At 41.1% G+C, this 141546-nt stretch overlaps 2 protein-coding genes and 1 long non-coding RNA gene across 5 annotated transcripts; 1 reads left to right on the top strand and 2 right to left on the bottom strand.

Moving 5' to 3' along the window:
- Nucleotides 1–36874: 36874 nt before the first annotated feature.
- On the bottom strand, nt 36875–70065 carry LOC142826912 (uncharacterized). The gene is made up of 3 exons (XR_012901171.1): nt 70001–70065; nt 37650–37735; nt 36875–37078 (listed from the first exon to the last, which is right to left on the bottom strand). It is a non-coding gene; the product is annotated as an uncharacterized LOC142826912 (long non-coding RNA).
- Nucleotides 70066–88552: 18487 nt separating this feature from the next.
- CHMP2B (charged multivesicular body protein 2B) lies at nt 88553–106519 on the top strand. Its single transcript, XM_075909575.2, has 6 exons — nt 88553–88710; nt 92725–92816; nt 99123–99317; nt 100904–101006; nt 104158–104264; nt 104395–106519. The coding sequence occupies exons 1-6, from the start codon at nt 88677–88679 to the stop codon at nt 104506–104508; spliced, it is 645 nt and encodes a 214-aa protein (XP_075765690.1). The 5' UTR covers nt 88553–88676; the 3' UTR covers nt 104509–106519.
- A 4882-nt stretch (nt 106520–111401) lies between these two features.
- Nucleotides 111402–133962, bottom strand: POU1F1 (POU class 1 homeobox 1). Of its 3 annotated transcripts, none has more exons than XM_089773412.1 (7): nt 133821–133962; nt 130288–130437; nt 127189–127302; nt 125544–125789; nt 119112–119276; nt 115468–115528; nt 111402–111696 (listed from the first exon to the last, which is right to left on the bottom strand). In XM_089773412.1, exons 1-7 carry the CDS (start codon nt 133960–133962, stop codon nt 111483–111485), a joined length of 1092 nt encoding a protein of 363 aa, XP_089629538.1. In that variant the 3' UTR covers nt 111402–111482. The 3 variants fall into 3 exon arrangements, with proteins under 3 accessions (XP_089629538.1, XP_089629540.1, XP_075765665.1); XM_089773414.1 differs by having other exon boundaries at nt 130288–130353; XM_075909550.1 differs by lacking the exon at nt 127189–127302.
- Between the last annotated feature and the right edge of the window lie 7584 nt (nt 133963–141546).

Below are 141546 nucleotides of genomic sequence, written 5' to 3'. Positions count from 1 at the left end.
CCGCTTGAATTTCCTCAAGAACATTGACTTCCTAGGCTGTGTCTAGGCTACATGGCTCCATCAACAGACCTATCTAGATTAGGGTTGTAGGCAAAGGGAAATGAAGCGGAGACTTAAATAATCGCCGCTTCATTTAAATTTAAACCGCTGCCACGCTGAGCCAACAAACAGCTGATCAGCTGTTTGTCGGCTCAGCGCGCTAGTCTGGACGCTCCGCTGTCGACATCAAAGCCCTTTGTCGACCACCCAGTAAACCTAATCCAACGAGGAATAACGGGGTGGTTGACAAAGGGCTTTGATGTTGACAGCGGAGCGTCCAGACTAGCGCGCTGAGCCAACAAACAGCTGATCAGCTGTTTGTTGGCTCAGCACAGCAGCCATTTAAATTTAAATGAAGTGGCGATTATTTAAATCTCTGCTTCATTTCCCTTTGCCCAATAAACAAATCTACATGGCTCCGTCGACAGAGCCATGTAGTGTAGACATACCCTGGCTGTGTCTAGACTGGCAAGTTTTTTCAGAAAATCATCTGCTTTTCCGGAAAAACTTGCCAGCTGTCTACACTGGCCGCTTGAATTTCCGCAAAATCACTGACAATCTCATGTAAAATCATCAGTGCTTTTCCAGAAAAACTATGCTGCTCCCGTTTGGGCAAAAGTCTTTTTCCAAAAGACTTTTGCACAAAAGGGCCAGTATAGACAGCATAGTACTGTTTTCCGCAAAAAGACCCCGATCGTGAAAAAGGTGATCGGGGCTTTTTTGCGGAAAACCGCGTCTAGATTGGTCACGGACGCTTTTCCGCAAAAAGTGCTTTTCCGTTAAAAACTTTTCCGTTAAAAGCATTTCTGGAAAATCATGCCAGTGTAGATGTAGCCCTACTGTCTGAAATCAGTGCTTCTTGAGGAAATACTATGCTGCTCCCTTTCGGGCAAAAGTCCTTTTGCACAAAGCTTTTGCGCAAAAGGGCCAGTATAAACAGCTGAGATTTGTTTTCCGCAAAAAAGGCCCGATCGCGAAAATGGCAATCGGGGCTTTTTTACGCAAAAGCGCATCTAGATTGGCACGGATGTTTTTCAGCAAAAAGTGCTTTTGCGGAAAAGCGTCCGTGCCAATCTAGACTCTCTTTTCCACAAATGCTTTTAACAGAAAACGTTTACGTTAAAAGCATTTGCGGAAAATCATGCCAGTCTAGACGTAGCCTGGAAGTTTGGGGAGAGAGCAGAAAAAGGAATACTTTGATTCATAGTACCATCTCCTCCAGAAATGCTGAAATTATTTATTGTGAGTAAGGTTGAGGAAACGGGAGGATTTTTTTAAAAATGTCTCAGTATAAATACACTACAAATATTCAGGACTAGAAGGAGAAACTTTTTGAACTGCCTGAAAATGAATCCAGAGTAAGTGAGATTACCTGCAACTGGGGTTATCAGTCCACCAATATATTTGCCAGACAGAGCAAGATAAGGAGTAACTTAGATATACTGAATTATTCTTCTTTGCTGTGCCCATTAGTGATAATGTCCCAAATGCTGCAAACATATTTGTGATTACATTAATGCATGTGTGTAGTCCTATCCAGTTATCACTTTACTGGAACAGGACTATTCAAATGGACAAAGGTAAGCATGTGTTTTGTGTTTGCAGGTCTGGGGTCACCATACATAGATCATAGAAATATCATGGAAGTATCATGGAAATATCTTTAAATGAGATTTGACTTATTTTGGACATCAGCAACCTACAGGCTTGAGGGAGTTATATATTTTTTTAAAATACTTAGAAATACCTCATTTGTTTCTCAGCATTAAGTTTTGTAATTTCTACATCTTATGAAAGGATCTCCACTAGGTGCTAACTTTGAAGACCACCAAAAGCTTCAACTAGGGCAGAATGCAGCTCTTCAGCCTTCAGGCAAGATGAGAGCAAATACCTGTAATAATCTGTAACAGTACTCTTCACTCTGCTTGGAATCCCGGTCCATGAGTGGGTGAAATTCAAGATGCTTATCACTATTTACAACTCCCTAAATATTCTAGGCCCCATTTACCTAGAAAAAAACCCCGCCCTTGGCCCCTATATGCAATTATACTAAGAATGAATGTCTTGGCTATCTGTTCTAATAATGATAGAAATGTAGCTGTTCTAATAATGAAATTCATGGGATCCATATTCAATGGATTCTCATTAAGGAGTGCCAGCTGCCAGAGTTCAGTGCTGCTGGATATATGCCTCATGCCAGCCCAGACATCTTTGCAGTGAAGTGTAAACTATCTTTGTTCAAATATTTCATTAAATGCTTAATCTACTGGCACTTAATCTCCTACCACTTGGACTACTAGCTGCTATCCACCTTTGCAGATCCTCACAGAGAGGCTGTGTTGGTTGCTGCAAAGTATTGGGAAATATTTCCTGGTTTAGGTAAGTTGTTTTTTAATACAGTTCCAACTTATGAAAAGTGCTCTCAAGTGTCATGGTAATGAGGACCATATATAAATACTTAGAAAAATAGTACTTATCTACATTAACATTTAAGTAAGGTCACAGTCTTTATACAGTGCCCATAGAGTGCTAGGTTTGTCAAAGAAGATATTCTGGCTCTCAAAGCAGCCCTGAACCAAAATAAAAAAATATAACTTACTATACCAAGGGAAGATATATTTTAGCATAGTAATTGAATGATTTCTACATGTAAAGCATGCAGGAGGCTTATTGAAGAAAGGAAAACACATGTACTATTTTACAAGAAGCCAGAATTCTTAAATATTCAGTTATTGCATATTCCACATTGTTTTTTGACAGGGTCAGTTCAGTTCTATGGAATGGTTCTTAGCATTTGCTTTCGGGTACAAAACAAGGGCATGATTCGTCATGTCAAGCAGCAGAATGAAACAATTAGCAGGCAGATGTTGGATATAATGACTCAAACCACTAATAAAGATAATTTTGCTATGATATAGTATATCAAATCTGTAGTATGGGGCTATTCACTGGTTTTACACTAACATTAACTTCTTTTGATTTTGATTGACCTTTTCTAAATTCAACATGCCAGATTCATTCCCAGTGTAACTTCATTAGGGACAGCTGGGATCACCTCTGGAGCCCGTTTTTAAAAAACGGTGCCACATTAGCCATCCTCGCTGATTTAAATGATAGGTTACAAACCAAACTTAATATTTCTTGCAATTTCACATTTGAATTCCTTCAGAACTCTTGGGTGATTTCCATCTAATCCTGGCGATTTATTAGTGTTTATCAGTTTGTTCCAAAACCTACTCTGACACCTCAGTCTGGGACGGTTCTTAAATTTGGGTGTGTCTAGACTGCAGGCTTCTTTCGAAAGAGCCTCTTTCGAAAGCATCTTTCGAAAGAGGCTCTTTCGAAAGAGCGCGTCTAGACTGCAGGCGGATCTTTCGATAGCGGAAATCCGCTTTTTCGAAAGAGAGCACCCAGCGAGTCTGGATGCTCTCTTTCGAAGACAGCCTCTTTACATTGAAGAACGCCTTCCTTCGAAAGAAGAACTTTCGAAGGAAGGCGTTCTTCCTCGTGAAACGAGGTTTACCGCCATCGAAAGAAAAGCCGCATTCTTTCGAAATAATTTCGAAAGAACGCGGCTTGAGTCTGGATGCAGGGGAAGTTCTTTCGAAAAAAGGCTACTTTTTTCGAAAGAACCCCTGAGTGTGGACACAGCCTTTGTCTCCCACAGCGAGACTGACAGCCACCACAGGCCCCAGGACAAGGTATGGGGAGCCTGGCTTCATGCCCCTGGAAGGAGCGCGGCCTCAGGCTGAAGGGTTGGGCTTGAGGGAAGTCAGCTCTAAGTGCTGTCTGGACTGCCACAAGTGGGCCCTTCCATCTCTCAGAGCCATGCGGAGCACCCAGCATGGCGCTCTGGAGGCCATTCAAAGAGTTTCGGGGCACTGGTCACTGCTTACTAGCAGCAGCAGCAGCCAGAAGCTCTGGGTCCCTTTGAATAGCCATGTCCTTACCGCTCCCTGTCAACAGATCTGGTCATCTAAAAAGAATGGCTCAGGTTTGAGAATTTCCCTCACATCCATGAAGATCAATTAGAAGAATTCACTTCATTTCTCCACAATAGCCTTAACTTCCATGAACGCTCTTTTAGCATCTTGATTGTCCAATGTCTCTGAGGCTGTGTCTAGACTGGCCAGTTTTTCCAGAAAATCAGCCGCTTTTTCGGAAAAACTTGCCAGCTGTCTACACTGGCCGCTTGAATTTCCGCAAAAGCAGTCTTCCTACTGTAAGAAATCAGTGCTTCTTGCGGAAATACTGTGCTGCTCCTGTTCAGGCAAAAGTCCCTTTTGCGCAAAGTTTTTGCGCAAAAGGGCCAGTGTAGTCAGCTGAGATTTGTTTTCTGCAAAAAAGCCCCGATCCCAAAAATGGCGATCGGGGATTTTTTGCAGAAAAGCGTGTCTAGATTGGCACGGACGCTTTTCCGCAAAAAGTGCTTTTGCGGAAAAGCGTCTGTGCCAATCTAGACACTCTGTTCCAAAAATGCTTTTAATGGAAAACTTTTCCGTTAAAAGCATTTCCAGAAAATCATGCCAATCTAGATGCAGCCTGAGTGTTTAGCAGGCTTCCTGATTCTGATGACCTTACATTTTTAATGATTATTTTTAAGTCTTTTTCTTCACATTCTTTTTTCGGCCTTCCTAATTATATTTTTACACTTCCCTTGCCAGAGTTCATTCTCATTTCTAGTCTCCTCACTAGGATTTTACTTCCACTTTTTAAAGGATGCCTTTTTGCCTCTCACTGCTTCTTTTACTTTGTTGTTTAGCCACATTAGCACTTTTTTGGTTCTCTTACTCATTTTTTAAATTTGGGGTATACATATAAATTTAGCCACTATTATGGTGTTTTAAAAAAGTTTCCATGTCTCTTGCAGAGATTTCAGTTTTGTCACTGTACCTTTTAATTCCTGTTTAACTAACTTCCTCATTTTTGTGAAGTCCCCCTTTCTGAAATTAAATGCTACAGAAATGTAATGCTTGGGAATGTAGAGCTCGGGCTCAATGAATGATCAAAGTCCATTAATCCACAAAACAGATACATCATAGATATTGATGATGGAAGCTGTCCTATGCTGCTCACTTCAGTTTGTCAACCCTCACCTCCAGGGACTATGGACATGATCCAATAAAGTGAACTCAGCAGGGTCCTATCCACTGAATTCCATGGGCACTGGATCAAATCCTGTAAGCAGGCATAAGAAGATACCTCATTTCTGTCTCCATTCAAGTTGTGGTATCTCACCTGAGATTACCAATAAGGAGCCCATTTAGTTCCTACTGGTGTAATGTGAACTACCAGTCCATTGTGAAATGAACTGATACCAAGCAGCTAATTCCGCATAAGCCAAGCAGCCATCAGGTGGTAACAATTTATGATTATTACTAACAGAAATTACTTTCATGTGCATTGTGTAGTGTTTGATTTTATAAAATGTAGCTCAGTTAAAAGGTCCTTCATGTAAAGGCACATAATTTTATTTATTCTTTTTTAAATTAGACATGACAAAAAGGCTAACAGGAATGTAGCACCTTTAATATGGAAGTATATGACTCACAGAGAAGCTAATTAAATATTCCTTACACTTAATTCCAAAAACTACAAAACATCCAAACTAGAGATAGACTGCGTACTCGAGTACTCATTGCGTGTATTGTTGCACCAAGGCTGAGACACACCATCTGATAATCTCACATATGAATATCTAGTCCCCTTTGTAGGGTGATTGCTTTTCATGATACAAGCACAGATGCAGTGCTGCTTGCAGTACCTTTTTAATTCAAGACCCGGAAACTGTCACATCTGTCTATCTATGTAACCTTCAGCAAGCTAAGCAAGGACTGTTATTCATTTTAGTGCCCAACTGCATTACATTTATCCTAGCTATAATGTTCTGCATTACCACTGAAAACATTTGGCTCCCAAAGAAAAAAAAGAAGGAATTGTGTCAAAGGTCCAAATTCTTCCGTGAAACATGAATAATTTTCAGTGAATTTAATGGGAGCTGAGCAGATGAATCTGAGGAATCTGACTCCAAAGCCCACCCATCTCTACTGGATTTCTCTCACTTCTCTTTCATATTAGTGTATGAAACATGCTTCAGTGGGCTGAATCTTTGAGCTCTCTTGCATCTGCTTTGCATGGTGGTGACATGTAAAGGAAGCAAAGAGCTAAAGGGGAGGCTGAGAATTTCTTCTGACAGAGGAATCCTCAGGTGGCATGAACGTGGAGTAGCTGATTCTATACCTTTTGACCTCCCTCTGCCACCTTGGGAGCCTGGAAGAGTCATGCATGGTGCTCCGCTATCCTAACTTAAAGCAGCTGCAGGGCTGTTGCAAGAAACTCTCAGGGCCATTTTGGTTCCTTGGAGAGGAATCGGGTACAGAAAAGTGACTTATAGCTACCTATCTTCCAACACTAAGGCTACACTGAGTGAATGCACATTAAAAAAAAACTGTAATCCCCTTTTCCATCCTCTCTAAATTGGTACCACCATCAGACAATATCTTAGCCAGCTATGGCAGATGTGGTCTTATCCAGTTAGGCTGCTTTAGTGAATTCTTCATGGAAAAAAACTAACTGCCTGCTTAATAGTTAAACAAACATTCATTTTTCTTTGTTCTCTTATTCCACTCATTGCAAGTAGTTTCTGTATAAATTTAGCTAGAATTATCCATTGTATTTAGGGGTGTCATTAATGAACATGATAGAACTTTTGCTAAACAGACCACCTTACAGAGATGGGAAAGTTTCTAGTGACCTGAGGAATGGAACATTTTTACTGCAGGTAGCACTGCAGAATTTTGAATATCAAGTACCATTTTCCATTTCTAGGTATACATGCTGAAAGTAAAAGAAAGTTGTTTTGCTGTTACAAAGTAAAGTTTCATAAATGCACTTAACTACCCATAACAAATGTCTCGTTATTTGTTCTTTCAGCAAAAATATGCAATAGAGTAGTTGGATAATAAATAGTATCATTTATTGCCACTCTAGATTTCATCCCAATAGTCATGATTATTACTCTTCTTTCAATTTCTGTCATTACTGTTTCTTATAATTGCAGGAGTTCAGTTTTCTGTTTAGCTCTTACTTATTTACTCATCTTCTGAAGCAGTTTGTGTGTCTGGCGGTGGAAGAGTTATTCCAAAAATCCTTCTTAAGTACTTACTGTTATCTATTTCCTATTATAATTAAGTTATTAATACATAAGAGGAGCTGAACATTATCTTCAACACCCTTTCAGTTTAACCCTCAGGGAATGGAAGTTGTGTGAAAAGAAATGAACATTATTTAGAACTTACAGTCATGTGTATCTTTAAAGTACTATTACTTTAAAGTTAGTTAGTAAATAACTAACAACACAGAACTATAGAAGTTGTTTATACCAGGGATGTGAATGGGTAACCAGTTAATCAATTATCCAGTAAGCATCACCCTTACCGGGTGATTTTTTACCAGGTACCGATGACCAGCAGCAGCTCCCGCCCATACCTCAGCGGGACTGGGAACTGGCAGCAGCTCCCCCACCATGAGGTGGAAGCCTCCTCCCACTGGTGGTGACAGACCCAAGGCCGGAGTCAGGAGCTTCCTGATGCCAGCAGCAATGGCAGCAGCCCTGGGGCTGGGGCCAGGAGCCTCCTGCTGCCAACAGTGGTGACAGACCCATCCCCAGGGCCATGAGTCTCCTGATGCTAGTGGTGTTGGCAGACCCAGCCCCATGGCTAGGGATCCCATTTAGCTGGTTAACCAGTTAAACATTAAACTAAAAAGCCTCCTATAACAGTCTGATTGTTTGAGGACATTTACCTAAACTAGGGTTGTCAGGTGTCCAGATTACGGACGAAAAGGGAACCTGGCAGCATCCAGTCCACAGAAATCGGGTTACCTGCAAGTAACCAGCCTCCATCACTGGGAGATGGGTCAGTGGGAAAAGCAGCAGCTGCTGGAGTCAGGAGGAGAAATGGAGCACTCAGAAATGGCTCCAGCAGCGAGAGAAGTACCGGTGGTTCTTCTGTCCTACCCTAAGAGTGCCCCCCCTTAACATCTTTCACAATTAAAATCTGACCCCCAGAGTGCATCTCTCCTTCCCCCATCCCAACCATCCTTAGCCCCCTGCTCAGAGGGTGAGTGGAGGATGGTGGTGAGAGTAGCAAGCAACGGGGTTGGAGGGCAGGGAAGGAGAGGAGTGGAGGAAGGGGACCTTGACGGGAAAAAAAAGAACATAACAGCCATCCTGGGTCATACCAATGGTCCATTTAGCCCAGTATCCTGTCTTCCGACAGTGCCCAATGCCAGATGCCCAAAGTGGAGTAAGGGATGGGGCTTCAGGGGAAGATGTGGAGCAGTGAGCTGGGGGGAGGTTCCCACGGGTTGTATTGCATTTTATATTATTTTTAAATGCTGGCATTCAAAGATATGAAGTGCTCACATTTTTAACATGATCATTCCGTTTTAGAATATCTCTGCAAAATCAGCGAAGTTGCTATTTGCTTCCGAAAGTTATTCCTTTAAAACTAAAGGGGCATAGTCTGTCCCTTCTACCACACTGAATAGTATCATCCTTTGCTTCCTAGGCATTACATTATGATTAATGGGGCTTCTGACACAGGAGGAAGATTAGCTACTTATTTGCCCCTCCCTCCGCTCAGCACAGTATCCGAGCACCCACCTCACAAGCATTAATACTTTGGAATTTTTTAGGGAGCGGAGAGACAGAGAAATGTTCAGAATGCTCCGGGTCATACAGGAAGCCATTGTCAGAGCAGGAAATCAAACATAGGATCTCATGTCTTAGGCTACACTCCCACAAGCACGGGACCATCCTTTCTCTCAGTTTTTTCATTCATGAGACTAAGGGTATGTCTAGACTACAGGCTTTTGTCGACAGAAGTTTTGTCGACAGATACTGTCGACAAAGCTTCGTCGACAAAGAGCGTCTAGACTACATTCAGTTCTGTCGACAAAGCAAGCTGCTTTGTCGACAAAACCCTGTAGTCTAGACACAACCCTAGATTCAATAACACCTTCTGTCGACAGAACTCTGTCGACAAAAGGCGTTATGCCTTGTAAAATGAGGTTTACCAGCGTCGAAAAAACTGCTGAGTTCTGTCGACATTATGTCGACAGAACTCAGCGGTAATGTAGACGCAGGTTTAGTTTTGTCGACAAAAGTCCACTTTTGTCGACAAAACCCTGTAGTCTAGACACGCCCTAAGTGAAGAGACAGACAGAATCTGGCCCAAACCAAGAGGATTTTCTGTCACCTAACATATACACAGATGTCAAATGAATGAGGGGGTGGGGGGAAGCACTGCAAATTACAAACATGAGATTTTCAAGTTACTTTGCGGTCTCTGAATGTGTCAGGTGTTCTAAATTAAGGACATTATTTTGATCCCCTTAGCCATGATAAACAACTTTGAAATCAGTGGAAATACTTCTGACATGATGTGCTACTCAGTGGCTGCGTCTAGATTGGTATGATTTTGCACAAATACTTTTAACAGAAAAGTTTTTCCATTAAAAGTATTTGCGCAAGAGAGCACCTACACTGGCACGGATGCTTTTGCACAAAAGACATCTTGCACAAATACTCGCGGCCAGTCTAGACAGGCGGCAAGATTTTGCACAAAAACGGCCGCTTTTGCGCAAAATCTTGCCAGTCTAGACGCACCCAGTGTGATCAGAATCTGGCCCTAAAAGTGGATAACTGTTTTCACTTTATTGCACAGTATACAAAAAGCTGTACTACACATACATGGCTTTCCAAAGAAGTATACACATTCACATTCCACCCAAATGTTAGTCTCCTAAAATTAGCTCTTATTTAGAAGTCATGGAAACAGAAATAAAATACATCTGTCAACAAGCCTAAAAACCAGGAGCTGTTTGTGAAAAAATCTTTTCCCTTGCTTTTCCTTTCCTCCCTTTACTGTAAGATACATACAGAATGTAGAAAATTCTTTTTAAAATAATGTTTCTTTGAGGCAATTGTGGTGTTCATTTTAAAATGTACACATAAAAGAGCCATGACAAAATTAGTCAAGAGTTCTGACATTTTGTGTTCATAATAAATAACTTGCTCATTCATCAGCTCATATCCTAAAAGGACATTTAGGCTACGTCTAGACGGCATTGCTTTTTTGGGATGCTGGAAGTTTCCTGAAAAAGCAACACCATGACCAAGGAACGCGTCCGCTTTTTCGAATTTTTTTTCAGAAGAATGGACGTGCTCTTTTGCCATCCCTGTAAACCTTGTTCCATGAGGTATAAGGGTTGGCTTGAAAGAGCACTTTTTTCCAAAATTTGGCGCTGTGTAGATGCACCAAATTTTGAAAAAGCCTCTTTCAAAATTAAATTGAAAAAAGATATACAATTTCAAAGCACAAATTGAGTATCTTTTTCTGATGTAAGAGTGCAATCTAGACATAGCCTTAGAGATCTGTACAGATTAGAATACATATTGTATGGTGGAACAAGGGATCATTTGGGCTTTTGTTTCAACATGCATCCATATCAAAACTAAGCATAACAGGCAAAGATTTGCTCTCCTCAGTTTGATCATGGAGACTGAATTAGCATCTCACCAGCAGGGCCGACAGCCACTGCAGGCCCTGGGCAAAATGTGATGAAGGGCACCTCTGTGCCGCAGAAGGGGTGGGGCCTTGAACAGAAGGGGTGGGGCCAAAAACAGTCAGTCCAGCTTTGCCCAGACCATGACACTACTTTGAAGTAGGAATAAGAGATCCTCCAGAAAAGGGCTTTTTTCCGGAGGATCGGGGCCAGTGTAGACGCTCTTTTCCAGCTTTTCTAAAAGCTGGAAAAAAGCGGCGGACATTTTTATGTAAATGCCGTGGGGGATATTTAAATCCCCCGCGGATTTCCCTATTACGACCTGTCAAATTAGCATGCCCCTTTCGGAAAAGGGGCCAATGTAGACGCAGGCTTAGTGTTTATAAAGGAATTGCATCACCTTTGTCATTTAGTTCACAAAAATAAGGTTTGGTGACATTCTAAACTCTATGTAGAATGCTGAAGAGATTTTAGCATCTTATGTCTTGAGTGTTGTTTTGAGTGAAAACGTGTGGGGGGCTGGGAAAGAATACTAGAAGACAACTTATTTTTATCTCAATCAGTTATCACCTTATGGCAGAGACAGAGAACACCTAGGTCTTTGTGGAAAATCATCAAGGGTGGATGAACCATCAGGACTTGCAGTTCATGGCTTTAATGAATAATATATTTATTCATAGGTAAAACAGTGAATATTCATTCATAAGAACTATGTTAAGTTTCCACAGTGGAGTGGAACTTTGACTAGTGGATGGATGTTCATTAATCAAATTTGTTTACTGTGTCATAAGTAAATGCAATACTATTAACAGGTAGTAAGCTGATATGGATGCTAAATGAGATTGCAAAGATAAGAAGTGACCAGAAAGTTTCAGGTGAAGCAAATATTCACAGATAGACTGAATGGGAGCTGAAGCCTGGGCTATATTATTAGAAGTCCAAATACTAAACATTTCCACTTGAGGTCATAACACTTGTCAATTTATAAAAATATATTGCACTTGCAATGAATAATACCTCTCTAAATCGCTCAGTACTATGGCCTATGTTGCCAGGAACAGTGATAAGGGCCTGGTTGATAAATCTGGCTGTTTCTCTGATATACTGCTCTGGAAAGATGAAGGAGGGTCTAGCAATCACTTGTCTTGCTCATATTGGAGAATGCATCATTATTTTAGTTTCATCTTTAATGTCCTTTTTGGATGAAAGGCAATGGGGGAAGGTGAAGAGGAAACATTCACAGGTTGAATAGGAACACATCCAAAATGGACTGTCCGCTCCTTCTCTCAAGCAGAACTCTTAGCATTTGGCATTGTGTCTTGTTGCAAACAGATTTATTGCTGGCTTAAACCACAAGCAAAGATATCATCCATCCCGGAAGTCTTTAGTTCATGTAGTTTCTTTCCTATGCTACTGAGTTGATCTTTTAGATTGCATCTTTAAATGCAAGGAAGGTTCTTCCTGCTTTAAAAACCAAAAGTGCTCCCAATGAATGAGGTTTTTTGAACAAGACATAAACGTAACCTTTTTCAATTTATTTTGAGTCCCAATTTCTCAAAAAGGGAGCACATGCAACTTTTTGGACAGGCTTTCTTGTGATGTCTTTAGAAGCCAACCATCTACACATGTATATACACTCATCTTAGATGTGTCACCATAGATAAGCACTTGGTAAATATACAGCGGGTGGCAGAAAGGCCAAAGGGAAGGCTCTTGATGTATAATGATTCCTTCCCTCAAAGAAACAATGGTATTTGCAATGTGAAGGCCTGCATGATGTGGAAATATGGACCCCATAAATAAAGAGCTCTGAAATACACTTTAGTGGATTCAGGGAGACTTAAAATGCAGAATTTGAACTTCCTGATGGAGTATTGTCTTCTCAGAGCTAAGATGGATCAGAGACTTCTATTCTTCTTTAGAATTAGAAAGAACCTGAAATGGATTCTTTTTTCTGTGAATTCCTTTGGAATGCCCTGTATATGGGTCCTCCTTCCAAGAGGAAGCAAGCCTCTCTTCTTGGTAGATTGTTGTGAGCAGGGTCCCAATGTAGGGAAGGAAGTGAGATTGGTGGGAAGGATGGTGTTGAATTGTGTAAAATAATTTCTATGTACTATTTCACTTTCCTGTGGTAATGGTACTTCAATAGTCAAAGGATTAACAGTCATGGGAGAATGACCAATTAAGATGGTCTACAGATCTCTAATTTCATTCAAGCCTAGAATCTACTGCCTGACACAGAAGGCAAAGCTGTGTAGGTGGAGCTTGAATGTCTTCCTCCTCTGCTGCTCTTCAGCAAGAAGTTGTTGGTGTTGATAGTGGTGTCTGTATGAAATACAAAGATGAGGGTGAAGAAGGGCATTGCTGTTTATGTCATCTTAAGACAGGCGCTTCAGACCTTCTCCTTGATCCATCCCTAGCAACATACCTGTTGATCATCTTCTCTAGAACTTCATTCATCCTTGCACTGAGTTGGAAGATTTCCCACATGTGCTCTGGTTTCAGGGGGAAGACAGATGATCTAGGCCATGCATGTCTTCTCTCTTGCTTTAACATCTATTGACTCGAGAGGTTCTCATTCTGCGATTAGTTAATAGCTAATGTATTTTGCCTGAAAAGGCTTTTAGCCAATTTCCTTGCTCTTCTGACAGATCCTTAGCAAATAAGGTCATTTTCTCTTAGAGATGGTACTGACGCTTCAAAAGTATGGTTTGGTAGGTGCTGGTGTGGGCCTATCAGCTTTCTTGGAACCAGCAGTTACACAACTGGACAGTTTGGTTGCTAGCACCTCCTTCAGTAGTAAGTCTTGGAGCAGGTTCTGATGGACCTTGCAAGAACTCAAAGTTAAGGTACAGCAAATTGTGCATCTTGAAAGAGAGTATCCTTCCCCCCAGGCAAGTTAGACACCTTGTACAGGTATAGGTATGCAAATTTGGAATATATCAGGAGTCCTACTAGCTTCTTTCTCTTCAGATACCAGTCTGCACAAAGGTGTGAGAACTAACAACACTTGTAACATTCTAAATACAAAATTAATCTATGCTAAACCTAACTGATTAAGAAATTTAAGGCACTAAGTTGTCGAAGAGTTGTCCTAGAATTTACCAGCTCTACTGCTGCTGTGACTGGAAGGGACAGAGGCAGCCAAACATCATGCCTACTCTATAGCTTTGTGCTCAGGAAGCATAGGTGTGACCTCTGCAATAGGCACTATTAGGAAACATTTATCATCACAGCTGCGCCCTTATTGCAGCCTAGGAATGGGAATGCATAGGGGCCACTTGAAGAAGAATGCCGGTATTCCAAGAAAAGACATCACCTACAATTTTATGCCGTGCCATTTAAAAGGTGTTGTTTTGTAAAAAAATAATTGTTTTACTGTACTGTTCCCACTAGCTGTGTATCAGGGAAGACGATGACTGGAGCTCAGATGCACACACATATTATGTATGTTTTTTAAAACAATATTTAAAGTTGTATTGCCTTTTTCCATTAGCTTGTGTTGAACACAGGAAGTACACTAATGGAGAGATGAAAGGGACCCTTCACTTCACAAATGGAATTGATAGAGACAGGAGTAGAGGAGCTTCTGTATGTCACAGCACTAGTACATTAAAAGACTATAAAGTATACAAGCAGATAAGTACAGAATTAGAATTGCTGATCCATCATTAACTCCCCCCATTGTGTCCAAGTATTAGCAGATGTCAGATTTTATGATTAATATAATAAACTATGATATTCAAGCTAATGTGAAAGGTGAAGTGACTGTTTTCACTTTTCCTTTCCTATCTTTTGACACTTTAAATTGCCTTACGTGATTTTATCAATGAGATTTGATATCTATTTTCTTTGGTTGATAATATTTAATATATAAAAGACATACATATAGGCTACGTCTACACTGGCACCCTTTTCCGGAAATGCTTAAAACAGAACAGTTTTCCGTTATAATTATTTCCGGAAAAAGCGCGTCTACATTGGCAGGACACTTTTCCGGAAAAGCACGTCATCATTTTCGCGATCGGGGCTTTTTTGCGGAAAAGACTACTGTGCTTTCTACACTGGCCCTTTTCTGGAACAGTTTTTCCGGAAAAGGACTTTTGCCCGAATGGGAGCAGCATAGTTTTTCTGGAAAAACACTGAATTTTACAGTAGATCGTCATTGCTTTTCCGGAAAAGCAAGCGGCCAGTATAGACAGCTGGCAAGTTATTCCGGAAAAGTGGCTGCTTTTCTGGAATAAGTGGCCCAGTGTAGACACAGCCATGGATAGATACACCCTCCCACCACTACTTAAGGTATAATATATTCATTGTATCATCAAAACACATAACAAGTTTCCTTTTGTGTGTGCGTGGGGAGAAGGGGGGGGGGGATGTTTGTTTATGGCTCATGCTTTTTCCTAATCCCTGAAACCAATCAGAGCCAGGAGTAAAAACTTACCACTCACAAGGTTTACAACTATTTTCAATAAATAAAATCAAAAGTGAAAAGTTGTTTGTGAATCCAAAAAGTACGAGATTTTCTGTTTCACAGGGTTGTTCTTCTAAATTCAGGGCAAGACAGCCACATCACTACAGCTGACACAGGTAGCTGCAAATTTTACATATCTGGGCCAGAGGGATTGCATACCAGTAAGAGGGACTTATCTGCATCAGGTGATATTTCCATGGCAGTTTCTTTGCCCAAGTTATGACTAGGAAAGACAAATTTTGATTTCTACTTAATACTGGGTGTGTGGTTTGGGGTTTAGTCCAAGGTTTACATTGTAAATTGCATAAGAAGAAAAACAAATACAATTTCTTTAGGTGGCAGTACACTTCTTTAAATATTCATGTAAATTTAATATGGAAGGCAAAATTGCTGTTTTGTCTGATAGGTGGACCTGACCACTTTATATGTCTTTCTTCCTCTCTACTCTGCACTGATTAGTCCTCAGTTGGCATATTGTGTCTAGTTCTGAGCACCACATTTAAGAAATATGTGGAGAAACTGAAAAAGGTCCAGAGAAGAGCAATAAAAATGATTAAAGAGTTAAAAAATATGAGCTATGAGGGAAGGCTGAAGGAATTAGACTTGTTTAGTTAGGAAAAGAGAAGACTGAGGGTGTATCTACACAGCACCCTAAACTTGAAATGAGATACGCCATTTGAGTTATGCAAATTGCGTATCTTATTTCAAAATAGTTTCAAAGTAGCTTATTTTGAAATTTGGTGCATCTACACAATCCCACTTTTCAAAATAACATGCTATTTTGAGCCATCCCTTATCCCTCATGCAATGAGGTTTATCAGGATGGCAAAATAGCATGCCCGTTATTTCAAAATAATGGGCAGCTTGTGTAGACATGTAGCAGCTATTTCAGGATACCTCAGGTTTCCCAAAATAGCCATGCAATGTAGACATACCCTGGGAAGGGACATGATAGCAATTTTCAGGTATCTAAAAGGCTGTCACAGAGAGGAGAGGGGAAAGTTGTTCTCCTTGGCCTCTGATAATAGGACAAGCAGCAATGGGCTTAACCTGCAGCAAGGGAGGTTTAGGTTGGACATTGGAAAAACTTCCTAGCTGTCAGGGTAGTTAAACACTGGACTAAATTGTCTAGGGAGGTTGTGAAATCTCCATCACTGGAGATATTTAAGAGCAGGTTAGACAGACATCTCTCAGGGATGATCTAGATGGTGCTTGGTCCTGCTGTGAGGGCAGGGGACTGGACTTGATGACCTCTCAAGGTCCCTTCAAGTTCTAGTGTTCTGTGAGTCTATATCTGATGCATGTTCAGTGGATTTTCACTTACCTTTTGCAGTCAGGGATTGACCTTCAATTCATGTGGGCTTGCTCCAGGATGGTGCTAAGTACTGTACAGGCAGTCCCCAGGTTACATGGATCCGACTTACATCGGATCCCTACTTACAAACGGGGTGAGGCAACCCCGCACTAGCTGCTTCCCCCCAGTACACCAGGGAGATGCGAAGCTAGCGCCCCCCTCCCCCTTTCCCCCCAGCAGACCAGGGAGACACGGAGCGGCTTTTCTCAGCAGACACCTCAGCTTGAGAATAAAGGACTGAGGGAAGTGAGGTGTGGGAGAATAAAACTGAGCTCTGGAGAAATGTTTGGCTAGAGTTTCCCCTACAATATGTACCAGTTCCAACTTACATACAAATTCAACTTAAGAACAAACCTACAGTCCCTATCTTGTACGTAACCCGGGGACTGCCTGTATTTTGGTCCTCATCCAGCAAAGCACTTAAACATATTCTCGACTTTAAGCATGCAAGTAAATATATTAGCTTGTAAAATCAAACTGTGTGTGTGTGTGTGTAAAGCCACTTAAGTTAATGGGAGTACCAACTACACAGTGATGGGAAGTTGGTCTTTCAGTTTTCCCATTCAGTATAGTTCCCTCAGATAACCCTCCCATCCTTCCCAAAAATACCATCTGCAAGGTTTCCATGTGTACACTGGTAATAAATTCACAAAAGGAAGAAAGCCGTCTACCTTTATACTTAGTCTGAAGGCAAAATTTGAGGGGCAGGGCAGCAAAGCACTGACTTCATGTGGTTGAATAGATAAAACTGAAGTGCAAGGGTAGAATATGTCTATCCAGGGTTAAGGAAATATTAAAGAAAAACATAATGTCAGAGAAAAACCTCCATCACGCTTCAAGAATTTCAAAACTTAATCTGGAGTTTAAAACAAATTTTCACTTTAAAAACATACTCTCATTAATAAAGTTTGCAGTGTTGTATCCATATTGGTCCCAGGCTAGAGAGACAAAACGAACAAAAGAATATCTTTTATTGGATCAGCTTTTGAGAGAGACAATCTTGAGCTACCTAGAGCTCTCCTTCAGGAAGAAGAGCTCTATGTTGCTCAAAAGCTTGTCTCTCACACCAACATAAGTTGGTCCAATAAAAGATAAGTACCTCACCCACCTTGTGTGTGTCATAAAAATTAAGGAATGTTTTTGCAGTTGTGATGCAGCGTTGTGTCCACTAGATGGACCTAATTTTCAAAAAGTTAAATGTTTTTTCTTCAGTATTCAACTCTTATGTTCATGTGTTTCTAAAGTAGTCATACACAACATTCCTACTTTTGTGGGTAACATTTAATACTGCTTTCAGTGTAAAGGGCATATATTGAAACAATTTTCTGATTGCGTTGTTGTGAGTTTCTTTATGTTGGATGAAGCAAGTACTGATTGTTAGCATTCCTCAGGTTGCCTAGAGGTCACAATACAAAAATTGTTGGATGCTTTCCATAGCTGTGATAACCCTCTTACATGAAAGCAGTACTGCCAACCTCAAGTGATCAAAGTTTATGAGTCAGCCCTCCCAAAAAATCCCATGAGATTTAAAATGCATAAGGGTTCATATTTGCCTTCTGGCTTTTTAATCTTTGGGGGTACACTCTAGTAATATTTTCATGTGTTACACTGTAACCATCAGGATTCGAAATTTGCCTATTTTTTTCAAATGAAAGCAGAGTTTCCTCACGTAATGCACTCCAGGATCTGGAGCTCAAGGAGAACATCAAATATTAAAAGACTTGTAATAAAAGAAAATATACATAGAGCTGGCAACACAGGCATGCTGTCTGTTTCTTACCATTTCCAAGCTATTTATTTGTTTCGCTTGCACACGTGCACTTAGAATCCCACTTGGCTTAACTTGCTGACATATAAAAATAAATTAAAAAAACCCTAAGAAATTACATATGAAGGCCAAATTTTGCAGTCTACAACATAAACACATTCTTCTGGATCTGAGCAACACTGGGTTTCCAAAGGACAGATCAACAACAAGGGAATTTTTACCTGAGGGAATACAGAATGCATTGCATTCCTTTTGGGAGCACTTTGTAACAGCAGCATAGAAGCACAGTGCAGACTGAAGAAAGTAGCGCAGCAGCCTGCAAATAGCACCCAATATCTAGGATATTGCAGCCCTTTACTCATGTAAGTAGATGGTGACCCACACAGGATAGGTCTACGCTATCATTTTTTTGGGGGGGGGAAAAAGCTACACAAATTGCGCTCCGCTTTTACACCATTTGGCCCCATCTAGACGGGGCCAAATGGTGGAAAGGTCTCTGCTTTTGGGCGGAGCCCTTATTCTTCACAGAACAAGGTATACAGGGCTCTCTGAAATAGCACGTTTGTCCTTCTGCAAAAAAAAAACACCACCACCACCAGAAAAGCAAATGCATTCCCTGGATACAGTGGAACCCCGCAGTGTAGATGTACCCACATTTTGGAGGATAAAGAGAGGGGAAGGAAAGCAATATTTCTCTGGAAGCTTTTATCTTAAATATATGTGACTTGAGGCACTTTTGACATTTGGATTCTTAATCCAAAGTAGAACGGATCGGTGGGGGGAGTGCTGCAGGATCTATGGTAGCAGTGGGCTACTAAGGCTAGTGAGTGGGCTGCATGAGTGGCCCTCCTTCATCTCAGTGGGCTGCAAGATTGTCATAACCAAGATGGTCTTCCAGGGCAGGGTTGTTTTTCTAACAGCGCTTGCCTACCTAGAATTTGTGGGGTATGCCAATTGCATCTAATCAAAGCACTGCTATTGTTCAGAGGGAGCACACAGCTTGCAATCAATGTGGTGTGCAATCAGCACATCTCACTTCACGTGCCCTTCCTTTACACGTGTGCCACTTTAGTAATACCGGTAGGAAAAAATACACAGACAGAAACCATTGGAATCTGGCAAACCAGTGTGAGGGCAATGGTAAACAAAATATCTTGTAGGCCACACACAGAACCCTGATGGGCAGCAGGGGCCTTCTGGCCTCAGGTTGCCCATCACTGATCTGTGGGATAAATGCATTTTATCATATGGTACTGAAGTTTCCATGTATGAATACAACCTCCACACACAGAGCCAGAATCCCAGAATCAGTGTACAGTAATTCCTCATTTAACATATGCCCACTTAACATGTTTTTGCGATAGCACGATTTTTTTTTAGGGAACATTTTTTGAATTACATGACTGTGTCCAGAATAACACGATTTCCTCAGATGGCACATTGCAGGCAGCTGCATGGGGCTTCCCCTGCCTCTCCACAAAGCAGTGGAGGGTTCGCCGCTCACCGTGCCATTCCCCGCTGACTCTCCCTCACCGGACGCAGTGTGGGTCCCAGCAGACCCATCACAGGGACATACTCCCAACCCAACCGCCTCCGCTCTCCTTCCCTTCCCTAGAGCCAAACACCTTCCCTCCCTGCTGTAACCCAGTCCTCTTTCTCCCCCAACCTTATGTCCTGGTCCCAACAGACACCACCGCTTGAAACACAACCCCCACCTTTTCCATTATTTTTAATGAGAAAATTGACCCAACACCTTTTCACTTAAAACCATCGTTTTCTGAAACATATCTATAGTGTTAAATGAGGAATTACTGTAGTTCCATTAACTTAAATGGTTAATGAGGATTTATACCAATGCAAGATCTAGTGTATAGGCTGTGTATGTGTTTATTTAACATGCACACAATTAAACCGATCAGGGCAACATTTATTTCAAAAGATCCCAACGTTTTGAACACAGATCTATTTTCTGTTCTTGGATAGTTTTCCAGGAATTTGGCTTGAACATGGAAGCTTTCTTTTCAAATTCATTTGTATAGCTTATTTCTGTGACAAAGCTCCTATGAAAACTTGGTGGGTCCTACGCTTCCTGGAGGATTTGCTTGCCTCAGAGGCTCACAGCAGCCCACAGTTTTAAGAACCACACCCAGGGCTTTAATTTGCTGTTTGTTGTGCTCTTTTTATCACTGGACAGTATATGGTAAAAATGGAGAATAAACTCCACAGTCCATTTCCCCCAGTGGAAATGGGGAGGTGGGTGTTGGGGGGAACCCAGGTCCACTCCCTACTTTGGATTCCAGCCCAGGGCCATGTAATAGTAACTTCCTATATGAGTCCCTAACATCACTATAATACAGCTCCAAGACCCCTGGGCTACTTCCCCACACCTTCCTTCTCTTTGGTTCATCCTCCTAGTGTTCAGTTGTTGTCTCCTTTCTGCCTCCTCCCAGTAGCGCTTTCCTCCATCCACTTAGCTACACATGCCTACACCAACTGGAGGCAAACTTCTTGTATAGCCAATCTAAACTGGTTTTCTTAATTACCCCCAGGTGTTCCACTGCCCCTAATTGCCTCTGCTGGTTCTGAACCAGCTCCTCCCTGTTACCCTGGGAACAAAGATCTCCTCAGTCTGAGGCTTATCTATCTCCCCTCCACTACTATTCTATAGCCTTCTGCTCTGACCCGGTCATATTTTACAGAGCCAAATAGAGCATGTGTACATTCATTTCTCTGTATCACTGCAGAATAGACTGCTGCTTAATTCAACAAGTTCCTTATAAATATGGGATATTGAAATATTTAATTTCCTTTAAATGGGAAAAGTTTAACCAAAAAACCCAGACCTAAATTAGACCTACATTATTGGCACCAATCCAGTGAAGCCAAATTAACTTTTGTATGCATCAGTCTTACCCTTCCTCTGTCCTAGGGGTTGGCAAATACTGGCCTGTGGGCCAGATCCAATCTGCCAGAGTTAGCCCCTAGTGGGCTCCCACACCACTGTATTTATCTGTGCCTCCTCAGTACCTCTTGCCTTCCCTGCATTTAACATCTTATTTACATCAAAATCTAAATATGGGACACTTCGGGTATGTCTAGACTACATGCCTCTGCCGATAGAGGCATGTAAAATAGGCTACCCGACATAGTCAGTGAAGAGGGGATTTAAATATTCCCCACATCATTCAAATAAAAATGGCCACCGCGCTGTGCCAGCTCAGCTGATCGTCAGCACAGCGCGTGAGTCAAGACGCGGATCGGTCGACAGGGGAAGCCTTTGTTGACTGCTCCTGTAATTCTCATTCCACGAGGCATAAGGGAGTGGCCAACAAAGGCTTCCCCTGTCGACCGATCCGCGTCTTGACTCACGTGCTGTGCCAACGATCAGCTGAGCCAGCACAGTGCGGTGGCCATTTTCATTTTAATGAAGCCAGGAATATTTAAATCACTGCTTCATTGACTATGTTGGGTAGCCTATTTTACATGCCTATGTCGGCAGAGGCATGTAGTCTAGACATACCATTCTAGCCCACTCAGCCTCATTAGCACCTCCCTCCATTCTTTTTCTGTAATAAATTCCACGAGGAGTACCGGTAGTTCGGAATAGGAATCCTAGTCCGAACTACCTAGTTAGAGTCCCATGTAGCCGCGCTGCACGGGGTTCGAACCAGAGGGGTTTTAAAAATGGCGGCTCCCCGCTTATGCAAATGAAGCCCGGGAAATTCAAATCCCGGGCTTCATTTGCAAGCGCGGTATGCCTACATTACCCCGCTAGTTCGAACTAGCGGGGTAGTGTAGACATACCCTAAGGTGCCCCAGGTCTACTTGTTTTTAAAGTTATAGACTAACACGGCTACCTCTCTGAGACTTTTTAAACTTAAAATGTTATTTTAACCTGATTTAGTTAAACTGACGCAACAGGTGAGTGGACACTCATGTAGATGGAAAACTTTACATTAGCTTAGCTTGCCCTAGTAGTTACAGTCAATATAAATATCCAAATAATTTACAGAATAGCTCTTAATGTGCCTGGCAGTATTCAAATCACATGCTCTCCAATGCATTTCTTTGTGCTGAGGTATACAATGTGTTCTGGAGACATGAAACCACAGCTATCAAAGATGCCATTTTTATACACAGCTTGACTTCTGAAATATTAAAGACACAAAAAAAGGGAGCAGACCAAATTTTCAAATGGTTCTGCACTGTTTGCCTGAAAGTTTTCACTTGTTTGTATTCTCAGAACTGAGATTTTGCAAACCCAGCTGATGTGATATGCAGATTGACTAGAACAGACTACACAATCACCTCATTTGCAAACAATGTAGCTGGTGAGAGATTTTTACACGTGTAAATAATTGGAGGTGTGCATTTACAGACTTTTTAAAAAAATAAGTTGGTTTGGATAATTTAACTAAATCTCATGTGTACTGGTTTATTTAATAAAGTAAGCCCTCTTCTGAGGGACAATTTCCCCTAAAAATAAACATTTTTAATTTGTTATGCTACTTTGTTATATCTTGGTAGAGAAAATAATTAACATATGCTTATTATTGTGTTCCATTATTTATTGTGGACAATACAACATTCATAATACAAGAGCAACTCTTCATCATATTCAAGGAAGAAATGTTTTATGTGAATATATATTGTGGCAGCCCTCTGGCTGTGCCCATGGTTCCTGCGCTTCTGGCAGATAGTGTTCAGCCTCAGAGGCTTGCTGTGTCTCACCAGGTGGCCTCTTTCTCTTTCACTAGAGGCAGAGTTCAAACCTACTGAGCCATACTCATCCAAGGTAGTCCATAATAAGGGGGTGAAACCCTTCTATAGTCCTGGTCTCTCTATCTACTCTGTAGCGGTGGGGGAGAGTTGAGGGAAACCTGGGCCTGCCCACTACTCCAGATTCTGGCCCAGGGACCCTAAGGCAGCTGCAACAGGTGGGGTTTGTTCTACTTCCCATCTGGCAACTACTTCCCTGAGCCATTTCTCCCATCCCTCCCAGTACCTTTCCCCTAGTACCTGAACAGCTTATCCTGCTCCTCCAACACGCTTTGCCTGACTCACAGCTCCCACCCAGACTCCTGTCACTCTCAGCACTTCAGCTCCTTCCATCCTCCTGTGTGCCTCACAAAAAGGCCCTTTTAGAAGAAGAGCCTTTTTAAACCAGTCTCAACTGGCTCTAGATTAGTCCTAGGTGGTCTGATTAGCCTGACTCCCTTGGCTCTGGAAGGCTTCTAATTAGCTCCAGGTGTTTTAATCAGCCTGATTGTCCAGACTGCTTCTGGAAAGTTCCTGCTGGTTCTAGGCCAGCCTCTGCCAGTTACCAGGGAACAGAGACCTGCTTAATCTAGGGCTCACATACTTTCCTTCTAGTGCTCTTTTATATCCCGCTAACCTGACCCTGTCACTATATATTTGTAGGAGAGTTTGTCTGTCTTTATTCATCCATGTGTCTGCGAGTCTGTTTGTTCAAGAACTCATAAATGGTAAGAGCTAGGAACACCACATTTGGTATGCAGCTTACTCTTATAACTTAAAGCAAGGTCAGGTTTTGGTTATACCAGGACAATGGGATGTGCCTGGAAAGTGATTGTTTCTTATAAATCAGAAAGGGAGGGATCTGCTAGCAGGGACAGTAAACCATATAATGACCACAGGGAGGCAGCGAGGGGCTAGAGATGGGGACCAGATGCAAGCTATAACCCCATTGGGACAGGAGGCAGCAAGAGTGGGGAAAGGGACAGCTATCTACTATATAGATGTCAGCGTTTCTCTGTCCGTCCCCTGGCTGTGCTCGCTGCAGCCATCCCCTAGTTGTGCTCGCTGCATCTGCAGCAGCCATGGACAGGTGCTTCTCACTTGGCCCCAAGCTGCTGCAGTGACAGACAGTTAGGGGTGTTCTCTTTCCCCAGGGCAGCCTGCATACCGAACCCTTCATCCCAAACCCCACCCTAGGGAAATGATTTAAATGGAGAAAAACAAAAAAATATTCTGTTAAGGACCTGAGCAAAGCTGGGTAAATCCTCTATTGTGATATTTGAAAAGGTTATAACATGATGTTTAAAAGTATGCAAGTACCTAATAGAAAGACAAGAAGGGTACAGGTGGCTTAGTAGGCGCTTTCTGCATGGTTTCATGGGAGAAGGTTTTTTCCCTACAGGTCAAAGACAGTTTTTATGTGTGGAGCATAATTGAACCACAAAAGCAAGGTACAGTGCCATGAAGTCAGTAGAGCTAAGATGTCTCCCTAATATCTCCACAGACTGAGTTGCTCCCTTCCACGGGTGGTCATGTAATAGATCATGACAATTTGTAAAGGCCATGCACTAATATACTAATTGATGTGTCATAGTTTAGTTTGCACATTTATTGGGATGCTACAGACCCCATAGGAAAACCATTCTGTGGACAAGGTTCTTGCTGCTTCAATCAGAAACTTGCCTGCTTAACTGTCTGCAGAATCAGGTCCAGAATATGTTTAATAGTTTGTGTCACATTACTTTATTATGTCCCTTGGCTCATAATTTCCTGAATCTGGGGCATTATTTTTAAGAAAGTATTGTTTTGTAAAGCTAGCCCATATGGAAAGGGAAAGCAACTATTTGATTAGTGTAGATAAAAGCTGCCTCAGAAGTTATTTAAATGAAGTTTTTCTAAATCTAATGGAAATAAAACTTTAATTCCTTTCTAATACTTCACTCTGGCAATATAATTTAAAGGATATGAATACTGATTGCAAAACTGTATACATTCACATTACCACATAACATTTCTTCTCTGTTTATAGAACACTAAATCATTCTGTGAATGATATGAAAAATAAGCATCCTGTTACAGTACACAGGATAATCAAAACCTTCATTAATGGGCCTCTTCTCATGTCAAGGCTCATTCAATAAGTCCCAAGAAGGGATTTTTATATATGTTATGGTGCTCCAGCAGAGACTAATAGATCATCAGCAACATGCAGTTCTTGTCAGCAGATGCTATTATTTAAGAAAACAAATGATGTCTTCTATAAAATGCATTTTATTTCAGTGCAACAAACATTGGACAAGTTTTACAGCAAAATTCAATAGACAAAAGCCAGGGAGAACCATGCCATTTTTCACTGATTATGGAAAATGGTTCTCAAGCCATGATTCCCCTCACTGCAGTCTACTGCCAGAAAAACAGGCAGTGACGTCTCTTCCTTGTTACTTTCAGAGGCAGCCATGTTTGTCTGTTTCATCAAAACCAACAAGGAGTCTGGTAGCCTCTGAGGAAGTGAGCTGTATATCACAAAAGCTTATGCCCCGATAAATGTGTTCATCTTTAAAGTGCCACTGGGCCTTGTTAGTGTTACCCTTGGACCTGGGAGAATTTATGGAGAGTTGTGGTTTCAGATAGGGAGGACAGAATGAGGAGATGCTGTGGGATCTGTTGAGAAGAGAGTATGACAAAGAACAGAAGGAGAGGGTTTTGGAAGGGAAAGCTAGCGGTTTAAGAGTGGCCTTATCTCATTTAGCTTTAACTGACTCCATATCAAACCCAGATAATTCACTCTTACACCAAAAAGCAGTATATCACAGAACTTTTTGTAGTTGGTTTAAAAAAATAAGTCACACTTTTAGATAAATCTGTACAACTTTTTTCTGTTGGCAAGGTCTATGATTTAAAGATTAGCCACTAAGGGCACATCTGCACTAATCAGAGGATAACGCTACCACAGTCGATCTTCTGAGGTTTGATTTAGCAGGAGAAGTATAGACCCGCTAGATCGAACTTAGAGAGCACCCACGAGGTGTAATGGAAACTGATGGGAGTGGATGGTGTGGAAACATGATGGAAGATACATTGACTCCAGTGATTTAATTTACATAGCTGGAGTTGCATATCTCACTTTGACCGTCTGACGAAGTGAACTCAGGTAAATTGTAAATCCAGACTTACAATACGAATGTATTACAAACATGTCTCCTCGGAACACCTGAAAAAATCCTTCATCTGAGAGTATGTTAGGATAGCTAAAGATGCAGAACTAACTGGGAAATCACTGATAGTTTGGAGCAGGTTACATACAGGTAATGAAATTAACTTTCTTACAAGTAATCATATTTCCGCAACTGAAATGTTTCTATCAATTAAAGAGAAACTAGAAAACACTAGTGACAGAGAATAGTAAGCTGGTAGCACAGAAAGAAAATGTCAAAGTAATCTGTTTCAGGAAAAAAGCAAGCAAACAAAAACCCTATACAACATTAAAAAAAGCACGAAAATGAAGATAATCAAAAATTGGTGCATTAGGTTGTTCACATAGCAACTTAACTGTACCACAGTTAACATTAAAAACATGCATTAGGGAAATAGAAGAATATTAGATCCACCTCTCTATCTATAAAAAGATGAGTTAAGAGCTGGTGGTGGGTGAGTTCTGTTAGCAAAGTAAGCACTTCACTATATGTGTAGAGGACACTATATGTGTCCTTTTTATGGGCTCTTTATTATGCAGCATACTGAAAACTTAGAGTACCTTGTCTGAAGGATCTGAAATGATGCTATATAACCAATATCTGGAATTTTCAGTTGCTCTCCTTTCTGAACTGGTTATGGAACAACTTAAATCCAGACAATATCAGATTCTGTGTTTAGCTGTTTAAAAAGAAATCTCTATTCTGTAACTTCAAGTTTCACATATAAGCCCTGATGTTGAAAGATAGATTCAAATGAGATACCTGACATCCTTCATGTTAAGCAGCTACTTAAGGGCTTCCTGAACCAGGACTTTCATTATTACAAGGAAAATATTAAAAAACAGTGAATAGTCGAGCAGCACCTTCAAGACTAACAAAACATGTAGATGGAATCATGAGCTTTTGTGGGCACACATCACAGGGGTTACCCTGCCTCACAATTGAATCCTACTGACAGACCTTTGTGCACATATGGAGCCCCTTTAACTTCACAGTAGCTTCACTCAGAGGTAAGAGTCTGCTCACCTATCTAACTGCCTGATGAGAGCACTAATCAAAAAGATCACCTTTTTCTACAATTGGGTGAGATAGCAGCTCTTACTCATTATGTTGCTTACACTTACTAATAGAGCTGCGTGAATAATTCATAACAAAAAATGTCAGATCAGAGAAGATACAAAGATTTTTCTGTTCATAATTATCCTGTTTTGCTTTGCAAAGTTTTCTTCCTATTTGAAAAGCTTGCAAGAATTCATTACATATATTTGAACTTCAGAATTTGTGCTTAGTGGTTTGTTCTGCTGTCCCATGGAACTGTTCATTTCTTTAATTGTATGGCTTGCGTAACTACTCACCAAAAACAAGAAAACTTTAGGAGTGGCAGCTGAAAATATACTATTCAGAATTAGCTTTCAGAGTATATTCAAGATTGAAGTTTATTTTTCATAAGTATTACATCTTGTAAGTTGTAAACATAGAGTGGTCAAATATTCACAGAAATTGAATAATAAATACTTGTAGGGACAAATGTGGTCAAATCAACATTCAGTTTCAAGTCTGAACAAAAGTGTATAGGAAAAGCCCTATTTCCACTATTAACCCACTTATCACTAATATGTGTAATTACTGTATCTTGATTAAATTTCGTTTTAGCTATGGGACCAGGTATGTGGGAATACATTTACATCCATCCAAACTTTTGTTTTAAAAAATTGACGTCAGTGGAATTTTTTTTTAAGGTGAGAATATGGTTCTTTAGCTCAAATCTGCAGGGGTTGCATGCATCTTGGTTTAAGCCTGGGCTTCTTCCAGAAGTTTCTTAAGTATTGGACCAAGTCACAGAACTCCCCAGAATAATGTTTGTGTAACTATTGCAAGTGCAGGACATTCTTCCTATTTATTGTTAATACATTTAGCTAATTGAATGTGTCTGTGTGTCACTTGGTAGTTGCAAATCTTAAAGACACTACAGAGCTATGGTGAGGAAAAGGAGAATATGTATTCACTAGGAAGAATGGCCTAGTGTGGATTTAAAACATAAGTTTCCTTTCCATGTAACGTTAGAAGTTACAAGCACAATTCAGTATACATATGGGTATTTAAGAAACACCAAAATGATTTATGCAATAGACTTCTGACTCCTTTATTGTGATAGATTGGACTTTATGCTGATCTCACAGATGGGTAATTAAGGAATAATTACATTTTTTTAAAATCAATGTAATTACACTAATATAAATCTCATATGAGATCAGAACCAGGCATTTCTCACCTCAGTATCAAAGTACTGACTCAGAATGTTATGAAACAAAACAAGGTTTTAAAATTATATTCAGGAAGGTCTCCAGCACATAAGTATTCTATTATGAAGTTAATCGTTAATAAAAGCCTTGAAGTGGTTATGGTATTGTTGCTTTCTTTTTATTAGTACAAGCAAATAAGAGAAAACAAAAACAAGTGGATTCTTGTGTAATTGGATGAGTGTACTGGGTATGGGCTTTTATTACATTAGCACAAATGACTTTAAAAACAGCAATTAGGAAGCAATGAGGGGAATAGGAACTGATAGAATTATAACTATGTACCTACTTGTAATGCCTACTTCATTTCATTCTTTAATTAAAAAGATAAATTGTGACCAGATACTTAATACATTTAATGTTAACAGGAAGATGAAAGGAACACAGGCCAAAATAGGGAAAAAATGGTTTAAAGAATGTCTAGATAAATTAGATATATTCAAGTCAGCATGGCCTGATGAAATGCATCCTAGACTACTTTAGGCTTACCAGATGCCCCAATTTTATAGGAACAGTCCCGATATTTGGGACTTTTTCTTATAGGTGTACTAATTACACATCTCCCGCCATCACTAGCATGCTGATTTTTCACATTTGCAATCTGGTCACCATAATCTCAGAAACATGTATAGTTATCTTTGAAAAATTATGGAGGACAGGGCCCAGAGGATGAGAAAAGGAAAATATTATGCCGGTCTTTAAAAAGAAGAATAAGGCAGACTTGGGAAACTATAGACCAATCAGTCTAACTTTGATACCTGGATAAGTACTAGAGCAAATTATTGAATAAGCTATTTGTAAGCATTTACAGGACAATAGAATTATAATAATAGACAGCATGGATTTACCAAGAATAAATCATGCCAAACAAACCTAATTTCCTTTTATGACAGGGTTACTGGCATAGCAGATGGAGGGGGAAAAACCAGATGTGATACATTTTGAATTTAGAAAGGCTTTTGACCCAATTCCACACAACAATCTCATAACCAAATTAGGGAAATGTAGTCTAGATGAAATTACTCTAGAGGTGGGTATAAAACTGGATTAAAGGCCCTACTCAGAGAGTAATTATCAATGGTTGGCTGTCAAACTGGGTTCAGGGGGAGTATCCAGTGAGGTTTCTCAGGAGTCAGTGCTTCCTTCCATCCTAGAATTCAAGGTAATCAGATCTTCTTAGGTGATATTCTGGTCTTCGTCCATATTGGCAATATCTCCCAATTTGTGCACCAACAAATTGTATTAGTACACACCCATTCTTTGAGCCAAGCTCAGAAATAAAAAAACTTAAGTAAGCTTGTTCCAAAGACTGGTCTCTAAGGGCATGTCTACACAGCAGCATTATTTCAGAATAACTGACATTATTTCAAAATAACAAAATACGTGTCTACACAGCAAGCCGTTATTTCGATATAATATCAACATGGGGAACTTCTTACACCAACTCCTGTAACTCTTCCTTTAACTTCCTGCTGTGTAGACAGCGTCAAAAGCCGAGTTAAGCTATTTCAACTTCAGCTATGCAATTAATATAGCTGAAGTTGCGTATCTTAATTCGACTTTTGCCCTGCTGTGTAGACGAACCCTAAAGAACTTTACTACTAGACTCTCTCTTACCTAACAGCTCTCCTTTCAGCATGGCCTGTGTAATTTCCCCAAAAACCAGCTTTTTATCCATCTTCCAGTTTTCATATTAATCTCCATTGTCTCCAATGTAGAAGTGTATCAATGCCTTACTGAAAATCCAGGTAGATTTTACATACTGTATTTCGTTTGTGGTCTGGAACTATTACCTATTGTAAAACCATGCCGTGTTGTATCCCAGTTACCATGTACCTCCCTCTTTCCAAATTTGTTCCAAGACTTTGAACACAATCAGGGGCAACATGTGGTGAGGGGTGGGGGGAGCATGAGAGGTCAAATGCCCCAAGCACTGTGTGCAGGAGAGGCTGGACAGCAGCTTGTGGGGAGAACAGTGGGGGGGCTAGCACCCACAGCAGGGATGAATCCTCCTCCCCTTGCAATCACTGGCAGTGGCACGGGCAAGGTAACCCCATTCCTCCCCCTGCCGCTGCCAGTGAGTGCTGTGGGGAGCAGTGCCCCTGCTGCCACTGTGGGACTCCTAGCCCTGCTAGTCCCTGAGGCTGCCTCAGTTGGGGGAAGAGGCAGGGAGAGGGTGGAGCAAGAAGAGAGCAGGGGAAGGATCTGGGGTGGAGTGGGATAGTCCCAGTCCTTTCCTGGGCTGGAGTGGGCGGGGGGAGGGAGGGTCACATGGACACTGGCTTCTCAGGTCCTCACTTACCAGTTGCTTCTGCATACAATTAAGGTCAAACTAATAGGTGTGTAGTTTCCTGGATCACTTTTTACCCACTTTTTTTTTTTCAAAAAATGGGAACTATATTGGCAATTCATCAGTCATATGGTACAATCCCCGAGTTTATAGATTCATTACAAATCCATACAATTAGGCCTGTAATGTTATGTGTAAATTCCTGTAATATTTTTGGATGGAGATTATCCAGGCCCTTTGATTTAGTCCCATTAAGCCATATGAATTTGATTTTCACTTCAAATGTGGTCATTTCTCATTCCACATCTATATTCCCATTACCCACCCTACCACTACTCATAAGCTCTTACTAAAAACTGGAGCAAAGTATTTGTTTAGGTTTTGGACCATCCCTAGGTTATCTTTAATCTCCATTCTATTCTCAGCGCTTAGTGTTCTCAATTCTTTCCTTGTTTTCATTTTATTTATATGGCTATACAACCTTTTCCTATTGGTTTTAATTTTCTTTTACAAGGTCCAATTCTGCTTGGATTTTGGCAAGTATCATTTTATCCCCACACTTTCTGAATGCCAAGAGGTACTCCTTGCCAATCCTTTTAAACTCTCATTCCCTAGGCCCTCTGCTTTTTTTTCTTAATAGGCAGTTTGAGATGCTTACTCATCCATCTTGATTTGCAGCCCTTCCCTAAGATTTTTTCCCTTTCACTTACAATACAGCATCAGCTAGTTTCTGCAACTTTGTTATTGAGTAACTCCAACCCTCCTCCTCATTCAGATGCTAGAGATCTTCAGTCCAGTCCACTTCCCTAATTCCCTTTATTTTTAAAAATTTGCCTTTTAGAAATCAAGGACCCTAATTACAGATCTGGTTTTGTTTATCATACCATTTAGTTTAAATTGAATTAGCTCATGATCAGTCAAACCAAGACTCCCTGACTGCCAGTTTTTTATGAGGTCCTTACTGCACACTACGACCAAAACTAATATGGCATCACCTCTTTTTGGATTGGCAATTCTGTGGTGATGAAATCTGTCAGTTGTCACATTCAGGAAAATCTGGGCCCATCTATTATTGGTGGCACTGTTCCTCCAATCTATGGCTGTGTGTAGACTGGCCAGTTTTTCCGGAAAATCAGCCGCTTTTCTGGAAAAACCTGCCAGCTGTCTACACTGGCCGCTTGAATTTCCGCAAAAGCACTGACTTGCTACTGTAAGAAATCAGTGCTTCTTGCGGAAATACTATTCTGCTCCCATTCAGGCAAAAGTCCCTTTTGCGCAACGCTTTTGCACAAAAGGGCCAGTGTAGACAGCTGAAATTTCTTTTCCGCAAAAAAGCCCCGATCGCGAAAATGGCAATCGGGTCTTTTTTGCGGAAAAGCGCGTCTAGATCGGCACGGACGCTTTTCTGCAAAAAGTGCTTTTGTGGAAAAGCATCCGTGCCAATCTAGACGCTCTGTTCCGAAAATGCTTTTAACGGAAAACTTTTCCGTTAAAGCATTTCCGGAAAATCATGCCAATCTAGACGCAGCCTTCATGTGGGAAGTTCAAGTCTCCATAATCCCACAATGCCCAGTAATATATATTTCATTAAAACATTAAAGAGATCTCTATCATATTCAAATTGCATCCTATGACTTGGGAGCATACGCTATGCACTCTGCTAGATTTCTTTCCCCCCCGCATGCCCCCCCAATTTAAAAATGAGTGGTCCTTTAGTACCTTAGAAACTTACAAAAATTTATACAGTATCATGAGGTTTTGTGGGCAAAATCTACTTCTTCAGATGATTGGAGCAAGAGGCACAGAGAGGTACAGAAATCCAAAATTTACATAAAGGTAAATAAAGGTAATTTAAATTTAGGATTTCTATAGCAAGAAAACTGTGCTGGGAAAACGCAAGTTTTCAGTTGCTATTTCCAGAATTCACTGGGTTTTATACATTTGGATGCCATTTTGAAAATGTACCCATTATTTTGTAAAGTCTCCCATAGAATCCCTTGGACACTGTGCTAAGTAATAATTGCACTTCCATAGTGCGGTGTTTCCTTAAGAATAAAAATGTATCAGTGATAAAATGTTTATAATTTGTGTGTTTACAGTCCCAAAAGATACCTGTTTATGGCAAAACTAAGTAAAAGTGCACTGTAGAGAAATTAGTTTTGGAGGATACATTTTAAAATTTAGCTGATTTAAACAGACTACAAAACCTCAAGACTGACAACTTCATATATGTAAAAAATAAAAATCTTCTGCTCTACTCACCAGTGAAATCAAATCACCTACACTCATTCCACATCCAACAATTTCTCCTCGGTTAGTGAAAGAGACTGTACACAAAGACAAAATGCAGACGTGAGTGCGGGCGGGGCTTCCAGCCAGAGGGGCTGAGCCTGGGCTGCTCCGCACGGGTGGAAGGCCTTGTTCCCGCAGCCCTGCTGCACTGCCACCAGCCCCACCCACCCATCCCCCTACAACACAGCGCTTGCCCATGTCCCTAATCCAGAGGTTCTCAAACTTTTTGGCCTGTGGCCCGCCTGGCTCAATGCAAACTTTTCCATGGACCACCAATTACACTTGAGACATTTTGCTAGTGCTGCAGCTAGGGAGAATGATTTAATTTAACTAATAGGAAAGGAAATATTTATTTAAATTATTAAACAGACTAAGCACTTTAAATTTCTCATGTTAGTTTACCAAACTTCATTTTAAATAAAGTAAAATATTAATTTATGTCCAACACAAAAGGTTCCCATGTTTTCTATATTTAAGGCCAGGATAGAGAACCTTTTTTGGGTCGGGGTTGGATTTTGTAGACTGCCATAGACTCTGGGGTTGGGTCAAAAATGGAGGGTTGATTGTGTGGGACAGGGCTGCTAGTATGAGGAATGGGGGTGCGGGATCTGGGTCAGAGGATGGGTGCAGGAGTGGGCTGGGGGTAGGATGTCTGGCCAGGAGGGAAGCTGCAGGAACAGGCTGGGAGTGTGGGCATGAGGGATTGGGGGCACTTAGCTTTGCGCCCCAGATTCTGGCTAATGGGAGTAGCAGGGAAAGCGTCCACGCAAGTGTGCAAATGCACTGCTGTTTCCCCAGCAGAGGGAGGAGAGGGAGCACTTCTATTCTATGAATCAGTTTGTGCAGTCAGGCTCAGAGCTTTCTGCCCCCCACCATAGCATGAAGCCAGGTCTGGTGCTCCAGCTGCACGGGGTAGGGGTAAGGCTGCAATGCCAGCGCAGGGTCCCCATTGTGGGGGAAAAGAGGTGAGCTGAGTTCCAGCCATGGACCACCAGGAAGGTGGCTACGGAGCCCCCTCATGGCTGACCTGGGGACCATGTGGGGCATTTGCACCCTTCCCACCCTTTCTGTGTACAGGCCTGTACATTTACCCTGCAAAACCAACTACACTGACATTGATGCTACACCTCTCATGGAGGTGGCGTGGTTAGGATAGCATTGCGGGGACATTACATCAGCAAGAGTGAAATTTTAGTGATAGATATATACATAATTAGGTTGACATAAGCCACTTTGCTTTGACCTAACTCTGTAGCGTAGACCAGGCCTCAGATTGAAATTTATGTCAATCTGACATAGAATGTTATATTATCTGTCTATGGTACCCACCATGACCATATTATTTAAGTTCTTTGCTATCTTCAACCTTCACATTATCTCTCTGAGTTAGTGAAGTGCTATCTCCATTTTATGGATGGGAAACTGAGGCAGAGAAATCAGGGGCTTCTCTAGGTTAACAGTTCGAGCATTGCAGTTCCCTAATGCACACTGACCTACTCTTGTTTCAATGTAGAAAAAATCAAAGTGCACTAGGGAACTTTTAGTGTACTGTAGCAGGATAGATGGGCAGTTAGTGCACAGCATGTACTGTTGGCTGACACCCAGTTTGCCACACATGAAGGTTGTGTCTAGACCCACAGTTCAGATTACAGAGGTGTGAATAACAGCATGCACTAAAGTGCTGAGCTGTAATTCTCCAATGCAAACACTATGCAAGCAAACTACAAGGTTCCTAATTCACATTAATATAATCCTCCTCAAACAGGATTGCACTAATATGAACAGGAACTTTTGAGTTCATCCCTATAGTATGACAATGGAAGTCACAGTTCTGAACGTTAGCATGCATTGCTATTCGCACCTCTATAGTCTGAGCTGCTGCAAGCAGTGTAGACAAACCTTTAGTTTCTGGGTGGACAAGCCCAAAGAGATTTGCCTACGGTCACACAGGAAGTTTGCGGTGAGCAAGAAATTGAATCTAGCTTTTTTGAGCACCAAGCTAGCCCCTAAGCTCTGGACCATCAGGGAGAATCTGTGCTCTTCCTTTCCCATCCTAAATTGTTTTGTCCTTATAAAGTAGTAAATGTTTCTTCAGATGCTAGCTGTTTTTTTATTCAACTGTGTTTGGCTCTTTGGAATATTTTAATTATATTGTATTGCCACAGGCTTTCTAATACCATGAAAATGTTTTCTTTGGAAGTGGAGTTCGGGCAGGTCTGCCTGAAGTAGGATGTGACACTCTGAGTAATCACATAGCTTGGAGAGCTGATATCTGAGCATATGGCTGATAATTTCCCATCCCCATTTGAGAAAGTCATAATTTATGTGGCTAGTATAAAGATAATATGAAAACCTCCAAATGGCTCTGCTGCATATAAGTATTTCTGAAGTTGATCAGTTACCATACAATGTTCCCAATTTAACATCCCAGTGGGCAATTTGTAGCAGACTAAAGAGCTTACAATGTAAATGAGCTAGAAATTAAAGTGAGGTGAAACACAGAAAGCACTTGATGTGACGACCAATTTCACTGAAAATATTCGTACTAAAAGCTCTTTGAAGAATGCCATTGTCCTAACAGTGAGAACACACACAGCAGCAGATGATCTAAAGAAAGGGATGGGAAACACTAGGCATAGAGGTTCTGGGTTTGAGGGTGGTGTCCAGGGGGAAAAAAAGTGGTTTAGAGGCTGACAAACTGAATTAAGGCTGAAGATGACAATGACTAAACATATAAAGATAAGACAATGGGAGTCAGTCAGGAGCTAAACAGAAATACTTGATTGAAACTAATTTGTCATACATTTAGGGGACTATAGTATATCAAGTAAGTTGTTAACTCCCTCTCCTCAGCTATACCGAAAAGTGGGAACATTTTATTTATGAAAGAAACAGTGTGGGTCTATTCCAGATTCCCTCTAGTTTGTGGGTGGATGATTGGGGAGGTAAAATCCACTTCTGCCCCAGTTGCTGTTTTTCTTTGCATGCACTACTAGGGCACATCTAGACTACATTTTACTTTTGAAAGACGATATGCAAATTTGGCGGGAATTTGCATATCTTCTTCTGATCACTTTCTCAAAAGAGTTTTTTTCGAGAAAGCAAGCAGTCTAGACGTGGCTGTTTTGGGGGAAAAAAACATTTTTTCGAAAGAACCTGTAAACCTCAATTTTTACAGGCAAGTTCAGGTTTATAGTCCCTCTCATGTCCACACAAATCAGCCTCATTTTGGTCTAAGCATGGCCAGCAGAGAAACTCTTCCCACAGCATGTAGGCAAGGATCCATTAGTGGCCTCACAGCAGGTAAGTACTGTAAAGTAAAAATTCACCTGCAGCAACCTATGTAGATTTGGCTGAGACTCACTGAGGCCATGTCTACACTACACTGAACATCAATGCTGCCATGGTCGATCTTCCAGGGTTTGATTTAGCTGGTCTGGTGAAGACCCACTAAATTGAACTCAGAACATGCCCCTATTGGTGCCGGTACTCCTGCTCCTCATGAAGAGCAAGGGAAGCTGATGGAGGTATTTGCTCCCATCACTCTCCTGATGTGTGGACAGTGCAGAAACATGATTTAAGGTATGTAGACTCCATGTGTGTAATTAACATAGCTGGAGTTGCATATCTAAAGTTGAACTTTCGCTTTAGTATAGACCAGGCCTAAGAATCAAAGCTGTACCAAGGCAAAGTAGGGTCTCAGCATACCCCATGTTATGGCCATGCCCTGAGGGGGCAGCTAATTTCAAAATTCAGCAAAGATTTCAGTACAGCCTTTCTTTCAGCTATTGTTCCAGGTTGCCTATGGACTCAGAAGGGCATCAGTAACTCTCGAGTCACATTTTCAAACTTTCTTTTTCATCCATGAGGGCAAGAAATACATTAAAATGAAAGTAAAGCTTCTGACATCATGCGACTCAATGAGAAAGGGCCCCAGGTACAGGCCTGTAATGTCTCTGGCCTTAATGCATATAAACAAGGATACTGTCTTCAGTGATAACGAAGAAATATTCATCTGTATGGTGGGCTGGAAGCATCACCTGCAAGCAAGATCAAAATATGAAAAACAGATGCCAGATTGCATGGCAGTATTACTATTCTGAAATATTGCACAAGTGCTGTGGTAAGGTTTCCTGTGAGACAATTATATCTTTCACCACCTCCCTACCCTAGCACTTTGAGCCTATAAAGCCACAGTTAATTCATGGAATATACTGTAGCTACTTTCCTCCCTGAAAGCCATTCCATTTGCCCACTAGATTTATAGGATACATACAAGGTCAAACACTGAAGTCTTAGTGCTGCTGTGTAACAGGAGTGAGGAAACTTTTTCCTATCAGGGGCCACTGATATGCAGAAAAGTCAGCTGCAGGAAACACACAGACCCACGGGGAGGGGCGCTTGGCAGCTCGGGGCTTTCCCTAGGGTGGCCAGCTTTCCCACTCGGTTGGACCAGATGCCATTGCCGTGAATGGCATCTGGTCTGTCCAGTTCTGAAAGTTGTGAACCCTATAATTGGGATGGGGCTAAAAATAAGGGATTCAGCGTATGAGAGAGGGCTCCAGACTGGGGCAGGTGGTTGGGGTGCAGGAGGAGGTGTGAGGCACTTACCTCTGGCAGCTTCCAGATTTGAAAGTAGTCGACACATGTCCCTGTGGCCCCTGGTTCCCAGCTAATGGATGCTATTGAGGCAGCACCTGTAAGCAAGGGTATCATGCAGAACTTCCCAGATAGCTGTGAGCCCCAGCTCACAGCTCCAGCCCTACCAGGTAGCACTGAGACTCAGGACTTCTGGCCCACAGCATGGAGACTTGCCGTGGGTTGGATAAAATTAAGCAGGGGGCCTAATGTGGCCAGTTAGCCAAAGGTTTCCCACCCCTGCTGTACAGTAATGTAGAAATCATACTATTTAATGAGGATTCTACCAGTATGTATTTCAATGTTTTTCTTCCTTTAATCTTATTCGAGACATTTTTAGGAGGTAGACCCTCAGCTGGTGCAAATCAACATAGCTTTGTTGACAGGAAACACTGCAATGATTAATTTGATCTAATTGAGATAACCGAGGCTCGCTCTGACTATTTAGTTATTAAATCATCCCTGTTTCAGAAGCGAGGTACACCAGATAAATCCATATCTAATCACTGGTGGAGTTTAGAAAGAATAGACAGACTCTCAATTTGGGGCCAAACTATATATTATAACAAAGTTAGATAGCATACACAGAAAATGACAGGCAACTGGTAAACCACCCTAATCCAGAAAAGAAAGGAGATAGAAAAGTCCCTTAAGCAATAGGTTTATACATTACAATTAATCAGTCGGTTGATAATGCAGCCGCTGTTCACAACCTCTACACTTTGGCTAATGGAAAGCCACAATGGAGGAATGGTGAGGAGATCCCTCGAGTTCGTTCACCATGCCTTAAGACACTGGTCCATTTTAGGATCCTCGGCTCCTCGGGTAGCAGTCACGCACAGGAATCACGGCAAAGCGACGCTCACGGTAATCCAGAGGCGATAAGGATGTTGGTCTAGCCACCACAACTCCTGGCCTAATACCTCAACGTGGGAATACACCACGCACAGGTGGCCACAGAAATAGCCAGCTAGCTAGACACTTGCTGCTATACTCCCGATGATAACAATGGATCAATCAACCTCTTACACAATCATACCAAACTAAACAGACAGACTTGGGTAGACAGACAAGACAACAGACTAGCTACACCTGATCCGGTAGGTATGAATCCACAGAAGGAACGAACCCGAACCTTTCAAAACAAGGAGGTTTTATTGCCTCTAAGGCGGGAAAACCTGAGGAGGGCTGAATGTACATCTTTGGTGACGTGTGCACATAGGTTACCTAGGGTGGTGTGCAGATCTGAGGTGCCAAGTGCATAATGGGTGGTGTGCATAGAGTGTCATGTGCACACTGTTAGGATGGGGTGCACAGACTAGTAACAAGTGCAAGGCGTAGATTAGGCGGGAAACTCTAACCTTTGCTTCTCACCTAAAATGGAACCCATTTGTGACTCCATTTTGTATTTATCACCATACACATTTCAAAATCCATGGTAACAGCTTCATTGAATTTAGAACTATATCAGTTTATATCATTTGAAGACCTGGTCCAGGGTTTTTCAAGCTTGCCTGCTCCTGTTGCTTATTCTTCACATAAAGTCAAAATCCACTCTTTGTTATATTACCATGGATTGTTATGAAGATAACCCGGCTGCCAGGAACAACAAATTATGTCTGCATGAGAGGAGTGAGCAGCAAGAGCAGATGAACCCCAAAGCAACAAAAGAATGTGTTTTCATGGAATTTTTCCTAGTAATTAAAAACAAGAGGAGGGAAACACAGAAGATGACTTATCAGCAGAACTATTGAGAAATAGATTTTTTTTTTGTTCGTTTTCACAAAGTACCATCAACTCTGCTTTTGCAGAAAAACTTGCCAGCTGTCTATACTGGCCGCTTGAATTTCCGCAAAAACACTGACAATCTCATGTAAGATCGTCAGTGTTTTTGCGGAAATACTGTGCTGCTCCCATTCAGGCAAAAGCCTTCTTGTGCAAATCATTTGCGCAAGAGGGCCAGTGTAGACAGCACAGTACTGTTTTGCGCAAAAAAGCTCCGATGGCTAAAATGGTGATCAGGGCTTTTTTGCGCAAAAGCACGTCTAGATTGACACGGACGCTTTTCCGCAAAAAGTGCTTTTGCGGAAAATTGTCTGTGCCAATCTAGATGCTCTTTTCCGAAAATGCTTTTAATGGAAAAAACTTTTCCGCTAAAAGCATTTCTGGAAAATCATGCCAGTGTAGACGTAGCCATAGTGTCTCTGATTACCTACCGAAAAGCAACATTATTCCATTTTCCATATAACCTTAGATTCCCAGCAGCATTTGTGCTGTTTTCCATATATAGCTGGTAATCCATAAATGCCATCTACAAACAAGATGCACAGCAAATGAGGGGAAACCTCCCCAGAGAATTACTCCATTCAATATACACTTTTTATAGAACTTGTGAACTTGTTTTTAAATGACTTTTGTTTTATTCTGCTTTAAGGTGTGTAATGTGAAAAATAGTCCCAGCTAGAATTCATTGTGTGAACAGTTTCATGGCAGTTAGCACTTCCTCTCTGATTCTGAAATATTTAGTATATCATTCACAGGGTATAAATCATCATTATTACTAAACAGGTGTAGTAGCAACATTGTTCATTTTTCTTTTGATTTTGCAACTCGATGTGGTAGTTATTCTGTCTGAAAAAATTATATAGGCATCTCAGGGGGAGATGGATTAGCAGGAAGAAAACAGGTGATGCAGTAAAAGGTACATGCTAAATATTTTTCACATGACTACAGTTTACCAGATGCTTTTCGTCTATATTTTCATAAATGAAATGGTGTCATTTTAAGAATTAATGTCTGAAAATTATGGGCCCAACTCTACCGATGCAAAAGGACAAAATTCCACTGAAGCTTATGGAGCTGCTCCCATTTATACCAAAAGGGAATTAGACTGACCCATGTATGTATTCTTTACAGTTAATGTATCCAATTGTTTGTAACCTAGGAGATTACATTTCTTTTTAAAGCATTTGAACCAATAAGTTCAATCAACTACAGACACAAGTTTTCAAAGATGTTTCTGCTTGTCATCTGTGAATTGGTTAGAATAATTGTCTGTGGGTGGCAGATAGTTTTCTGCCTTGTATGGTGGACAGTGGGTATGTTCTCCTGCTGACATATTTCCAACCACCTGCTACGAATTAAGCTAGAATATTTTTAAACAGTTAAAATATTGAAATAAAAGACAGAGACTCATCTCTGATGCAAAGCAGAAAAGAAGGGATAACTTTTGAAATAATGAACAACAGTGGTGTCAAAACCCAATGTATTGCCCTATAGGCACCGTGAGTTATTTTCACAAAGGATTTTAGGTACCCACTTGCCACTTTAGGCATCTAACTCATAAATGTAGATCCTTAACACACCTACTCCACTGTTGTCTAAACTTGCAGGTATTCAAACTATTGGGCCAGAAGGGATAAGTCTATAAGCCAGTGGTTAAGTCACTCATCTAGGAAATCCAGGTTCCAGGTCTTGCTTCAATGAATATTTAGTTAAGTATGACAGCGGTTCTCAAACTGTTTGGGCTCTGGAGCCCTATACATGCATAAAAATTTATGCAGAGTCCTAGCGGTCCACTGATTGTATGTGTTGTACCCATCAATGTTTCCAGTTTGTCAACCTCGCGGAGCCCCTGGAGATGTCTCACGGAGCCCCAGGGGCTCCACGGAGCACAGTTTGAAAAACACTGTTCTACTTTGTATTACATCAATTTCATACAAACTGGAACAGATTCAATAAGTGAAATTACCCCTGAATATCCTATCTGTGAGTGAGCTCATGTGGAGTTTTGGAGACCTGGGTTCAAGAAACTTCACCACATAAGGCACAATGGGAACTTGAACCTGGCTGCCCTATAGCCTAAGTGAATGATCTAACCATTAGGCTAGAGGGTATAAGTGGAGTAGTTACTTTTTCATTTTTTGTGAGATAAGGCTGACTTCACTTAAGCCTCCAAGTAAAGATTCAAAGTTGTGAATACTAAGCAGTTGCATCCCATTAGGTGCCCACCTCCCTTTGGCATTTCATACTGGGCTGCTCAGAATGCTGGCTTTTATTAAGCCCATTCTTAGATACCTGACTCACCACTTGTATTGTACTGCAAAACTAGGCACCTAAGTAAGGATTCTGGATTTCAATAGATCATCTAAAAGTTCTACATTGCAACACTGAGTCTAAATCCCCTTTATAGATCTAGGCCTGATCATCTGTCAGAGTAACCACAAATTTTGTAAAATAATATACTAACTGCCTGATTTTTAATCTGTAGCATCTGTGTGCACCCAGTAAATAAAATGCACTATCAACGGCATGAATATCAGATCACCTCCAATGTATTTCACAACATCACAAGTATAGAAAATAAGAAAGAATTTTGTTTAAAAGTAAACTATTGTATTCTCAGAATTATTTTACTTACCACTTTTTCTGGTGCCTAAGAAATTGGTAATTAAGAATGAGCTTCACCAAGCATCAGAGATTCTGATTTTCAGGACTTTCCTAAAAATGAATATTATTTTCCAAATATGAAATTGCAATTAGAGTTTAGTCAACTGTTCTCTCCTCTATGTAGAATGTTTACCTTTGTGCAGTGTCTAAAAACACACAAAAAGCACATCTCACCGGCTGTTACGATTACTGTCAAATATTTTTGCACTTATTGCCAGAGAAGTAAAGAGCTATAAATGCAGCAATCAAAATATACTCAATAAAACCGTTAATCAAAAAGCTAAATAAGATTAGTGTGCTTTATTATGTGCCCTGAAGTTCACTAGGCTTTGGCTATGACTCCGGTCCTTGATAAAGGGTGTTACGAGAAGGAGGGAGAAAAATTGTTCTCCTTGGCCTCTGATGGTAGGGTGAGAAGCAATGAGCTTAAACTGCAGCAAGGAAGATTTAGTTTGGACATTAGGAAAAACTTCCTAACTGTCAGGTTGGTTAAACACTAGAATAAATTGCCTAGGGAGGTTATGGAATTTCCATCACTGGAGATATTTAAGAGCAAGTTAGATAGACATCTATGAGGGATGGAGGAGTGAGGAGGTGGAAACAATAACCAGAAATTTGGAAATGGCAGAGGTGCTTAATGACTTCTTTGTTTTGGTCTGATGAAGGAATGCCTAACTAGTAAATACTAGCGGGAATGGGCTAGGTTTAGAAGACAAACATAAAAAAGAACAAGTGAAAAAACACTTAGAAAAGTTAGATATCTGCAAGTCACCAGGGCCTGATGAAATGCATTCTAGAATACTCAAGGAGCTGATAGAGGAGGTATTTGAGCCTTTAGCTTTCATCTTTGAAAAATCATGGAAGATGGGAGAGATTCCAGAAGACTGAAGGAGGGCAAATATAGTGCCCATCTATACAAAGGGAAATAAGAACAACAACAACAAGAAGAAGACCAGTCAGTTTAACTTCTGTGCTAGGAAAGATAATGGAGCAAGTAATTAAGGAATTCATTTGCAAACACCTGGAAGATAATAGGGTGATAGGTAACAACCAGCATGGATTTGTAAAGAATAAATCATGTCAAACCAATCTAATGGCTTTCTTTGATAGGATAATGAGTCTTGTGGATAAGGGAGAAGTGGTGGACGTGATATACCTAGACTTTAGTAAGGCATTTGATACACTCTCGCATTATCTTCTTATTAATAAACTAGGCAAATAAAACTTAGATGGGGCTACTATAAGGTGGGTGAATATTTGGCCAGATAACCATTATAGAATGGTTATTAATGGTTCACAATCCTGCTGGAAGGGCATAACAAGTGGGGTTCCACAGAGGTCTTTTTTTGGGACTGGTTCTTTTCAATATCTTCATCAACGATTTAGCTATTGGCATAGAAAGTATGCTTATTAAGTTTGCAGATGATACCAAGCAGGGAGGGGTTGCAACTGCTTTTGGAGGTCATAATTCAAAATCATCTCGACAAACTGGAGAAATGGTCTGAGGTAAATAGTATGAAGTGTAATAAGGACAAATGCAAAGTACTCCACTTAGGAAGAAACAATCCGTTTCACACATGGGAAGTGACTGTCTAGGAAGGAGTACTGCAGAAAGGGATCCAGGAGTCATAGTGGACCACAAGCTAAATATGAGTCAACAATGTGACCCTGTTGCAAAAAAAGCAAACATGATGCATTAACAGGAGTGTTCTGAGCAAGACATGAGAAGTCATTATTCCGTTCTACTCTATGCTGATTAGGCCTCAATTGGAGTATTGTGTCCAGTTCTGGGCACCACATTTCAAGAAAGTTGTGGAGAAATTGGAGAAGATCCAAAGAAGAGGAACAAGAATGATTAAAGATCTAGAGAACATGACTTATGAAGGAAGACTGAAAGAATTGGGCTTGTTTAGTTTGGAAAGGAGGAGACTAAGAGGGGACATGATAGCGGTTTTCAGGGATCTAAAAGGGTGTCACAAGGAGGAGGGAGACAAATTGTTCTCCTTGGCCTCTGAGAACAGGATAGGAAGCAATGGGCTTAAACTGCAGCAAGGGAGGTTTAGGTTGGACATTAGGAAAAACTTTCTAACAGTCAGGGTGGATAAACATTGGACTAAATTGCCTAAGGAGATTGTGGAATCTCCATCACTGGAGATATTTAAGAGCAGGTTGAATAGACATTTATCAGGGATGGTCTAGATAGTACTGGGTCCTGCCATGAGATCAGGGGACTGGACACAATGACCTCTTGAGGTCCCTTCCAGTTCTAGGATTCTATGATTAAGTCCTACTGGTAGACATGGTGAGAAAGTCTGATTTTATGGTCATTACCATGAATCTCACAGGAGATGCTCTATATTAATATTAGTGTAACTGACATCAGGATTTACAGGGAGGGGTTTTGTCCTGGAAGGCATTTAAGGCTTTGTCTACACAGAGGATCATCATTGGGATGGAGGAAAGGGGGCAACTGCCCTGGGGCCCAGTGATTCTAAAGGAACTGGGGCTCCCAACCACCGTGGGTCCTTTAAATTGTCATCAGACCACCAAGTGGTGGACTCTGCATGGCTCTAAGGACTGAGGGGGGGCTGGCATGCTGCAATCTGGGTGATGCTGAAAAGCTGATTCCTCCTCCACCCAAGGCCCTGCCTGAGGGTCCCAGAATGGCTGCAGGCTCCCACTTTACACAGCAATGTCAACCTAAGATTAGTGGGACTTGAGTCAGAAGACCTGTCAGAAAACCCTTGGCTTGAGCATCGACATTGAATTTTAATCCTAGGTTAAGGATTTATTGACCCATGCTTGAATCTTAGACTCTGGCAACAACACTGCGGTGCTCAGGCGCAAATCAAAGTAACCATTTCCCAAACTACCTAGCCCCCCTGCCCACTTCAGACCCTAGCCCTAAGAATGTGGGGCACTGTGGGAAACCGCTACTATCCACCCTATTTCCTAACTGTGCTGGTGCTATTGATGGGACTCGAGTGTCAATAGGAGCATCTGAGCACATAAATCGCATAATTAGCCCCTTTGGTTTCTATCTGAGTAGAATAACAGCAGTTTGGGAACGTTTAATACTGAACTGCCATCTAATCTTAGACTTGAGCTCTCCACCTCTAGGCTAAGTCACATTAGGGAGGATCATGCCCCTGTGTGTCAGTTCACTGCTTTGCTCCTGCGGGCTGTAGAGTGATGCAGTGTCTGCTAGCTTGATGAAAGCTAGCACAGGTATGTCTTCTTGAGTTGGTAATTGCATACCCAGTTCAAAGCATAGACAAGCCCCTAGAGTATCTAATTTTGTTCCCATTTACAAAAGTGTATGTCCCGAATGTTTCCAGTCAAGTTATCCTGGGTTTATATAGCTGTGACAAAGGGCAAAATTTTGGCCACAGACTTTGAAGGAGAGACCCAGGGATACAGAGCTACCTAGTTTCAAGCTCACTTATTCTGAGTGCTCAGCTTTTGGCAACATCAACTTCAGTTCCCTGACATGTGCAATTTAAGAAAAAAAAAGATCATGTTTCTCCCCCAATTTCCTCAGGTGCCCAGATTAAGTGGTACCAAATATTCTCCCTATTTCATGGCAGATCTGGTTTCCATGGTGAGCAAACCATCTTCATCTGCTGTTTTGTAGGCCACATTACATACACCACCCCCTCCTTGGCATGCCTACAGATGATTGAACATTTATTTTCTGGCAAGTTTATTCATATATTTAAATTAAACAATCTGGGGGCTATCAGGATTCAAAGCTCAACCTCCCACCTCAGATGTGCATCACTTGATCACCCTCTCAAAGGAAATAAACAAATGTAGTAAATACCAACCATGTGTCATGAAGTTACTTCATTGTAAGTATGGAACACTGTAGGCAACTGAACACAAATGTGCTCATTTTCAGTTGCCTAGTATCCTTATTACCACTAGAGATGGCCAAGTGGCCATTTCCAAATAGCATTTAGATAAATTCTGGGTTCCACACTGAAGACCAACTGAGGGCTGGAGTTTGGGTTCATATTACACTGCCAGGAACTTGCCAGCTGCCTTTGCAAAGTTTCAGCTTTTGTTTTCAATTAAGAAAATAGTGCCTTTAAAAATGCAACCCCAAACGTAACCCAGGTATTAGATTACCTCCAGGTGTATAACTACGAGTGTCCAATCCCTTTACATATGAAAATGTTTCCATTCAAGATTCTGGTTTTGGCTTGTCTCTACATAAACTGGTATCAAAACAGGTGGTAAATTCATATTGCTGCTCAGAAGTCCCTTATGAGCTAATCCAACAATCATTTTCATTGACCTTAGCACTTTATTGGTAGTCCCTCCAAACAGCTAGGGTTCTTTTTTTTTTTAATCAAGCTAGCTCAAAGATGGTTATTCAGGATAGTCCCTTTTAAAAAGTCCCAGTTTATTGTATATTGCCAGTAACAGTTGTAGATGCCTATTGGCAGCCCAGTTAACTTATGTTCCAGCCATGTTGGTGCTTGATTGCCTTTAAAAAAAACAGGAAAATTATTAAATCAGAGACTCAGGTGTCTGGTGCCAGTTGATAAAATTGTGCCTTTTCTCTCTCCTTGATTACTAGCAATGAGTCAGACTGGAGTTGCAGAATGTGTGGACATTTGGTTGTGTGGGCCCCAGTCAATTGTATTCTGGGCAGCAAAAATGGCTGACAGCTTGATACGCCTAGCAAAGAGATAACAGCTTTGGCAGTAGATGATGGGAAGAGGCATATACTGGTGTAACTGTTTCAGCTCATGCATGCAATAGAAGTGTCCAGTTACTAGCATTCTGGTTGTTTATATGGGAGACAATAACTAATAGTTCTGATGAATTTATGCCCAATACCAGAATAATCTGTTCGCAACTGTTGCTGAGTTAGGTTTAGAGTGAGAGCTGGAAAATTATAGGGCAATGGACAGTGTATGAAAGAAAAATCAGCAGATAATTTTCTATGCCAGTCCTTACCAAGAAGATCTTTCTGTTGGAAGATCACAACACATCAAAGTTTCCTGAATTTTTTCCTTCAACATCTACCAATTAAGCATTTTCATAATAGGCTATGAAGGTGATGTATGGGCTGCATCATGAATCTACTTTTATTTACACAAACACAGAATAAGCTGCTTTGGTTGGACTTTGGTTTGGTCTACGATGGAAGTCTTGGGAAAAGCTGGTATGCTTGGCAGTAAGGAGCATTTGATTTGCATGAGGATGGCAGATGAAATGCTTCAAAGCTACTCAAAAAAAAATTCACGTAAAGAGAGTTTATGATTCAACATTTCAGCAACTGACAACCAGTCACATTGTGTGGCACTGTGCAGCAAGGGGGAGTGTCCGTGACTTTGAGAAGAATGTGTTGTGCAGCTGGATGCCCAGCATTTAGCATGAAAACAACATGCTGCTCAGTTAATCCAACCAGGCAAATGGATAAGTGGTCAATGAAGTAAGCATTGCTCTTCCTGAATTGATCTCTGAAGCCATGGCAAGACTCATTAGTACAAACTGTGATTGTTGACATCATGCTTGAAATCCATTTGACTAGCAGTATTAATTCTAACAACTGATGCTTCATCTTCATTCATTAAAGGAACATCTCTACCGGTACTACTCCCACAACCAACCTGGTGTTTGCATGTTTTCTAATTTCATTTCATTTTACAGCCTGATTCTCCATCCACTTGCATCTTAGGCAGTCATTTGCATCTATGTAAAGTGACTGTAACTTGCCACCAAAAAAGATGGTAATGTTTTACACCTATAATTATAGAAGGTGCAAGGCAAGAGAACACCATAAGATGTTTTTAAGCTTTCAAAACTAGTTAAAATATTGTCTAATATTCTGCACTCACAAATTCACCAAGATCCAAAAGCCCACCAAAGTCAATAGAAAGGTTTCCACTGACTTAGGATCTGATCCCACTTTTGCCCAGCTTGGTTCCTTACGCTGACTCCAACGCCAAAATAATAAATAAAATAAAAGTGCAAATCTTATGAGACATAGACAAAAAGTGCATTCCTTGGTCTCCTTACTTGGAGGATTTACAATTTGTTTATATTTCTCAATGGAAGCTACAAATCTTATTAAAGAGTTCACGCCCCCACAGTCAGTATAACATTCCAGAAACATGGCAAATAAGCGTGACTGGGAAATGAACCTCTGAATGGAAACTGAAATCAGAATTCTTGCATTCTTTGCAAGTACCTGTAGTTCCTCTAATTATATCTGAAACTTGTAAACAGGAAAATGTTTTACTGATGCACTGAATGATGAACTTAAAGTGGTAAGCAAAAACAAAACAAAACGCAAATAAAAACAAGATAGTTACCATAGAGATGGCCACAGAGTAGAAATAATAAACATATGTAAAGTGACACATTTGTAACTGGAATTGTAAGGTATTTATGTGCCAAATATGCTAAATCAAGGGTTCTCAAACTAGGAGTCATGACCCCCTCAGGGGCTGCAAAGTTGTTATGCAGTGGTCATGAGCTGCCACCTTACACTCAAACCATGCTTTGCCTCCTGCATTTATGATAATGCTAAATAATGTTTAATCTATAAAGGTGGGTCACACACAGAAGCTTGCTGTGTGAAAGGGGTCACCAATACAAAAGTTTGAAAACCACAGTGCTAAACATTCATATGCCCCTTCATGCTTCAGCCACCATTCCAGAGGACATACATCCATGCTGATGATGCTCCAAAGCAGTGTGGGCCAACGCATGCATATTTTCAGCATCTGAGACAGCAGCCACCAGGAGAAAGTTGATTTTCTTTTCTGATGCCTCAGATTGTGTAGTTTCTGCACTGGAGTGTTGCTCTTTTAAGACTTCTGAAATAATTCTGTACATCTCCAACCTATAAGATTTTTGGATGGCAAACCAGGTTCTTAAACCTTGACTTGTGTGCTATAGTTATATTTCGAAATCTCTCATTGGACCTTCTTTGTGTTTTGTAAAATCTGCAGCGAAAGTGTTCTTAAAACGAATGTGTGCAGGTGATCATCTGAGACTGCTATAATATGAAATATATGGCAACATGTAGGTAAAACAGAACAGGAGACATACAATTCTCCCCCAAGGAGTTCAGACTTACATTTAACTCTCCTTTAAAAATGTATTAATTATCAGCCTTGAAGTAAGTTCTCTAGAATGGTGGCTGAATTATGAAGGGGCATACACTAAATATTTGTATCTGGCATATAAATACCTTGCAATGCTGGCTACAAAAATGTAGTCACTCTGCCATCTTGAAACAGAACAGATTCTGCTTTCTTCCTGCTCCCTTTTCAGAGGTTGGTACTGGCTGCAGTGATATCCACACAGCAATTAACACTGTGCCCAAACATGGTGAGCACAGAGGAGGCATGACACTGACTCCTTAAACTCTGTTGCCCCCACTTCACACCAGTGCAAGAGCTGGACACAACTTGTCCTTTGATATAACAAGGTTTCCAAGACTTTCACTATGATTGGATGAGTTCTTATGTTATTTGCAACATTTCCTTATCACTAGTGGGAGAATGTCAGAAGATTTCAAAGTTCAGTTAATGTGAAACCCCCAAGTAGTCTGAATATTTCTTTGAATTTAGACTCCATGCATATAATGAAGTGGAAAAGCTGATGTTCAAAGAAATCTGTTAATTTTCAAGGTGCCACAGGACTCCTCGTTGTTTGAACTTATAGACATCTTCCATTTTCGTACTCTTCTAGGGTATGTCTAGACTAGTTCGTTAGTTCGAGCTAGGTAGGGTAATTAGGGCAACCGGAGTTGCAAATGAAGCCCGGGATTTAAATATCCCGGGCTTCATTTGCATGTTCCCGGGCGCTGCCATTTTTAAATCCCCCTTAGTCCGAACTCCATGCCCGTGGCTACATGTGGCACGGAGTAGGTAGTTCGAATTAGAGATCCTAATTTGAACTACCGTTACTCCTCATTCCACGAGGAGACAAAAGTGTGAAATTCCATGAGGAGTAATGGTAGTTCGAATTACGATCTCTAATTCGAATTACCTACTCCGTGCCATGTGTAGCCACGGGCACAGAATTCGGACTAAGGGGGATTTAAAAATGGCGGCGCCCGGGAATATGCAAATGAAGCCCAGGATATTTAAATCCCCAGCTTCATTTGCAACTCCAGTTGCCCTAATTACCCTACCTAGCTCGAACTAACAAGCTAGTGTAGACATACCCCTAGACTCCACAGAGATGTCCACATAAAACCCATTAAAGAGATGACAATCAATTCTATGAACTCTTGACTTACTATTACCCCTAATCCAGCAAGGCACTTAAGCTTGTGCCTAGACCTAAAAAAGCCAGTTGGATTCTTTGCATCCTAGCTGTCACATAATTGCATAAGTGGTTCACACTAGGGCCCAAATTAGCCCTTTGTTTAAGACACTAGCAGTACAAAATATAGTTTGAATAGTTTGCTCCAAGGAGTACCTGTTTGCTGCTAATTGACACTTACATAGGCATCATTTCACACTTTTGTTTGCTCTCTCAGTACTCAGGTTATAACCACTGTATGCCGTGTATTCTGTTCATTCATTAAATCAAAGCACACAGAATTTTTAGAACACAGAAGGTTTATTACATTATTTTTCTGAAGTGCCTAGGATTTATGTCTAGGAAAACACAGAACATGTGTTATTCATATGCAATATGAGAGGATTTTGGACATATTTTTATCTGCCTTTTAGAAAACATATGTATACTACCCTCATTTCCTATGCTAATCATACACATATTGACACTTACATGTACAACAAGGAAATGCCTTTTGAATTAGCATCAACATTTAAAAACAGAATATATTAATGCCAAATATGTTAGGAGTGGAAAGTAGCCACCAATAGACTTAAAGCTATACACCACTATCCAGAAGCACACTAAATCAGTAATGCCACTTTGAACATGTAAAGTGTTATGTGATGTGGACACAATAGAGTATTATAATTATAACCAAGATTTAAAGATAGATTCTAGAGGGGCTCTAGCTGATATTTAAAAACATTAACTTTCAAAGTTACAATAATAATTACTTTTGTGGAGGACATTGTCAGCTCCATATGGATCAGAGAATTTTGCAACTGATGCTGCATAGCACCCCTAACTCCTCAAAGTCAAGAGAAGTTGAGGGCTTTCATGACCTAATTAAATTTACTTGATACCTCCACAGTGCAGACCCTTTAAGCCATACCTCTCAGAAGATACAGATGACATTAAAAAAATCAGAGTTGTGGGTCAGACTTGTAGACATTGGGTAGGGGAGCTTTGCAGAAACACATTGTGTGTTTAAATCCCCTTAGTAACAAACAAAGCAAAAACAGCTTCAAAATGCTGCAGAGAAAGGGAGCAAAACAGCAGTTGCCTGATGGTGCCAAAAAGAAGGACTATATTTGCTTAACAGGAGCTCTTTACAGAGACCTTTGGTGTTAGGCTAACAGATTAGGGTTAGGCTTAACACAATGTATCTCCTCTAATGTCTGAAACAAAAGACAGGAGTATGTAGCACTTTAAAGACTAACAGGATGATTTACTAGGTGATGAGCTTTCGTGGGCCAGATCCACTTCCTCAGATCAAATTGTGGAAGAAAATTGGCATGACCATATACACCAAATATCCCTTGCTGTGTTTCAGCAAGACTAGACTATCACGGCTACATCTCTATTACTCCTCTAATGTCTGTCCTTGTAACTTTTTGTTGCAGCTGGTACAGCAGCCAGCTTGCAGAATACTCCATCTCTTACAGTATCTGCCCACATGTCTCAGATCCACAGCTGAAAATGGACAAGGGAGGATATGTTCAGGATATCTGCATGAACTCCCTCATAGAAGAGATGCAGGCAGAGCACCTGGACCGGATCATGGAATTCCAGGAGAGAAGAGCTGCCAGGGAGCAGCAGGCAAGGCAGCATGAGACTATGTTTGCCTCCCTGAGCACTGTGATAGAGCCCCTAGCTTCCTGTCTGGAAAGGGCCTCCTTCCAGGACCTTGTGCTCCCCAATGATAACCCTGGTCTTTCCTCCCCCAACCCCGTTGCTTTCACTCCCAGGACACAGGGGAAGAGGGACTCAAGGGCAGCCATACCCTCCAGGACCTTGGGAGGCAGAAGGCAGTTTCACAAGTGTTCCTTGTGCTAGTTCGAACTAGCGGGGGTAATGTAGGCATACCTCAATTGCAAATGAAGCCCGGGATTTAAATTTCCCGTGCTTCATTTGCATCAGCGGGGCGCCGCCATTTTTAAATCCCCACTCGTTCGAACCCCGTGCCGCGCGGCTACATGCGGCACGAACTAGGTAGTTGGAACTAGGCTTCCTAGTTCGAACTACCTAGTTCGTGCCGCGTGTAGCCGCGCGGCACGGGGTTCGAACGAGCAGGGATTTAAAAATGGCGGCGCCCCGCTTATGCAAATGAAGCCCGGGAAATTCAAATCCCGGGCTTCATTTGCAATTGCGGTATGCCTACATTACCCCGCTAGTTCGAACTAGCAGGGTAGTGTAGACATACCCTCAGAGATTATGAAGCACATGGCAGACTATCAAATCAAAGGGTATGTTGCATTTATTGAGGTCCAACTGAGTCAGGAGATTCCTAAACCTATCTTTTAAATGTCCAAAAGCACATTCAACCACCATTCTGCACTTGCTCAACCTGTAGTTGAACTCCTCTTTACTTAGGTCTAAGCTGCCCCATACAGCACTTTTGCCAATCATACCACTTTTTTCATGTACTTTTCCAAATCAAACCACGTCGATGTCAGTGAAATGGCCCTTGTGATCCATCAGTGCCTGCAGCACCATGGAGAAGTATCCTTTGCAGTTGATGTACTCCATGGCAAGGTGGTTGGAGGTCAAGATGGGGATGAGTATTCCATCTATGGCCCCACCGCAGTTAGGGAACCCCATCACAGCAAAGCCCTCCACGATGTTGTCCATTTTCCCCAGAGTCATGACCCTACGTAGCAGAAGCATTTGATGGCCTTGGCTACTTATATGAGAATAGCCCCTACTGTAGATTTCAGTACTCCGAACTGATTTCCCACTGAATGATAGCTGTCTCGCATGGCAAGCTTCCTTAGGGCAACTGCCATGTGCTTCTCCATGCTCATAGCAGGTCTCATTCAGGTATTATGGTGCCTCAATTCAGGGGCAAGCTATTCGCAAGTTCTAAGAAAATGGCCTTGTTCCAGAAGTTCTGCAGCCACTGATAATTGTCCAAAACCTGCAGCACTGTGCAGTCCCACAAGTCTGAGCTTGTCTCATGGCACCAGAACCGGCATTGACTGGTGACTGCACTAGCATCAACGCCAGGCCTTGCATAAGCAGCAACTCCATGCCATACCAAGCTTCATCCTCGTCCTCTTCCTGGTGGAGTGACATGAGTACATTCTTGAAGTCCGGCACCATTAGGCACAACACAACACACATCATCATCACAATGGATTGCTGCAAACCAGGCTTCATGCTCATGGTGCTATAGCATCTGTGCGGACAACCAGGGTACCACAAGGCACAAGCACATTGCCTCCCCTTTATCTCACACAAGGGGAGAGGGACTAGACAAGTGCATTGTGGGACACTGGTGACATGAACCTCTGACCACCCATTGCAGAGTTTTGGTTCCAGCAAGCACCATGAGCATAGCCCAAAATGTAAAGATGCCCATAGTGAATTGCTCTCTGAGTCATTGCTAGGCTCCCTAATGGGTATGCACTACTTCAGACTACATTTGATTCTTTCCTGCAGTGAGAACACTGACCTTCAACTTCACAAAATCGGGTGCCCAGAAATCAACCATATTAGATACAAGCTTATCTCATAGTGTCGATATACCCGAAAGAATATAAGTTAAAGACTGTCAATACATTTCCAACAGGATTCAAACAACAACTTTTTATACTTGTCAGAAGCTTTAGTGACTAAACTACCCTGGGTATGTCTACATTTCCACCCTAGTTCGAACTAGGGTGGCTAATGTAGGCATTCGAACTTGCAAATGAAGCCCAGGATTTAAATAACCCGGACTTTATTTGCATGTTACCAGGCGCCACCATTTTTAAATGCCCCGTAGTTCGCACTACCTGCCCGCAGCTACATGCGGCATGGAATAGGTAGTTCGAATTAAAGCTCCTAATTCGAACTACCATTATTCCTCCTGCAAGGACTTGCGAATAGTCCCCCAGACACTATGGTTTAAAAAGGTAAAAGAAAAGTTAAATAATAAACTAGGCACTTTAAATGAAATAATAAACTGCGGGCATCTTCATTTCATAAATATAACAGAAACAAGTGACAATTGATGAAGAAAAATATATTTTAATATGAAAATAATTTAATGCAGAGAGCTGCTGAGTTCAAAGTGCTTTCCAGTTTTCATTCTAGTCTATATATGTACAATTTAATGGTGGGAAAATGGAATAGGGTGAAAAGCAAGTTGGGCTATTTTCACTGCTTTGAAACAGGAAGATAGCACATTTCTTCATGGTTTAGCTAAATATTTCTCCCTTGCTAGCTAGCACACCTGTTAAATTGAGTTTTACAAGCAGTACTACAATGAATAATGTGTGTGTATCAACTGACTAAAATGTAAACAATGGAGATTGTCATGGCAATTACTTGACTCTCCAATGAACTTAGATCCAGAGTTGGATACTGGCAAATCCCAGTGTGAGGTGCGAGCAAAAGTGGCACAAAGCACTGAGGAAATTCGAGGGCTGCTATGTGCAGGCTGTACCTAGAGTGAATCCTACATCTGCCCATCTTGTAGTAAAGTAAGACAGTTTTGTCTACTGAACATGATGCTTATTAGATTTTATGGTGTTGCAGCACAAATGTTAAATGCTACCATTACATTTTATGCTTTTGTGTACTGCTTTAGTTTTCTAATCTAGTTCTGGTATTCAAAGCTCCTCTTTTTTTAATAGACAATTCTACCACTTGCACTGGCACAGATGTTTCCTGCATTTAAATTCTTTTAAAAAAAATCCTAAACCAAAAAGTGATTACATGGTTATTTTCAAGGATGACACCATCTGGAATGGAGAATGATTCTATAAAGGGTTTTCTGGTTTTGTGGTTATATCTGAACACAGTAGGTTCTGAATATTTCTAATTGATGTTGTATAAGATTCCACATAAATATCATTAATAGTATTGAGAGTTAAGCATCCTGCTTGAGAATAGATCTCCTAAAGAAGCAAATGAAGCAGCAATTATATATATATATACACAGCAAATTCTGGGATATGTGTGCACACAAGAAGAAGAGATCATAATAAAGCTGTCAGTATGTAACAAGCCTATTAAGTATAGGGTTCCTTCAGTCAAAAGTATAAATTAGAAGGCACAGACCTACACGAGCTAAGGATCTGTCAAAATCCCCAGAAATACAGTAAAAAATAATCCCCTACCTGTAATAAAAAGGTGGGCAACAGTGATAGACAGCACATGAAAGCTCACAGATCAAGGATTTATCTCTGAGAATGACAATAAAACTAGCAAGTGCAATTTAATTATGAAAGGGAGCATCCTGAACAATAAATTTACCTGTAGGGTCTGAACACAAATTGAGATATGTATCTTATTTTATAGAAAAACAGAACTATGTAGCACTTTAAAGACTAACAAGATGGTTTATTAGGTGATGAGCTTTTGTGGGCCAGACCCACAGGATACTAAACTCTGAGAGGCTCTGGGAAGATAGACCCATATTCTCCTATAGACAACCACCTAACCTCAAGATGATTCTAATCAACAACCACAGGACATACCACACTAATACCAACCCTGGAACTTTCCCTTGCAACAAACCCTGTTGCCAGCTTTGTCCACATATTCACTCTGCTGATACCATTATTGGACCTAACCAATTCAGTTATAAGATCAAGAACACATATTCCTGCTCATCCAGACATATAATTTATGCTATCATGTGCTGACAGTGTCCATCTGCTATGTACATTGGACAAATGTCTCAGACACTTCGCCAAAGAATCAATGCCCACAAAACAGATATTAGACAGGATCACAAAGAAAAAACAGTTTCTTGCCATTTCAACCAGAAAGGGCATTGTCTCAATGACTTGATTACCTGCATCCTGCTTCAAAGACATTGTAACACCAGACTTGAAAGAGAATCCTCTGAACTGTCATTCATGCTTAAATTTGACACTTTATGCCGAGGTCAAAGATGCTAATTATCTTACCCATTTCAAAGATAGCTTCCCCAATTATCACCTCTAATATCATTAGCTCACAGACATTTACCTCCCTCCCTCATCCTCCCTCTCTTCTGAAATTTGATTTGTCCTTTTCATATGTGTTCACTTTTTTATTGTATCCCTTTGGTATATATGGTCATGACAATTTTCTTCCACAATTTGCTCTGAGGAAGTGGGTCTGGCCCACGAAAGCTCATCACCTAATAAACCATCTTGTTAGTCTTTAAAGTGCTACATAGTTCTGTTTTTTGTTTCAGCTAGACTAGACTAACATGGCTACATTTCTATTATTATTTTATAGAGTTACCTTTCCCCTCCCCTCATAAACCAAGGCAATACAGAACTAACCCAAAGCTCATGGAAGTTACACATAAAGACTCCCATTTTCTCCATATGTCCATAATGCTGAAACTTACTCAGTGGGTACAGACGAAGAGTTACATCTGCTGTATCTATTTTTACTGTCTCAAATGTTACTTTAATGGAGCCAACAGGAGTGCAAGCATCTTCCCTTATGGAAGAGCCCTATAAAAGTAACTGATAGGGAGGGGCTTTATGGAAATTAGCATAAAAGTGCTACAGAATTTGAGAATGATATCCCTGCTACTGAACTTTTAAACCAACATTTAGGTATATAAATATTCCATTGGTTGGATTAAACATTTTATATAAAGGTTATGCTTCTACATTAATTTCCTAAGGATGTTTCCATAAGGTTTCTCGGGCACTGCAAAGCATAAATATGTTTGCACTGGAATGCCATTTAAAATCCCTATACTACTAGGTTTATCCAGGGCCATATTTCTGAGCTCCTAAGCACAGCATCTTCAGTGCCCCACCTAGAGCTGACCTTTATGTTTTCTGTAAAAACAAAACTTTTAACCTACCTTCAACTTTTAGGCACTTTTAGAATACAATGTTCCCAGGCACATGCCTACTGCATTGAGATAGATAGCTGCCCTATGTTTGTTAAGAACACAAAGAGCTGATCTTGTTCCCTCTGAAATCAAAGGCAAAACTCCCAATCACTGCAGGGGGATAATATTGTGCTCTTAGAAGTATATGCTGTAACCTTACACACCAACATCATAATAACCCAATGAGCACATTCACAAATAGCAAGTTAAGAACAATTGTACAAACTACCCACTGTTTATTCCCCTGTAAAATTCTCCAAATATTATGTCTTTACCATTATTATCTAAAGAATCCTTTTACTAATTGGATACAGTTGCAGGCTGCCTTTTGTTAAAAAAAAAATTCCATTACTTGAACCACAAATGATAGCACCAGGGGTGCTGGGAGTAGTAATGTTTTCTATCATAAGCAGGTTTTACAGATAGGAGCCTTTTAATCAAGCACCCCCATGATAAAATGGTTCCAGCACCTTAGATTTGAAACCTATCTATAATAAAGTATCATTATAAGGAAGTAAGCTGTGGTTAAACATGTATTAATGCAGACCTTGATTCAGCGGTCCATCATTATTCAGAAAAGATCTTACGCATATACCTAAATCCAATGGGACTTACGCATGTGATTAAGTGCTTTTAACAGGGACAGAATTAAGCACATACTTAAATGATTTGCTGATATGGGGTCTTAGTGACAGATAGGTAATGTTTCATATAAAAGGACCACTCTTAATGGAGTATAATGCCTTGTAAAGTGGCTTGGAACCAACTTACAGTCTGTATTTAAGCAAAGCCTGGCAGATGAGGGGAAGAGAGAGTGACTGTGAGAGGTTTAATTACACTGCATTTAGCTCTTCTTTGTGTTATATAACTATTCCTCCTGAGTGAGTTCTATGAGTTCTTCCTTGGCCCAGGATCCTTGCAAACTTTTACAGAGAAAATTTATACACTAGGCATTAATTTCTTCCTATACCTATATTCCTCACATCTCCTAACCCATTTCCCATCCTGCTCTTCACCTTGCCTCTACGTGTCCATCCTCTACTTCCATTCCACGAGGTTTTTGCCATATATGATCCAGAATTCTTACATACCCCTGCTCTCTGTCTACCCTCAAATCATGCTACAATATTGTATGTATTTATATTTTAAAAGCCATTGACCTTGACCTTATGACCAACTGTCACTACTCTCACTTACCATCTACCTCCAGTCTCCCCAAGGATGTATAGTTTATTGCTATTATTTCAACTGTCTCACTTTTAACTGTCTCCTCCGTGCCCTGCAGTACAGCTACAGCCATGTTCCAGTGAAACCACTCTCACTACAGGTCACAAAGCAACCTTTTCCTTTCCAGGATGAAGGGCTTTTTTTCTATTCCAATCCTTCTTCAGATAGCTGCTGCCTTTGACATAACTGATCACCTATTTCTTTTAAACCCACTCTTCTGTGTGTGTGTGGGGGGGGGGGGGGGGCGGGCGAAGGGTTCTGGGGGGAGGGAAGTCAGCATTTACCTAGTTCCTGCTAGCTAACTTGACAAACTTGTCTGTATTACGCTTTGAGAGCCTCTTCTGGAAAGCAACGTAAAGCTACAGCGGACCATGCAGAAGCTAAGGTCACACACAGACACAAGGGGACACATTGGGGCAACACAGATGCAAGGGGACAATATTAACTTGTTCAACCACCAACTCAGCCCCCTGCAGCATGGTTATCTCGCAGTGAGACAGTCACATTCCATGTCTTTCCATTTAAATTAATTAAATACAGACTGAAAACTGAGAGCCATCTAATATACAATGAAGAGTGATGCAGACTACATTTACGAGTATGAGTCTCATTATTTGTTCTAGTGCTCTTATAACAATGTGTTCATTTTAGATGCCAATATAGAACATTAGAAACATAAATGAAACATTAATTAGAAAAAGCAGATCACTGGCTTTTCTAGAAAAAAGTGGTCTTCACAACACTTTGTTTCAAATATGTCTGGTCCATAAGAGAAAAAGAGACTGAGAGTGCCATCTATTGGTCAAATTAAAATGGACCTGATTTAATGGGATGGTTTGTGGCTTAAATGTAGCCAGCAGTTGTTGTAGGCTTACTGTCACCAGTGCATTACACTTTGTTAACTTTCTAAGTACTGGTCCTCATTGAAGCTTCAGAACTGTGGTGGAACAGAGTGAAGTTCTTATGAGGTACCAGTCTTCTGATGGATATTAATACTTCAAACTCCATAGGCCACTTTTTGAGGTGCATTTTGTTTGATGTACCATGCACATGAAGCAGCAGAAAAAAAGTTAATATTGGAATCTGATTAATAACATTCATCTATATCACATATTCATTCAAGGATCTCTAGGCATTTTACCATTATTATGTAAGTCTTAAAGCATCCTTGAAAGTAAATAATTGTTGTTAACACAGTTTTGTGAATAGGTAAACTGAAAAAGGAAAGTAAAAGACAAAAAACCTTGGCCACTTGGAGTTATGGGTCAGATAGCGGTCAAGAGTCTTACCAGTCCATACTGTAACAAACAAAGGACACATCCATTCAGTAGCAGTGTCAACAGTTAAATGAGGAAAGTGTACACACATATAAAGTTGTTGCTATTTTTAATCATTTATAAGAAAAAAATGGATTGGCTAGCTAGTGAACCAACATACAGCCCATAGCAGCTGAAGATAGCTTATTGCTTAGTTAGGATATTGGGCAACTGCATGAAATGAAGATGGAAAATGGCTCCTTAAAATTTTAATGTCAAAGTGATCACATTTTTTTACAATGAGCTTATTTATTTTTACCACAGGGCTGTCTTCTTTTTCTGCTGATAGCTAATTTTATAGTTGATGTCTAAGCCATCAGCAAAGAGGATTTGGAAAAGGAAAACGTGGACAGCAACAGTTTATGAATTTCATATCAGTCTTCACCAAGGCAGATTTATGTTTAAACTACTGTCACTGAATATCAACCTGGTTTGACTGGGCTGCTGTGCGTCTACTTTGGTCCTTGAAATCAGAGGACTAAACAAAAATCTGTAAGCTGCTTAGGCAGATTTATCAATGTGAAATAATGACTCAGAATAGCAAACTCAATAAAGCGACCTCTTCACCCCAAATATTCTGAGTTCACATTTTACACCCAACACATAAGACTATTAACAGAATTAATTATAGCACATACATATCATTTTTTGCACACTACTTTGTAAGTGTACTCCTCTGTGGCAACCTTCTGTATTATGCCAAAACTGTGAATGGAATGCCAAACTAGCATTTCAAATTGCACATTAAAAACCTGTGCGTCAGATCCTCAGAATCAGATGGCATAACTCACTGACCTAGCTCCAGAGAAGTCCATGTACATCAGCTGAGAATCTGGTGCTTTATCCTCACTGCTGGGGAGAAACAATCTGTCACTGGATTTTCTTTTCCTCTTTAAAATATTTCAAGAATATTTAATCAAAAGGATTGGCTTCAAAAAAGGAAAGCTTCAGGGATTTGCTCTTGCAAAGTGTTGAGAGTTATTACTGGAAAATGTATTAAAGAGGCTGGCAATCATCCTAATTGATGTGAAAACTTGACATAGACCTGGAGGGATGGATTTCCCCATGGGAGCTTCATAAAAGAACAGTTACTTTTAGAAAGAAGATTTCACTGTAGAGGAATATCAGAATATGCCCAAATTCCACTAATCCTGTCTTCCTAATTTCTTACTATGTTTGCTAATTACTAAAATTATTTGTGGACAGAAAAAAGGCATCCTCCCTTCACTGCATTGCAAAGGAAAAAATTAACCAGAATCTTTTTGCATAAATATTTTAAGATTTTCTACATTGTGGCAATTCTTTTGCATCGATAGAGACAGACAGAAGCAAGCATGACAGTCAGAAGAGATATGAATAAAAGAGAAGAAGCATTGGAAAAGGCATTTCACCTCTTCTATATGGACTATGTTTCCAAAACAGATATGGAAAACTACTATATCTTGGCTACTCAACACGAGGCACCATTTGTTTGCGGCCTGTGATGTGGTTTGGGTTTACGCTGGGCCCAACACAGGGCCCTCATGTAGGATCCTTTGAACATGGCCTCCACTGGGAACATGCTCCACAACAGTGAGGCATCTCCCAGGCAGGGTGAGCATTGAAAGACGCAAGTGGATGGGCTGGCTGGAACAGACGGGTACAGGGTATCGGTTTTTCTAGCCCTTAGCGAGGAGGTGCCGGAAGCACCAGGGCATTGTGGGAAGTGATGGCTGCTTAGCCTTGTGAGCATAGCCTGAGAGATGTTGATGGAGTCACACTGGCTATGTTTGGGTCTGGCTCTGTGGTTTAAGGCTTAATCTTTGTATTCATGCCCATCATTTTAAAAAATATTATTTGCATATATTTGCATACATAATTGCGTGTATATACAACCATACTTATGTTGCGGCCCTCGGCATATACTGTGAGTATCATTGTGGCCCCCGGGCCTTCCAAAGTTGAGTAGCCCTGTACTATATTATCATTGTTATCAAATTAAATCCCAAAGAGATAGTACCTTCCCTGCAAATTGAGTACCATCCAGATCAACATTCTTTATATGACTCTTGTCTTCCATGATCCATCCTAGTAACACGTCAATAATAAGCAAACTGATTAAACTAAACCAGTTTTGAGTTCAGCTATGAATATCCTCACTGCTGATCTCATTCTGCCACTTAAAAAGCAGCTGATGAAGATGAAAAGAAATGAAAATATCAATCCACGGCTCTTCAACCTTTCTTACTACCCACATTTCACTGCCATTCAATACAGTTGGTTCTACATATCCACAGCTTTGTAGCAAGCTTGATGCCAAGCTCCACAGAAGTTAGCCTCTATCAAATCCTTCCTCAAGATCCATTTCTATTACAATGCCACAAAACAACTAATAACCATCAACTTATGGTGACTAACTTTAAATACAGCAGTACCTGCCAGTGTCAAAAAAGGTGCATAAAGCAAACAAGCCCAAATTGCTTTTAGTAGAATCTATATTACTGTTTGGGACATGTGAGTCAGTCAAGATCAAATTTAAATCAAGCATCTGAGTTTAAGAGGTTTTCTGCCAATCCCCTCACAAATACACTATTTTTATGCACCACTATACAGTACTTCTAAATTCCGGCCAAAATTAGGACAGCCAACATGCTATTCTTAGAGATTTTATTCATATTGTATCTTCAGTATGAATCTCTATTGTAATTAAAGATGTTATTCATATGGTATCTTCAGCTCATTAAAAAACAAAATATTCTTGACATCTTGACAGACCGTTTTTCTTGTGATATTTACAGACATAAAATATTCTGGATAGAATTCTGTTCAGTGTCCGTATCAATAGTTTTTTTGAGACTCTGATGGTTTTGTGGTTCACCCATCATTAATTATGACAACTTTGCCTTATTTTTATAATTTTGAATCTGACTTGTAACATTCCTTTATTTTTCAGATAGACTTTCATTAACTTTCACAGACTTAGAAATGTAGAGTTGGAAATGTCATCTGGTCCAATCCCCTGAGCTGAGGCATAACCAAGTATACCCTGAGTGGTGCTTGTCTCACCAGTTCTTAAAACCTCCAATGAACCTCCTTTGGAAGCCTAGTCATGTGCTTACCTATTCTTACAGTTAGATTTTTTTTTCTAACCTAACTCCATTAAACCCTTTATTTCTTTTCCTAAATTCAGTGGACCTGGAGAACGTCATCCTCTTTATAACAGTCCTAAACATAGATGAAGATCATCATCAGGTCTCCCTTCAGTCTTCTTTTCTCAAAACTAAACATACCTTGTGATTTTTCAGTTTGTCTAAATCCTTTATCGTTTTTGGACCCTGTCTAGTTTGTCCATATCTTTCTAAAAGTGTAGCACGAAAAATTGGACACAATACTACATCTGAGGCTTCATCTGTGCTGAGTAAAGTGGAATAATTGCCTTCTGTGTCTTACATACAAAACTTCTGTTAATACACCCTAGAAAGATATTCACCTTTTCCATAAACACATCACATTGTAGATTCATATTCAATTTGTGATCGACTATATACTCCAAATAATTTTCATATTATAATAATATAGCCAGTTTTTTCCCATTCAGTAGTTGTGAAATTTATTTTTCCTTAAGTGTAGTACTTTGCACTTATCCTTAGTGAATCTCATCTTGTTAATATCAGATCAATTCTCCAATTTGTCATGTTCATTTTGTGTAATCCTGTGCTCCAAGGGGCTCTCAACTCCACTACCTCGCTGCCATCCACAGATTTTACATACATATTTTCTAGTCTATTATTCACGCTGTCAAATATTTAAGAGTACCAGACCCATGACTGACCCCGTGGAACCCAAGAGACTTGTCATCTCAGTTTGACAGGGAACCATTGATAATAATTTAATATTGGCCACTGCTCCATGCTTATGAGAATGTCATATAAGACTGTATCAAAAGTCTCACCAAATTCAAATTATATCTCATTTATAGCTTGCCACTGTCCAATAGGCCAGTACGGTGGTCAAAGAAGGAAATTAGGTTGGTTTGATATGATATATTCTTGGCAAATGTGTGTTAGTTGTTGCTTATAATCCTATTATCCTCTAAAATAGGTGTTTGCACACTGATTATTTAATTATTTGTTCCAGTATCTTTCCCAATATCAAAGATAGACTGACTAGTCTATAATTTTCATATTATACACAGTACCTTGAGAGGAAAGAAAAAGCATCACTGAAAGACTCCAACCACTATTTTTGTACTTTATCCAAAACAGACTAATATATACTCAAATAAATATACTGGTAAAAAATAAGGGTTAATTACACTCATATTAAGAACAGACTTTAGCATAGAGAGTGTCTTATCCAATCCTCATTTGCAGAAGAAAAAATAGCTTGAATGATAAGTAATACAGCCCCATGAGTCTGTTTTCTAAGATTTACTTGACAGTTAACTGCAGACACATTCATCAGCAAAGCAAGCTATAACACAATGCTTTTTATTCATCTTCTATAATCCCATGTCAATTCCGAGCGAGAGAGAGAGAATATGTTCATTTTTCTAACCAACAATGCATTGCTGTAATCTGAGATGCCACATTTGATATAACAAATTGACAGAATTTATGGCATTGCCATCCTTTCCTGAAAATCATGAAGGATACAATATAGTTGATGGTGAAATTATTGACTCAAATCATATCTAAGGCACTGTATAAAACCCTGTCTGGGTATCTAAGACCCCACTTCAAGTCTATTGATCAACAGCAACCAAAAATCATGCTCCAATGCTTGGAACACAGAGGTGGCTGCATCAGGAAATTAACTAGATCACATAACAGACTTGCATGAGGGATGTGCCATGAACTATCTTCCAGGATGGTAACATAAAGGATGACTGCAGATTCTAACACATCTTTTCTTAACACAGCCCAGCAGCTACTACCAGAAAATGCAACAACTCACAGACCTCTGCTTCTTTTCGATGAGAATGTCAAGAAAATTGGCAGATAAACTGATGAAGGGATTCCTTCCCCCACAACAATTCAATTCCTATCACATAGTTAAATGAAATAAAAGTGAGCCAATAAGTTTGATACAAACGGCTATTAATAAAATTACAATTTATCTTATAAATGTGGGTTAGAACAAGCTTCCCTTGGTTTACTGAATTTTAACAGACTATTTTTATACACGAGCTACATCTACACTGGCATGATTTTCCAAAAATGTTTTTAACGGAAAAGTTTTCCGTTAAAAGCATTTTCGGAAAAGCACGTCTAAATTGGCAGGATGCTTTTCCGCAAAAGCACTTTTGCGGAAAAGCATCTGTGGCCAATCTAGACACGGTTTTCCGCAAAAAAGCCCTAATCACCATTTTCGCGATCGGAGCTTTTTTGCGGAAAACAGTACTGTGATTTCTACACTGGCCCTTTTGCACAAAAGTCTTTTGGAAAAAGACTTTTGCCCGAACGGGAGCAGCATAGTATTTCCGGAAAAGCATTGACAATCTTACATGAGATCGTCAGTGCTTTTGCGGAAATTCAAGCGGCCAGTGTAGACAGCTGGCAAGTTTTTCCGCAAAAGCAGATGATTTTGTGGAAAAACTTGCCAGTCTAGACACAGCCATGAAGTTTGGAGAATATGATAGCTCAGATGCTTAGGTTTTTGATTGCTTAATTAAATGAAATATTCAAGCTAATTTAGAAAATACATAGGAAATCTTTACTTTCTGTCCATCAGTGATGGGCACCACATGTCAAAAAGGATGACACTTCATGAGCATTAGAAAGCATATCTATTACCTCCAGGTCTGTTTGCAGAAATTCTGGGATGCCCCTTTATAACTTCTATTTTGGTTTTACATTCTGTACTGTTTTTTTTACAATATCTTTTGAAAAATGCCAGCCCTATTCCAGGACTCCAGGGGTCACCATCCTCAGGCTGGGACTCTCCAGCCTACACCAGCTTCACTGCTGCCAGGGGCTCACAGTCGAGGTAGAGGATTCCTTCCAGCTCCACCAGGGTTCCAGTTGGGTCTGGAAATATCTCCTGGGCAGCAGCCCTGCTGCTACTGGGGTTCCCTGCTGTGACTGGGGATTCCTCAGCCGTTACTGGGACTCCCCAGGCTCAGGATCCCTGGGGCTTAACTCCCCAATCACCCAGAAATAGGCCTTGCTGGCCCTGCTGGGGCTTCCCAGCACCCCTAGAATTCCCAGCTTGCTCATGCTCCCAACCTCCGGGGCTCTGGTCCAGAGAGTTCCAGGTTGGGAGCTTCAACCCATACTTACTCAAAGGAATAGCCACTCACTGTACAAGAGCTCCTGTTTTTCCTTGCCAAATACTTGGTGCTAATGTGCTATTGATGGCTGTGGTATACAGTAATTCCTCATTTAACACTATAGATATATTTCAGAAAATGATGGTGTTAAGTAAAAACATGTTATGGGGTGTCAATTTTCCCATTGAAAATAATGGAAACGGTGGGGGTTGTGTTTCAAGTAGTGGTATCTGTTGGGACCAGGACATAAGGTTGGGGGAGAAAGGGGACTGGGTTACAGCAGGGAGGGGAGGTGTTTGGCTCTGGGGAAGGGAAGGAGAAGAGAGGGGAGTGGAGAGGGATTGGGGTGGGAGCATGCCTCTGTGACAGGTCTGCCAGGACTCACACTGTGTCCGGCGAGGGGGGGGTTGCCAGGGAACAGCGCGGCAAGTGGCGAACCCTCCACCGCTTTGCAGAGAGGCAGGGGAAGGCCCGCGCAGCTGCCGGCGATGGGCCAGCTGGGGAAACCCAGCTGCCGGTCTGCAAGCAGAGGCAGAGGAGAGGGGGCAAGGTGTCAGGTGAGGAGGAGTTAGCAGGGAACAGCGCGGCGAGCGGCGAACTTTCCGCCGCTTTCCAGGGAGACAGGGGAAGCCCTGCGCAGCCACCGGCAATGGGCCAGCTGGGGAAATCCTGTTATTCCGGGGACTGTTGTGTAATTCAAAAAATGTTCCCTAAAAAAAATCGTGCTATTGCGAAAACATGTTAAGCGGGCATGTGTTAAATGAGGAATTACTGTACAAAGGTACATGGAAGAGCTGACCAAAATAATAGGAGACATTTTGATCATATTTTAGACCAGCTAAAAATCCAGTAAAAGCATCTAATTTTGAGGGGGGGGGGGGGTTTCCAATTAAAAGGGGATAACATTAAGGAGAAAGTTTTCACAAAAAATCTCTCCCTTTTCTAACCCAATCTTTTAGGCAGATAGGTAGGTACAAAGCAGCTCTATGGCCTGTATTTGATCTCACACCAGTATAAACTGGAGTAATACAAATTAAGTCAAGAGTTATATTGATGTAACAACAGTGGGAGGTACATCTACATTGTGGCACTATTTCAGGATACTTCTGGTATCCTGATATAGCATTTTCCACATCTTGACAGTGAGCCTGTTATTTCTAAATATCTTTCAAAATAACAGGCATGCTATTCTGACTTCCCAGTTAACCTTATTCCATGAGGATTAAGGGACATTTCAGAATAGCACTCTATTTCTAAATACACTTGAAATAAGCTATGCAATTTGTGAAGCTCAAATTTCACAGCTTATTTCAAGCTACGGGTGCAAAAAGAAAAAAAGACTAGATCCATAGTCTACTGCAGTTTATATTAGAAATTTAGGCAAATCTTATAATAAAAAAGAACATATGGAGAACCCAGGGAAATCTTTCTTAGTAACCCTACTGGCAAATTTTGGTAACTTTTTATTTATTATGCTGTGCCCACAGGGGTATATGAAAACTATTACTCTAGCACATTAGAAAGTCAATATATATGGAACAGTTCATATCCCATTTACTGTTACTGATTAAAACAAATAATGGACATGACGTTTTGTCCAAATCACCATAGTATTTGTATATTAAAGTGAGTTTGTCTGATGTTGTTTGCAAGGCTAGTACATTTTCTCAAGCTGTGCTAAAGGCATCAGTGTTTAGAAAAAGTTCTGTAGCAATTTTATCTTGTAGTAATCATTGGCACGTCTGTGCTTTGGGCGATGACAATCTGTTAGCTCTAAACATAGTGAAGAGATTTGTAATGCAAATGTTACAACATTCAGTATATGGCATTGTTTCCATGTGCATGCATGTTAAAAATGCAAAGGACCCATTTCACTATCAGTGCAGGATTGTTTCTTACAGCTATTGTTTATTTTCTGGTGTCTGCTCTGATCTAATTTTAAAAGTCTCTAGTAATAGAGTTTGTCATTCAGTATTACTTTTACAGATTCTCCTCTCATGTTTTATGAGTGTAAATCAGAAGTAATTCTGCTGAAGTCTATGCCCCTCCTCCCATTCTCCTCTCACATCATTTTCACACAGGTGTAACTCCACTGATTTTATTTAGAGTTATTCCTGACTGAATAAGACATAAGAAAAATAATAATCTGCCCCTCTGTCTCTGAGTCTTACCACGCAGAAAACTGAGGTTAGAGTTACTTATTGTACAAAATTACAATGAAGAATCATTAATGAATGGTCCAATTTCAGATCTACTGGGAAAAATGCAGCTCTCAAGGAGATCTCTGAACAAATTCAGTTGGAATATAAACACTAATATAATAATTTGAATGTGTAACATGGTCAGAAAATAGATAAAAGTGGTAAAGATTTACACAGATTTGGGATACAAGTCTGCTCAGAATTACATTGATGTACATCAGCAGTAGACATTAATGCACTCTGACCAGTTTAAAACTGGTATAAGTCATAGAAAATCAGGCTGTTAGGCATTTAATGTATAAAACAAATATCCCATGTTTACATGTTTAGGAGATTAAAGAAAATACTGTAGCAAGAAAAATATCCAGAAAAAAATATAGTATTTGCGACGGAAAGAGCACAGTTAATACACAAACTGTTTTCTAGCTATAGTCACTGTGCATAACACAGTAAATACTATTACTGTATTCATTTGTAGTGCATAACAGAATAGCGGCTTTATGTAGGGATTTGGGTTCCATCATGTTACACTGTACACACACAACAAAATACGTTTGTTATTCCAAACATGCAACTTATAGCACTGCTGAATTTAGTTACATTTTACTTTCCCCCTGACAATCAATCACCTGTGCAGAAAGGAATCTTTCAACCAATAAAGCAAGAGACAGGAAAAACTGACACATAGATGTTGGGATGGATTTAAAAAATACTGAAGGCCTGGTCTATTCACAATATTTGCACTGTACAGCTATTATGCTTAGAATTGTTTGGTTTTGTTGGTTTGTTTACTGAAAAACTGATATAACTCACTCCCCTCCCCCGCACTCTCCCGTTCCCCCCCTCCAGTGCAGAAACAGTCATAAAGGTGACCTTTACTGAAATAGTTTATTCCTCTTCCTGTTCATGGAAAAGATATACCAGTACACATTTACACCAATATAACTGCCAACAGTTGGCAAGGTTTTACCACTTTCACTAAACTGGTATAGCTAAAAGGATACAACAAGTATATGTAGACAAGATCTAAATGCTTTGGATTATCTATCCCTTTTCAATTGGCAGGGGTTCCTAAATCACTTTAATAATCTCATCCTTTCTATAGCTTCACTAAAACTATGCAATAGGTCTCAACTTGAAGCCAATGTAAAGTCAATGAGCCACAAATCTGTCTGAGATCTTGATTCTATAATGGGCTCTGCATAGGTTTCCAGTCCCTTGAGAGTCCATGGAACTTCATGGAAGGGATCAAAACCCTGCCGAGCACAGAAGGGAACTTTTTGAGAACTAAGTAGAATGGAATTGGATTTTTGAGAACAGAGATGATCCAGGGTAAGACTTCTTGTTTATTGAATGGGTTGAAGAATAAAAGAACTGAAAAAGAACTGGAGTAGCTCAAAGGCAAGACAATAATTTAACATTTTTCTCATGACAACATACCTTATTTCATTCCTTTTGTGTGTGTGTGTGTGTGTGTAAGGAAACAAGCATAAAAAGTATAACTAGTAAGAAAAAAAAATCTGCAGGCCATAACTTCAACTAAACTAGTCTACAATGCATTCCTATGATTTCTTAGAGAAAAGAATCTACTCCTTTCTGCATAGGAACTGAAATCAAAAGGGATGTCCTACTGAAGGACTAACTCTCCTTAATGCCCTCATTCTCCCTTCATTATGCTATCTATGTCCCATGACAGCAACATTAATTTGACATGGCTGAGTTATGCTACCTACTATTTTTTGTAGTACTTCCTCGTAGTGCCTTAGGCAGGGTCTCCCACTTTGGCTCTTGGGGCCAGAAAGACATACATAAATCCAATGCTGTATAAGGAGCAATTAAGCTACAGGTTGTTTAGCTGTAAGCAGTTACCAGATGTGCCTAATAAATTATTTGATTATAAGTGGCTCATCTAGGTTTAATTTCTGTTGTAAGCATGCATAAAGCTAACATTCAAGGCTTTCTGTGTTTGCAACATTGTTTGCCAATGCACCCTTACAATTTGGTGCTATGGACTTGGCTATAGCTTATAACTATATTTAGCATTTATATAGTGCTTTCAATGTTCAAAGCATTGTTCAGTTAATTAACACATCCTCACAACAGTCCTGTGAGGCAGGTGGGAAAGGATTACTATTCCAATTTTGCAAATGAGGAAAGAAAATGGAAGTGACTTGCCCAAAGTTACAACTTCCGCTTAGGACCAGAGGATCAGAATGGAACTAAGAACCTGATTTCTAATCCCATGCTCATTTGAGCAGACCACACTACTTACTTTACCTAAACCACATTACTTGCAATAGCAGACAAACAAGAACTTGCTATGAAAAACACACAGTGCAAGTTCTAGTCATTTCACTTCCAGATAGACTTGGGTTAGGTCATTATAACAAAACAGTCTTCACAAACATTCTTTCTAATTCTGAGCACCTGATCTCTTTGATCACATTCATATATAAATATTTTTGCAAATGAGTTTTTCATCACTCAAATGTTGGAGAATGATTACTCTTTATACAAATACTGATATTCCATGTGACCAAGGGTATTCTTGTGCAAACAAATGTATTTGCCATTTATTGTTCTTTTGTTTAAAAAAATTCAGTCCTCCAATCAGGAAGCAAGAATGTCATATGATGTTGGTGACCAATCACACACCATGCATAATGAACAGCCAAGGTGAACACTTCATGAAAAACTCAGAGGCTGCAATTCATGAACTGTTCATCAAATGATTATAAATAACAAATAGATGAATGAAAATCAATAATGGGTAATTCATGAACAAAAAAGTGCTAAATTCTTTGGATAAATTATGACTGAATCAATCAGCTCTCTTTCTACAGTTCATTATATTATTGGAAGCTATTTATAAGAGAGATAGGAACAGTATATTTGGCTGCAGCCATTTGTTTTTAGACAACAGAAAATACATGTTGGTTTTTATTACCCTTTTCATGGCATTTCATGAAAAATCACCACAAGAACCAAATGTAATTGATACAGCAGTGACAATGAATTTCAAACTCACCAGTGGTTTCAAAATTCAGCTAACATTGCAAATTATATGGCACTGATTTGATTAAGCAATTAATAATGAAAAACCTATTGTGTTAAATGATCTAAGTCTGCAGAAATATGAATGAAACCCTCAGTTTCAGAATTCCATGAAGCTATTTAGGGGCAGTTATTGCAAGCCAACCAATAGTAACTCCCCAGTAGCTGTCTGATCAGAAATTTGTTCAGCCCTATAGGAAAGCATACTGCAGAGTGCTATTGCTCCCCATTCTACTTCCAGCTATGCTTAGACCTAAGTACATTTTTTGGCTGACTAATTCTATTCACACATTTGCCAGTTTCTGTCAAAAAACTGGGAGAGGGGCATGCTGCAGTCACAAGAGAACTCAGGTACCACTCACAAAACCAGAAGAGGGGGTAGGGCACCTCCTTACACCCTTTAGCTAGAGTACTCACCTGGGATAACCCAGGTTTAAGTCCCCATTCTGCCTGAGGCAGAGCAGGGGCTTAGTCTTAGGTCTCCCACAGTATAGATGAGCCTCCTAATCTTTAGGGAATTCTGCAGTGGGGCCTCTCTAATACTTTTTGCAGCAGGGACTGGAATCCAGGGCTATGTCTACACTCGCGGCTTCTTATGCCAGAAATATGCAAATGAGGCTAAGCATGGAATATCGCCAAGCCTCATTTACATACCTAATGAGCCGCCATTTTTGCAGAAGAGGCTCTTGCGCCAGACGGAGCTGTCTACACTGCCCCTTCTTGCGCAACAAAACCCCTCTTGCGCAATGCCATTACGCCGATTACTTTTCAGGAAGAACGGCATTGCGCAAGAGGGGTTCTGTTGTTACATCCCATTGGCTTTGTAACTTTCAGCTTGCACTTGTATGTGGGCTGAACTGTTCTTTTTCTGAACATGAAATCCATATTTTACATATGAAATTTTTCGGATAGACATATAGTGCAGACAAGAAGCAGTTAAGAAGGAAGCAGAGAACAAGCTGTAGCTATACACATTCAGAAGTAATTTACAATAAATCTGGTGCCTTATTAAGCAGTAAATATAGTGTTGAGCCATTTTTTTAAAACAAAGAACAAAGGGAACATGGATTAAAATGAAACCAAATTAGATTAAAAATTACTTGCAGTGTTAGTGCTGAAAATAATAAATCAGGCACACGGGCCTACTAGAATGCACTGTGCAAAGCATAAAAAATAGAATCAGCTGTAAACTGTTTAATGCTGCCCTCATGGACACAAGGTGATAAAAAAAGGAATAAGCCATTTTTATAATACTTTAGGGCCCAATCCAGAATAAAATATAACGGGTTTTCTGGCTGGGCATGTTGTGAGTGCTGATTTTTAGTGATTTCTGTGGCTTTATGTGCACTTCTAGAGTACAAAAGCTGAACATATTTTTCATTGAATTAGTCCTTCAGGTAGCTATTTTTACTCTCAAAAGATAATAAAGCTGACCGGAGTTCCAATTTCTTGTGAAATCATTAATCGTTAAAACAAAGACCAAGTTAAAAAAAATTGTTTCAACTTTTCCAAAATCAGGAAACAAAACTCTTAAAATCTTATTGTTGTAAGATCCATCTACCATCTTCAACCAAAATATATCTGTGTGGATGTCAGAATCTTCAGGCTTACTATGAATTGGGAAGGCAAAAATCATGGTTAATAAATTACTCTCTTTGTGTTTTTAAAATGCAATTATATAAGTTCCATTTCAATTTACTATGAATAAATGTCCATTGTTCTTAATAAAAACATGAATTTTTAAATTAGTAGTATTATAATAGCAACAGTATTCTTTGTTTATTGTGTATTTGTTTAAGAAGGATGGGCTTTGTAACTTAAGACTAAGTTAGATAAAAAGAATTAAGTACTAATAAAATTTATTATTATTTTAAAACTTACAAACCCCACTCCTCTATTAAATAATCACAGAAACAAAAAACTACCGTGGCTGTGGCAATACTAATAAAAACTGACAACATATTAATTCTTTTCCCTTCAGCACTCAGTAGAGGTTCCACTGGTCTCCTTTCTTTCTTCTGCTATGATTGTGTCTCTGAAGGTATGTCTACATTGCTTCCTTCGAAAGAGGAATGCAAATGCAGATAAATGAAATTGCAAATGAAGCGTGGATTTGAATTTCCCATGCTTCATTTGCATAATCGTGTCTGGCCGCTTTTCTGAAATACCGTATTTTGAGAAAAAAACTGGGTTATTTTGAAAAGAAAATTGAAAAATGAGGTTTAAGGCTTATTTTTAAGGAAGGGTTTCTTTTCAAAATAGCCCCTTTTTTTCCTCAAAATACGGAATTTTGGAAAAGCGGCCAGATGCGATTATGCAAATGAAGCACAGAAAATTCAAATCCGTGCTTCATTTGCAAATTCATTTGTCTGTATTTGCATTCCTCTCTCGAAGGAGGAATGCAATTTAGTCTTACCCTGAGTAACATCATTCACAAACATTCACAAACTCATTCAGCAACCTTCCCCATCTTGGCACCTCATAGAGCTACCTTCTTTCTTGTTCTGTACAAATAAAAACTTCTTCTGTCTCTCATATATTTTTTTGTGAATGTCAAACCATCAGCTACAATGTAATATGATCAAACCAGAATTTGTAGTATTTCCCCCACAATCCCTCCTTTCTCCTTCCTTTCTCAATCACTATAGACACCACCATGTTCCTCCCTATTACTTAGGCCTATAAGCTGTGTGACATGTTTGACTAAGCCCTCTCTTTAGGGCAAGGGTGGGCAAGAAGAAGCCCATGGGCCAGACACAATTCACCAGGGTTGGCCACAGGCAGGCCACTGGCACTTTATTTACCTGTGTGTCCACAGGTACAGCCACTTGCCGCTCCTGTTGGCTGCAGATCACTGTTCCCGGCCAATGAGAGCTGCAGAAATTGGAGTCCCGGTCTGAGCTATTTCCCACAGCTCCCATTAGCTAAGATTGGTGGCCTGCCAGGGGCTAGCCCTGGCAAACTGCATCTAGCTTATTGCCCACCCCTACTCCAGAGCTGCCAGACTGTCTAAATCTTACTAATTCTTGCTATGTAACATCTCTAGACAATGGCTTTTCCTATCTAGCTACATTGATAGGCCTCCAACCAGGCCATCATCATATTACTTCCAGATTAGTGCCTCTGGCTTTCCAAAATCTCTTCTTGTTCATATCCTTTCAGAATGTTGCAATAAAGATCATTTTACTAGCTCAATATCTTGACCCTGTTTCAGGGGGGCAGCATGTTAGTCTGTTTCAGAAAAAAAAAGAGGTGTCCCCAAAAGCTCACGACCAACTAAATTTGTTAGTTTTTAAGATGCCACGGGACCCTTTATTTTCACCTTGATAAGGTCACACCTCTCGTTAGCAATACTCAACCTGCTCTCCTTTCTCTATATTAAAACTACTTGGCTCTACCTTTTTATACCTTCATGGTCTTTTTCCCACTTTATTATCTCTCATTCACACTCAGAATATTGACTCCCACCACCAATCAGCCAATAATGCCAGCCTCCTCTACCCACTGGTAGAGAAAAGTATTTTTATGGTTTCTCTCATGCTGTTCTTCATGCTTTGGAGGAGCTCTCCATATACATCCACAAATCTACTTTTTTTCTCTCCTTTAAATCTCTTCTTAAAACTCTCCTGAGTTTCACTATTATAGTTAGACAGCAGGTGTGCTGTGACTACTGCCTACCATTGATAATGTATCCTCATTGTTTCCTTGTACTCTATTAACCACTTGTAGTCTCTTGTGTTACACTAAGGCTACATCTACACTGCAGGAATTTGTCGCAGAGGCAATGCAAATGAAGTGCTCATTAGCATTTCTCACACTCTCATTTGCATAGTGTCTTCCGATCCGTTTTGTGAAAGAGATTTTTCTGGAAAAAACACCGTTTAGACGGGGCAAAAAAACCTTTTGTGCAAGTGTAGCCAGACACCTCCCCCCCCCATCTCATCCATCTTATTTGCCTCTCTGAGGTTCCCGAAGCATACAGGGCAGAGAAGGAGCAATAAAATTAAAATAGTCTATGCTGGCTCATCTGATCCTGAGAAGCTGAAAACATAGATATAAGGAGAGATCGATTAAGGTAATAAGCTGGCCTCGAGGCTGCGAGAAGTGCCCGGCTGGCACCCATGTTGATAGGAACACACAGCCGTCCCTGGGAGAGGAATCCCCCACTGAGAAAAGAATCTCCAGCACTTCCAATTTAATCCTCTCAACTCTCTCTTACAAGTGTAAATTAAGTTCACAACTCCCTTGTAAGAACTGGTCTCACAAAAGGCAGACCAGCACTATTTGACATCACAGATAAGAAAGAGAAATACGTGACCCCATGGGTATAAAGGTGGTACAGCAGCACACTCACTTTTGAGTGTCAATCTACCCTCTACCTGCTGGTCGGGTTAGGTGTTTGACCTCCTGAGGTTCTATAGGGACGCCCACCTCGTATTTTCGTCTTTCCTAGGAATTGAGGGACCAGCCCTGGCCTGACACGCTGGAGTCGAGAGGCACAGAAGGGGGTAAAAATTGTACCTGGATGTGGTCCTCTGTCTTAAGTGTACACAGACTTAGATCTCTTTAAAGATTAAGCTGTTACTTGGTACTATTATTTCTGTTTTCCTATCTTTATCTTCTTTGTAACCATTTTTAAGATCTATATTTTGCTAGCAGTTAAGAAATAGAACAAAAGCCATTGCAACCATATGATTTATAAGCTTCCTCAATAAACCTGTAACTGTTTAAGCTTTAACCTGACTCCTTCAGTTGCTGTAACAGAACCAGGCACAATTTAAAAGAACTTCAGCCAGTCTTAAGGGACAGATATAGGGAGAGCTTGGGCGTTTGGATTTGTGTCACTCCCAGGTGGCAGATCCATTGGGGGCACTTCTCAGTCTCCCCCAGGCTGCCCGCTGCGAAGGAATCACGGATTCTAGCAGCTAAAATCTGAAGTGTAATAAGCTCTCCCTGTAAACTTATTGGGGCGCTCGTCAACCTCCTCCAGGTTGCCCGCTGCAAGGGACCCCGGTCTCAGCAGCTGAAGTCTTGGGTGTATAGCACACACACACACCACTCACTGCCCTGACCGTCGGCTGACAGCAAGATCCTGTATACCTGCTTTTTTGAGGCATAAAGTATCTTGCGTAAAAGGGGGGTTTTTTTTTCACAAAATGGCCATGTCTACACTGCTTTTTTTGTGTGCAAAAACCTCTTCCACACAACGGATCGGAAGAGACTATGCAAATGAGAGCACAAGAAATGCTAATGAGTGCTTCATTTGCATTGCCTCTGCCGACAAATTCCTTCAATGTAGACATAGCCTTATATGAGAAGCTCTTTGGGACATTAGTATCTTTTTGTTCTTTTTGTATAGGGCCTTGCACAATGGGGTCCAATCCATGAATGGGGATTCTAGGTACTACCACAACACAATCAAATATTAATGATAGATAGATAGATAGATAGATAGATAGATAGATAGATAGATAGATAGATAGATAGATAGATAGATAGATAGATATGTTTAACTGTGAATTTTTATTAGATGTATAATGCTTCATCTAAGGATAATTACAACATCATTATAATGTACTATAGTTTGAAACTCTCTAGTGCAGCACTCTCTGGTCTGGCGACATCTATGGCCCGACATGATTTTAGTTAGCCGGATGTTCAGTTATCATGAATGTGGCCAAGTTTCTCATGGTCCCATAAAGGTTGTTTAATGTCTCTTAGTGTTCTGTGCTGTTGTTTAGCCCTAATTTACTCCTAAATGTCTTCTAAAGGCCCAGTAAACAGTGGAAGTGTTGCTAGAAAATATTGACCTCCCATGATCCAGCAAATTCTCTGGTTCAGCACCAGTCAGGTCCTGAGGGTGCTGGACTAGAAAGGTTCAACCTGTAACACATTTACCCAACATTGCTTGGGCTCTTATCTCAATTAAGGTGGGGTGTTTTTATCTTTCAAAAATACAATGTTATTTTTATGAAGTTCATTCTTATTTCAGATTGGGGGGTTGGGCCTGGTGCTTGGGACATGGGACATGTGTGTGTGGTAACAGAGTCAACAAATAGATAGTGTAGCCCATTCACTTCTCCGTCCCAACCAAAGAATGGACACAAAAGAAAGAGACTGATGTGCTTGAGGCAGAACAGAAGAGGAAGTATTGCTGAGATACAAAATAATATTATTAAATCAGGAGTCTGGAGTTTTTGCTTGTAAATAGGATTCTCCCTGTCTCCTGAAAACCCTCATTAGTCTCACTGCTCACACGCTGATGTGTGATATAACCTGCTGGGAGCCCAAACCCTTGAAATACTCACATGTATTAGAACCACTTTTTTGGATCACGCTGAAATCCCATAGGGGGCATCTGTTGGAAACAGCGGGGTACATGCTCCCATTGTGGGTAGGATCAGTGGTGCTCAGCCTAAACATCATAAAGGAGAAACCTGAAGGCTGGTGGTGGGAGCTGCCATCATACCTCACAGTGCTTCTGTGATGAAGTGGGGATTGTATTCGCTCTGTTTGCTTTGTTATGTTGCATGTGATTTCTACTGTCCTATAGTAACCCCATTATACTGATTGCTTCTGCACTGACAAGTCTGCTCTACACTGAATTCCTGTCAACTAACAAACCTTCTGTTTTGCCTGCTGCGGATGGGGGTGCAGGGCCCTGTAACTCCCCACACTTCAGTGACAGATTCTAACTCAGGTTTGCTGGTACTCGCCTCCTTCCCCATGTCCAGCACTTACGCTACCACTTGTTGGCCCCCATTTGTCAGGCTGTGCCAGGTGAGGTCTCACGGGTGCAGGGGAAAGGGATAGTCCCTGACTCTGGCTCTTCCAGAGGCAGTAGAACCTACAGTGGGGAATATAAAATGAGCCTGGCCTGGACCATTCCCCCCTGGGATGTCCCTTTCTTACTTTTGGTGATAAAAGAACCAGACTTGGTCACTTAGGAAAAGGTTTGAAATCACACATCTCTCCCACTTTCTCCCCACTACTCAAGCTCCATCAAAGGCAGTGAACGTACTCAAAATCCTGGGTCCTCTATTTTATTTTCACCCTTTGTTCCGGGAAGGGCAGTAGTAGGAGTGATCAATTAACCCTCCCAATGGGACTGGGGGAGTTCAGGATCAGTGTAGATACCCTGTTTCATCACTTTCTCCTTAATATAGCTTGTGTCTAGAAATACATCCACTATTCATAAGTTTCGAAGGATATGATTTTTTATTGGTCAGCAAATGCTGATTTCAGTCTATGTACACAAACTGACAAAAATATTTCCATAAAAAAAACCTGCAATTTACAGATAGCCAAAGTGAGAAAAATGCTGCTGGATAACTCAGACTTTGATTTAAGGATATTTACTTTGTATATTTTAACATACAAAATTGTGTGTTACAAAATTGTGTTTTAGCAGCTATTACTCTTTAACTTTTTAAATTTGAATATCTATCATTAAATAATTATTGCCTGAATCCTCTCATCATTTCCCAGAACTGAAAATGCAAAGAAAAAAATATGCTGAGAATAAACAGTCATATTATTCATCAAAATATAAAAAATAAAAAATTGATTTCTGCCAGGCCTTTATATACATTCATTATCAAAGTAAGTTTAACACACACAAATACAGACTATATATAAACAAGAAGAAGTATATGAAAAAGAAGTTATCTTTTGGACCGTGAAGTTTGAGGTTGAAAGCACATTATTTGCAAGCAATTTACAGAGGCAATATTCAATCAAAACAACTACTATCAACCATAAAATACAGCATCCGCTATCTACCAAGGGTAATAACTCTTGCATATTGTTGCTGGGAATTCCTTCAATGCCCAAACCATTTTTTAGTTTACAAGGCTGCTTAATTTGTTTGACATGGTTGGAAAGAATCTGCTATTCAACCAAAAATATGTAGTTTTACCCCCCATTATCTCTGCACATAAAGAGTAGTGGAGCTTCAGGCTAGAATTAACACAAGACAGGCTATTATGACTGTAAGAGCATTTAGCAGCAGTCCCTGTTGACTTTGCAGTTTGTAATAATAAATATCCCCCCACATAATCTCTCTCTCTCTTTTTAAACTTGATGCCTTAAGGAGTTCTTGAAGCTTGTGATAAAATACTAACAGCATTTGCCTATTTAGGTGATACTCTTGATTTCCATTTCTCCTTGGGCAAAGTCATTTAAAGACATAGTATTTGCAAGTAAATGCCTTTAAAAATATACCCATTGATATTATAAATGCCCTACAGAAATAAGATTTCCTACTGTATCCAGTTGCTGAAGCTCAACTAAATCTCTTTTGTTCAGAAAAATTGAATGTTTTAAAAGGTTTTTTTTCTTTTTTTCACTCTTTTTTAGAAAGGAAGAAACTTAAAATAAAATTGAAGGTTACAGATGAAAACACATTTTACAACCTGAGAGTTTTGTTTTATTATTATTAAAGGAGGCTAGTAATTATTATTATTATATTGCTTTCTTATTATTAAAGGAGGAGATACTCCATAGTGGCCAGATAGTTAAAGTGTTTATGAAGTACTGCACTGTATACATACCATAAAGAATGAGAAAATACTGATTTTTTGCTAAGGAAAGTTGTTGGAAGACTCTTTAAACCAAGATCCCATTCCTGCAGAGATTTATATACATGATTAACTCTATGCAGTTGAATAGTCTAATGACTTCAACGGAACTACTTACATGCATAAAGATTTGCAGAAGTATGGCCCAAATATTCAGGGGAGTCATATATTGAAAAGACTAGACATCACGAATTGTTGACAGACCACATTAACTATTATACCTGTATTAAACTGTCATATTTTTGTAAGACTTTTTGAGTCACTTTTACTTAAAGAAGCTTTTCAGGTGAGCTTAACATATATCAGACCAGTTCCTAGTAGACACATGAATGCCTACATTACAGAAAATACCATCACAACTGACTGTGTATAAAGAGAAGATTTCTCCACAGATGTCAAATCAGTCACTATCTCTAGCATTGCATTCACTTAAAACAACATTAAATAATTAAATATGCTTCCTTACCCAAATTTGTATCCTTCTCCATTCTGCACATCTTATCATAGAATATTAGAACTGGAAGGAATCTCCAGAGGTCATCCAATCCTGTCCTCTGCCCACATGCCAGGACCAAACATCTTGTTTTGTTATTATAAGGCTGCTAATGAATGCAGGATTCATGCCAGTGATTCCTTTTTAGAAAGAAAAAAGAACAATTAAGCATTTGTCACAAATACCTACAAAAGACATACACATTTAATAAATTCAATTGACTTGCTGATATATAAAAATCAAACAAATGTCAAGCCCAAACAATCTTGACCATGTTTCTTTAAATGACTAATTAATTAAAATGCGATTTTCAGAAAAACCAAAATTAGTTGGAAATTCTGTGAAACTTCCAAACAGATGAAATCCAGATTATCGGTCAAATTTCAATCCCATAACTGGTGTCACTCCTATGTGAAATCAGTGGGAGTGAGAAGAGAATCAGGCCTTGTGATCCTTAACAACTGAAGTTTACTTTTAAGAATCGTTTAATGTCTAAGTATTTGATTACCCTAACATTTACTAAATATCGTTTTTCATTGGTGTGGTAGTTTTCAGTTCTTATGAGCTTTCACCAGTACTTCAATATTGTAAATTTCTTTTCTGGGAAGCTGTCCAATCTGTAAGATAAGAAGGTGATGAACTACACTCAACACTATTTGAGTTCCTAGAAAATAGATGGAAGCCACTTTGAAACAATATCAAGCAAACAGTAAACATTGTGTTAGTGACAAGATTTTGGTATTTTTCTGTTAAATAAAATCTGTGGTCTATCTTTTAGGTGAAGTCTCCTTCCAGTTCCCCTTGTTTCAAATATGAATGTTAAATTAATTAGCATTACATTAATTAAATAAAGCTACTAGATGTTGTATCCAAGTGCTGCTCTATAGCAACTAAACCTGCAAATGCCATGAGGACAATGGTGGGCGAACCACAGCCAACAAGAGCTGCAAGTGGCCGTAACTGCAGACATGTGAATAAATAAAGCATCTGGAAGCCCATGAAGGGCTAACCCTGGTGAACAGCATCTGGCCTGCGGGTTGCTTATTGCTCACCACTGCATCAGGGGCTTCTTGTTGGGCCCTATTCCACCAAAGCCAAGGCAAACATTAATAAGGATTGACTCTATGTGGCCAGGACAAGAGAAACTTCAGAACTCTGGTAGTTGGTGATCTCAGCATCACTTATCTGTGACATCCCCACACAGCACTTCTTGTCTTTTTTACCTTCCTTTCACCTCCATTATCTCCCTTTTACCCCTTTTATGTCTTCTCTTCTGCTCTTGTTAACCCTCTCTTCCCATCCCCTTCTCTCTCTCCCAAGTGTTCAACCCCTTGCTGAGCTACCCTGGATTCCTCTTCCGGTGTGGTGCTGACCCCTATCTTAATCTTGGTACTTAAGCATATCTACATTCTCCTCTTCAACTCCTTCTAATGCCTCCAGCTTTAGTTCCTCTAAATTTATTCTCTTCTCCTCCCCATTCTGGAACACCCATCCAATATTAAAGTACATCAATAAATTAAACAATGGTTCTACCTCATCAAAACATGCATATTGCCCCAGTTCACCAAAGCATCTAAGGATGTGCTTAATTTTTCAGCCCAGAGTAGTGGGCCAGCCTGTCCCCCTCCCTTCTAGCCACTATTGACATGTGACCTGGAAGGACTATGGCTTTCCCTGGGAGTGGAGGGCTAGACTGAGGCTGCTGGTGACCATCATGGCAAGTGCTTGACTAAAGACTGCTGATAACACCTAGAAGGGGGCAACAGACCATTGGAGTAGGCACTGCCAGAGGGCAGTGTCCTGAAGAGGATGCAGTGGTCAGGGAGCAACACAGATGTGGACTAGGAGTGTGGAGAGAGGATGGGAGAGACACCAGCCAGGAGGTGACACCATCATTTTAGGATTAAACAAAGACTGTGCATGGCTAGCCAACTACAGAAGCCATTTCTCCTCTCTTGGTGTTCACACCTCCACATCAGCTGCTAGAAGAGGACCTCACCCTCCCTGACTGACTTAACCTCGTTAGCTCTAGCCTTATTCTGGCCTGCATATTTATACCTGCCTCTGGAAATTTCCACTACCTGCATCTGACGAAGTGGGTCTTTGCCCACGAAAGCTTATGCTCCAATACATCCGTTAGTCTATAAGGTGCCACAGGACTCCTTGCCGCTTCAGCCAGGAGGAGGCACCTTGCTGATGAAAGAACTAATTCCCAGGAGCTACCAGTAGCAGGTGTCATTGTGGTGAGTTCCACCCTGTGATACAGTTAGACTTATTCATGGTAGCAATTTGCAGGATCAGTGTTCAGGACAGGGATTGTGTCCTTTTATTTCTTTACTTGACTCTTTAAGTAGTGTACAAGGATAAGGGACTATGTCCTTTTATTTCTTATGCTAGTGACGAGACTTTGATATTTTGAATAACACATTTTATTCTGTATGTATAATACAGAATGAATTATTTATTTTATTCTCTAATATTTCCTCTCATTCAGCCTTGCCTGATTTCTTCCTTGCTCACCTATTTCTCTATCTCTTCCTTCTCTAGTTTTATTATGTCTGTGTGCAACAAGTTTAACACAGCCAGTATGGAACCTAAAGCATGGATAGAAGAAAATCCTGTGTTTGGCTCATGGTAACCCATGTTGTTTCCCCTCCCCTTAGTATGCTTTGGCTTCCTAAGCTAAGGTTCACATCTCTCCACCGCATTATATTGATCCGTATACCGATTCATATAGGGGTTTATCACTGCAAGGAGCTCAGCACTCTGGTCTTGATTCATCCAAACACTTGAGCACATGCTTTCCTGTAGGGATTTTTAAACTTATAAGGGTAAGCTGATAGCTGGTCACGAGACACTTTCTTTATCTGAGCATCTGCAGGCACAGCCACTCTCAGCTCCCGGTGGCTATGCTTCACCATTCCTGGTCAATGGGAGCTGTAGGAAGTGGTGGACCAGCTGGCACTGCTTCTTGCAGCTCCTACTGGCCGAGAACAGTGTACCACGATCTGGGAGCAGCCATAACTGCACATGCTCAGGAAAACAAACCTATGCTTTACTACAAACATGTGAGTAGCTTTACTGAAATCAGTGGGAGTACTCATGGTTAAAGTTAAATATAAGCTTAAGTGCTTGGATGGACCAAGGGCTCAGTATTCAGCATTTGGCACAATAAAATCTTTTAATGTACCCATCACTGGGAAGTGTCTCTCTGGGAAGTGCAGCTGACTCCATGGCCAGCAAAGTCTCTGCCTTTCATAGTTACCGCCCCCTTTTTATAATAGGTTGATTCACTGGTGTTCAGATTAACATGTGTATATTACATCATCTTCCCAAACCAGTTTGCATGACTCGTTTTTACCTGGCACCCAGCAAATAAGGATAATAAGCAATCTCTGCTTTCTGTTTTACTGAAACTTAGATACAGAGCCATAAGACAGGTTACTGTTCCCCGTGTGACTTTAAACGTGACCTTCAATGGTTAAGGAGAGGGTATAAGTATCTTTTTTTAGTCTTTATCCTTTAAAGTTCTTTGGGGTTTTTTCCCTACTACTACTTGTTTTTACATTTTAAATTCAGGTCTTATTTATAGTGCATCAAGAAAATAAAAGGTGAATTACTGAGTGCAGAAGTAAATTTTACTCAGATGGTTTAAAACTCTAGTTTTTAACAACTATTTCACTCAAATACTTCAAAGATGGCAGAAATGTTTTGTTTGTGTGAGAGTCAACACGATTACACTTTCATCCTTCAGAAAGGATACGACATTCCTAAATAAAAACAAAAATCCTAAAAATAAGAATTTAGGCTATAACAATGGGCACAGAAGGAACGATCTTACTATAATGTACTGAATAAACAGTTATCCCTCCATGTTAACCACATACATAAGTGCTTTATTGAACTGAGGTCCAAGATTTACAAAATGGTGATGGTGTTTTAAACACATTATTTGTGTTTCTTATATGTAGATTCTATATATGTGAACAAAGCATGTGATAATATACTACTACTTAGGCTTGTGGTATGAATAAGTCAATGGATACCTATAGGTACTTTAAACATTGCAGCTACCTCAACATCTTAAAACCTCCTTCTTCACCTTAGCACAGCAGGACAATAGGATTATTGAACCAAAGAAATATTAGCTGCCTGGCTTTTTTCTTTAGGTAATGTGTTTAGTTTAGAAATACCCAGTGATAAAGATACACAGCTGCAGAGAAACCAACTGTGTAGACAGATGGATGTCAATAAATAAAAAGGAGAGAAAGTGGCTGGATGGCTGATTCCAAACAGGAAATTTGGATTTGAATACAAGTTATGGACTCCTCTAATCCTGGGCTGTTCAAAACCTATGTATTGGTTCTACTCACTATAGTGATGTAAAAATTTGAAATCAAACTCTGTTTTTTCTTTCAGGCCCAATATACTGGTTAGTTATTTTTGTTCTCTCTCATAACCAGCATGCAAATACACAAATATATAAGACAAACACTTAAGAGTGGAATCAGAAATACAGAAGTTTTTGACTAAATATTGGCAGGGTATTAGCAAGAATAGCGCAAAAATTTGAAATGTGAACATACACTAGATGATCCATTTCATCCCTTCATCATATTTCTTTAATCTTCTCAGGAGGTGATGACATTACACACAATCGAAATCCTAGCCTAGTGGAAGCTGTTAAAGATAGCTTGTAATGTATTAATAAAAGGCCACGTAAAGAACAATGAAATCTTGTCAGTTGTAATCAAAATATTATTCCAAGAAATTAAACATAAAAGATAAAATAAACAGCATGTCTACCTTCATCCATTTGCATTGTTATGCTATGGTTACACAATGTGAAGCTGCAATAGAAAAATTATTTCCATGAAAGGTTAGACAGAGCTGGTGAATTATGTTATTAGAAAACAAAAAATTAGAAAATGAATGCTATATCTCTTTCAGTGCAAATTTGGATATAGTGATGGGATTCACTGCTGTATTATGATAATATGCTTCCTTTGTAGAAGCCTATGAAGAAACCACTATTTTTGTTAAATGAAGAATTAAGGTATATTTATGCTTTTATTCATATTAATAACTCAACAGCCTGTACAATAGCACCAAGATCTTTTATGTTTACAGGCAGTCCCCGAGTTACGCGGATCCGACTTATGTCGGATGCGCAGTTACGAACGGGGATTTCTCGCCCCGGAGAACTAGAGCAGCGGGACGCCTGGTCCCACCGCCCACCTTCTCCGGGGCGAGAAAAGCTGCTCCCCGTCTCCCTGGTCTGCTGGCTCCGCCAGCAGACCAGGGAGACGCTGAACAGAGCGGCGGAGCACCCGGCCGGACCCGCGCTGCTTCCAGCTGATCTGGAAGCGGCCGCGGGTCCGGCCCCGGGTGCTCCGCCGCTCTGTTCAGCGTCTCCCTGGTCTGCAGACCAGGGAGACGCTGAACAAAGCAGCGGAGCACCTGGCTGGACCCGCGCCGCTTCCAGATCTGCAGACCAGGGAGACGCTGAACAAAGCGGCGGAGCACCCGGCTGGACCTGCGCCGCTTCCAGATCACCTGGAAGCGGCACGGGTCCGGCCCCAGGGAGACGCTGGGACCAGGGAAACCAGGGAGACGCTGAGCAGAGCGGCGGAGGACCCGGGCCGGGCCCGCAGCGCTTTCAGCTGATCTGGAAGCCGCGGCTCCGCCCGGGTCCTCCATGGCTTTGCTCAGCGTCTCCCTGGTCTGCACACCAGGGAGACGCTGAGCAAAGCCGCGGAGGACCCGGGCCAGACCGCGGCGCTGATTTGGAAGCGCCACGGTTTGGCCCGGGTCCTCTGCAGCTTTGCTCCACGTCTCCCTGGTCTGCTGGGGGGAGGGGGGGACGCAGCTAGTGCCCCCCCAGAAGACCAGGGAGACGTGGAGCAAAGCCGGGGGCCTGTGGTAGAGCAGGTGGGGCACTGCCGGTTGGTCCCGCAGCAGCGCTCCTTGGCACTACTGGACCAACCCGGCAGCACCCCAGCTGCTCTGCCCCAGGCGTCCTGATTCAGCTGCTGATCAGTTTCAGCAGTGGCTGAATCAGGATGCCTGGGGCAGAGCAGCTGGGGTGCTGCTGGGCTTCCTGGAATCAGCCGCTGGGCTTCCTGGAATCAGCCGCTGGGCTTCCTGGAATCAGCTGCTGGGCTTCCTGGAATCAGCTGCTGATCAGTTTCAGCAGCAGCTGACTTGGGGACGCCTGGTGTTCTTACCTTGAATCTGTATGTAAGTGGAACTGGTGTCCAGATTCAGCGGCTGTTGAAACTGATCAGTTTCAGCAGCGGCTGATGCCAGTTCCGACTTACATACAGATTCAACTTAAGAACAAACCTATAGTCCCTATCTTGTACGTAACCCGGGGACTGCCTGTATGTAGCATATTGAGATGCTTGTACATGATGGACACTAATCGTACATCAGCAACCATGTTATTAAGAATTATGGATCTGAATTGTTGCTGAAAAACAAGAAAATTGTTACTAAATACTGTATACCCATATATTTTATATCTTGAAGTATGTATAATCCTTAAATAGGGGAAAATTAGTAAATATCTTAAGTGCAGCAATGTCTAGGAACAAGGGGGTTAAAAGTTAGGGGGAACCTTAATTAAAATTACTTTGTATTTGTAAAGATTTCACAGATTTTAAAGTTTGTTTCTTCTATTTAGTTAATATTCATATGGTGTTACATCTTATTACCTGAGAGTATCATGAATATGCCAACATTGTAGAAGAGGATTTTATAAATCATACCCAGGAAAGTTTTACACATGATAATATCTCAAATTTGCAACTCCCTCTTGAATTGTGCAACATTTATAAACCCATTGAAAAGGTGTAGAGACAGAAGTCTGTAACATGTGAAATATGAAAATCCACAAAGTGCATTCTTTGTGTTTTTATTATTTAAATAGGCCCCAGGAGTGGACCCTTGACAGGTATGACGAGGACCATTTCCAACTGATATAGATACACAAAAACACACACAACTACAGATTCAATATTAACTAAATTAATTCTGTGTGAGTTAAGGAGAGAGAAGGGCTTGATTTACATAATTTTTGTGACCATTCTAAAATTACCCAGAGGTAAGTCCCATCTCCTTCAGTTCTCCATTCTCCCTTTAATGCACCAGAATACTCCAACTGCTTCACCCAACCTTTGCCAAAGGGCTCCCACAACTTCCATCTTCTTTCCATTCAAGTAAGTAAATCATACTGCTGTCTCTCCTGGGCATAAGTGTCAGCCACCAGGGGGTTTTGGCATGAGGTTTCCCCAAGGGCACCATACTTGTGACTGAAACAGTTGTACCTCCCTATCTTTCCTCAATATAGAGCACAGAGACTGGTTACAGAGGCAGCACTGAGTCTGAGTAGGAGAGCCACCTCTCTTGTATGAGCTGGGGTTTAGTGTTATGGGAAGAGCAAGCTGCTATTTTTCTCTATGGTCAGGCTGATCAGAACCAGTGATTTCTTTTGTACCTGTGTGCCCATCCTGCCTGCTAGGCAGGGCCGGATTAAGACCTTTAGAGGCCCTAAGCACTGAAAAGATTATGGTGCCCCCATGTAATTCAAAATAAAATCAATACTATACCATAAAATCTCTCTCTCTCTTTGTGTGTGTGTGTGTGTGTGCATGTGTGTGTGTGTGTGCGCGTGCGCGCCCCTGCTTTGCTGGTGCCCTAAAGTGGTGCTTTGTCTGCCTATTAGGTAATCCAGCCCTGCTGCCAGGCAGGCAATACTGCACCCCTCTCCCTATACTGTCTGCCACTGCTTCCTCTCACCCTGGGCTATCAGCACTGCACCCTCTCCAATGACCCCAGCAGTGCAGGCCATTTCCCAGTCTACCCGCCTGCTGTTTTGCCCCCTATTAACACTGTGCTGGGGCAGCGAGTGGCAGGTCCCCCCTTTGGCAAGAAGTTTTATTGAGCACCAAAGTGGGGGCGGGACTGCAGCCCGAGGGGAGGGCGGCAGGGGGCTGAGCTGGGGAGGGGGAACTAGGCGAAGGGGGCGAGGGACAGGAGATGCTGGAGGGGGTGCGCACGCGGGGGGGGGGGGCACTAAGGGCGGCTGCTGGGGGCGGGAATTCGGGGGGGGGACGCTCCCCCCCCCCCTCCGACCTGGGGGCGGGGCGGAGCCGGGCCCGGCGGGGGGGCGGGTCTCTGCGCCGCTTGCCGGCGGTCACCCGAGAAGCAGGAAGGAGGCGCGGAGCCGGGTGCGGTGCTGGGCTCTGGCGGCTCCGGCTCTCGCCGCCTCCTCTCGCCGCCATGGCCTCGCTCTTCAAGAAGAAGACGGTGGATGGTGAGCGGGGGCGCCCGGCCCTGTGCAGGGGGGGGTCAGTCTGTCCAGCCCTGGGGGGGGGGGTGTCAGTCTGTCCGGCCCTGTGCGGGGGGGGGGGGGTCAGTCTGTCCGGCCCTGTGCGGGGGGGGGGGGTGTCAGTCTGTCCGGCCCTGTGCGGGGGGGGGTGTCAGTCCGTCCGGCCCTGTGCGGGGGGGGGGTGTCAGTCTGTCCGGCCCTGTGCGGGGGGGGGTGTCAGTCTGTCCGACCCTGTGCGGGGGGGGAGTCAGTCTGTCCGGCCCTGTGCGGGGGGGGTGTCAGTCTGTCCGGCCCTGTGTCCGGGGCTCGGTCGGTCTGTCGCTCGGCCCCCGGGAAAGGGCCTTGTTGCCGCGGGCAAAGCTCGCCCCGGCGGGCTCCAGCGGAGCCTTCTCCGCGCCCCCTCGGGGTGTCTGTGCCGAGGGCAGAGCGCGGGCCCGGTCCCCGGGCTGTGGCTGCAAAACAAGGGCAAGAAGCGGCGCGCGAGTGACTCATCCGCAAGCGCGAGCGAGAGGCCGGGAGCCTCCCCGGGCGCGTCAGGGGCAGCTGACACAGTCGGCGCTGTCAGCAGGAAGCGAGTCGGTAGTAAAAGTAGAACTTGGGTCTGCTCAGTGCGTGTGTGGGGACTCCTGTGCCTGGTCTCTTAAGTTGGTTACTCGTACGGGTGGGGCCTGGAGACAGTGAGATTAGATCGAACCTACCGAGAGCCTGGTTTAAAGGGTGGGTTGGGTTGGGGTTTTGTTCTTTGGGTTTTATTGCGGGAGGGATCTTTTATTTTCTGCTCGAAGCGATACAAAATATCTCTCGCTTAAAGAATTAGCAGTGCTACGGAAGCAAATTGCTCGGTTCTCTGAGAACATTTTTCTCTTTGTTGGAAGAGAGGAGCAGATAAACATTGCTACAGATTCAAAGAGACTGGTGTCTGCCTGAGAAGAAAGCACCTGGTGTTCATTAGTTATCCGATCGCCATTTACTACCTGTTGCTCATACGTCGGGATACAGCTTGTTGTTTGGGGGGAGAAATTTTACTGACAAAGTATTAAATCCAATGTAGAAATAAGTCTTTTCAAATACACGAGTAATACAAAGGCGCAGGTTACCTCCCCTTATAAGAACATTGCTTACACCAACATAAATTCTCCAGTAGGTAGATGTGCTTAATTGATGGAGAATTGCTTGTCTATCAGCCAAAGTTTTGAAACCGACTAGACAATACATTCACTAAGTAAACTGTGTGGAGTGTCACTCTAAATAAAACTGGTCCCCAAAAGTCACATTGTATTTCATGAAGCAAAGATTAGTATTTTTGGGCACAGGGTTGGGAGGAGGGCAGAAGTGTATTGTGCCATCTTTTTTTGTCTTGATCATGAGGGACTGCTTACTGTTTTGGGGCTTCATTTACAAGCATGCCCCTCAAACATATCTATTGAATGCATACAGTGGGACATGAAAGTGATAGGAACAGGTGATATAGAGTTGTCCCTTTATGCTATCTGGTGATTTCTGTATGCAAAGGGAGGGAAGATTCTGCTATTTAAAATCTTTTCTCCCTTTTGTGCATTAGTTGGGCCAATATATGATCCTTTGTCTTATTCCTCTGTGGCAGTTCAGTGTTGCAACAAGCTCTCATTTTCTATCGGATTCGCCTTCCTTTTCAGAAACAAATTTAAGTACCTCTAGTTACTATCTGTTATCTATTGCTGTATTTCTTTAAAGTAGCTGAAAATCTCCTGTGGCACAGGAAATACAAAGAAAATGCTGTTGACTTTTTTCCTGACTTTTTAACATGTTTAAAATGCTACTGCCTTTATTATCTTTAGGTTCAGTTTCTACTCTGCAAGTTTTCTAACAAAAGGAATATTTTCTGATTAGATTAAAATAAAACTATCAATGCTAGTCTCATACATAAATATATTTACTGTTTCTTCTCAGTGTTCTTAAACTCAACTATATTTATCATAATTAAATTTTAAATCTCTTCTCTCCCCTGCCCCAGCCCAAGGCAAAGTCCTCTTTGATAGATCTTATGATTTATGCTTATCTCTTGAATTGTTTCCATCATTGCTGTGCTGGGCCAAAATAGGTTGGTTTTATTTCTGAGTTTTTATTTTTATATATTATACTCCTTTTTTTTTCAAAAAGATTGATGTATGCTTTAAAATGATGTCTATGGCTGCAGTTTCTGTTTATTGTTCATGATATAGTCATCTGACAATAATTGAGCCCAAGTCCCACAGTTTGTTTACAGTGACTAGTTGTGGCTTTCAATGTTCGGTGTTGTTGTTTAGCTCTAGTTTACCTCTAAATGTTATAAAATCCAAGTAAGCAGTGGAAGTGTTGGTAATGCTGCTAAACAATGTTGACCTTCTGTGGTTTGGTGAATTTTCTGGTTCGGCTCTGGTAAAGTCTCGAGGGTGCCGGACTAAAGCGATTTAAGTCTATAGTAGAAGCCTTCTAACTACACCAAAAATTAACTATTTGTAGTTAAACCATTCTTGTAAGACACTATAATATACAGAATAGTATGGTTCCTGCTGACTGTTTTACTCTTTGGAATTCTGAAACATTAAAACAATATGGGAGTTTGCATTGAGTATGCAATAAGGATGTTAACTAGAGGTTAATTTACTAGTTGAGTAGCTGATGGAATTTCCATTGACTACTTGACTAGTTGATAGGCACGTCCACATGCCCAGTGGGGGCTCTTGCACATTTCAAAGGAGGAATGTGGAACTCCACCTGCAGCCCGCTGACTCTGGGCTACACGGTGGCATGCCAGCTTTGAAACGTACAAGAGTCCCCAGGAGTGGCTCTTCTACATTTCAAAGTGGAAGCACCCTCATGAGCCTGGGGTCCCTGAGCAACTCAGAGTCACCTGCTGACTCTGGGCTCCACACAGCGCTGCCGCTTTGAAACTCCGCCTCAGCGTTTGGGGGCAGCGCCGCATAGCTGAGCCCAGGATTAGCTGTGCGGCACTGCCCTTTTGAATACCGCCTTGGCAGCAAGGGGGGGGGGAGTTGACTAGTCGACTGACTATCCGATAAGCATTTTCTTATTGGATAGTCGACTAGTTCTTAACATCCTTAGTCTACAACCTATAACCAAGATAACTGTTTCTCTCTCCACCAAGGAAAGGGGGTTATTCTTCAGTAATCAGTCCTTCTGTGTACATTTTAATACTCACTGTAAGACCTACATAGCCTAACAAGAGGACAAATCTTTAATGGAAGATGAAATGACTGGTTCTAAATTATAAATTGAAATTTGCTTTTAATAGGTTCACTTTATCAGGAAAATTCCATAAGGCTTCCATGTAACAGTAGTATGAAGAAATTGTTCTCTTGCACCTAGTGCAAATTGTTTTCAATATCTTGCAAAGAAGATAAAGTACTCAAACTTTGAAGTAGGAATAAGAGATCCTCCGGAAAAGGGCTTTATTCCGGAGGATCGCGCCAGTCTAGACGCTTTTTTTCCGGCTTTTCCCCAAGCCGGAAAAAAAGCGGCGGACATGTTTATTTAAATCCGCGGGGGATATTTAAATCCCCCGCGGATTTCCCTATCCTGACTTACCTGATTTGCATGGCTTTTCCGGAAATTGTGGCCAGTGTAGACGTAGCCTTAAAGAAAAGAAAATTTAGTGTTAAAAGCTGTTGGCTTAACAGTTCCAGTTGTTCCCAAACTTTTTGGCCCACGGCCTATCCCACTCAATGCAGACTTTTCCATGGACCACCAGCCAATACTTGTATAAAAGGAGAATTTGGCCTAGAGTATGGAAATTTAATATAGTGTTTCAGACATGTACATTTATATGTGATATTGTTAGCATATATTTGATATTATTTGTCCCAGTAGGAGGAGAGTACTTTTCTCTTATGATAAAAATCAAATTAATGAAGGGAAGTTTGCTATCGTCCAATAAATTGTAGGTTATTACATGTTTCAATACTGTTAAGAATTGGGCTTGAAGATTGATTTTACCAATTTTAAATGTTTCCTTTCCAGATGTAATAAAGGAGCAGAATCGAGAGTTGAGAGGTACACAGAGGACTATAACCAGAGATCGAGCAGCCTTGGAGAGACAGGAAAAGCAGCTGGTAAGTAGAACAGAGAATTTTACTTTACCTTTTTAAAACCCATAATTAAGTGTGTGTTTGCCATTTAAATGACATTCTCTTGCTATTTATTTAAGTCTGAGACACTCTTCAAAGTATTGTTGGCTTTACCCCCTATCTACATTAGTTAGGTTAATTAGGGAAGTTTCTAGTGTTTCACCATTATGCTTTTAGGAGAAAGTGTCTCTTAAGTGTTCCTGAACCTCTACTGAGTGCAAGGTCAGAGGGTAGGCTGGCTTTTATTATATAACCTAAATCTTTTTCTTTTTCTTCTTCTTCTTCTTCTTCTTTTGGTCTAGTAGCATGGGTAAATTTGAGCCAATGTTTCCAAACCTGTTTTAAAATATTTTTAAAAAACAGTTTATTAGTGCTTTGAATTCCAATGTGGGTTGTTGGGAATTCTACCCCATTCATAACCATTTTATAATACACAACAAGGGCTATGAGCTTTGGGGACAGTGCTCTTATGTTAGAAAGCAGATGGAAGCATTACTATAAGTCATTGATGCTCATTTAAATGAACATCAGTGATGAGAGTTTCAGAGGGAATATTAGCACTTATGTTCTGTAGCACATCTGATCATCTCAAAATACAACATGACTTAATGGCAACTGCAGACAAGGACAAATCCACATGTAAAATTGTCATCTGGATGTAGTTATTCCTATGTTCTTTGCAGAATTTCCCTACAGTCAACTGCCTTTATTAAACATAACTCTGATAACTCTCTCATTGAATGATTGTTAGCACATCATATTGCGTTTTATGTCACCTAATATTTATACTGGTAGAGTCATAGATAAATTACATGCCTTTATAGATGATGTAAAAACTGTGTGGAAAAAAACTCAGTGACAGTCCACTTCCTTGTTTAGGTGGTTAATAAGACATTGCTTTGTATAGTTGCAGGTCTTGGGGATATCCGTTTTGACACAAGAAAAAGAGAGCTTCAAAAGATGACTTTTCTTGGAAAACTTATTCTTTGCTAGGGATTTATATGTCTGACATTGAGTAGGTGGGGATGGTACCAGTATTTCTTTTAGTGCCTTGATTTCCTTAAAAAAATTCACTGTGAAACTTTGTTCCATGTCAGTGGGCATTTTTTGTTTGTTTTTATCTTGTGAAGGAAGAGGTAAAAAGAACAAATCTTTGAAAGACTTTGTCTTTTATTATTTTTTGCTGCTCAAACACCTAAGAGATGTGAATTGTCAAAGCCTGGTATGCTTGTCATTTGAAAAGAGCAAGAAATTGTCAATGAATCAGAACATTGTTCTGTAACAATGGCCTTTTGCTGCTACATAGAAAGGCAAAACAAATATTCTTTAAAGTAGATGTTGCTTTGTAATAGCATTGTTACAATTACTTACTATTTTTATATTGGTCTTTACTTGGATAGTGTGGACACTATATATGTCTGATCAGTAATGTATCTTGCTTACTATCCTGTTCACTTACTGTATTTTGATAGAAACATGACAGGCTGAAATCAACCGACTTAAAATTTCTTCAGTACAAGAACGGTGGATTAATCTAGTTTTTTAATTTTAATGATGACTACATCAGCCATATCGCTACTTTGTTCACTGGCACAGATTCAGCTTGTAATTAATAGTTTAGTAATAGTTGGCATTCACAGTATATAATGTTTAATCTTAAAACTGTGTTTTTAATACCATAATGAGAGAGATGGGTTACAAGAACTACTATATTTAATTGGGAAAACTAATGCTTCCTAACATTTGCTATTATAACACTTGGAAATACGTGTCCAAATTATGCATGTTGCTCTTATCTCAACCACAAAATACATAATTTAAAATAGGGATGTTAGCAACTAGTTGACTACAAGCATATGTTTATCGGGTAGTCGAGTAGTGACTCAAGGAGTCACTTTGCCGTCCCCCTTGCTGCCTCTATCAGACAGAGGCAGCAAGTGGGGAGGAGCAAGAACTGGTGCTGGAGGGCTCTGGTACATTTCAAAGGCAGAGACACAGCAGGATAGCGAGTGCCCCCCTTGTTGATGAATAGAATAGTCAGTGGAAATTTCACTGACTACTCGATTAGTTGATTAATTGAAATTTAACATCCCTAATTTAAAAAGCATGAAAACCTCCATGACATTTTTGAGCATTGTGTCAAAAACTGCCCTCCTCTCTTACAAGTAGGCTACAAAAACGGGATTACCATTCCATTTCATGCCCACAATACCTTTCTGTTGAGCTCATGTATTTCACTTGCATAGCTATACTCTCTCAGTAAAATTGTGTCTCATCAAATTGTTTCATCAAAGAAGGGGTTTGTATGAAGCAATTTCTGTCAACATAATGTACTACACGTTGTACCTCCCTTAACCAGGACTCCCTGGTCTGGTAACATCCGTGTTCCAGTATGTACCATAGATGTTCCTGGATCAGAGCCCAGGAAGAGGGAGGTGTGGTGGCAGAGCAGGAGCACCATAAGGGGCACCGTCAACTTGGAGCCCAGAGTGAATGAGTGAGGGGGCGGGCGGGCGTGGGAGGGGTGGGATTTCTGGCCCCAGCAGAACTCCCTCGTTCCAGTGGCCAGGAAGCTCTAGCTTGGCCACAGCCATGGACCTCTGGCTCCGGCAGCAGCCATAGAAGTCTGGCCCTTTCCCTGGCCATGGAGCTCTGGCCATGTTCTGGCTCCAGAGACCGGGGAACTCCAGCTCCAGTGGCAGCCAGGAAGCTCTGGCCCCAGCTAAGGAGCCAGGCAGCTGCAGAGCTCTGCCCTGGCTGTGCGGTTCTGGTTGTGGTACTCCAGTCCCAGCAGTAGTGGGGGCAGGGGCCAAGGCAGCAGCAGGGGCAGGCTGGAGCCCTAGACTGGTGACAGCATGGGCCAGGAGGGGAGGGACGTTCCCTGGTCCAGGAAATCCCCTCGTTTGGGACCAGTCAGGTCTCCAGGGTGCTGGACCAGCAAGGTCCAACATATAGACTCAAAATATTCTCCTCCTATCAGTATTTATAGAGGTTTTTTTGTTACACATGAAGTATCACTTATGGTCACAAGTAGGGTTCCCTGTAAGGAGTGCACCTGCGCGGGCACACACAAAGAATTTCAGTCCCACCCACCCCCTCAGCAGAGCCATGCAGCCATGGCCTCAGCTGCTCGCGGGGGTGAGCCACATGGTGGGTGGCTGCCCCATTTCATATGGCCCACATGGCAGCTGTCAGAGCTGGAGCCTGGGCCATGGTACTAAAAATATCATTGCAGCCTTGGCTCCAGTCTCAGCATGTGGAGCAGCCACCTGCCATGTGGCTCCACCCGGAACCAGGGAGCTAGAGGGGGGTGAGTGGTGCAGGTGTCAGGAAGGCAAAAGGTGAGGGAAGGGGCAGTGGGGGAAACTAAGGAAAAAGGGGGGGTGAGGAGAGTAAGGGGCTTGCACTGAAAGGAGAGGAGGGCGCCAAGGCAGGAGGAGAAAGGGGAAGGCACCAAGGGGCAGTGTGGAGGAAAGACAAATGCCAGGGGGCCAAGAGGAGACAATGAGAAGAAAAGGCAGGAGGAGCGGGAGGAGGGATGGGAAGGTGTCAGTGGGAGAGGGGAGGGGACAGGGTGATGCTGGGAGAGGAAAGGAGAAGAACAATGGGAGGAAGAAGAAGGGGAGGAGTGGATGTTGGGAGAAGAGGGGTTGAAAGGAGGGGTGGGCATGAGGAAGGTAGAGGATGGAGCAAGTCACATGTGAGGGTGCAGAGGGGTGGAAAGAGAACTGGGGCGGAAGGTGGTGAGGGGTGGGTACCAGAGAGGAAGAGGGCAAGGGGGGCAGATGATGGGAGAGCAAGAGCAGTGAGGGAAGGGGAAGGCACTGGGAAGGTGCAGGTGACATGGGACTGTGGGGGTGAAGCAGAAGGGCAGACATGTGGCACCAGGGGGCAGAGGAGAGTGGCAGGGCAGATGGGTAGAGGGAGGAGTTAGGAGAGAGGATAGGGAAGGGGGCTACAGGAGAGGTAGGCACAGGGGAGAAGGGAAGGATGGGTTCAGGAGTCAGAGAGGCTGGGGAGGGGGCAGGTCCAGGAAGCTGGGGGGAGTGAGAAGGACAAGATCCAGGATAGCAGAAGAGGTTATGGGGTTGGGGGCAGCAGCAGCAGGCACTAGGGTAGCAGATGGGATGAGGGAAAGATAGGAGACATTGCAGCAGAGGGGAAAAGGGAGAGGTTTAAACTAGGGTGCCACAGTGGCACACATTCAAACAAGCGCACGTGACCTCAGTATTGGTGCACAAGACACAACTCACTCCGCTTATGGATGGAAATCTTAGAGGGAACACTGGTGACAAGATGCTGTCTCTACCATAGTGGAAAAACCAAGGCAATTAATTAGTTAAAATATTTGCTTTTGGGATATATCCTGGAGCTTTGTATCTGCCCTGCTGTTGAGTCTTCATTGTCTACATGCTGTTGTCTGATGGCCACTATTTGCTAACACTGCACTTTATAGCAGCCTTTTTGTCATCTGTTGCTGTGAGGTGAGGATAAAGCACTTCTCTTTTTCTAGTAGGAGCTTTCCCACCAACAGCTGCTATGCTGTGCTTACACATTGGGAATAGGCAGAAAGTAAAACTAAGACAATGTCATCACATAATTGGATGTATTAACTGTGTATGTTCAGCCAGTAACATTACGGCAAATTAAAGAAAAGAGCCCTATTTTTTTCCCTCTTCAGTAAATCACTTCATAGGATTTCATGATAGTGATCAAGTCACAAAAATCAAACTGATCAGCATGTTCTGTGAAGAGCTGTTAACAAGCAAGGGTTTCATTAGTTTTGTATTCTCTCTCCACACGGGCTATTGAGTTATCTGTGCATAGGCCTTGCCTAGGGTATGATGTTAGCTTGTGGCAGTATAGACAAGTCACACTGCTCTTATTATGTGTTAAGATTGAGTTAAATCCTGGAAAGGGAACTTGGACTTCAACTGTTTACATGAAGTAGCCAAAAAATAAAATTCCATAATCTTTAAGGAGAGGTGCTGATGGGTAAAGTTTTCCTGGAACCTAAAACCTGCCCACTCAGGGTGTGTCTAAACCACAGAGTATTTTTTTTTTTTTTTTAAAGTGGCCTCTTTTTGAAAAAAACTTCCCCTGCATCTAGACTGCTGCTGCGTTCTTTAGAAAGTAAATCGAAAGAATGCAGCAGTTTTTTCGACTGCAGAAAACCTTGTTTAACGAGGAATAACGCCTTTTTTCGAAAGTGCTCTTTCGATAAAAGTCTCTATGTAATGCAAACTGTGCTTTTTTGAAAGAGAGAATCCAGACTGCCTAGGTGCTCTCTTTCGAAAAAGCGACTTGCTTTTTCGAAAGTACTGGTGGTAATCTAGATGCTCTTTTTTGAAAGAGGCTTTTTTGAAGTATCTTTCAAAATAGGCTTGCAGTCTAGACGTAGCCTCAAGCTTTATCAGGCTTTCTTCTGTTGATTATATAGCCACTAGGTTGCAACAGATGAATGCAAAAGGAGAGTTTAAGGGTATATCTACATTGCAATTAAAACATGGCAGCTGGTTCAGACTTAGATTACAGGTCTGTTTAGTTGTGGCGTAGCTGTTTGGGCTCTCGGATCCCCTCTCCTTGTGGGGTTCCGGAGCTCGAGCCCAAGTCCAAATGTCTAAACCACAATTAAACAGCCCTATAATCAAAGTCAGCTATTATGGACCAGCCACAGGTGTGTTAGATGCAGTGTAAACATACCTTTAGGCTCTTCCATCCCACTGGGTCCTAGAGCCTAGAATCCAGGTCTACAGAGCAATGAAACAGTTTTCAGCCCAAGCCCTATGGGCCCAATTTGACTACACAGGCCACCCATGGGTTTTTCTTTGCTGGGTAGACATTCCCTAAAAGACTCGGGAGAAGATGACTTGGCAGGGGTACAAATCACAGTTGGATCTTCACATGTATTTTATCAGCCTGTAAACTAAAAGATCTCATAAAAATACACTTTAATTCTGTACATTTGACTCCATGTCAGAATGCACTAATAATATCTACCTTTCTGTAAGAAATAGTACATCAGGGAAATGCACACTCCCACACTATAACGTGAGTCATTCTTTCAGTGATAGTTAAATAGAGGACAATATTCTATAGTCTTAGTATAGACTTCTGCTTGATAGGTAAAGGGGAAATATTCTTACATCCTTTGCCAATTCCTTCATTCTCAGAGTGATTTTGTACATGCAGTTAATTTATCCAATCTAGCATTTATTAAAGGTGTGAGTTAGTTGTATAACTTTGTTCTTTTAATGTGGCTCTAAACACTACTTGCCTTTCTAAACATAGGAACTGGAAATAAAAAAAATGGCAAAGACTGGTAACAAAGAAGCCTGCAAGGTTCTAGCAAAACAGCTTGTACAACTGCGAAAACAGAAAACTCGAACCTATGCCGTTAGTTCAAAGGTCACCTCCATGTCAACTCAAACTAAAGTAATGAACTCCCAGATGAAGATGGCTGGAGCTATGTCAACCACAGCAAAAGTGAGTAGTTAAATCCATACAAATGTCTAAATGCAATTCATGTTCCCAGGCACTTTCATACTGAAACTCAAATACAAAAGATAGATTGCAAAAATCTTGACATATTCAGTGTTATTTTGTAAAAACTGTCTAGTGATGACATGTGCCTGGCGAATATTAATTCACGTTTTGAAAAACATTAAATTAGCCATTCATATCTTGCTGGTCAGTATCTGCTATTTAAACTAGCAGACTCTGTGTCACAGCAGACTTACAGTATCTTAGTCATAGCCTGAAAGCTGTTTAGTTTTAGTGTCTAGGGTTTTTAATTGATCCTGTAAGTTTTGATGCAAAGGGTTATTATAGTAGACTAACAAATAAACAGCTTATTGTGCAATGTCTTTCCTATAAACTTAGTCTGTCATATAACTTCTGGTAGATAAAGCAAAAGTAGGGTAGATTGATTCTAGGAATCAAGGCAATATGTCACCTAGCTTTGACTTGGGTGAAAATGAGGCATTTACTTTCTGGCTGACATTTCTAAAGAGCTCATTGAGCTAGAACTCGCCTTCATCTTCACCCTCTGTACACCAAGGAAATTGTGTTAAATTGCTTTGCTTCTTGTCTCATAAAATTTCAATATATCACTAATTTGATTTGATGCAGGAAGAAGCTGCTAGGAAGACCTTCCTTTAGAGGGCTACTACCAACAACCTCTCTTTAAAGAATAAAGTTTAAAAAAAAAAACAGTTGAACCATATAAAGCTGTGGCTATGCAGTAGGTCTCTTTTTGCTCCAAGAGATGGTACAGCTAAGTCAATGTTACACAAGACAGTTTATGCTAGCATGCACCTTCTTTCTCTTTGGTGACTTCCTCTCCCATCATTCATATAGCAGCTTCACATATGAGGAAATTAACCTTGCTTTTTAAAACTCCATGTTGAGAAGTGACAAAATCAATGGAAATGTCAATTTCCATTTGAAAAATTTTCTAATTTCCATCAGGATTTAATTTTTTTTTTTTTTTAAACTGAAGCAAGTTCATAAATGTTCTATGCAACATTATTATATAATATGAGTTATTTTGGTCACCTAATGGTTAACTTTTTCCCATTTATACAGTAAAAAATACACAGTACTAAAAACACTGCTTAGACCACCTATGGACCAGGGCCCAGGCTCACCATGGACAGAGGCTACTTCATGTTGCGGAGCAGCTTCTGTTTTGGCGGGTTGCTTCATGGCAGCCTCCCCTGGAATGGCAGCAGCATAAGGATTTCTTTTTAGTCGTGGTTGACAAGAATGTTCTTAACCTGCCTTAAACATTGCCATTTCTATCAGTGCTCTTCTTGCAAGCCAGAAACATTTTTTTTTCTTTATTTAAGGTCAGTCTAGCACGTTATTTATATTACACTAGTCACAGTAGTAGATCTTTATTAATTACTAGTCAAGAAGCCAAATGCATATTCCATATGCACCTGAAGCTCCCACCAAAGTGGAAGTCTAGATATGCAAAAAACACAGAACAGGTTTTAGACTAGAAATCACTTAACTTTACCTAGACAAATATGTGCAATTTTATGACTAATGTATTCTAATGTTGTTAGACAATGCAAGTTGTTAACAAGAAGATGGACCCTCAGAAGACATTACAAACTATGCAGAATTTCCAAAAGGAAAACATGAAGATGGAAATGACTGAGGAAATGAGTAAGTCATGTGTTCCAGTAAATAACTTCAGCGAACATTGATACTGTCAGACAACTAAAGTGGTCAGACACTTTAATCCCACTTCTAAATATTACCACTAACTCATTAAATTGCTATCAGTAAGTGATTATTAAAGGGAAAAATGTCACTTTCTGCATGGTTGCTCTGGACATTTGTCAAACTACTGTCTACTCCCCCATTGTATGAAAGACTTGCAGAAATAAGAACAGAGAAATTGGAAGAGACTCAGTGGAAGAGTTGAAGAACAGGTGTAATACTTAATACTACTATTACTACTAGAATTGACTAAACCAAAATAATAGCCTCTTAGCCTAACCATTAGACATTCAGCTCTTGGGGAATAACAGAAATGACAGTCTGCTTTTCTGGGGGCACATCTAGACTGCAGGGTTTTTCCAGGATACCATCCTGGAAAAACTCTGCCACGTCCAGGAAACGCGTTTGTTCTTCGGCCTTTTTTTTTTTTTTTGCGTGCGGAAGAGCAAATGCGCTCTTTCGGGCAGCCCTGTATATCTTGTTCTACAAGGAATAAGGGCTCTTCTGAAAGAGGAGGCTTTTCTGCCATTGGGCCCTGCCTAGACAGGGCCCAATGGCAGGAAAGCCTCTTCTGGAAAAGCAATCAGAAAAAGCTACGCAAGCTGCGGAGCGTAATTTGCGCAGCTTTTTCCAAAAAAAGGCTATAGTGTAGACCTAGCCAGAGATAGAATCATAGAATAATAGGACTGGAAGGGACCTCGAGAGGTCATCGAGTCCAGCCCCCCGCCCTCAAGGCAGGATCAAGCTCCGTCTACACCATCCCTGACAGATGTCTATCTAACCTGTTCTTAAATATCTCCAGAGAGGGAGATTCCACCACCTCCCCTGGCAATTTATTCCAATATTTGACCACCCTGACAGTTAGGAATTTTTTCCTAATGTCCAATCTAAACCTCCCCTGCTGCACTTTAAGCCCATTACTCCTTGTCCTGTCCTCAGAAACCAAGAGGAACAAATTTTCTCCTTCCTCCTTGTGACACCCTTTTAGATATTTGAAAACCGCTATCATGAAAGAATCTTCACAGGAGCAAGTGACATGGGTAGTTGATGCTCTTTTGCCAGGAAAGAGATGAAATCACACAAGCTCCTCTTCCCTTTCAGAAGGGAAGACTAGAGTGCAACTATTAATATGTAGTCAACAAATATACTTGTTCACAAAGAAGGATGTTTACTGGATATGGGAATTCTAGGGAAAAAAATACTTTAGTATTGGAATGGGGGTGGGGGTAAGCAAATCCTCTTTCTAGTCTGAAGATAGGTCTGAGCATTAGGATGATATTTAGAGCTTTGGGCTTGCCTGTTGTTATTTGTGTGTACAGTGATCTATAAATGAGACTAGTTGAAAGGCCTCTCATGCATAGCAGTATGTAGAACTTGTAAAATGTTTGGGATGGAAGAGCAGGAGTCCTAGAACAACACTTCCAGCAACCGTTTCTTAATATACAACAAGAATGGACAAGAGAGTTGTAAAAAGCAGTCAAGCAGAGCCTGGGACCCCGTGTGCCTAGTGACTTTAGTGCTGGATAGGAGCAGCTCTCTGTATTGAAGTTTAAACTCATGGTAGTCTGGATACTAATGGACAAGCTTTCTGGCTACTACATTTTGATATAGAGCCTTACCTTGGAACTCCAGTTAAGGACTACTCAGTTTCTCAAACCATATGTAGATTGTTTTCCCTTCTCCTTCCTCCTTTTAACTTAACCATTGTGGCTTTGATAAAGGTTATCAATTTGTTTGTAATTACTAGTGTCTCAATGATGCCATACTCACCTTGCTACTGTTGACATGGCTGCCATCTCATCCTAAAATCTGCCACTGCATTGCCTCTGGTCTGGGAAAGGAATAGGATTTTTAAAATCACATCATGGTGCTAGTCATTGGTGTACCAATTCCTTACAGGTTGGACCTCGCTGGTCTGGCACCCTTATCCTCATGGGAGTTTTTGCCGGATGAGAGGGGGTCATTTCTGCACCACCTCCTCCCCCACTAACCTCTTCTCCTTCCCTCCCCCCTCGCCCCCAGGCCTTGCCTAGCCACTGGCTGGAACCTGCTGCCAGCTCTGCTTCCCTGACAGCCCTACTGAGCTGCCCGACCCCTCTGGGCAGCCCAGCAATGGTGTGCTACCATCCTGCTGCCCTGACAGCCCAGAGAGCTCCCAGCCACCAGTCCATCACAGGGACTGTCTGGTCCTGGAACATCCATGGTTCTGGCAGGCCACAGATGTTGCTGGGCAAGTGTGTCCTGGTTTAGAGAGGTTTAGCCTGTAGCTGGATTTCTGCAATGTGGGGTGGGGGCAAAGAGTCACCTACTAGCTGCTTTTGCAAGGGGAGGGGAGACAAGGTCTTTAAGGGGGATGTAGAGGGTGTTTTAATTGGTTTGTATTTTAAATCCAGGAATAAACATTCTGAAACTAAATCCTGTCTGAAAAATGGCAAAATTAATGTGTTGACACATTAATATTAAGGATATGTCTAGACTAAAAAAAAAAAAAAACCCTGTAAAGTGGCCTTTTTTAAAAAAAAACTTCACCTGCGTCTAGACTGCCACTGCGTTCTTTCAAAATTAAATCAAAAGAACGCAGCTTTTTTTGACAGCGGTAAACCTCATTTTACAAGGAAGAACACCTTTTTTCAAAAGAGCTCTTTTGAAAAAATACATTCTTGAATGCAAACAGGGCTTTTTCGAAAGAGAGCATCCAGATTGCCTGGGTGCTCTCTTTCAAAAAAACGGGTTGCTTTTTTGAAAAAAGTTGTGGCTATCTAGATGATCTCTTTCAAAAGAAGCTTTTTCAAAAGATTCTTTCAAAAAAGCTTCTTTTGAAAGAAGTGTGTAGTCTAGACATACCCTAAGTGTTTGTTTGCACTATTTCAGAAGCAAGATTTTAAAGTGCATAAGAAAACAGAACATCTGGGTTGCCAGAATTTGATGCAGAACAGCACACAGTGTACATTCCATCCTCTTGCCTTTTCTTTCAGTGATACTACTGCTACTTGCTTGGTGTGTAGAAGAATGATGGCTTTTAGTTATTCTCCTATTTTGGACTAATGTACTCTAATGCAGCTCTATGGGTGTATTTTTTTAAATTTTTTCCTAGTTAATGATACTTTGGATGATATCTTTGAGGGCTCTGATGAAGAGGAAGAAAGCCAGGATATTGTGAACCAAGTGCTTGATGAAATTGGAATTGAAATCTCAGGAAAGGTAAAGGGGTCAAACACTTTCCTCTAATTTTATTTAAATGTTACCTTAATAGCTTTCATTTTGTTGTTCTGTGCTAGAAGTCAGATTGTCACAGTCTTTTCACTGTGATATTTGTATGTTTATTTAATAGATGGCTAAAGCACCGTCCGCTGCCAGAGGCTTACCATCTGCATCAGCATCAAAAAGTACCACCATTTCAGATGAAGAGATTGAACGGCAACTCAAGGCTTTGGGAGTAGATTAGCCGGATGGCAATACACAACCTGCCTCCTAATAACTACAGACAGGTGTAAAGTGTACACATTTTCAAAATAACTGATGTACTTTGGTTTTAAGAGAACTGAAGACTTCATAAATAATCTGATTCACACCAAAAAAAGGCTTATCTCTAGCCAGAGAACCATTATCAGTAGCACTGAATTCCTGAAGTTGTTTGAAAAACTACTTTGCTATCAGATGACCTAAATAGATACTTAGCATGTGAGATTTTTTTAACACCCAATTGAGAGCTAGTTTAAAATAGGTACGTTCATTTACATCAGGTCTGATTTTTTGGCTGTGTTGCACTCAAGATTTAAACCCACAAGTTAGTTGCTCAAACAGTGCTCGCTTTTTTCAATTTACAAAATGTCTGCTGACAGACTTGGAAAAATAACAGTGGTAAGATGTTCAGTCATTTAGCTGTTTTGGAATTGTCATCCTAGGATTGTTGACAGTGTTTTTCTTTATAAAGTCACTACACATGGAAAGTTCTTAGTATATTTTATGATATTGACTTTACAACTGCTTTGTTTGAAAAGAGATGACATTTTTCATTTGGTAAGATATAAACTTGACACCCTTGTAAGTGTAGGCACCTAGCTTTGTTTTTCAGGTGTCTTTAGGAAATTTGAGTTGATTGATTTTTAGACAATTGTACTACTTACTGAAAGATATGGGTGCAATCTGCTCTTGTTGACTTCAGTGGAAGAGGCTTGAACTAAATATTTAGTGAATATTTTGCATGAAAGGCACTGAAACTGTCTTGTACTATAACATTGTTAACTTAAACAGAATTGTTGTGCCTTTATGTATATAAAACCTTGCCGTAATCTCTAGAGTTTTCAAAATTGTATTAATCATTTAAGGATGAAGTAACTACTGCTAAGGCAGTTATCTACTGCCATCTACGCTTGATAGCAGTCCATGCTGAAGCTGATACAGATTATATCAGCACTTGCACAAAGAATCCTACCTGGCATCTCATTTGTATATATTTTGCAATACTTATCCTCTAACAACAACTCTTTAAATATACCGTATTGTTTACTAAGGTTCATGTGATTGAATACTGGCAAGTGAAACTGATCAGAATGACTTGGCTGCCTTCTCTCTGATTAGCCTTTTAGGTTAAAAAATGGGTATTAACTTCTATCGTACAATGTATGGTCAGACAAGTGATTTGGAAGACAGCATAATAAGAACAAGCTCAGATTCTAACGTTTTCATGGTGTCTGAGTTATCTTATCTGGAACTGTGGCAAGGGTCCTTCTTTGCCCTTGGGTAAAGCAGCCAATAGCCTTTCCCTTAGCAGAGGATTAGGCTTGTAGTCTCTCCCTGGGGTAGGGAGTTCAGTCTCTCCTCCTGGAGCTGTTCACTCCCCTGCTCTCCCTCAGTTGATGGCTGCTTTGGGTGTATTTCTCTCTGGAAAAGGAAAGCTTTAAAAGGTCTCAGCCAGGCTGGAAGTGGAATCAGCTGACCCTAATTGATCAGCTGGACCTAATTGGCCTGAGGCAACCCGTCAGCTGATCCTGACTGACCTGCAGTAATCCACTTCTAGTTAACTGGGGACTGAATCTTATACCCTTCTAGGAGGTGTCTTTTCCCACTGTATTTCTGCCCTCTGGCCTGTCTGTCACAGTCCATAGATTAGCACTGGTGTTATTGGGGAAGCGATTTAATCAAAAATAAGGTGTGCTTAGTCTCAAAGTGGGAAAGCAACTTCTGAATGGAATTGCTATTGTCATACTGTCTGCCAATGCGGGATTGAGCAGGGAAACAAAAGGTTGTAAATAACTATCAGTTTGTGAGCCCAGGTCTAGGTGTGGAAATGCAGAGCTGTTTTCACTAGAAACCCTGGGGCCAAACCCTGACTCTTCATTGTTGGAATGTGCAAGTGTACATAATAAATACATACACACACCCCTGACAGTTGGGGTGAATTTTCTTTTACAACTTATTTTGTAAAAATCTAATAAAAACTTTTATTCCCACAACAGCTGTGCTGATGGTGGGGTCTTGCATATGAATTATCTAGTAATGGACCTCATAAGTTTTGAGTAAGTTAGCAATATTAGTTGTGAATTTCATTTTTTTTAACTTTGTTATTGCTTGTGGGCGAAGGCTTTTGTACACACTTAACTTTAGTACTGGTTTGTTCGGCTTAAAAAAAAGAAAAAGCTGAGAAATAATGATCCTGCGCCAGTCCACTTCCCTCCTCACTGTTTAACCCTCCGTTCTCACAAACCATCTGTGTGCAGTTTATATTTGTCATGATCAGAGCAAAGTGCCTGCTTTCTCTGGCCTTATCCCAGCACCTATGTGGGGTGCTGACCCCGCTGTCCCTATCTGGGCTGCTGTCCCTCCTGCCATTAGGCTCCCGGGCTCTCTCTGGTCCAGGAGCATTCCTGGACCTGCCAGACCACAGAGAACCAGTTTTCAAAGGTTCATCCTGTATTAGCTACCCTCCCCTCGAGGGCATTAATGCATAGGGCTAATATGAAACTGCAACTGTTTTGTCTCCCATGTTTAAAGGATCAGGTATCATTCTGGAAAGAATGCCTAGAAGAGGGAGAAATTACACTGTCATAAACAGTAGCTCTAGTACTAGACAAAGGGTTGAACCCCAACGTTTCTGACGACCAGGGATCAAGCTGTAGGACATCTTGAGGCTGTCAGTCTCGTGACCCAAAATGTGCCCTATTGTGTCAGTGTTTCTGTAATCCAAATGTTTCTGGACAAACTGCTTGCTGTAGTTAATCCTTCATATTCCCTTATGTGAACATGGCAGAGTGCCTGGTTTCATTCTATTTTGCCATGCTTCTGAAATAGTCCTTTACCCATAGAAACTCTTGGAGGACAAGATGCTTCTGATACATTCACCATGTACTACATGCAAAAACAAAACAAGCAAGTGGCAGCAGAGTGGAACAGCTAAAGTAAAATGAAAATACTATCAGAACCAAACAAAAGTGGACAATTATATTTGGTATTCATTATTTGAACAATGCTTTATTTTTGGCACACAGTAGGATTAGTTTTTCATCATAACCCTCTTCAAACAGTTAAATAACTTAGAAAATAAATAAAATCTAAAAATAGCCTACATTCAAAGCTTAACTATGCATAATACATCCCAAGAAAATTCAAACAAAAAAGAAATCAAGGAATAAAATTACAAGTCATCACCTTCATTTCTCTATGCTTTCTGAGATTTTTAGAAAGTGCATTTCTCTCAGTACAGCCCCTCTGGTTAATGGTGAAGCCTGAGGTCTAGTTCCACAAACTGGACTCTTGCTTTGTATTAGTGTTGAGACTGTCTGTGGGTTAGAATAGTTCAAGTCTTGTGTAAAATGTGCATTAGTAAGGAGGAAGAGAGATGTCTTCTCCCTCCCCTTAGTTTTAATTCAGAATCCTCTCCTAAGGATAAAAGGAAAATCAGTGATGCAGTTCATTCATAAGGATATATTCTCTTAATACAGGAGCCTATATTCCTTAGTTTTACATGCCTACGGCTCCTTCCTGCCTGTGCTTATGAATTATTTAAAGCACACCAACATGGATATATTTTACTTGATATACACTTTGTGACCTCAAATATTACAGCCTCTTTCTGGATATATTATCTAGTCATTTTCTAAATCATCCAGCCTGTTTCATACAACACTTGTTTTTTTTTTTTTTGCCAGTGCCAGTAATGTGCATTTCTGTAATTTTAGTCCTGAGAAAAAGCTTGAACTAGGACACAATAATTAGTATCATTGTTGTTAATAATGGGAACTGTATTGTTGCTATGATTACTACCCAGCCCATGTGAGGATTGAAGTCGCATTATTCCAGTTCACCACAATCCCTGGCTTCATTTTGTCATCTCTGTGGGACAGGAGAAGAGAGGAGTATAAATGATTTCTGCCTATTCTTTTCTAAACCTCATCCTCCCCAGGGGCAAATGAGGTTATACTTGAATTTTGATTTAACTAGGTTTAAAGCATTTACAAAGTCAGCAAGACTTTTTATAGCCTTTGGCAATCAGCATTAAGGGAATGCTATTTCTGCTCAGCACCTGTCTAAATGGATTGGCTGTGTATTGAGAAATGTTACACATTAATGAAAGTGTCAGTACCCCAGTGGTCTTAAAGCTCATTCAAACAAGGCTAATGCAACAGCCTCTGTAAAGTTTCCATTCTATAAATCTGCTGAGCTGTTACCTGGAGTCCTGGCCTCACAGTAAAAGAAGTGTTATCTGGCCTTGTCCAAACAGACATCTACAAACTGGCATTTCTGATCTTTAGTGAACGTTAAATTTATAGTCTGGTTAGTGCAGGGCTGTCGACACCCTTCCTGGCTCTGTGTGGCTCCCTGAAGCCACGGCATGTCCCTGCTGCTCCTAGGTGGAAGAATGGCCATGGGAACTCCGTGCACAGCCCTCCACCCCTAGCAAAGGCTCCACTGCTCCCATTGGCCGTGGTTCCCAGCCAATGGGAACTGCAAAGGTGGCATCTGCAGGCAGAGGTAGTGCATCTAGCCACACCTCTGCCTAGGAGGATCAGGATCATGTCATCACTTCTAAGGAGCCACCCACATCTGGCACCCAAAACCTTTCCTAAGGCCCAGATCATGGGCCTGGACCTCCTTCCACACAAACTCCTTCCCCAAACCCAATCCCTAACACTGAGCCCTTTCACTCATCCAACTCCCTCACAAAGCCTGAACTCTGCATGCTCTCCTGTACTTTGACTCCCTTGGCCCCAGCCTGGAGCCCCCTTCTACACCTCGAACCCCTCATCCCAACCTTGACCTTGTACCCCCAGACAGAGTCCTTATCCTCTTCTACACCCAACCCCTTTCCCCAGCCCAGATCTACCTCCCACACTCTGAACTCTTAATTAACCAGAATCTTTGATTAATTGGAACCCACTCCACCAGCATGCCAGCTAGGAAAGTTGTACATAACCGATATCTTTTGATCAAGCAGCTACATCTGATGTTCCTTTTTGGAGGACACTTCTGCAGTCCTTGCCTAATTAGAACTCATCCCGCCTTTGTAACACCTTAGAGACTAACAAAAATGTAGATGCTATCATGAGTTTTGGTGGGCACAACCCACTTCTTCAGACTGTGCCTACAAAAGCTCATACCACCATCTGCATTTTTTGTTGGTCGCTAAGGTGCTGTGGGTCTACAGGCAGTCCCCGGGTTACGTACAAGATAGGGACTGTAGGTTTGTACTTAAGTTGAATTTGTACTTAAGTCGGAACTGGCATCCAGATTCAGCCGCTGCTGAAACTGACCAGCGGCTGACTACAGGAAGCCAGAGACAGAGTTTCTCTGCCCCGGGGTTCCTGGAATCAGCCACTGATCAGTTTCAACAGCAGCTGAATCTGGACGCCTGGGACAGAGCAGCTGGGGCGCTGCCGGGTAGGTCCAGTAGAGCAACTCTGCCTCGGGCTTCCTGGAGTCAGCCGCTGGTCAGTTTCAGCAGTGGCTGACTTGGGGACGCCTGGGGCAGAGCAGCTGGGGTGCTGCCGGGTTGGTCCAGTAGCGCCGAGGAGTGGCGCTGCAGGACCAACCGGCAGCGCCTCAGCTGCTCTACCACAGGCGTCCGTGAGAAAAGCCTGGTCTGCTGGGGGGGAGAGGGGGAGTGCACTAGCTGCGCTCCCCCCCCCCCCCCAGCAGACCATGGAGATGCAGGCGGCGGGACCGAGATGCACTGCGGTGCCGCCGCCCAGGTCCTCCACGGCTTTGCTGCAGGTCTCCCTGGTCTGCTGGGCCCCTCCCCCCCCCCCCAGCAGACCAGGGAGACGAGGAGCGAGGATGCGGAGGACGCGGGCGGCGGGACCGCCCAGACGCGCCGCGGTCCCGCCGCCCAGGTCCTCCGCGGCTTTGCTGCGCGTCTCCCTGGTCTGCTGGTGCCCCCCTCCCAGCAGACCAGGGAGACGCGGAGCAGCTTTTCTCACCCCGGAGGACGCAGGCGGCAGGACTGCGGCGCATCTGGGCGGTCCCGCCGCCCGCATCCTCGGGGGCGAGAAAAGCCCCGTTCGTAAGTACGGATCTGACAAAAGTCGGATCCGCGTAACTCGGGGACTGCCTGTATTTGTTGTTTTTTCAATCATAAACTAACATGGCTACCCCTCTGAAAATCGTGTGGTTGTATGACCAGATAGACTCCCATGGGGGAAGGTGTTATGCCATGGTGTCCAACCAGTTCTGAAGCAGTGGCTACTGCTATAGGAAACCAGCTACACTCAACCGGCCAAATAATCACATGTGGCTAATGGCTAGCATGTTAGACACCATGGATGTAAAGATTGCTAAAGAAGAAAGACTGCCACTAAGCAGGTTTTTTTTAAGACAGATAGCAGTCTCAATTACCTGGTCACCTTCCTCAAAGTTCAGTCAAGCTGAAGTTTAGCAGGAGGACCAGCAGCTGATTTCACTGCCTCATCCCTTAGCTCTAAATATTTGGTCCTGCAAAGGGACACTTGTGAGGGGCTGTAGCTTTTCTAGAAGGTTTGTGAAGCTCCTTGCTGAGGGGTGCATCACACAAGCGTGGCTATGTATCAACATTCTTTCTTAAGCTGTAGTACTAGTAAGTAACCTCTACTTAATTTAACACATAGCATTCCATTCCAGATCTTTTTGGTAAAGTCCATATTAAATAGTGGGTATATTGTGAATGCAAGAAAGACATGGTGTATGAAATGTAGGATTTGTGCAATTTGTAACACATTAATAATCCGCTAATGCAAATTGACTAGCTTACAGCTAAACAGTCTCCCCTGCATAAACACATATAGTAACTATGTTAAAATTGAGTCCATCCAAGATGCATTACAGTTAAAATTGGCTAATCTGTAAAGGAAACAAATGTTTCTGGCGCACTGCTTTTCAGATTGACAAAATACTTTATAAAAAAAAAAATCTTAAAGGCCCAGAAATCCTCAGCTAAGACAGGAAATTTTACCGGCACTCGTGATGCTCCTTCATGACAGAACTAAAGGTGTTCTGGTGTAAACTTGTCTTCACTCTTTTTTCCCTCTGTCTTCGGTTGCAAAACCAAACTCTCACAACTTCCTTCTCAAGGTTGAGCCCCTCAGCCAGCCTCATAATCTCTTGAGAAGAAGGCTTACTTTGTTCCCCAAAGTTTCTCTCTAGAGCTTCTTTAGCGGCAATGCTAGAAGAAGGAATAAAATGCCCCTTTTAGTGATTTTTTTCAACATTCTTGCATCATGGTTGCTATTTTAAGATAAACGTTGATTATATGAACATTAATAATGTTGCACAAAAAAGGCAAGAAACTACTTTGTTTTCCCTCCCTTACAGTAAACAGCTGAGTTTAAAAGGCTTTAGAGATCTATGGTGCCACAGGCTGCAAAAATCTGATTTATCTTTTCCCCTCAGTCTACACTGTAAATCTTTAGGACTTTATAATAATTGTAGGCATTGGTAACCCATTAATGTTCATGTACATTTTATATAGCACATGGCAACTTATTCCATCAATCACATTCTTTCAAAAAATCAGTTTTAACCTATTTGCAAAGCCGTAGAACCCGAAGACAAGCATTGGTTGAGCTGGTATAGGCACATAAAAGTTAAAAATGCTATTTTATTCCCCTATTCAGGCAGAAAGGCTGAATATAGGTGAAATTTGTGTCTCATTTTTTTTAAGCTGTTTATTACCCCAAAAGAATGAGTGTGCCAGAAAGGTACAAAAGCAATTAGGATGAAATGCTTCTTTTTCTCTCATCTAATTTAGCAGTAGCTGTACCATTTTTTGGCCATAAGGGGTCACTGTAAGCTTTAGTCTAAATATGAAGCATATTTATTTCTATGATGTTCAAGCCACTTCAGCAGAAATTCTAGAATTCGTGAACAACTCTGCACATAACGTTAGAATGATCTTAGTGTAATTTCATTAGTAATGCATGTTGATAACTGATACTAGTCAGCTGAATGGTGAGTGTTCTACTGGTGCACGGCTGACAATCAGTATATGGAAATAAAGTTTTCAGTTGGTCAAACAGTTGAAAATAAAATATATCCCACATCCACATTATGGATGGTTTGCCCTAGTTATACAAAGCTCCTGTACTTGAGTAGGCTAACTTACATACCATTTTCCATCTCCAGCTTCCATTTTGTCCACAGTAAACCTACTTAACAATTCTCATTGTCTTCAATGAGAGTGAAGTGCAGATAAGGTACTGTTCTCTTTCAGCACATTTTTAAAGAGATTTCCAAACTGGGGTCACAAGATCTCTTCGGGATCAGAGAAGATTTTCTTGCTGTATCCACAGAATGCCCCACACTTTCCTTGTACCGTGTGTGCATGTGTACAAAACCCATCTAGTGTGTAAGTGTTTCATTGATGCCAACATTACATTGATGTATTAGGAATGTGAGAGCGAAGCAGCAGCATGTCACATAATCCAATTATGAGATGCTATCTCCAAAACGATGGTCTCTTCAATATTTAGAAAAAGAGTCTTTGATGGCGAACACTGAATACCACTCATTTCTGATGATTATGCCAGATGGTCTCTCTCCCCCTAAGCTAGAAATCTAGAATCATGCTGGTTTTAACAAAATTTTGTGCAGCCCACTCCCCCCACCCCAGGCTGTAAAGTTGACTACTCATGGCAATGACACTGGGACTGTATACATTACATTACAGGTATTAGGACAGATCTGTTCACTGTAGCAATTTCTGGGTGTATTCCACATGGTAATAGTTTGGAATGATCTAGGTGGGGGAGGTGGGTCACCACAATTCTCATCGGCTACATCTAGATTGCATCCCTTTTTTGTAAAAGGGATGCAAATTAGACGTATCGCAATTGCCAATGAAGCGGGGATTTAAATCTCCCCCGCTTCATTAGCATAAAAATGGCTGCCGCTTTTTTTTTGGCACGGCGCTTTGCCGGAAAAAAGCGCCAGTCTAGACGCGGATCTTTCGGAAAATAAAGCCTTTTCCAAAAGATCCCTTATCCCCTTATTTTAAGAGGGATAAGGGATCTTTCGGAAAAGGCTTTATTCGATAATTGAAATACATATTTTTATTGATGTATCTACATCCCATCTGGTTTGCTTATTTATATCTGTAAATACTTTTGTAAATGAACTGTGTTAAGAGGGCCTGTGTCCACTCTACTTTCACAGCAGGAGGCGGCTAACCCCCACAGATCTCGGCCATGAAAGGCACAAAATCAAAGGAAGTCGGCTTCAAGAGACTGTCCCCACATTCTAACCTAACCACATGCTTCCTCGAGGAAACACACATTGCACTCTCTCAAAGTTCACCAAGCACTTGCCTTTTATCTGCACCACCCCTGCACCTTCTGCACTTTGCCTTGCCTCTTCCTCACCATTACAGAACACAGCTAGAACCGTACCCTCTTTTCACAATGTCTCTGCCCTGGATCTTTCTGTATCATGGACTGCTTTGCTCTCTCTCACTCCTCCTCACATCCAGCAGGGGTCATAGCCCACTCCTTGCATGCTTGAGCCATCATCACATAGAACATCCTCAGAGAAGGCCAATGTCAGTACATTTGTTGAGAGACCACTGGGTCTTCTGTCAATACTTTACTGTCTGCTATGCCCACACCCCTGCCGCAGGGCAGATGCAGCAGTCAGCTGAGCTGTCCTTCAGATTGTAACTTATGGTGAACCCTCATTCCCAATTCTGCACGGAATACTGCTGTCAAATCTCCCATACTTGGATTCCACATAGAGACCTTGATTTGAAGAAGAGACAGTTATTTACTGTAACAAGAAGTTCTTCAAAATCTTTAGTCCTCATCTGGATTCCAACACCCACCCACTGTTCCCTCCAGTCCAAGTCCCATTGCTTAGTGGTAGGAGGGAACAGCACTGATCCATATAGCTTTTTAAAGTCCTGGACATGCCACACGGTTGAGGCATGACCCACATGCTGGTCAATGGATACAACTATGTACAGTTCCAGCTTCGGTGCAAGGCACACATGCGCACCCACATTTCGAATCCAGATAGGGACAACACCTCTTGAAGAACCTCCAGTAAGTGCAAAAACTCAGAGAAAGCTTTTCTGCAAGGAGGAGCTCTAGTCAAACCCTTTCCTCTTTTCACAGTCTCTCATCCCAAGGACTCCTGGAATACACTTCAAAACTCTATGACAAATACCAATTGAAATGTGACTTAGTCAAATCGTTTTCTGTGATTAGTGTATATAGAAATTCAATAATGTGTTATTTCAGTATTATGTTCAATGCAAATCTATCATTGTGTGTGTGTAAATTCTCTGTTGAATTCTGTGGATGTTTTGTTTAGTGACATTTGTTACGTCTTTTGAATGCTTAAATAGCAACATGTGATTTCTCAGGATTTCTCTGACAACTTCTTTCTATGTGGAGTTGGCAACGCTGCCCCTTCCTTCTTTCCTTACAGCCTGTGAAAGCCCCACTGCAGAAGCTCCGCAGGACCCAGATCCCTGGCCGAGGGCAGGGACAGATGATCTTGGCAGTAAACCCTTCCCCCATTTCATGAGAGCTAACTACCACAAGTTATAGCAAAAGTAGGGCAATTTATCCTAAATCATTGAACTTTCCACAAAGGAAGTTGAGAGGCTGTGTTGGGGCTAAGAGGGGTACAGAAGCTTTTTACTGACTTTGACATCATAAAGGTTGGGACTACCAGAGGTCATTAATGGGTATGTTTTTTACAAGGAAAAGGTTGAAAAAAATAAAATTTTGAAGCTTTTGGTGCAACTCCTTAGTTGGTTGATAAATGGAATGACATTTTCTGTGAAAAATGTCACACAAAATGTGTCCCTGTTTATCCAAATTTTACTTTTCAACCAGTCCTAGATAGTGCCTGTAAGTCGTATTACATAGATTTCAAACCTAACAGTGATCTGAAAAAAAGGACTTCTAATGCATAATTTTATGAAGTATTTTATTACCTTATGGTGGTTCTGCGCTTTCTTTTCCGTTCATTCACTCCAACTTTTTCGTTGTATAAAGCTATATTAAAAAAGGAGGTATTACCTTCAATACCGTTAAAAAACAAATACAATAATTTCTAGAAGCTATTGTTACCAGCTTGCGTTTGAATACCAGGAGTGCATGCCAGACATGGTTGCTGAATGGTTTACTTTGAAACATTTCTCTCTAGGACATCTGGTGGTTGCATACTGTAACTGCACTCTTCAGGCATAGGAAAAGATTTACGCTGTGAATAAAGCTGAGAGAACCTATGCTGGTTCATGGCAAATTCATTTTTTGAGTGTGTCAGAATCAGTCTGTACATAAAATAGTTTCTGGTCCAACCCCAAGCAATGTTTTCCAGGGCTTAATCACAAGCATGGTTTATCAGATTGTTGTTTTGATTTTTTTTTTTTTTTGCAGTTTTATGCCAGTGGGTTTAGTGCTCATGTTGGGAAATATTGGACATGATTTGTTCCAAGAGATGAAGTTCATTTTCAAAATGCACTGGCGGAACACCTAGTCTGTTGGCCTGGATATCAACCACAGGGCAAAAGAACATGGACCCATTATGAACATGTTCCAAGCAGCCATTGTTGGCTCATGAATGCAGGTTGAGCTCACACACGGGCTGATTTTGGGTGCATCTGAGATTAAATCATTGAATTTCTCAATTATGGCATGCAGTTCCAGGAAGGAGGATTGCTGGGAAGAGATAGGAGTCCACCTGACCAACTAGGGCCAGAGCATCTTTGTGTACTCATTCATCAACATAGTGAGGGCTTTAAACTAGAGTTAGAGGGGGTAGATGCCAAATGCTCACAATTAAGCATAAACAATCTAGGTGCTGTGTAGGACATGGAAAATTATACTAGGGTAACAAACACAACAAGAAATTAATGGAGGAATATGCACAATATACGATATGCCTATTCACAAATGGAGGCAGTATAGAGAATAAACAGGAAGAATGAATCTATTAGTACATAAGTTAAATTATTTTTAAAAAATCATAGAATTGGAAGGAATCTCTAGAGTCATCAAGTTAAGTCTCCTGCACCATGGCAGGACCAAGACCATCCTTGACAAGTGTTTAACCTGCTCTTAAAAATCTCCCATGATGGAGATTCCACGACTTCCCTAAGGCAATATATTCCAGTGCTTAATCACCCTGACAGGAAGGTGGATGCACAATTAGTTGCAAAACCATACTCAAAGAGTGAGTTACCCATGGCTTGCTATCAAACGGGGTGCACATTATATAAAGGGGTTCCACAGTGTCAGTCTTGGGTCTGGTACTTTTCCATATTTTCATGGTTCGAGTGCCAAACAATCTTGACAAATTAGTGAATTGGTCTGAAAAGAAGATGAAATTCAATAAAGATGAGTACAAAGGATTACAGTACAAATGTGGAACTACAAAATGAGGAGTAGCCATCTAAGCAGTACTGCAGAAAAAGATCTGGGGATTATAGTGGATCCCAAATTGAATGTGAGTCAACAATATAATTGAGTTGAAAAAAAAGGCAAACTTCAATCTGTGACATATTAGTAAGAGTGCTCTTTATAAGACATGGGAGGTCATTGTCTCACTCTATTTGGCACTAACAAGCCCTCAGATGGAGTACTGTGTCTATTTCTGGGCACCACATTTTAGGAAATGTGGACAAATTGGAGAGAGTCCAGAGGAAAGCAACAAAAATGAGAAAAGGTTTAAAAAATCCTGACCTATGAGGAAAAGGACTGGGCATGTTTAGTCTTGAGAAAATAATACAGGGTAGGAGAAGGGACTGGATAACAGTCTTCAGAAATGTTAAAAGTTGTTATAAAAAGTATGGTGGGCAGCTGTTTTGTCCTCCCTTTACTGGAAGAAGTAACGGGCTTACCCTGCTGCAAGATTTAGGATAGATATTAACTAAGTATGAAATTAGTTAAATTCTAGAATATGCTTCTAAGTGAGGTTGTTAAGAACCCATCACTGGAGGCTTTTTAAGAGCAAACAACAGTCAGAAATGGTCTAGGTTTACCTTGTTCTGCCTCAAGATAGGGGACTGGACTCGATGACCTCTCCAGGTCTCTTTCATTTCTATAATTCTATAAGTACTTATCAAATGTTTCAGACATAGTAGGAATTGCTAGACATCTAGTTGTAAAAGACATCTGGCTAGAAGTTAGAATATCTATGCAAAGAGCTGAGGTCCGATTTTAAGTCATGCTGATCATCCCATGATTCCAACCAAAAATCAGTGAAAACAGCAGGTGCTTGCTGCTCAGTATCTTTTGAAAATCATTCTTATGGCAATCATCTGTGGCACGTTTATGGTTTGGAGCAGGAAAAGCTGGAGTTTCACCGAATAGATAAAAATGTAGGGATTAAATAGCATTGGTAAAAATTACTATCACAATGGAAGTATCTTTTAACTTACACATCATTTCTCGTCTCTTAATGATCAGTAAAGTCATTTTGACAATGATAGAATATACATCATCTGATTTAATCCAATATAGTTGTACTAGGTCCTCTCTCAGTGGCATTTCAGAACATATTACATGCCTTTGAAAGGAGAAGCTTGGTGTTGAGATTAGAAGGGACCAGACATCTTGGGGCCTGGATGAGAAATTCTGTCAAAACTGAGTAGAATCCTCATCAGGAAGGGGTCTGCTATTTTATGAGAGAGTCATATGTTCAAATGGTTTGTTTTTTAGGAGAGTAATGCAGTAAGAGAAGCTTTGGATCTGCTTTAATAGACACACAAAGTTGGAAAAGACCTCAGGAGGTCATTGAGTCCAATCCTCTGCCAAAAGCAGGACCAAACCCTGCTTCTAACCCCCAGTATAACATTTGTTGCTTTGCAGAACTTCAGCTACATGGTAGCTTAGATTGTTGATTAAGGCAAGGACCGCACACTGCCAGGTGCTTTTCTCTCTCCTCATCATGTGCCGGGCAGATCTTCCAATATAATTTACAGCAGCTTACCTATTGTAAATCATGTCATAACTCATGCCTCTGCCATAGAGTCCCAGAGGCTCATCCAGCAACTGGAGGTATGCAGGGCATAGTAAAGGAGACCCTCCAATGGCAAAGAGCAGATGTCAAAATCCCCATGATATCACCCTCCCTACCACTGTTACAGGAGGTGTTGTGTTGGCTCGTCACATCTCTTTTTCCATTGCCACTAATAGTAGGGAGCAAGTTGTCATAAGAGTATGTCAACATCAGCACTCCACATTGGAAAATCTCCTTTATATCAGTAATCCTTTCACAGCCATCTATGTTGTCTTTTGGACTAGGATTCAATGGCAGTGTATCAAAAAGGAGCTGCCCTACCTCTCAAGATCTGAGCTAATTTGTGTCAATGGTCTTGAGCGAAATGAGAGACATATAAGACAGTCACATCTCTTTGTGCCTGCCACATGTTTTTGGCAGGTTTGCTTCCCTCCATAGGCATCACTCCTAATGCAGTGAATGCAAGTACTTATCATACAATATTTACAATCAACTTCCCCACCTAACTAAACAAAAAACTGGATTAGTGGCACTTATATATTGCTTGTCACCCTTTATATTAAAGAGATTCTTGTAGCAGTCAGATTAAATTCCAGAGGCATTATAAATATTTACCTCCTATTTGTTCTGCTTCTTCCAGCCATTTGGATAATATCAATTTCAGTTTGCAGGCATTTTTGAAGCTCAGCTGTAAATTTTCAAATCGGCAAATTGTTGTTTGACTGAACTCAGAACCGTGCACAGCAGCAAGGGCTTCTCCAACATTTGTTTGTGTATAGCCTGTCAAAAAGCAATGAAGAGAAAAAAAATCTTGAGTATCCTAACCTGGTTTATTTATATGCAGACACATTCTGCCTCAGACACTGGCCCCAAAACACACTTTTTGCTGACATGCTTTAGTATTTTCTTTGACTGTTTTGTATCTGACATCAGTGTTACTCTGGTGTAACTCTCTTGACTTCAGTGGAGGTCACAGGTGTAAAACTGGTGAGAGGAGCATCCAGCCTCATATCTATCATGATACATATGCCATTTGACCAGTATGATAATGCAGGCAGAAAGCAACTGCTAATGACCATTCAGTAATTCTGCACATAGAGTTACAAGTTTATCTTAAGGCTAGGAGTCTGATTTAAACCCAGAAAAGTAGAACAATTTAGAGTTAAGACCTAAAATAATCTAAAAGTATACTCTTATTTTTACTCAAATCATTGTAACAGCTGTGACTGCCATTCTCACAGTAATCATTATCCTGTTTAGGCTCCTTTACCCTCAGTTTCTTGTGTCCACCTTCTCATTTTCCTCATATATTTGAATTATAAGCTCTGTGGGGGAACGTCTGTCTTTTCATTATGTATCTGTATAGTGCCTCGCACAATAGAGCCCTGATCTGTTATGAGAGTCGTTAGGCACTCCCATTACTCAAAGAAGAATGTAAAAAACAAAATAAAACAATTTTCAATCTCATTTCCAGAGTTAGGCTATTGTCTCAAAGGCTTGGTCCTCACCTCAAAAATTAGATCCACCCAGCTACATTGCTTGCATAAAATATCATTCAGGGCTTGCATAAAATGTCATTCAGTGAGCGTTGTACAGGCAGTCCCCGGGTTACGTACAAGATAGGGACTGTAGGTTTGTTCTTAAGTTGAATCTGTATGTAAGTCGGAACTGGCATCCAGATTCAGCCGCTGCTGAAACTGATCAGTTTCAACAGTGGCTGAATCTGGACACCAGTTCTGACTTACATACAGATTAAACTTAAGAAACCCAGGCGTCCCCAAGTCAGCTGCTGCTGAAACTGATCAGCAGCTGATTCCAGGAAGCCCGGGGCAGAGCAACTCTGCCTCGGGCTTCCTGTAGTCAGCCGCTGCTCAGTTTCAGCAGCGGCTGATTTGGGGACGCCTGGGGCTGAGCAGCTCGGGTGCTGCCGGGTTGGTCCAGTAGCGCGGCCACTCCTCGGCGCTACTGGACCAACCCAGCAGCACCCCAGCTGCTCTGCCCCAGGCGTCCTGATTCAGCCACTGCTGAAACTGATCAGCAGCGGCTGAATCAGGACTCCTGGGGCAGATCAGCTGGGGTGCTGCCGGGTTGGTCCAATAGCGCCAAGGATTGGTGCTGCGGGACCAATCGGCAGCACCCCACCTGCTCTACCACAGGCTCCGGGCTTTGCTCCACGTCTCCCTGGTCTGCTGGGGGGGGGGGCACTAGCTGCGTCCCCACCCCAGCAGACCAGGAAGACGCTGAGCAAAGCGGTGGAGGACCTGGGGCTGGACCCGCGGCGCTTCCAGATCAGCTGGAAGCGCCGCGGGTCCGGCCCCGGGTCCTCCGCCGCTTTGCTCCCCGTCTCCATTGTCTGCTGGCTCCCCCAGCAGACCAGGGAGACGGGGAGCAGCATAAGTCGGATCCGTGTAACTCGGGGACTGCCTGTAGTTAGTTCAGCCTAACCCCTGCTGCAGACACCCCCTTACTGGGTATAATCCTCAAGGTCCTGAGTGTTTTCTCTTCCTATTTATGCTAGTAGGTGTGGAGGGTGCTAAGGACCTCACCATGTCAAACCCTATGTCTGTATTAACTTGAACATTTTGCACTAGCAGGGCACTGTCCACTTCAGGTTAGGCTTTTCATACATCCCATCTTTATTAATGGCATTCAACCCAATCCCGCAGTCTCTATTCTGTCACATCTGTGTAAGTCAACATGAGTTTTGACTGTGCAGAAATTCAGGATCTAGCCACTGAAGTACTCTAGTGCATAGGCAATTTTGCCCTTTGTATGACTGACTGTTAAATAGTCATGCCATACAACAAAACCTCACAGGCTGTATACACTATTTCAGACAGCATGACTTGTTCTGGCCCTCATTTCTTTAAATAGATGTAAATGTAAATGTAAATGTCCCTGTAGCTGTAGTGATAATACAGATGACTGTTACAGTCATATATAAATTACATGCTTTTATAGAGTCATGCCATATTCTGTAATGATGCAATATATTGTTATAAGGGAGAATGTAAAAATGGCAATTCATAATTGACAGTGAATTTAGTACCCGTGAAGAGACTGTATTTGCAGTGTTTGACACACACATTTATTTTTTTCAGTGCAGTACAGACAGGATCAAACTTCCTCCTACTTTCCCACTACCATGCCACAACTCTGTCATGGAGAGAAATCTCTAAGGATGATAGGAATAATACAGCATGGATGGCCTAAAGTAAATCTAAAATTGGAGGAGAAAGTTGCTCATTTTTGTTGGTTGCACATTGTACACTGAGATAATTTAGTGAAGTTGCATTATTTTGTGTGATGGGTTGTGGCATGGGGAAGAAAATGGTAACAAGGTAACAGATGTATTTGAGAGAAGTCAAAGTTCCCAAAGAACCAAATACAAGTGCATGTGTATGTGTAAAATAGGGCACTAAAATTCCCCCTCATATCCAGTATAGAGTTCCAGGAAGAGAAGAAAGAAGGAACTGGTAGGACCGTTCTGTGCCTTCTTGGTTTCGGCTAAGGAAGGGGAAGCAGCTGGCAGGCCATCCCTGTTTCCCTGGAAAAGCAGGAGGTTCTTCCCTTTTCTTCTCTGCCTTCTATAGGAGGAGAAGGAATTAAGAGAAGGTCAGATATGAGGAATCAGGCAGATGCTGATAGGCGTGTCTCAGACTGAACAATTAGTCTGTCAAGTGCCGGCAATACTCCACCTACTGAGAGAGAGCCACCATTTCCTCTCAGATTTTGAAATCCAATTATTCTGGGTGAGGTATAATAATTTCACCAGCCCATGAAAAGACAGAAGGGAGACCTCAGTTCTCCCAAGAAATAGAAAGAGGCCTCTCCCTCAGTTTTCAGCTGTGTTCTCCCATGTTTTTTTCAAAGGCCTCATCTATCCACAGTTACACCGATTTAACTAAGGCCTTTGTATATGAAAAAGTGGTACTGATTAAACCAGATCTATTTAGAAACTCTTGTAGTCAAGGCTATGTCTATATGTAGCCAGACATAAAGCCCCATTTTAACATCCATCTTTGTCTGCTTAAAACCATGCAGGGCACATAAGAGCTGGAAAACAGCATATTCTTTGAAAACCTTGGAGCAGGAGGTTTAGATATGCTGGCTCAGTGACCGTGACCAACTGTAAGCAGAGATAGGAGGGTGGTCAAACTAATTGTTGACCAAGAGGCTGTACATCGTGCCCTTGACTGAAACCCATATTGATACGAACACATACCCGTCCATGGGGGAAGGAATCTCCCGCCCAACAAGAACATCCGGCAGTCCTAATTTAGTTATCTTCCTCTCTTACAAGTGTAAATTAACTTGTAACCTGCTTGTAAGAACTGGCACCACAAAATGGACCAGTAAAATTTGGCCTCTGAAGATAAGAAAGAGAATACGGGCCCCCAGGGGTATAAAGATGAGTCCAGCAGCACATTTGCTTTGTGTGTCAATCTACCATCTATCTGCTGGTCGGGTTTGGTGTTTGACCTCCCGAGGTTCCAGAGGGGATGCCCACCTCGTATTCGTCTTTCCGAGGAATTGAGAGACCGGCCCTGGCCTGACACGCTGGAGTCGAGAGGCACAGAAGGGGGTAAAAATTGTACCTGGATGTGGTCCTTTGTTTAAGTATATATACTTAGTATTAGAGCTCTTTAAAGTTTAAGCTGTCACTTGGTACCATTATTTTCTATTTTCTATCTTTACCTTTTTCCTGTAACCATTTTAAGATCTATATTTGTTAGCATTTAAGAAATAGAGCAATAGCCATTGTAACCATATGATTTATAAGTTCCTTTAATAAACCTGTAACTGTTTAAGTTTTAACCTGACTCCTTCAGTTGCTGTAATAGAACCAAGCACAATTTAAAAGAACTTCAGCCAGTCATAAAGGGACAGACATAGGGAGAGCTTGGGCGTTTGGATCTGTGTCACTCCCAGGTGACAAGATCCATTGGGGCACCTTTCCAGCCTTTCCTAGGCTGCCCGCTGCGAAGGAACTTTGTGTTCTAGCAGTTAAAATCTAAGGTGTAATAAGCTCTTCCTACACACTGGGGCGTCTGTTAGCCTGTTTGGCTACCCTCTGCGACGGGACCTTAGTCCTAGCAGTAAAGTCACGGACGTTAAACACTCGGGGCTCCTTTCAGCCTTCTGGGCTGCCCGCTACGACGAGACTTTGTGTCTTAGCAGTTAAAGACTTAGGAGACATACCCACACACACTGCCCTGACCGTCGGCTGACACTATACTACAGAGCCTATGCTGGTATAACATCATAGTGTAGAGGCATTGCAGACAGATAGAAGGAGTTTTTTCTGTCAGTGTAATAACACGGGACTCCCCACAGGAAGTTAGGCCTTGTCTCCACATACCAAGAGATCAAAGCTGTGGAGATCATTCTCCTAGAATTTGATTAAGCAGGCATAGTAAGGAGAGGGAGCCATCCTATCTGCATACATTAGAAATTTATAGGGTAAAAAATGGGGGATACAATATTAAAAGGAAGGTTTGAAGACCAGAGCTAATTGAAAATTGTCCATCTAAAATTAAAATGGCTTTATGACTAAATGGAAATTTGTTTCTAAAACAGCTATTTTCTTTCTTTAAAAATGGGCTGTATAATTTTAAAATGAATTTTTTCTGGCTTTGACAACTGTGATGGATAGGAGGCGTGCTGGCCAGCACTCAGTGACTCAAGGGGTAAACTCAAGTAGGTAAGGGTGTTGGCAAGAAGCCAGAAGAATGATGGGATACTGTGCTGAAATTTAAATTGTAAACATATACCTTGCTGTTTCTCTGTGTGTGTGAGTTCTAAGGGCTAGAGGGAGCAAGATGAAGTAATCAACAGAAATACCATGCCTACAAGACATATTGGACATGGGATTGGACTGGTCCTTGAAGTACAGATCAGTACGGATCATGAGTAAAGAGGAGAATGTATGTTTAGTTGTGATCGGGTAATTTTCTTTGTTTTAAGCTTGGTTAAACGTCTTCATGTGAATTCCATGTGCCTTTCCTCCCCCCTTCGCTGCAGCCCAAGAGACTGTGTTTCTTTGTGTTTTTATCTGTTCTTTTCTTAGTTGCTCTGTAACATTAGCAATCAAGTATGCTTTATCAAGCATACCTTTTTGTTTTGTTAATAAAATTACCTTTTTTAAGATCATGATTTGATTCTTGTGTTGTGGAAGGTAACAAGAGAACTGTGTGTGTGCCTGCCTAGCCTGAGAGGTCAGCTATCAGAGACACAATTTGTTTCCTGTGTTCTTTTGTGTCTTTTTTCAAGCTCTGTTGTGGCAAAAGAGCTTGGAGTACCCCTGGGGAAGAAATTCAAGTGTTTCTTCCTGGTTTCCAGGATTTAATTCACTTGATGGTGGCAGAGAATCTGTGACTCTGGGAAGTTTTTGTAAGCGGAGCCTAGAGACACAAAGTATTTTTAAGGTCCCTTGTGGACCCCACCTTCTGCACTCGGAGTGCCAGAGTGGTGAACAGCCCTGAAAATAACCAAAAACTTGATGAAAATGAATATTTAATTTTCATCCATTTCTGTCATGGGGAAAAATAATTTCCTGTCCAGCTCCACTGAAATCACTTCAAAATGTGTCATTTTTAATGTAAATTATACATTACATCAGCCTTCCAACTTGTACAACTGCCATGGTGAATAATTATTGACAGGCAAAGTATCCTTAGCTGTTTCACTATCATAGTAAAATTTAGATTTTGAGACTTATATGGCAAAATTTTCATCACAATCCTGAAAGGCTGAATTAAATGCAACTTCACAGTATGATTTATGTGACTGATCACTCTTTGCCCTGGAATACAGATAATCAACAATAATTTGCCCTCTGAGGAAGACAGAAGTGGTAGAAAGTTTTAAAATCATTTACTGTTCTAAGTTATAAAATGTCTGAGGTCATTAATTCCAAACAAGTCTTCTAGGTAAATGTGAGGAAGGTTTTGAATTATAAAGCATATAAAGAATATAAAATATACAGAAATAATTGAGCCTTCATTTGGATTTTCAGGCTATAGTTGGCTAGTACAAAATACATACCTAGCTTAATTCTCCTTAGTTTGAACTCATTGGCAAACTTTTCAAGTTCCCTGATTTCAGGGGAATCCATGTCTATGGGCTCTTCAACAGACTTGGTTTTTCTGCGGAATTCCTGCTTGAAGTCAGCGGTTACAGGATCATCTCCAAGGATGGACTGGTGCATAGGTGTGAAGCCATGCCCCAGAGCACAGGAACTGGCACTCAAAGCATGTTCAGGGAATTTATAAAGGCAAGGGGTCAGGCCACCTGCATGAAGCCAAATAAAAGAACTTGATACAATAATTCTCCAGCATTGCACAGTAAACCTTTGGGCCATCTATCAACTGTTAAGCAATGAAATATTATGTACTATATCCAGGAAGGATAGTTCAGTGGTTTGGGCATCAGCATGGACTTTAGGAGACCAGAGTCCAATTCCTTGCATTGTCATTCTCTGCCTCAGTTCCTAATCTATAATATGGGAGTGAACGTGCTGAGGGCCATATACATACCTTAGATAGACTTAAGCCAGGTCTACACTAAAGGTGAAGGTTGAATCAAGATACGCTACTCCAGCTATGCTAATTACATAGCTGGAATTGATGTACCTTGGTTCAATTTCCCTGCTGCTCCCCACAGCAGGAGTCCAATGGGAGAAATGCTCCTGTTGGCTTCCCTTACTCCTCGCAAGAGAAGGAGTACTGACTGCCAACAGAGGTATCTTCTGAGTTCAATTTAGTGGGTCTTTACGAGATCTGCTAAATCGAACTCCAAAAGATCAATCGTGGCAGTCTCAATCTTCCCCAGAGTGAAGACATGGCCTTATATTGTACCAAAGTATCAACTAGTTCATTGCTTCATTGAAGTCAATGGACCTATGTCAGTATTTGTTTTCTGGTACTAACAATATTACATTATAAACTAGATGTGATAGGAAGATGCAGTGCTCTATGCAACCTATTTCAATGAGAAATTTCCTAGAGTAAAGATGCAGGGTAAAGCCCAATGAGTGATATTATCTGTACATTATAATTTTAGAGTTGAAAGTAATTGCACAGGGATGAACTACTTCATGCAACATGTGGTTCTCTATTGGACTACACCATGCCATTTAACCAAGATGAGGTACCGACTCCGGTAGGTACAGAACAAACAGAGAGAGTCCCTGTCCTGAAAAGGCAAAATGTGACATCTTCCACTGTTGTTTGGTTTGTTGTTGTAGCCATGTTGATCCCAGAATATTAGAGAGACCAGGTGCATAAGGTCATATCTTTTATTGGGCAACAAAAATTGAGCCGATACAAGATATTACCTCACCCACCTTTTCTCTCTGAAGTGACAAGTCAGATGAACCACAGGAGAAAAGAATAATATTTATTCTATTTTAGAGATGGGGGAATCAAGAGAGTAATTTGTGTGCCCAATCACATTCTCTAATCAAGTCTGGAATTGAACCTACATTTTTGGAGGCCTGGCCTCTAAACCACAAGACCATCCTTCCTTTCTCTTTGAACTTGTTTGTTCTTCTGGTCTTGTTCCTGGTTGTTGGGAGCATTATGAAGGTTCTAACCCTATTGGTATATTGTTACATGCAGTATGACTAAAAAAGGGGAGGGAGCTGTTAACTGTCAGAAGGGAAAAGAGACTAAAAAAGAGAAAGACTTGCCTTGCAGAGTGCTAACACCATTCACCACATTGGGATGGGACATGCTGCAGGTCTGTAAAATGCGACTCTGAGAGAGACTTGCTGATAGCATTTCTGGAGTTGCAGGCTTGATGCCTAAAAGAAAGTGGGGAAAAAAAGAAAAGCTTGCAGCACATGGAATACTTTTGATATAGAAATAGGTTGATATTTCTGAATGGAAATATCCATTCCTCCTTGTCTAATGATTCTTCTATTGTAGACTTCCTATAGAGATCTGAACAAGAATTTCTGTACCAAGGACACAAGAAAAGAAAGAAAACCAGGAGCATTTGTTCCATGTGAAGAAAGAGTCTGATGTGCTGTTCCAGAAAATCCATCATGAGGAAAGTTTTACCTATGCTGATTTATTTTTACGTTTCCCTCCTTCTTAATGAAGTAAAATGGTATACAGGCGGCCTCTGACTTGCAATGTGATCAGTTCCTGGAGAAGCATCGCAAGTCCAGGGTGTCGTAACTCGAATCCGCATTTATGATAGGCGCTGTACGCCATTGTAAATACAGGATGACGACATAAGTCGGGGGTTTTCAGCCCCTTCTGCACTTACAAAAATGGTCATAAGTACGGGGGGGCCACAACTCGGGCCGTTGTAACACAGGGGTTTCCTGTATTTGATTTTGGATTTGTTTTGAGCCATAATTATTTCCAGGGAAGACTCTTATCCTGGCATCACTGTATTATTTTGCTGGTTGATATTAGACTTTAACACCTTTCTGTTGAACAAATTCTCTTCCCTCTTCCAGTGGTATCTAGAGGATTGCTACATTGGGAGCTAAAAATCTTTTACAAGTTATACCATAATGTCTATTGAGCCTCTGTGTGAAAACACTCCATATTGGTGAATGAGATCTGGAAAAGTGTGCATTGAATTAAATGATTTCTCTCTGCCCTTCACGTACATTTCTTTTCACTCTGAAGGACTGACATCCCTGCACGTCAGCTGTAGTATTTCTGTGAAAAGAAACTTCGGCTACGTCTAGACTGCAAACCTCTTTCGAATTAGGCTTTTTCAAAAGGTACTTTCAAAAAAAGCTTCTAGACTACAACCAGTACTTTCAAAAAAGCAAGCTGCTTTTTCGAAAGAGAGTACCCAGGCAGTCTGGATTCTGTCTTTCGAAAAAGCACAGTTTGCATTACATAACTCCTTTTTTCGAAAGAGCACTTTTGAAAAAAGGTGTTCTTCCTCGTAAAACGAGGTTTTCCGTGGTCGAAAAAACTGCCACATTCTCTCGATTTTGAAAGAACGCGGCAGCAGTCTAGTTGCAGGGGAAGATTTTTCGAAAAAACCCTGTAGTCTAGACACACCCTTAGAGTACTTAGAACCCACTCTATTAGCCTCATTTACCACGAACACTCTGACAATATGTTTTTTTTCCTTCTCTTTCCTTCCCCGTCCCCTCTCTTCTCTGCTATTTATTTGTCCCCTGGAACTCTTAACTCCATTCATCTGAAGAAGTGGGTTGTGCCCACAAAAGCTCATGATACCATCTATATTTTTTTAGTCTCTAAGGTGCTGCAAGACTATTTGTTGTTTAAGTTTATTCCATTACAGACTAACATCTGTAACATTTCTGACGTGTTTACTCTCATCGAAAACAAGTTGCTGTTACTGAACATAAGCTCTTTTTTCAAAGCTAGCCATCCCTTCATTGATCTTAAAGCTTGCATCAGACTCTGCAAGTCTAATGCTTCTCATATTTATTAAATCAGGAACCGGACACTCCTCTTTGATAACAAAGGCATAATGATGCCACATATACAGTAGCCCCACTATCACCCAATGATGTGATTTTTAAAAAATTATGAGCATAAGGGACAACCCTGATGGCCCACAGCTATCAGTGTTAGGGTGTGATCTCAGACTCTTTCCTTAATATCATGAGAGAGTGGAGGGAAAAACAACTTGAAAAAATACTCTCTAGAAAATACTTTTCATTTTTTCTTCCCCACCTGCTTCAAATCAGCTTCAGAGAAATGAGTCGGGATTCTAGATTGGGAAATAGAATGTCCATAAGCCAAAACCTGAGTTATAATTAACTGAATGTTTCCTCTTTTATCTCAAGTTTTATGGCACTATATTTGTTTCTTTAATTGCATTCATCATGGGTGAATGATTCTGAAGCAGCTCCCCCTGTGCTGAATTTAGCTCCCCTTTGCATTGGGCACTATACACAGTAGGGATGTTAAATATTGGCTAATTGAATAGTCGATTAACCTCATGAATTCTTATTGGTTACTCGACTATTCTATGGTCCCTAGAGGTGAGTCTGTCAGCCAGTGTGCTCCAGCCCCACTCCTGAGGAGCCCCCTGCCACTCTGTGCTGCTGCCTTTGTAGCAAAGGCAGCAGCACAGGGTGCCAGGTGGGAGCTGGTCCACGAGGGAAGCCAGTTTAAAAACCAGCTCCCCTCACAGACTGGCTGCCTGTCACCCCACACTGCTGCCTCCGATACAGAGGCAGCAGCGCGGGGTGGCAGCAGCCCCTGTCTGGGGGATGAGGGAGGTCTGAGCTCCCAGACCTATTGCAAGTCAGAACTTAACTGGGCTGACTGCCCGCTTGACTCCTAATACACTTTAAATGCAGAGCTGCTGCAGAGATAGGTCCCGGACCTGGCGCAAGCCGGGACTGAGCCAGGCTGCTGCCCAGTCTGCTAAAATATTTACTGGTGGGGGAACAGGTGAAAATGCTAGTAGTCTATAGCATTAACCTATAATAAGCTTTTACTTATCGGTTAATCGACTACACTATTACATACCTAAATTGCAGAAGACAATCCCTGCCCCCAAAGAACTTCCAATCTAAGTTTACTAGGCAGACAGTGAGTTAGAGAAAGGAAACTTTATCGAAGTGTCACATCCAGGGAAGTAAGGCAGAGAGAGTGATTTGCTCTGGATCCCAGACAGAAGCTGTGGGAGATCATGAAACTGAACCCAGTTCTTGAGAGCCCCAATGCAAGAAGCCATCTTTCCTTTCATTAACTTCCACTTCCTCAGCCCCTCTAAAGGAAAATCCCCCCCAAATAATCATGCGAATAACTATCCTGTTAGAGTGAATATAGCTTACCTGCCATCACCCCATAGGTAGACGGTTGGTTTCCATAATGACAGGAAGGTACTGAATAATGAAGACCTGTAGATGTGTTTCCCAAAGTCGCCATGGAGAAGTGCACGTGGGAACATTTAGGAGTATGGACCAAAGACAAAACAGACGGGACTGGTAAGAAAATTTATGAGGATTCAAGATACATCCTTTCAGTCCAGAGGTAGTGTATATTTTTGTACTTTCTTTCTGTCTGCATGCTAACTATTCAACACTGCTTTTTAATTCTCAAAGTTATATCTATAGGAAAACTGGCTAACTATCTTTTAACCAAGATCAATTATTTTTCTTGACAAGTTCCTAATTTAATATCTGAAGTCTAATCATTTGGGCACCCTGAGAAGTTCTCTTTACATGCATACCGAGTTAAAGCCCCCAGTATGGCTCCATCTATTTTTACTTTAATAATTTTGTAAGTTCTAGAAAAGTCCATCCCTCCCCCCCCCCATGGAAATTCTAACAGAAGCTTATATAACATGAGGGCAGGGGACTGGACTCGATGACCTCTCGAGATCCCTTCCAGTTGTAGTGTTCTATGATTCTATAACCGAGAGGACAATTTTCTATTTAGGATAAAGCCCACAATTGTGCATGTAGTGATTTGGGGCACTGAGCTGGAGGTACCTTAAAAGAGTCTCATTTTCGGATATGCTTAGCATCCACCCTCTGAAAACAAGGGACCTTTAAGGTGTCTCCAGATCTACATTCACAAGTAGAGACACCAAACCTTTGAAAATTCAGTCCTAAGTCATCATTTTGCGACAGTAGCTGCAGTAAACCCACAAGCATTTTGTCTCCACAATTTGCACAGAGGGTTGGCAGGTAGCAGGATGGCTGGCCAAAGTGTGAAGACAAAAACAAGAAAATTGAGTCCACTGTTTGCTTGACTACACTATTATGTACTAGGCATCTCAGAAAGCCATGTAAAGAGTTAAGAAACAGCATAACCTTCAATAATAAAATGACTGGCCTTAAAAGGTAACATTTCACACTGACAAAACATTCTGTAAAGTTTTCTGTATCCCCAAACGTTGGGGTTTTGTGGTCAACTCTGAAGAAAAATATGAATAACTTTTGGCTGACTCTAAAGAAGAGATTGAAGATTTAGAACTCTGCTCTATAGTGTTTAGTGCCAGCATTCCAAAAAAGCATGCATTTCTTCATGCATGCAAAGCAGGAAGTTTGTTTTTTAAGGATGTATATTAAAGACATGTGGAGATGTGCTAAATTACACAAAATGAGACCATATATTATCTCCCTCTAGTAGCTGATACATGAAAGAGGTTTATGAGTCTAATGACAAATAATGGATTTAGTCACCTCCCTCAAACAATAGAGAAGCTGTGCTTTTGACCCTTTCAGAAATTCGGCTAGCTTCCAAATGGCCCCAATAACACTGAATTCCATAACAAGGCTTCTTCAGGAACTTATGACAACTCAAGCTGGGTAGCCCTAAGTGTAATTTCAATATTGGTTACGTTAGTACCGGGATGGCAATTCAGCGGGATGAGTTAACTGAGTTTGTGATACTTGTTCATTTCTTATTGGACATGCGTCTACATCACAGAAAACCTAGTCACAAAAAGTCTCCTACATTGGCTGTCTCAGCAGAGAGATGGAGACAAGGAAGACATGAGAACGGCATGACTTGTTGACTATTCATGGCTAATTCTTCTATATCAAAGTTAAAGCATGTTATTAGAACAGTCTGGAGAAATTTGTACTGTTTTCCCTTTTGCTCTGGGACTAAAAATAAAAAATAGATACAAAGAGGTGGTTTCTTTAAAGCATGGATTGCATATGAATTGTCATTAAGACAATAGAACTATGCTGGATGCATTGATTCTTCTGAATTGTATACACAGAAGAAATTATCTGGTATAGAAAAAATGTCAACTCGATGATCTATGATATTTTAATGGTGGACTACATTGTTGCTGTCATGGTCATCAAAGTTCAGAGATTTAGAACTTTACTTTTAAAATGTAAACACATGATGTGCACTAGTATAACAATGCTAGTTAGGGGAGGAGACAGTGTCATTTTTACCACCAATATAGTTATAACAGTACAGCAGCTAGTGTTGACACACGTATACTGGTATACAGGGACCTTAGATAAGGATTGCTTATTCTCCTTTCTATATGTGAATAAGCCATACTAGTAAAGCACATTCACACCAACATAACTGCATCCACATTAGGGACAGCACTGCTCTAACTACACCAGTATACAGGTTGGACCTCCCTGGTCTGGCATTCTTGGAACCTGACTGGTCCTGAACAAGGGATTTTGCCGGACGAGCAAAGGTTCCCTGACACCAGCCTCCCAGCCTGCTGCCAGCCCAGGCAGGGAGTCCTGGTCCCGGGAATCCACAGCTGCCTCAGACCCTGATGCTGCCAGCGCAGCCAGGGATCTCCAGCTTTGGGGACCCCCAGCTACTGCTGGCCCAACTGCAGTCAGCGCGACCAGGAATCCCTGCAGGATGAGGATTCCCTGACTGCGGCTCCCCTGAAGCCATCGGCCATGCACTGGGGCTCCTTGGTCCATCAACAGTCTGTGGTATCTGCCAGATCAGAGAGTCCCAGATTATATATGTTGAACCTGTACAACTTTTGTTCTTAGACAAAGTCCAAGTTAAAGACTTAATTTGAATCACTTGTTTATTGTTACATTTTGCCAAGCTGCTGCTTGCTAATCCACACATTCCATGTTTCTCAGACATAAAAGACTGGCATTTCCAACTTCCTGGCAATATTTTAATAGCGGATACTGGAGTGAAGTCTCACATTGCTAAGATACTTTTAAAAGTAAAATCTACCCCAGAACATACTCATGTATTATATACAGTGTAATAATAATCATAGTAAAGTTCCTGGTCAGATAAAGGTACCATATTCCAAAACACAGAAGAATGGGTCCTGTACCCTTAAGTTACTTTGGTGCTTTTGAACATCTCACCCAAATTCTAGGGTCTTTACTCAGTATTTATTATGTGTAATAAAATATCAGTTCTCCGCTTAATGGGTATTTCCATCATGTAATGCCATTGGCATCTGCTCCATTTTAACTATTCACTCATTTGAAATCATATATTTAAGATATTTATAAACTACAATTTCTTAAGCAAAATATAATTTGGTTTATTTTCAGAGATGTGTATCACTTAAGTCTATTTGGCGTTACAAATGTTTAATAGTATCTGTAGCCAGTAAGTCAGCGTGCTGGTAAAATACCTCACCCAACAAAATATAGAGATAGCTACAAACTTGGCTAAAATGCAGACATGTTGGTCACTCTTGATGTATTCATTTGTATATAGCCTTGTGAAAACTTTCTTGCTTTAAAGGTAGTCCCAACCAGAGCAAAGCTGATATGAAATAGCTCCTCCTGGGTTTCCCTAACACAGTGTTAAATTTGGCAACATTTACAGAATAGAGGAAAAAGCATTTTAAAAGAAAATTAATGAGAGTGTAATTGTTTTAGTAAAAAAGTACCTGTAGACACGACATTGGTAGAATGGTTGGAGACGGGCAAGCATTCTGCAGCGCTATGATGCATTATCAAAGGCAGAGCAGGAGAAGAATCAGAATTCAAGGGGATGAAGGCGTCAGCTGAAGTAAATGCCTGGCAACTCATTCCCACAAACGGAGAAAAGACAAAGGAGCACCGTCCCTTCCTCTATTTTCTAACAAAATGTATCCTTATTGATTAACAGCAGCTCAGACTCTATTCCAGTTCTCTTCACTTGCATATATACATAAACAAGGGCTCCAGAGAACAGGGAGGTCGTGTGCAGGTATTTATACCCCTAGGAAATCCTTTTATCCATATTAATGTTATTTTCCCAGCGGTATTGCTATATTAGCCAAGAGCCTCCTTTCTTCCCACCCAAACACAATAGATGCCCAATTAATGGGGGAAGAAGAGGGAAACCAGAGACTTGATTTGACAGATACTTTAAATCAGGCCTTTTGTGAAAGAACAATAATCAGGAAAAGAAAAGGTGTCTACAAAGTTTCTAGCGGTGAGACAGGTACGGTTAATACTAAGTAGCTTTCTATAGCTAACACCTGCTCCAAAAACCTCACACTGGAATTGTTTTGATGGTTACTTGGCAGAGAAATCAAATAAAAGTCTATGAAAGAATGTATAGCTCAACTAATCAGATACCAAGAAGCTGCATGAATGGCAGCTGACTTGTCACGTTAGCCTAAATCAGTGCTATGTGCCATAGGATGAGTCTATCCAGCAAAGAGACTCTGAACTTTGCGTAAGTAAGCATAGGCTGCTCACTGTTCATCTAAGCCAGTGGTCTGCAGATCTCTGGTGGTCTGTGATGGTACTGCAGGGGGGTCATAGGAAAGATTAAAACGGGCCCGATCCGTACTTTTCTTTTCTTTTTCTCCCCCAGGGAGGTGGGAGTCCATGAAATTTTACTTGACTGAAAAGGGGTCTGTATGCTAGAAAAGTTTGGAAACCACTGATCTAAGCTAACGTATATCTGCTCTTGAAAATGTGTGAACATATTGTTCTAAGATTCCGAAAGAAAACAACAAACACTAGAAATTTAAGCACTTGTACATTTTTTATTTGTTACATATTTGTATAATCGTATTGCCTATAACCCCTAGTCCAGGATCTCAACCCTACTGTGTTAGGTTCTATAGAAATATGGAACTAAACAATGAATCTTGCCCCAGAAGCCACCTTTGCAATCTGTTTTATTAGCATGACATTGGAATGGCCACGTTACTCAGGAGTAGTAAAGCCCCCAGGGACTGTGGCAGATCATCCCATAAAAAGTGCAGAGAAAGCCCTCATACCAAACCACACAAGCCTATGTTCTGTATAGTCCATATTTTTACAGAAAACAGATTGAAATCAATGCCGCTATGCCAAACTGCCCTAATCCAACAGGTCAGGGTTCAGAGATGCATCAAAAGTCTAAAAATCACTTTTAGTAGCTTTGTGGTTTCATAAAATGCCATGACTGTTCTCTTAAGCTCCTCCAGATCTAGAATAAGCAAGTGTTGGGTCGTCTCATTGGGAAGCTAATGATCTCACCTTCTTGATGCTATAAAGCTGTTTCTGAAGATTTTTAGAAGTTTTTACTTTTTTAAAAAACACATGGCTAATCCTTGTTTGCTGAATTTAAGAATAGATGTGGGTGGGTCAGAGCTTTCATATTGAAGCAATATATATATGCATGCCAATTTGCCAGGATATAATTGTATGTAGGCTACTTGGCTGAACATCAATATGTTGAATATGTGATATCTCCCCTAAAAGTGCCTATTTCAGATGTGTAGCATACCATTATGTTTTAGAGTATGTACAAGTTCAGAGGAAGGTCATGTAGACAAAAATCTCCAAAATCCTCCAAACAATTTCATATTTGTAGATACTGTAGTTCACATTTTCTCATAAGTCTGTCTTTAGTATTAAGACATTTCAAAAAGAATTATAGCATAAAGGAAAATTTAGTAATGGGATTCAGCTAACATACAGAATCAAGCCCGTAACTACTTTAGTTTTTACACATAAATCTATGTGTAAGCATTGCAGTAAATATTAAAATTTTAAGGACAAGTGTTGTGATAGTATAAGAAACATTTAAATTAAATGTATTGTCATCTAAGTTAATTCATTCTCAGCTTGATCCAACTTGCAATTAGTGAATAATTTCACATTGACTGACAAGTACTGACTGGATCAGAAATCTATGCATTTTATTTATTTAACTGCTTTAAAAAAAAAAGCAATTTCTATGATCCACATAGACACAGGACCAGAGCATAGTGCTGTAAGAAAACTAAGACAGAAGATAATTTACATCCAGCAGATATGACCTTAATGCTTAAGTCATTTTAACAGCGTGAAGGGGCATCTGTCTTAAGAAAAGTAGTTTTAACTGACTTTTCACTGCTCAGCAGTTGATGTGTAATATCCTGGCTCATCAAAATGGTTATCATCGGAGTTAATGGGGCTCTAAAACAATTTATTGAATAATGGAGAATTTATAAAATATTCTTTGATTTTGTAATAATCTAGCGGCAATTCTGCAGCTTCTGTTACAGTTCTCACTGAGAGAAGCATTCATTTCAATATTTAATTCACTAAGCAGAAATTCACTTCATGAACAGAAAAACCTGAATGTTTGGGCTCTGTAGAGGTGAAGTACAAAGGGTGGGGGAAATGAAATACACTTCCTCTGACCCAAGTCTTCTATAACTGCAACTCCAGCACATAGGTTAAAGTGAATTTCTGCTTAGTGAATAAAATATTGAAATGAATGCTTTCCTCAGTGAGAACTGTAACAGAAGCAACAGAATTGCCGCTAGAACAGTAGCCACAATCCATCCCTTTGATATGTGGCCCTTCAGATATGTAGGATTAGAAGGATGTCAAAAGGTCATCTAGTTAAGTCCTTACTCTGAGGCAGGACAAAGTACAGGAGAGATGACAACTTCCTCGCCCCTCCCCCCCCCCCCAAGGCAAGGTGTGCGGGGGGACAGCTCTATGCTCCGGGAAGGGCCAGGGCCTCAGACAGGAGGACAGGGCCCACCAGCCAGTTCTGAGTGTCACCCAGATGACTGTGCTCTCTCCCCAGGCCTCAGGGCCATGTGGAGCGATGCTCTGATGGCAATTTAAAGGGCCTGTGGCTCTGGTTGCTGGGAGCCCTTTTTGCTCTTTCCCCTCCTTCTCCTCCACCTCCGCCCCCTTGGCAGGCCTAGTTTGGCCAATTTGGTCTTAAAAACTGATGATGGCAAAGATTCCACAACTTCTTTAGGTTATTTGTTCCAGTGCATAACTATCCTTATAGTTAGGAAGTTTTTCCTAATGTTTAACCTGCAATTTATGACCATTACTTCTTGTCTAGTCCTCAGGGAATAAACAGAACCTCCTCTTTGTAACCACATACTTGAAGACTGTTACCATTTCCCTTCCTTCCCCGGTCTTTTCTTCCACTGACTAAGCAAACACAGTTCTTTTAATATTTTCTCATAGGACATGTTTTCTTGATCTTTAATCTTTGTTGCTCTCCTCTGGACTTACTTCAATTTGTCCACATCTTTCTCAAAGTGTGGGGCTCAGAACTGGACTCCAACTGACATCTTTTTAGTCTTGAATTACTTCTCCTGTCATGCTTACCATACTCCTGCTAATACTTCTAAGAATGATGTTCACTTTTGTGGTAATGATATTGCATTGTTGACTTGTATTTAGCTTATGGCAAACTATAACCCCCAGATTCTTTTCTGCCTTACTCCTTCCTAGGCAATCTTTTCCTATTTTGCATTTGTGCAACCTTCTTAAGTGTAGGTATTGTGCATTTCTTCTTTTGAAATTTCATTCTTTTTATTTCAAACAGTTTCTCCAGTTTGTCAAGATCATTTTGAATTTAATTCTGTCCTCCAAAGTGAATGCAATCTTTCCCAGCTTGGTATTGCCCACAAGCTTGATGAATGTATGCTCTATGACAGTATCTGAATCACCTATGAAAATATTGAATACTAACCTTGGACCTGTAGGACTTCACTAAGTATTCCCTTTCAGTTTAATTAGAACCACTGATAACTACTGTCTCACTAAGGTTATTCAACTCAGTCATGTACTCACCCTTTCTGTACGTTTTCCTAGGCTACATTTCCCTAGCTGCTTTATGAGAAGGTCATGTGTGACAGTATCAAAAGCCTTACTAAACAAGATATATCACATCTGCTACCCTTCTACAGGAGTGTTAATCTGTCAAAGGAAATTGGTTTGATATGATTTGTTCTTGACAAATCCATGCTGACTGTTACTTATCACCTTATTATTTTCTATGTAATCACAAACTGATTGATTATTTACTTCATTATCTTTCCAGATGCTGGTGTACAATTCCCTGAGTTATTCTCATTCCCCTTGTTATAGATAGATACTGTGTTTGCCTTTTTCCTCTGTCCTCTGGGATCTTTCTTGTCTTCACAAGTTCTCAAAGATAATCATCAATGCTTCAGAGATCTCGTCAGCCAGTTTCATCAGGCCCTGTAGATTTGAAGATATTTTCTTAAATTGTTCTTTTCATATTTTAACCTCAGATCCTACCCCATTTACACTGACATTCACTAGGTTAGCTATCAAATTACTGCTAATCTTTTTCATTAAAACAAGCCAAAAAGGAATGTAATCATTTGCCCATTGCTGTTTTTCTGTGATTGTCTTTCCCTCCTCATTGACTAATTGGCCTACTCTGTCGCTCCTCTTGCTTATAATATATTTGTTAAATATTTTCTTGTTACCCTTTATGTCCATACTCAGTATAATCTCATTTTGTGCCTTAGCCTTTCTAGGTCTGTCCTTACATGGTTATGTTTATCTATATATATCTTTCATAATTAGACCTAGTTTCCACTTTTTGTATAATTCATTTTTGAACTTCAGATTATTGAATATCTCCTGGGTGGTCTGTCATCATACTTCTGATCTTTATTATGTATTAGGAAAGTTTGCTCTTCTGCCTTAAAAATAGCTCTTTACAGAACTGCTAACCACTCTGAATTTTTTTCCCTTTGACTTGCTTCCCATAGGAGCTTACCCAACACTTCTCTGTGTTTGCTAAAGTCTACCATCTTGAAGTCCATTGTCTTTATTCTGCTGTTTTCCCATATACCATTCCTTAGAATCATGATCACTTTCACCCAATCTGGTTTCCAACTTCAAATTCTCAACTGGTTCCTCCCAGTTTCTTAGAATCAAATTTAAAACAATATCTCCCCTCAGCATTTTATCCACCTTTTTTAACAAACAGTTGCATCCAATGCATTCCAGGAAGTTGTCAGACAATCTGTGCCCTGCTGTATTATTTTTACAGTAGATGTTAATTGAAATTCTCCATGCCCATAACAAAGGGTTATGATTTTAACAGTTTTGTTGGTTGTTTAAAAAATACAACAAAAAGCAACATCAAAAAACCTCATCCATCTCTTCTTTCTGGTTAAAATGTCTTGTAACCTTGTACCATATGACATGACACTTATTTTTCACCACAAGGAGATGACCATCCCTTCATAGGAGACCAGACCTATGAATTACAGAGGATGTACATGTACCCTATGTGGCTACTTAGCCAACCAAGCACAAGCAGAGCTTGGAGCTTATTAAGTGTAGGGCTATATTCTGGCTCTCTGTACCATGTGTGAACTTCATTCTTTTAGGTCTTATTTTCAGAGTTGCTTAGCAGCCACAAATGTGACTTATGTCAATGAGAGCTGCAGGGTATTCAGTGCTACAGAAACAAAAATCAAGCTTGTAGAAGATTTCACTGTACCTTGAAAGAGGTCATGATAATTACACAAGACTGATGTCTTTGGCAGAACTGAACATTGCTAACAGCAGATACTATACAAATGCTGTTTCTACAGTCTCCACTCTATCATTGTGTGATACTACTTTGGGAAAATTTCTGCTATTTATGAATAGCCTACTAACACAATGATGTTATACTATACATAATTGACGTATTTATTTAATTCTACTCTTGGCAAACTTGTTCAGATATTACCTTGCCAACCAATAATTCTGTTTGCTTCCTCCAACCTCTTCAAGGTCATAAATGTAATATTTTGTGTTTGTAATATACTCCACATGGGAAAAGAGAAACTATTACCATTAATACAGGACTGAGATTCTATTTCACAGGAGGTAGAAATGATAAGAACACAACCTTTGCAAGAAGTAAAAATATAAAAGAGCATTTGGGGCAGGAATAGTATCTGCAGATGCTCTAGAATAATAATTCTATTTTAAATCAATATATCTTGGAGTAGAATACATTTAAGATGATTCAAAATAGGTGTCTACAATTATGTATCCATATCTGCATATGGATAAGTTGGGGTAAAACTGATGGCCAAAACTTCCAAGCAACCAGAGCTCCAACTTTCTTCAGTAGAGCTTCTGAGTGCCTGGCAACCTTGAAAATCAGGCCACTTATTTAGGTGTATTAACATGGAGTTGGAGTTTATCTTCAGGAATTTTTTTAAATGTTTATTATGAAAGGTCTGAACATTATGAGCCAAATCCTGAAAGGTGCTAAGAGCCTACTTAATTCATAGAATCCTAGGATTGGAAGGGAGCTTTAGAGGTCATCAAGTCCAGTCCCCTGCCCTCACGGCAGGACTCAGCACCGTCTAGATCATCCCTGATTGATGTCTGTCTAACCTGCTCTTAAATATCTCCAGAGATGGAGATTCCACAACCTCCCTAGGCAATTTATTCCAGTGTTTAACCACCCTGACAGTTAGGAAGTTTTTCCTAATGTCCAATCTAAACCTTCCTTGCTGCAGTTAAAGCCCATTGCTTCTTGTCAGAGTGTATGAATTGTGCGGAGTGTCCCGGACTTAAGACCAAAGAGTACCATCATGATCATCTAGTCTGACTGCAGGTACCACAACATCACCCTTTCCTGTAATAGGACCATAACCTCTGGCTGAGTTACGGAAGCCTTCAAATCATAAAATCATTATTTAAAGATTTCAGGTTATAGAGAATCCACTATTTGCTCTTGTTCGCAGCAACAGAGGAAGGCAAATACATACATACATACATACATACATACAATAAAACAGGGTCTCAGCCAACATAAAAATTCCTGGGTGAAAATTCCTTCCTGACTTCCCCAGATATGGTATTCAGTTAGATCCTGAGCACATGGGTGATGCCCACAGCAGATCCCTGGGAAGAAATTCTCTGTAGTTACTCAGAGCACTCCCCAGCCACTGGAGATATTTGCTAATAGTATTCAACAATAGGCCATTTGCCATTGTAGGAAATCTCATAACCTCTTCTTCCTAAATTTATTAAGTTCAGTCTTGAAACAAAGTAGGGGTTTTACACGCACTACTCCCCTTGCAAAGTTGTTCTAGAATGTCACTAGAATGATTAGAAACCTTCCTCTAATTTCACGCCTAAATTTATTGATGGCACATTTGTCCTTGTGTCAGCACTGACTCAACAAACTCCTCCTCTTTCCCCTCGTTCTGGTGTTTGTTCCTCTGATGTATTTATAGTGAGCAGTCATATCTCCCTTCATCAAAAAGCTCTTTATAACTCAATTGAAAATCACTGAGACACTTTCTATTTACAGTATAATTAAGCAAACCATGAGATCAATAATATCTTTACTATAAGTAATCAGAAATACCTTTTTGGTATATTATACTCATGTATCAAATA

The sequence above is a fragment of the Pelodiscus sinensis genome, chromosome 1 (assembly GCF_052426305.1).
Source record: "Pelodiscus sinensis isolate ZL-2025 chromosome 1, ASM5242630v1, whole genome shotgun sequence".
Taxonomy (NCBI): Eukaryota; Metazoa; Chordata; order Testudines; family Trionychidae; genus Pelodiscus; species Pelodiscus sinensis.
This window is presented reverse-complemented; position numbering and strand designations above follow the sequence as displayed.

Excerpts from the sequence above, each read along its gene's own strand:
- CHMP2B (XM_075909575.2), top strand. The coding sequence starts at position 88,677 with ATGGCCTCGCTCTTCAAGAAGAAGACGGTGGATG. Across the intron at positions 88,711-92,724 it reads CAAGAAGAAGACGGTGGATG|ATGTAATAAAGGAGCAGAAT; the intron begins GTGAGCGGGGGC and ends TTTCCTTTCCAG. Across the intron at positions 92,817-99,122 it reads AGAGACAGGAAAAGCAGCTG|GAACTGGAAATAAAAAAAAT; the intron begins GTAAGTAGAACA and ends TTCTAAACATAG.
- POU1F1 (XM_089773412.1), bottom strand. The coding sequence starts at position 133,962 with ATGAGTTGCCAGGCATTTACTTCAGCTGACGCCTTCATCCCCTTGAAT. Across the intron at positions 127,303-130,287 it reads TACCTATGGGGTGATGGCAG|GCATCAAGCCTGCAACTCCA; the intron begins GTAAGCTATATT and ends ACTTTCTTTTAG. Across the intron at positions 119,277-125,543 it reads ACTAAGGAGAATTAAGCTAG|GCTATACACAAACAAATGTT; the intron begins GTATGTATTTTG and ends GCTTTTTGACAG.